This window comes from Peromyscus eremicus, chromosome 16_21, assembly GCF_949786415.1.
Source record: "Peromyscus eremicus chromosome 16_21, PerEre_H2_v1, whole genome shotgun sequence".
In the NCBI taxonomy this organism is placed as follows: domain Eukaryota; kingdom Metazoa; phylum Chordata; class Mammalia; order Rodentia; family Cricetidae; genus Peromyscus; species Peromyscus eremicus.
This window is the reverse complement of record NC_081432.1, coordinates 52756196-52900374: the sequence shown is the minus strand read 5'-3', so window position 1 is coordinate 52900374 and position 144179 is coordinate 52756196. Positions and strand designations below refer to the sequence as shown.

General features: G+C 39.2%; 2 long non-coding RNA genes and 1 other non-coding gene across 4 annotated transcripts; 2 read left to right on the top strand and 1 right to left on the bottom strand.

Annotated features, from left to right (window-relative positions):
• The first annotated feature begins 49057 nt into the window (after positions 1-49057).
• On the top strand, positions 49058-63203 carry LOC131893916 (uncharacterized). Of its 2 annotated transcripts, none has more exons than XR_009374767.1 (4): positions 49058-49134; positions 53084-53294; positions 54253-54341; positions 61939-63203. It is a non-coding gene; the product is annotated as an uncharacterized LOC131893916 (long non-coding RNA). The 2 variants fall into 2 exon arrangements; XR_009374768.1 differs by having other exon boundaries at positions 54209-54341.
• Positions 63204-74635: 11432 nt separating this feature from the next.
• On the top strand, positions 74636-81600 carry LOC131893917 (uncharacterized). Its single transcript, XR_009374769.1, has 2 exons — positions 74636-76139; positions 81032-81600. It is a non-coding gene; the product is annotated as an uncharacterized LOC131893917 (long non-coding RNA).
• LOC131894030 (small nucleolar RNA SNORD29) lies at positions 78699-78763 on the bottom strand. The gene has a single exon (XR_009374817.1). It is a non-coding gene; the product is annotated as a small nucleolar RNA SNORD29 (small nucleolar RNA).
• Positions 81601-144179: the final 62579 nt, after the last annotated feature.

Below are 144179 nucleotides of genomic sequence, written 5' to 3'. Positions count from 1 at the left end.
AATTTCCAAGTAATATCTAGAAATTAAGCTTTAGAAATGGTTTGATGACATATTTGTGCCATAGGAGAGCAGGATCACATGGTTTCAGTTCTCCACCTTTCCCCACTCATCAGAATAGATTATATGCATATACATTTGCATATATGTGTACACACACACACATTTCCATTTTCCCTTTGGAATTGTCTTTCTACAGAGACAATTATGTTATCTGTAAATGGTATTTTCTATTTTCTTTCTTATTTCTCATCAGAATTAAAATAATTTGTTTGAGAATTTTACACATGCAAATTCTGTTCTGCTACAGACATTGACTCACTCTGGCTCTTATAATCTTTCTAGCCTTTCTTTCTCAGAGATCCCTGAGCCTTGAGAGGAGAGCTGTGATACAGATTTCCTAGTCAGAGCTGAGCACTCCATGGTCTCTTACTCTCTCAATTGTGATGTCACACAGTTTCACCCATGAACTCATAGCAACTGTAACTGCATGCACAGAACCTGCACAGGGCCAAGCCACTGGGATCTCAACACAAGTGGAAGAAGGTTCATGAAGTCCCATGCCTTGCTGAGGAGCTACTGGCAATTGATGGTTGCTGGGGGAAGGAAAGTCAGTATTCTTAGGAGTACAGTCCCTGAGAGGTTGCCCGTGCTCCAGGAGGTGGTCCTGCTCCAGGAGGTGGTCCTGCTCCAGGAGGTGGTCCTGCACCCATCCACATCCAGGCACAGAATAAGTGGACTCAGTGAGTTTTTAAAAAAGTGTACATGAAGTTCGTAGTTAAAAGTGGTAGTAGTGGGGGATAGAGGAGGAACTAGAAGGCAGGTAATGGGGGAATGAATTAATCAAAGCAGTATTGCATGTGTAAAATTCTCAAACAAATTATTTTAATTCTGATGAGAAATAAGAAAGAAAATAGAAAATACCATTTACAGATAACATAATTGTCTCTGTAGAAAGACAATTCCAAAGGGCAGGAAGAGTAAGTAGGAGGAGAATTTAGGCTTAGGGAAGAAAAAAAAAAGAAATGCCAGGGAGATGCCAGTGGCAGGCCAGGCAGCCAGACATTGAGAAAGCAAGAAAGTAGGGCACACAGAATGAAAGAATGGTAAAAAAAAGTCCTGAGGCAAAATATAGATGGATAGAAACAGGTTAAATTAAGCTAAAAGAGGTAGTGGGGAAGCCTAAGCTAAGGCCCAGCATTCTTAATTAATAATGTCTCCGTGTCTTTATTTGGGAGCTGGTTGGTGGCCCAAAGAAAAAGCAGCTACACATCTCTGATGAGGGTTGAAAGATGCACTAATCTATGGGATAAAGATAAGAACTTTGGGGTAATTTAATACCATGTCCATTTAAGAGAATAACTGTACTAGGCTCTCCACTAGGGCACATAGGCATATATATATATATATATATATATATATATATATATATATATATATATATATTACTTTTGATGCTCTGCTATAATTCTTTCATAACATACCACATTGAAAGTAGAACATGACAGACAAATCAGGGGATTCACTTTTTTATATTTTTAAACTCAGAGGCTTTGTGTGTGCATGTGCATGTGTATGTATATTCATGTGTGTTTATGTGCATGTGGATGCCAAAGGTCAGCACAAGGGGTATTTCTCCATTGTTCTCCATTTCAGTTTTTGAGACAAGGTCTCACAGAAGCTGGAGTTTGCTGAATCAGCTTAGCTAGGCAGCCATCAAGCCCCAGGCATCTCTTGTCTCAGCCTCCCCATCATTGGGTTTACAAGCTTACAGAACTGCCCTGGGCTTTTATGCGGATGCTGGGACTGAACCCAGGCTCTCATGTTTTCACAGCAGAAATTTTACCCCCTAAGCCATCTCCTCATTTCTTCCCCTTTAAAAAAACATGAGTGAACTAATATTTGGTTTAATAGAGCTATTGATGTGCTAAAACTTTCATTGGGAAATCCATTGATTATGTTTTCTTCAATTATTTGTCAAGGTTCATCTATCTTTGAAAAACTACAATCACTGTAAACTTGTGTAAGTGAAATTTAAGAATGAAATAGAGTTTTCACTTTCATTCTTGTGATGAACCTTGACAAACTTACTCCTGTAAGTTGTCCTTTGACCTCCACATGTGCTGTGGAGTGTATGGCTGTGAAAACACACACATACACAGGAGAATGACTATAAAATCTATAGATTCTGTGTAGGAGTTAAACATGGAATTGTCTGTGTGAGACTAGCTTACTTCACTTAACATGATGATCTCCCTTTCCACTGATCTTATAACTGACAGTGCTTTTCTTTAATTATTTCTGTTTTTGAGTTAGGATACAATGTGATGGGCTTTGCTTTGGTAAAGGATATATTTCATTACTCCCAAAAGGCCACATCCTTCTTGTTCACCCTCTGATTTCTCAATGCCTGCGACATCAGCTAGGGTATGTCTCCTGGGCCCTCTATACTCTCATATGTGTCTTTTGGCTCCATTCCACCATTTGAATAAGGATTGTCCTGTATGGTCCTTACCATTTATGACTGTTGACGATTATCCGAATACCCTGGTCCACCTGCTATAGTATGCTCTTGTCAGAGAACTAGAGAGGCAAGTAAGAAGCTCTTTGAGCTGTACTGAAGAAAGAACAATGTAACGGCTACCAGATGATATTTCATTAAAAAATTGTGCACGTGTGTGTGTGCGTGTGTGTGTGTGTGTGTGTGTGTGTGTGTGTGTGTCTTGCATTCATGTGTGTGAGCCATGGTGCTTACTTGCTTCAGTATGTGTGTTGACGTCAGAGAACAACCTCAGCTGTCAGCCCTCACCTCCCATCTTGTTTGAGACAGGGTTTGCTGTCCCATTTGATGTTCCTGTTTCCTATGGAAGGCTAGCTGGGAGCATGAGCTTTAGGAGACTTTTCTGACTCAGCCTCCCATCTTTCTGTGGGAGTGCTGGGATTACAGATGTGTGATCCCACACAAGACCTTGAGAGCCTTTTGAGGATTTGAATCCAGGTCTTCATGCTTACCTGAATTGAGGCAAGGTCTCACGAAGCTGGAGTTTGCTGAATCAGCTTAGCTAGGCAGCCATCAAGCCCTAGGCTTGGAGGTGGAACCCAGGGCTTTGTGCGTATTACTACTGAGTGCCCTACTACAGAGGTAGCTACAGCCCTGGAGCATTTCTCTTCCTGTTGTCAACTTAGTTTGTGTTTTAGTTTGCAGTTTCAGAGGTTCAGTCAATTATCATCACAACAGGAAGCATTGCAGCATGCAGACATACATGGTCTGGAGCTGAGAGTGCTACTCTACATCTTGCAGGTAACAGGAAGTCAACTGACATACTGGGCGGTACCCTGAGCATAGGGAACCTCAAAGCCCACTCTCACAGTGATGCACTTCCTCCAACAAGGCCATGCCCACTCCAACAAGCCACACCTCCTAATAGTGACACTCCCTATGAGATTATGGGGGCCAATTATATTCAAACTACCATGGTTTTCAAGGTAAAATCATATATTCTACAGCAACACTAAATGTGATTTTGTGACATAGTATTTTGGGTTCTAATAGTGAATGATGTAGGCAAAATCTACTTTTTTCATTATACCTTAATGCATGTAGGGAGTACAGGCTGTGTGTGTCAGGGACAGAGGGAGAGAGAAAGAGAGAGAGAGAGAAAGAGAGAGAGACAGACACAGAGATAGAGGTATATGTGGAGGTCAATAATTTTATAGTTAATTTTATAATGTTTAATCATATTTTATGAACTATTGGAGCTGAATGTGGAATAATGAGCAAGGTAGGCCTTTACATTTAATTAAATATAAATGCCAAATGCTGATCAGCTTTCCAAGCACTGCTTATTGAATAAACCTTAGTTCTCTATCTCTTGCAAATACCTATTTTAAGCAATTCCTGATATGCTTATATTTATTTTTTCCAGTTTTCATTTATCTTGATAAATTCATTTTATTTCTGTATCAGCAGTCTACTATCTTAGTTATTGTAGGTTTTGGTCTGTGGGTGTAGCTCAGTGGTAGAGCTGAGTGTGGGTATTCATATGACATACTCTTGCCTTATGCAGCTTACCATGACATACATGTTTTGTAGCTGAGGTGTCTAAATGGCCTTGGTATGAAGGAAATAGTGGATAGCCTGGTCAGTCTCTATAAGCATGTGTCAGTGTACCTCTTTTGCTTTTGTCCAAGAGGAAAACTTTTTTTTTTTTTGGTCTATCTGAGACATTATCATGGGTAAGATCAAGGACTGCAGTTCCAGATACATGAGCAGTCAGAGCTTTTGCAAGACACAGTAGAAGGCAAAGCACAACATGCAGAGCTAGACTCAACAGAGAGTGAAAGATGAGACAGCTGGCCTGGGTATGCCTGCCTTCTATCTGAGCATCCGTTGGCTCAGTTACATTGAGCACACAAAGGAGGCCTCCCATTAGGTGCTATGTGTATGCAGATATAGGTTATTACCTGCTTAAGGGTAGCTTCAAGTCAGGGTTGGTGAGCTGAAAACTGTCCATACGAAGCAAGAGACTGCCAGTTAGCTCACATCACAACAGTTGCCTCCTTAGGGGCAAGGCACTGAAGACCAGGGATCCAAGGGTATGGCCATGCAGGTCAGCTTCTACACTGCACACTTTTAGGAGACCTTCACACAGACTGTAGTATATATGTACAAACTTTATGGCTATCATTGGCTCTTCTGTAGTTCAGAGGTCTGTATCTCAAGGGAACACCAGCAGTTTGGCATGCAAAGGTCACAGGAGGACCTGGAGTGGGTTGACCCAGGTTATAGTTAGTGAGGACCATAGCCTGAGAAATTCCAATGGCCCAATTTAAAATCTGGAGCTAAGGGAACTGTGGGAGTTTGAATGTAGTTGGTTCCTATAAGCTCATAGTGAGTGGTACTCTTAGGAGGTGTAGCCTTGTTGGAAGAAGTGTGTCACTGTAGGGGCATGTTTTGAAGTCTTCTTTGCTCAAGGTTTGCTCACTGTGACCTTCAGACCATTTTCTGTTGTCTGCAAGATGCAGGACTCTCAGATACTTCTCCAGCACCATTTCTACCTGCATGCCCCGTGTCCTGCCATGATGATAATAGACTGAACCTCTGAAACTGTAAGTGAGTCACCTCAGTTAAATGTTTTCCTTTATAAGAGTTGCTGTAGTCATGGAATCTCTTCACAGCAATAGTAACACTAACTAAGACAGGAACCTTGAGAACTATAGGAAACCACCCAGAGACTCTGTGAGGTGCTAGGTGGGGGCAAGAATATTGAGAGGTGGTGGAAGATTGGCCGTGTGGAATCCAGTTTGGTATTGTGGTCCTCTTTAGTATTTCAAGTGTTAGGACCCTCAGATCTTTTGGAGTACCTATAGACAAACGTGGCTCGTTCAATTTAGAATCTCAGCTTCACGAATTTCATGGCTGAGGCCTATTTGTTCTTTGTTGGAAGTCAGATAAAAATCCCTTCCTTGTTAGTGGAAGAGTGTGCACCCCCACCTCCCCCGCCACTTGCTGTCTGGCCATGAAAGAGTAATCAGCCAACTGGCCAGGGAGGTGCTGCCTTGGTGTGCTCTTACTGAACCTTGTCCTCGGCACACATAGTGAAGTGAAGCGGTATTAAATGGACCGGTGATCTTAGCTCTCCTGATAAGCCACCAGGAAATAATTCTTGGCCACAACATTTAAAGGAAAAGAGGGAAAAGATGACTTTTCAAGAGACCTTCAATAAAGAGAAAATATTCAGAAGTTTATAAAAAAAAAGTAATTATCAATTACGTTTATTTACGGATTAGTTTTCTTTCACCCTTATCATAGCAATATAGATGGATGAGAAACCTTTATAAGAAACATTTTTAAAAGCAGAATTTCTAAGTCCACAGAGAAGTCAGTATCATAGGGCCAGTGGCTCAGGACCGTCATAGACATTGATGAGGTGTGACCTCTGAGACAATGAGCGGCAGAGGAGAGTGTCAAGGAGCAAGTTGGAAAGGCTGAGTTGACTCCAGCCAAGGCTCCAGCTTTATTTCACTTACCAGATCATCTATAGGGTGCCTCACAGCTCTACACAACGTTCTGCGCTGCCTAGCCATCCCAAGCTCTGCCTAAGGCCCTGACTACTTCATCTACACTTGGTCAATTTCTTTCCATGACTTTCTTACAGTATTAAATACAATGTAAACACTTTGTGGATGACATAGTGAGGAGTTAGTGAAGATAAAATTCTGCACACATGCTGTTCCCTCTCACATCCCCCCCCCCCACCTTTCTCCTGCTGTATCCCAGATGTGATGGTTAATGTACATGTCAGCTTGACAGTATCTGGAATCACCTAGAGGACAAGCGTCTGGACATGCCTGTGAGGGACTGTCAATTGTGGCAAGAAGACACAGCCTCCATGTAGCCAGCTCCATTCCACGCACTGGGGTCCCAGCCTGAGTGAAAAGGAGCAAGTGAACTCTCACAAGTGTTCACCACTCCCTGCTTACCAACTACAAATGACCTGTGACCAGCTGTCTCAAGCCCCTGCCTCCATGGCTTCCCTGCCATGATGGAATGTACCCTGAAACTGAGAGTCAAGGAAACTGTCCCTTCAGTTGCTTTTTACAGTATTTTAGTCCCGCGATAAGACATGTGACTAATATACCTAACAAGTCTCCTTTCTCCTGTGATATCTTAAATATTCTGTCATCCTCTCTCCTGAAGCCCTTTTTCCCAGTATCATGGCTCCCCTCAACACTTACTTCCATGTAAATATATATATTTAAACTTTAGAACCCATGATCCACATATGAGAGACAGCATGCAGTGTTTGTCTTTCTGAGCCTAAGATAATTCACTTAATGTAATATTTTGTTTAAATTAGGAGGGAAATGTGAGATAACTAATGAAATGAAAAAGGAAGTAGCCGGGTTAGACCCGCTTAAGCTACACGTGTAGGGAGGGCTTATAGGCTTTTTGAGGAAAACACACGATGCATTAAGGAGTTGATAAAGAAGGGGAGTCACTAGCCTAGGAGAGGGCTTTACAAGATGGAAACCTTGAATTATCTTTTGAAGCTCTGAATACTGTCATTTCCCATTATACAGAAGAAGAAAGCGAGGCTCAGAATTCTTGTGTAACTGCCTTTGCCACCTAAGCCACCCACTGAGGAAGTGGTGGAATCGGGAATGAGCTGAGTTAACTGATGTGAACACACCACACTATGGTTCGACCTTCCCGCCAGCCCTGAAGTCCCGCGTGCTTGCATTTGTAGGTGCCGTCCTCTGAGTATGTGGTGGCAAACAGCACCCTCATCTGTAGCTCAGCAAGTTAGTGCAGAATTGCTGCATTCTCCAGTGGTCCCACGAGGAGACTGCTGTTTTAATTAACCAATGGCCTCTCTGAACGGGTTATCATTTCTTAAAATACATTGTTGAATCAGTATAACTGAGTCTTTGGAACTTTGTTCGCGGAATAAAAGCTAGTTTCAAATTTTAGAGGCAGAATTAGGTTCTTCTTTTGAATAAATAAGCCACTGTGGCAGAAATATACCAGACTCCGGCAATATGGCATTATTATTACCTTTGGTACCAGGAGAGGGATGCAGGCATTTTACCCACTGTTACTACTAGCAACATATGGCATGTTCTACAGATAGGGATGACTTGGCTGAGTGTTGTTTCAGGAGCTTCTAGGGATAGGAACAATGTGGCTACAATTCTGCCAGTAGAATCCAGGAGGCCAGTCTGTAATCACACAAATCGAGAGCTTAGTTTGCAGCATCAGGGCATGCTAACAGGAAAATAGGAGTGATTGTGTTTTCTGGAGCCACAGGGCCAGCAACCTGCACTATGGGAGGTGTCTGTTCTAAGGTAGCTTTCTCAACTTGTTCAGTAATGACACCTAAAAACAAGCACTTACATCCAAAGCACGATTTATAGCTATATTCCAACAAAGACCCTATCATACAGTTGTTGCTTCTTGTGTATTATTCAAGGTCTAAAGATGGGAACTAATTTAGGATAAAATCTGGTGATGGATGAAGTTCCTTCTGAGGTAAATTTTACACAATGAAAGAACTGTATCCAACCTTAAAGTTAAATTCACATAATTTATTTTGGAAATCTTGCTCACTAGACATTAAAAGATGGTTACTTCTCTTGTTTCCTTCTACCTCTTGATAAATCAAGGTCCTGAACATTATTTATTAATATTATTTTAAAAGTTACACCTCTCTTCTGCCTTTGTGTGTGTGTGTGTGTGTGTGTGTGTGTGTGTGTGTGTGTGTGTAAGTAAGTGCACGTGAGAGCAAGTGCCCAAGGAAGCCTGAAGTTTTGCACTTCCCAGGAGTTAGAGTTACAGGTGGTTGTGAGGTGCCCTATGTAGGTGCTAGAAACCTGCTTCCCCTGCAAGAGTAAGGAGTGTTCTTAACAACCGAACCATTTCTTCAGCCCTGGATCAGGGTTTTATTTGGGTCAGTGTAGACTCTTTTAGCTATAGTCTTCAAATACATTAGCCATGTCACAATTGAGTTTGTTTCATCTTTTCTGTATAACTTTCATTTATTTATTTATTTATTGCATGGCTCTTCTTTTCCTTAAACTTTTAGTTACTGGATAAGAAATGCAGCTTTCTGTTCCATGTTAGCATCTTGCAGCTTCTTGCCCGGCCGTTGAATGCAATCAGTTCCTTTCTTGTGCTGGAAAAAGTTGCTGCTGTAATTCAGAAGCTTTGCTTTATGGGATGTCTACACTGCTGTCAACCTCTGATTTATTTTTATTGGACTTTGAGTCGTTCCCAGAGATTGTTAATAGCTCCAGGCTCTTTCTTGGATTTCACACTTTGTTGGAGTGTATCTTCAATTACTTCCTTGAAAAAGGTATGCAGGAGGTAAACTTTCTGTGCACTTTTGTATAAACGGTGTCTTTATTTTCTCACAACATTTGATTGATGCTTTGAAGAAATGTAGAATAAGTGTAAAAACTTTTCCTAAAACCTTGAAAAGCTTCTTTCTGCATGTCTTCTAGACTATGAAATCTTTTCTCTTTTCAACAAAGTTTTTCATATACCATTCAGCTCTAAGATATTTGTGGAAGTCTCTATTTTTTAACCAAATAATCATTTTTCTTCATGACTAGGAGTTTCATTTCTTTAAAAAAATTTTTTTTGTCATTATTTAGTTTTGTTAGTGAACGGAGGGGAAAGAAACTTACATGTTACCCTGCAACAAACACTATTTGAAACAAACAAAGAAACCAACAAACTAAAGATCTTTGGTAAATGCAAATACCTATAAGGGTAAAAGCAACCTTATCATGTGCATTCCACGTTTGAGAGAATAGCAATAAATCAGCGATTTATAGGAGCAACTAAGCAAGGCTTCAGAAATATCTCTGGATATTGGCAATGGGTAGAAGTTTCCTTAGAACTGAAAAGATGGTAGTTAACATTTCATCCTAGAGATCTGAGAACACATACATATGCATTAATAATAATAATCATAATAATAATTATTATTATGATTGTTATTATTATTGGGTTTGTATGACATCTCAAGCTTGTTCTTTGTGTAACAGCTCTGGCTGTCCTGGAACTCAGTTTGCAGGTCAGACTGGCCACGAATTCACAGAGATCCACCTGCCTCTGCCTCCAGAATGCGGGATAAAGGCATGCACCACTACTGTCTGGCTATGCATTTGTATTATTATACATGCATTAGTCACTTTTCTGTTGCTGTGATAGATACCATGACCAAGACAACTTATGGAAGAGTTCATTTTGGCTTACGGTTTCAGAAGGACAAGTGTTCATCATGGTAGGGAGGCATGGCAGCGTACACAGCATTGTGGCAGGAGCAGGAAGCTGAGAGCCTCTCTCTTCAAACACAGGCTCAAGGCAGAGAGACCAAACTTTCAGAAGTGGCTCTAGGCTTTAAATTCTCAAATCTTGTTTCTGAAAAAGCATTTTCTCCAGCAGGGCTACACCTCCTAAATGTCCCCAGATAGTGCTCCCAACTGGAGACTAAGTATCAAAATATTAGAGCCTTTGGGTGTCAGTTTTCATTGACACCACTACAATCCATCCATACATAATTCTAAATTTGAACCTCCATATACTTACCTTCTGATCTATTTTTCAATTTCTAAATCTCAGAACAGGACGCTTGGATATTTGGGTAACATAATGTGGAGAGTTGTCTCTTATGGGCAAAGTTGGGGCTTATGGGGTGACCAGTCTTTTCAGATCATTTTACTATTAGAAAGAGCTAAACTTTTTTCCCCTAGAGGATTATAGCCATTTTTTTCTTACTTTTTTTTTTCTGACTCGATTATATCTCAGGAAAAATAAAGACTTTCAAAAGTTGATTTTATTCTGCAGTCACTGAAACTTGTCATACAACCATTGGAAACCAGAGTTCACTCATTACAACCTACACATATTTCAGCTTCTTTCTTTGCTGAAGGGGGGTATTTTGGCAATGAGAGCACACAGGTGTGTGATCTGGGCTGGACATATTGAGATTCACACAAATAAACCTAGATCACTATGGGAAAGAGCCTTTTTTTTTTTCTCAGAATAACTTCCCACTCATTTGGGGTTTTTGACTTTGTCCTACTATATGAAAAGTTAATATTTTGATTAAGAGAATTAGTTATCTTATTTAAACTTCTTGAGATGTCTAAAATTCCTTCCTCTGATCTACCTTTGAAGGGCTAAGGAATGAGGTTTTGATCTGGTGAAGGTGTGGTCATTGAGAAAAGGGACTTGGTCATGCATGGACAGGTTTGAGATGTATGAGACTCAAGCAGAGGGTGTAAGATAACATGGCCTTTTTCCCAGGCTATGCACCAGGACCGAAATAATTTCACTTTCAAAAGCTGCAGAATGGTTCTCTCTCTGTAATGGGTTTCTATATGCTTCTGACTCTGTGGTGAAACAGCAACCTACTAATTTCCCCCAAAGTTTACCCCTTCATATTTGAGGGCCTCTAACTCCAGTTCCAGGGAAAACTCAGTCTCTTAGGCCAACACAATCCAACTATGTCTATGAGAAGATTTCTCTCCATAGCTTCCTCATAGCTGAAGCTGTACTTGATCAGGTGATGACTCACTGATCTGTGCATTCCAATCCCCGCCCCCAAGAGAAAGATAACGAGAAAGGAAATACCTCAGGGAAAGGAGGAGAGAGGTGTTTTTGGACCTCTTCCTGAAAGTAAGAGGCAATATTTATTTTTTAGGTCTCAGTTCGAGGTCGACACTGTATCTTAAGAACACTTACTGTAGTTTTTTTTTTTTAATTAAAATTAAAGATGAAGACTTTTGGATGTATTTAGATGGTTGTAAACAGAGAGTGTTCAGGGTTCAAAATACCTAATTTGATCTTATAAAACAGAAGAATGTAGAACTAGACCCCCGTAATAATATGTGACCAATGAAATGATTGAATTGTGTGTTTTATCTGTGGGCTGATACTATTTTCTATTAGATTAATAATTTGCATCTTACTCCTAGAAAATGAAGATACTCACATTAGAATGTGTTAAAAAATAATTTGGAGTTTTTGCATATGCAGAAATAAGTTTAGAAAATTAAGATTGAAGATGGAATTGGTGTTTGCTGAATGTGTTCCAATGTGGTAGTTGTTGTTCATGTTCTTTAACGTATTTTCTCATTTTATTCTTTATTATAAGCAAAGTGACAGTAAGACAACTTTAAATATTTTACTATGTAATAGTTAAGGAAATTGACTCACAGTGAATTCAAGTAATTTGCTCCAGGTCACTGGGCTTCTAAGTAGTTAAACTGAACTCAAACCCAGATTTCTATGATACCAAATCGGCATCCTTTCTATCATCCTATGATGTTTCAGAAAGTGAGACAGAGATGTAAATGATCATAACTATCTGTCACTGGTCACTCAGGTGCCACCAGGCCTGAAACTGCCCTCATTGAAGCCACGGGAAAACATCATTTCTAAAAGTTACATATTATAATATGATTGCACAACCCAAGGCAACATGAGATTTTATTAAGAGTTTGCCAACCTCTGTAGTTCATGGATAGAGTCAACATTAGATCATAAAGAGGCTTTGGAAGCATTTATCTCAACCTCTTCTTTTAAAAAAAAATAATCAGATTGATAGATGGAGTGAAGCTGAGGAGACATGTCAAATTTACATAACTTGTGTGGTACCTTTTTTATCATAATCAAGGCCCCTAGGAGATGACACAGTTGAAATCTGATAGAGAGATCAAGGAAGGGAAAGACAAATTCAGTGTTCTGGGTAGTTCTAACAGGAAGTATTATGGTAAATAGCTTGTTGGGAAATGGCCACTCTCTTAAGGGAAGTGGCATGGGGTGCTGCCTTTGATAGGATCCTGAAGGTAGGTAAATGCCTGTCACAGAGAGGTGGACATCTGCAGTTTTTTCAAGAGTCAGTCTTGGCACAAAGAATGAGTCCCAAGAAATGCCTATGAAGCTACTTGTCACTGTAGTCTCTTTCTTGAAACCTCCCCCTAGTCACTCTTATCTAGCTTCAGCCAGACTTGATGAAAGACTCAACATCAAACAGACAACACTTTTGGGGAAAGTTGATGCACAACTTATTGGCCAGTACTCCGAAGTACCTGGCACCAATAAGAGAGTATTAAAAAGCAAGATGTTTTGAAATGCAGAGCGTTACTCATTTCAAAAGGCGACATAAATTAGCCCAGCCTTGTGGTTGCTGTTCTAGAAGTAATTGAGAGGTTGAGGCAGGTAAACGTCAAGTTCAAGCTCCCAGAGAGCTACAGCATGAGTTCAAGTCTGGTGTGATTAAGTTACTCTCCTGTGGGCCTTGATTTAAATTCCCAGCACTAGAAAAAAAAAAATAGAAGAAATTTGATAGTTTTGTGTTTATTAAAGTTTTGGATGTTCAGCCCAGTTTAACTATTATAAAGTATATTAAATCATCACATTATACCATTAATATATTTTATGTACTAGTTCGGAATATATTTTCTTAATTCTATAAAGTATGGAGAAAAGACAGTAAAAGATATTGAATTGCAACCCCATCAAATGTTCATGCCCTCACTGGACACCCGCACAAATAGCTTCCATCCCACCTTCCTGTCTCTGATAGATGGAGCTCTGAGGAAAATGACAAGTTCTGCAAAAGTGATAACATTCTGGCTGGAGGGGTCAGGTTGTAGCACTAATTTAAATGTAGGAAAGACATTTTCCCCTCAAGCTTCGAAAGAAAAAGAGCAATTCTAGTGTCTCAAAGAGGGCCATGTTACCTTGCCTGCCTCAGCCTAGGAAATAACACCAGCAGCGAACTTGGCAGCGCTTCTAAGGAGTGCTGTGTGGCCAGCTCTTCAGGCTAGAAGTGTAATGGTAATTGCATAATGATGCCTGAGAAAATCAAAGACCAAAGGAGCAATTATGGTTTGGTAGGAGCAAGTATACAACCAAATCCATCTCGAGTAATTGTTGAAAGGATGCCCTGAGGTCCTGGGGAGAAATTCTGGCTATAGATTCCGGGAGAAAACCGGAATCACGAGAGTGCACCCCAAAGGAACTGATAACCTACCTGTGGTCATGCCTGCGTGTGCAATTGTGATTAGCTGGTCAAGGAAGAACATGGGCAATCAGGAAGAAAAGCCTGATATTCTTGAGTGGAGTAACAAAACTGGTCTTGCACAGTTAGATGGAGTCATACGAGAGAAAAGGAAAGACCTTTTCTACTCTCCATCAGAGGCTTATCTTTAGAAATTACCCCACCCTCCCTAGACTTCAGCTTCCATAGTCTTCTATAAAGTATGTTGAAGGTCCATCTGGACACTAGACTACACAATTCACTGAAAAACATTGCAGTTCTTTGGAATACTTACAAATATACATGCATTTTGTTGTTTTTATTCTTCATACACCTAAGTGCCTCATAGAGATGCACTGATTTTTGGATGCTTGCAGAGGTGAACAACTCCTGATTCTTGCCTTTCACAGACTGATAATTCAATGTAGTAACGTCCTGAAATACGTGTGATATAATGTAATAAGCATCCAGGTGCTGTTAAGTAAGGGATGGAAAGGTATGGAAGGTACTTCATGGCTGCTACACGCAGGAGTTTGAATTTGTACCTGTGAAGTAACTAGAGGACGTTTGGGCACTGACTATAAATGCAAATGGGCTTCACAGTGTGAGCTGGGCAGTCAGAGCAAGCACCCTGGGGAAGGAGGGACTTGGATGAACTTTGGAGGAGTGCTAGGATTTGAATAGGCAGGGAGAAGAGACTAGGGAAGGCCAGCTTGAGGAAAGTCGTACAATAATTAATAGAAAAAAAATGCATAGTTTTTCTCAGAAGCGCTGAGAGTTTCAGCTGTCCTCAGCCAAATGTTAACCCAGATGGTGTGTCCAAATTCCATAATTAGCAGTCGATCCAGTCACCACAGGTGCTTCGGTACAAGCCTCAGCTGCTTTCTGTGCGGGGCCACAGCAGAAGAGCAGAAAGCCCGTAGGTGGGGCAAGGAGGCAGCAAGAGCGGGTGGAACGCAAGGCAGCTTTCCAAGATGAGTTCTTCTTCATTCGCTTCGATGTTCTGAAGCTTCTCGTAGGAGCTGGCTCTGTGGTTTTACCAGGGAGCCGCAGAGTGAACGAGCCAGCGGATGCATGTACGTGAGAGCACCCTGCCTAGCCCCAAGCTCTTCCTGGTTTCCTTTGCTGAATAATACTTATGCAAAACCGGGGCAAGTAACCAATCAGCAGAGACTAGTCATCATCTCAACTAAACAAAATAATTCTTGCATGGATGATGGAAATGACTAAAGGAAGTGTAATTAGCATAGTTCTGAGAAGCAAGGTTGGAGCTGCTGTGGGTGACTCCTAGCTCCCCGTTCCCTAGAGCGATTTCATCCCGAAGTACACAGATGGCTTTATGTAAATTGTAAAGTGAGCACAGCTTATCATTTTAGTCTGATCCTTTTCTCTGATGTCCTTTCTCAACTCATGTGAGGGCATCTTCAGCTTGCATTGTCTGTTCTACCCTTGGAATTCTGTGTTTAAACATCTCCCAGATTATGAAGTAAGATGAGGCATTGGGTCCCATTCTTCTGGTTTTCAGATAATGGCCTTTCCAGACGTGTGGATTTAGGTTGGTTCTGTCTAATGTGCAGGTTTCTTACAGCCACAGCAAGAAAGATGTTGCTTTGATGGAGAGGGAGGAGGAGAGGCCTGCAGTGCTAATGTCCTGCTGTGTCTTAGGTTTTCCTAGGCTGCAGGTTTTGTTACATAGTTGCACATAGCTGAGATAAATGACAGGTACAAGGAGCTAGAAACCCTTCATAAGTAATTGATGGAGTTACGTCAACAAGTTGCATTGATTTAAATTGTGCCCCCATTAACACCGTCAACTGAGTTATCATTGACTAAGAATACGGATAACCTAGTAATCTTCATGTCCACAGATTTCTACTTGTTCAGAATTTTGTCCTTTGTAAAGTACTATGTAATAGGGGCTAGAGAGTTATCTTAAATGGTGAAGTGGTTGTCATGCATGTACATGCATGAAGACTTATGTTCAGATCTCCAGCACCCACATAAAAAACAGATGTGGTGGTATTATGCCTGCAATCTTAGGCTGTGGGGGCAGAGACAGGAGATTCCTGGAACTTACTGGTCAGCTACTCTGGTACAATTGTTGAACTCTATGTTCAGTAAGAGATTGTCTCAAAAACTAAGGCTAGGGCAGGCCCCTATCTGTGAGTTTGAGGCTAGCCTAGTCCATGTAGTGAGTTCCAGGCTAGCCAGAGCTATATAGGGAGACACTTTCTAAAAAATTAAAAAGGTCAAGAATAATAGAAGAGTACATCTAACATTGGCCTCTGGTCTTTGTAGACAAATTTCTGAATGGCCTTATTAATAGAAAACATAGAGCCAGATATAGAGGTGAAAACCTGAGAGAGATTAGAGGAATAGGAACAGCCACATGCTAACTTCACCTCACCAACTCCACAGCTTCCAAAAGTGAGACTTCCTGTCTACCTATGCCTATATGCCTTGCTGTTCTGCCATCTGATTTGCTCTCTCTGTCCAGCTAAGTCACTTCCGCTTCCTGCCCAGCTCTGTCACTTCCTGTCTGTCTATACAGACCTCTACACTTCCATTGTTGGAATTTAAGGTATGTGCCACTATGCCTGGCTCTTTTCCGAGTGTGGCCTTGAACTTACAGATCCAGACAGATCCCTGCCTCCTAAGTGGTAGGATTAAAGGCATGTGCTAACATTGCATGACTTTTGTGTTTACTTATAATGGCTGGCTTTTTCCTCTGATCTCTAGGCAAGTTTTATTTATTAGAGCACAAATAAAATATCACCACATTTCTCCTTTTTTTGGTCTAATAATAAAAAATAACAAAAGTTATAACTAATATAAGAAAAATTATATACAATAAGTACAATAACTATATACAATATATAAGCAATAAATACATCAACAATGTCTAGTCTGTTTGCATTTGACAAATTCAGTGAAAATATTCCATTATCTATCCTGTTTTGGTGAGTCCAAAATGTACCTAATTCACTTTCTATCCTAACTATCTTACAGTGTCTTTCAATCTTACACACTTAGCACCTCTTAGTGAGTTTCTTTTCTGAATTTCTTAACAAGGAAAACTGTAACTACAACTATTTAATCTTCAACTCCCTCAGAGACCTGAGAAGGAAATAATATTACCTAGTATAACAGGAAATGCAAACAAGTGACTTCTAAAACATGTGAGTTATGACAGAAATGGCCAGCTACTTGGACAGTCACCCGAGGTTTCTCTGCAACATTGGGGCATCATCTTTAGCCTACAGGCTTAGCATATCTGACAGAATCATTTGTGAAGCAGGATGTGTGCAAGGCCTACAGCTCGATCCCACATTCGGTGTGAGTAGTCCATGTACCAGACAAACTTGAATTCTGCCAGTGTCATGTCATGATTCAGGATTTTAAATTCTGTAAATTGCTGATATTTTTGGAATTTAGCTTCCCATTCTTCTCAGCTTGTAGGTGGCTTCATCTCCTTTATTAAATGCCAGTCTACCATTGAGAGGCCAGACTTAGTCAGCCTAATTGCTCCTCCAAGAATAACTAACTGTTCCAGCTACTGTTTCACTGTACGCCAGGAGCCATCAGCTCAGCTGCCTTTGAGGGAAAAGGCACTGTACCTTTTCTGGATTGCAAAGCCACTTCAGTGATGGTGCCATATTGTCCTGGACTCAGAGGACACCTGTTGCCAAAGCTGCAACCACACTTGTTGTGGCAAGGATCGTTAGTCCTTTGTTTTGTGTCCTGCTTGTCCATTTTGGACAGCATACGATGTTGATGCGAAGGTACTTTCTTGCCCAGTGGCTAACTTTTGCCACAGTGAAAGTAACTCCATGTGGAGGTTCTTCAATGCCCATACCTTCTCTGAAGTAGATTGGTGCTGCTAGGAGCAAACATGTCTCATAGTCATAAAGACTATCCATCCACCAGGAGAGAAAAAGCCAAAGAGACTCTGGCCATGTGCTCTGGCCTGAGGTGTGCAACTGAGTCTGAGCCAGGAGTCCTGTAAGCCCACAAGCGGCTTTTTAATGAATTCTTGCCACGTTGGAATTTCTAAATAATCTTAATAGAAAACATGGAGCCAGGTATAGGAGTGAAAACCTGAGAGAGATCAAAGGAATAGGAACAGCCACATGATAATCTCCACCAACTCCACAGCTTCCAAAACCAAGCTACTTCCTGTCTACCCACACCTATATGCCTTGCTGTTCTGCCATCTGATTTGCTTTCTCTGTCCAGCTACATCACTTCCTCTTCCTGCCCAGCTCTGTCAGGTCTGACTACACATCCACACAAACTTGTGGGTACCTTCCTCACACAAACATGTACACATCACACACACACAACCAAAATTCTATATAGTGAATTCATATATAGATGAAAAGGATAAGCTATGAAGAGGAACAGACGTGAAGAGTTCAAATCTTGCCTTTCTGCTTACCATGAACATGTGTATGATCTTCTGTTATGGGACTGGCATCCCTGTGTTTTTTTAAAGTTAAGGTATCATTATTAATACATGCTAACCATGAATTCTAATGGGATTCAGTGTGGTAATCCTATATTTGTACGTACAGAGAATATTAATTGTAGTTAGCCATCCTTCTTGCACCTTCCTTCTCTATACCCATCCTAATTCCAGTAATCACTATTCTACCTATAGATTATTTTCATTTCCCCAACACATGAGAGATCATGTGATATATTTCTTCCTGTCCTTTACTTACTTTATTTCATGTGATGTCTCTTAGTTCCATTGATCTTGCAGCAAATGCCAGGATTTTGTTTCTCTTGGGATTTTGTTTGTTTGTTTTGTTTTTTCTCAAGAGAGGTTTCTCTGTGTAGCCCTGGCTGCCCGGGTATTCACTTTGTAGACCAGGGTGGTTTTGAACTCAGAGATCCACTTGCCTCTGCTTCCCACTTTCTGGAATTCAAGCACATTCTACCACACCCAGCTTCATTTTTCTTTATGACTGAATAATACTTTGTGTGTATGTGTGTGTGTCCATTTCTTTATATACTTATATACATATATCTGTTGGACAGCTGGGCTGAATCACAGCTCTTTCTCTTTCTGATGACTTCATGTGATTGGCTATACACTCAGGGCAGGAGTAAGCAGATCTTACAGTAGTTACAGTATGTGTTTTAGGACCCTGTATACTGTTCTTGGTAATGATTACATAGTTAGTTACCTTCCTATCAGCAATACATAAAGGTTCTCTTGTCCATATTTCTCTGCCTGTCTTCCTCCTTTTCTTTCCTCCCTCCTTCCTTCTATCCTCCTCCCTCCCTCTCTCCCTCCCTCCCTTCCTCTCTCCTTTCCTTCCTTCTGAAATAACCATTCTGATTGGAGTGAGATGAGATCTCACTATAGTTTGATTCACACTTCCTTCACCACTAAAGAAACTGAGCATTTTCCCATGTCCTTGCCAACCACTTGTGGTTTTCCTTTGGGAAGCCTCTCTTCAGACCATTTCCTCACTTACTATGGATTGGATTACTTGTTTTTACTTTCTTAGACATTTCTGCTTTTTTATATTCTGGATGTACTTCCCTCCCTGTGAAAACAATGGTGTATATCCAGTGTGATAATAACAAAATGCATTAACACCAGGAATCACTTAAAGCAGTGCCTGGAAAGGTAAAGACTCAAAAGAGCAGTGCTTCTACCATCATCTTCACCATTATTTGAAAGTCCCTCCTGATGGGAGCATTTACGCATTCATCCATAATATCTACATAGAAAATAGTGTGCAGGCAAATCTCCATACTAGCCACCGAGGATGATGAAAACCAAAATACTGACATCTAGTTCTGGAGATTAAAACATATAATATGGGATCAAATGGAAGGGGTCTGTGGAACTGGAATAGGGGTTGTCCATCTTTTGGGTGAAAATGACCCCTGGGCTGAGTCTAGCACGTGTTTCGGGGGTGGGGGTGAGGTGGGTGGGGACTGGGATGCTAGCAGTATATACAAAAGCAGGGAAAAAGGGAAGCAGGGTACAGATGAGAGAGCCCAGAGGTCAGCACCATAGAGCTCACATGGGCCTGGAGAAGTGAGCTGACCCACTACACTAGAGGTTTGCATGCTGTGATAAACACACAAGATTGCAGGCACTTACAAACACGTACTCTTCCTTCAGAGACACAGCCCTTTGCCTTTGTTCACAATTTGTCTAATACTGAGTGTGCTGAGATTCAACACTATCCTCCTACATGATCAACGCTGAACAACCCTACTATGTAACGGCTGCTAATGTGTCTCCTGAGAAGTGTGGACACAGTACCACTCCAGATATGAGTCCTTAAACCTGCTCTCATTCTTGGAATGACTCTCCTCCCGAGGCAAGCCTATGAATGAGAGAGCTGTGGAGACAGACATCTAGAACCAGTCAGTCTCTTGCTATTACAGACCAAATGAATCAAGGATGTACAGGCTCAGGCTTGAGGAGTGGCCTCAAGTCTAATCTTTGTGTGTGTGTGTGTGTGTGTGTGTGTGTGTGTGTGTGTGTGCAGAGCTCCTAATATGGATGGGGAATCTCTGCTTGTGTTGTTATCTCAGCTGTGCATGTTACAGTGGGCGTGTTTAGAAGTATGCATTTTTAAAAGATCACTTCAGAAACTGGAGCAATAGCTTAGTGGTTAAGAACACACTGCTTTTCAGAGGAGTGCAGTTTGGTTCCCAGCATCCACTCTGCATGGCTCACAACCACCTGCAAGTCCGGATCCAGAGGGATCTCTGGCTGCTGCCGGCACCTGCATGCACACTCACATGGACGTACTTGTACATAGACACACACAACTGACAGTAATAAAAATAAATCTTGAAAAAAAAATTCATTCCTGCTGCTTTGTCAGGATTGAGCTAGAGGAACTAAGGCTTCAGGGCAGAAAGCTGGTACAGCTGTAAACAGGAATAAAAGATCAGTGTTTGAGTCCAAGTGGTAGAGGGAGAGGAGAGAAGGGGATGGATTTGAGATCTATGAGGGGAGTTGAAACCCACAGGAATCCATGACCAGTTAATATCATCATGAGAGAGAGACAGAGAGAGAGAGAGAGAGAGAGAGAGAGAGAGGAGAGAGAGAGAGAGAGAGAGAGGAGAGAGGTAGTTTTTGTCAACTTGATGTAAACTAGAGTCATTGGGAAGAGGGAACATCAACTGAGGCCTTGTGTCCATCAGATTGGTCCATGAGCAAGCCTGTGGGGCTTCTGCTTCAGTTCCTGCCTGTAGATGAATTTCTAAACAGTCTTATTAAATAAGAAACACACAGCCAAATACAGAGTTAAAAGCCCAAGAGATCAGAGCACTAGCAAAGAGCCAAGACTACCTTTAGCTTACCACTTGCTGCCCTCACTTCCCCTAAGAGAGGTTTCTTCCTGTCTGACTTGTCTTTTTATTGCCTTTCTGTTCTGCCTTCTCATTGGCTCTAAATCCAACCACATGACTTCCTCATCACTGCCTGTCTATACAGACCTCCAGGTCTGTATGGTTGGTACTGGGATTAAAGGTTCATGTCACCACACTTGGCTGTGTCCTTGACCACACAGAGACTCTGCCTGCCATGTGATCAGATTAAGGGCGTGGGCTACCACCACCTGACTTCTGTTCCTGGCTCGCTAATGACCTCTGATCTCCAGGCAAACTTTATTTATTAACATACAAATAAAATCACATTTCAGCACAATTAAAATGTCACCACACCTGCCCCCACTTCCCTACGCCAATGGTTATTACATGAAATGTAAAAGAAACACTGTCCTGCCCACCTTGCTTTTCTTCGTGGTTTTCATTGCAACAATGGAAACCTCATTAAGATGGACAGGCGGCCGACAAGCAGCAAGAGGCTCTCCTCCATGGTGTCTGTGTCTCTTCCTCCCTCTAGGTTTCCCCTGAGTTCCTGCTTTGGCTTCCCTCAGTGTTGGACTATGACCAAGTAACCTCTCTCTTTCCCAAAGTTGCTTTTGGTCAGCGTTTTGTCACAGCAACTGACAAGCAAACGGAGACACAGAAGAAAGGATTAACGATGATTTCCAGGTTCATGACCTGAGCAAATGGCAGGAGAGTTATGCCAAAGACTGAGAAAGGACCTAGAAGGAGATGTAGAGTGTGGGAAGGGAGGATAAATATTCAAGTTTTTATTTCATATGTCATCCAGATATGTAAATATCATCCAGATATTTAAAAATATATGAAAACAGAAAGGGGACTCTCTGAGAAGAAAGGGCTTGTGGGATATGGAAGGGACAAGTGATGATAATATAGGATGAATTCAATCAAAGCACATGATAAAAGTGTATGAAATGTCACAGTGAAACCCATTATTTAGTACTGTGAACATTTGCTAATAAAATAACAATGACTAATGCACACAAGAGCTTACTGGGTACCAACTCCCTTCACAATGCTATCAATATCTGTAAACCAGCATTTTTCAAGAACAGCTATTTGCATTTGGGGCCAGGTAAGCCCTGGAGATGTGCAGGTTTGCAGGGTCTGTACAGTGCCTGGCAGAATTTGTGTCCCCTGCTCTCTCAGTTATTAAAATGAGACCCATCTGCTGACATTGCCAAGGGAGGCAGCTACATTGCTGTGGTTGAGAACCACTCTGAAAACTCACGTCATTCTCAGGACAGGTCTTGAAGTGCAAACTTCTGTTATTCTCACCACAGAGGAAGGAAACAGAGACACACTGTATGTAATTAAGTCCATGAGAAAGAAACAGACGCAGTAAACCCAAGCCAGTAAGTAGTAGAATCGGGAATGTTCTGTCTCTAGAAGCCCTTTCTACACACCGTTTCATGTGCCACTGAGGAGCCTAATAAGGGCTTGAAAAAAATATCCTGAAACTGTAGGAAAGAGTCAAAGTCAGGAGTCATGTGGAAAGCTGGTGGAGGAATAAAATCCTTTAGGCAGAGGTGAAAGTCTGAAGGTCAGCAAGTATGACAGTACTACCAGAGAAAACCCCAGAGTGATGTGGACAGAAGTTTGGAATAGAGTAGTGTGTGTGTGACTGTGTGAAGGCCAGAGGCCAGTGTCCAGTATCTTCTTATACAGTCACCACCACCACCACCACCACCACCACCATCATTTTCTTAGTTAGGGTTTCTATTGCTGTGAAGAGACACTATGACCATGGCCATTCTTACAGAAGAAGACATTTAATTGGGACTGGCTTACAGGTTCAGAGATTTAGTCTATATGGTCATGGTGGAAAGCATGGTAGTATGCAGGCAGACATGGTGCTGGAGAAGTCGCTGAGAGTTCTACATCTGGATCTGTAGGCAACAGGAAGAGAGAGTCACGCTGGGCCTGACTTGAGCATCTAAAACCTCAAAGCCCACCTCCAGTGACACACTTTCCCCCAACAAGGTCATACCTACTCCAACAAGGCCACACCTCCCAATAGTGCTACTCCTTATGGGAACCATTTTCATTCAAACAAGAATAATCACCACCATCATCATCATCATGAGACAGGGTTTCTCAGTGAACCTCAAAATCACCAATGGGTAGATGGGCAAGTGAACCCCTGGGAATCCCATCTGTGCATCCTAGGGCCAAAATTATAGGCCTGTGCTTTCAGGCCTGGTTTTTACATGGCTGCTAAGGGTTGAAATGAAATCCTCATAGTTACTCAGGTAGCACTTAATTCATGGAGTAATCTCCCCAGCCCCAAGGAGAGAGTGATTACAAATAGGAAAGAAATAGTTGAAGTGGAAGGCTGAAACACATTTCTGAGATTTAGAACAAGGGCATGCCAGTGAAGGAGAGCTTTCTAGGCTTGGTTTCAGTGCGGGTTAGAAATGAAAAGCAGATAGAAAAGTTTGAGAAGGGGGCTTTAGAGCCCGGGATGGAAGTATTTATTTAAGGTATTCATCCTGAAGCAAATCCATGAGCCTACGGAATCTCATGCTGACTGCATGCTAAGACCAGCTGTTACCTGCCTTGTCCTTAAGCGGAAGCAGTTCTTCAGCAGAATGTCAAGAGGGTGGCAGGTGTTACCCCTGCGTTTGATAAGTAGATCCTCCCATTTCCTCTCACTTCAGAAGTGTGGTTTGTGATGATCGTGTGTATACAGAAAAAGGGAGCCTGTTCGTCTTAATCTCATTGATTCCTTAGTGTTTTTATTTCTCTGGCCTCTGCCATGTCAAGGATTGCAGGGTACTTTGTTCTGAAACTTGAAGGGGACTTACCTGTCCGGTCTACCTTTGTGTACTCAGCAAAAATCAAACTGCCTCGAGCAGTAACTATCCATGGCAAAAAAGTATTTCCTAACTGTGGCTCCCAAATACAGCTGATTATGTGAATTCCCTGGGGGAACTTTTTATAACAGAAATTCTTGGCCTTCACTTTGAGAAATCGAACTTAGTAGGTCTTGTGCTCCAGGCATGCATGTATGAAGATGTGATAATGAAAATGAAAATCATTATTTCACAGTTACTATATGCTAATAGAAAATAATTGATCCATCTAAATGTTGCTGTAAATATTTGGTTGGCATATATATTACTTTCTATTAAATAATTAATAGTAGCCATTGCAGGGTAATAAAAATGACATAATTATTAAAATATATTCAGTCACTTTAAAAAATAGTCTGGATGCTTCTGAAAATATGTGATAGCAACTCCAATAGACTTTCTGAAAAGAGTATAGTGAATATTTTAAGTCTGGTGGGCCACCTTGTGCAACTGCCCATTATTAGAGGGTAAAAGTCAAGGCTGGTATATAAATTGGATGATCAAGGCTGAAATCTTATAGAAGATGCTGGATTCAAACTTCTCATGTCACAAAACATATTTCCCACCCCCCAGCCACTTAAATATTTAAAGGTCATTCATATCTGACAGGCCAGACAAAAATATTTGGACATTCCTTGGTCTATATCACTTGGAGAAAATATTGACCAAACGGTAAGTAAACAGCTCAGTGAGAGACTCTGCCTCAAAGGAGTATGGTGGAGAGTGATAGAGCAAGATATCAGATGTTCTCCTCTTCCTCCTGCATGTGGAGGTGGTATGTGCATCACATATACACATAAACATACACACACAATACATAAAATAAAAAGAAAGCCAAACCTGCCAAATATATACATATATATGCAATATATATATATATATATATACGATATATATATATATCGTATGCAGTGATATTTATTTATACATACATACATTCCTTAGTTTACTTACTTTCTCTATTGCTTTCTGAGTGTCCTGTGAGTTATAACACATGAACATAAGACAGTTAGAGATTTCTAGGGTATAACATTATATATGAGTCCTTATAGCCCTTATAGTCCAAGGGCTCATAGAAAACTGGTCACTGCACTTCAGGAAGCTGTCCTAGAGGAAGAGGGGTGGGCCTCCTGCCATGGTAGACAGATCTCTGGACTGAATCACCTTGCCTGCATTGTTGATGACCCCCAATATGTTTTCTTTTTTTAATGTCAATGACAATTACATCCATTTATAAAATGTCAACCCAAAAAAATCTATGGGATATTTGTCATTGCAGTGGATTAGAATATTTTCTAGAAGTGTTCATTTACTTAAACCTTAGAGACTACTAATAAGACACATGAAGAAACAATGCTTTCCCAGCTTTCCTGCATTATGCACATAAACATAGCCATTGCAACAAACTGCAGACCTGTGATTAGACAATAAGCAATTGTGTTCGTCACTGATCTTGGCATTGGTTTGTTAAGAAAACAAGTAATAGTTATCCATTGAACTTTTCCAAGGCAGGAACATGCCTGTCAATCTAGGAATTTATGTGCCTCATTTAATGAGGTTACTTTAATAAGTGATTTTAGTCAGTTAAATATTTGGAGCAGCTCTTCTACTCATGTAGACTAAGAAGACATAATTATAAAACTGGAAGATAAATTAGAAGCCATTGAGCTTCCAACTTTCCAATTTTAGATGAGAAACTGATGTTCAGGTGTGCTCTAGCTCTCACAACTAAGTCATCCTGGAAAGAGGAGGAAAGCCTACAGCTTTGGAACAACAAGGAAAGGCCCTGATGGGAAACGGTAATGGGAAGGAAACTAGACTATGTGTGGAAACCAGCTCATTTTATCAATTTCTTTGAAATATGCAGAACGTAAGCACTGTGTTTTGAAATCTCCTTTGAGAAGAATTGCTCATGCATCTAGTAGCTGCTGTTGTTCGGAGACCTGAGCTTAGTGTGCACTGATGTTCTGATTAGACACACTCTCGTGTTTGATCTCAGCCAACCAGCACAGCGTATCTCTATTGAGCAGTTTGAAAGTTGTTCTTGTACTCACTGGACCTCTGCATTTCTTTTGAGCATTGCCAGTTAATAAGGTTGACCTTAAAATTAGAAGTATTCTTTAGATGTTAAAAATACTAACTTCATGTGTGTGTGTGTGTGTGTGTGTGTGTGTGTGTGTGTGAGAGAGAGAGAGAGAGAGAGAGAGAGAGAGACAGAGAGAGAGAGAGAGAGAGAGAGAGACAGAGAGAGAGAGATGAAAACAGTGTTACAGATTATTCTCAATGTATTTGTTCTTTCCATGAAATACTAATTTTCATGTGTTTAAGTCTTTTAACCTTTCAGCTATACAGATTTTTTCCATTTACATTTTTCATAGAAAAACCTTCTCTATTCAGTGATCCCATAAATATTAATGTATTTCAAAACTTTAGAATAGTTTTACAGAAAAAATAGAAAAATAGAGCACAAAAATTTCCCATAATCCATATACTCAGTTTACTATTTTGGTATTTTACATTAGTGTGAGGCATTTGTCACAACTAATGAGCCAGCATTGATGGGTCCTCCTTGAAAATAATGATTCATTTAGTTTAATTGCATGTTTATGAATGTTTCTACTGCACATATATGCATGTGTACTATGTGTGCCTGGTGACAGAGGAAGACAAAAAAGGGCATCAGAGTCCCTATAACTGGAGTTATGGACAGTTGTGAGCTACCATGGGGCTGCTGGGAATAATCTAATGTGTATCTTCTGAAAGAGCAGTAAGCGTCCTTAACCACGGAGTCATCTCTCCAGCCCTCTGATATGTGCTTACTAACTGAAGACTCTATTCAAATTTCCATGATTGTGCCTCATACCGTGTCTGTTCCTGGATCCCACTTAGAACACTTCATTCCACTTGCTCATGGCCCTCTGTAGCTTTCATATATGTGGTACAGTTTCTCATATTCCTTCATTTCTCACACTTAACTTGTCTCCATAACTTGGACAGTGTTGAGGTCTGCTGGTCAGGAAGTTTGCAGCACGTCTGTCTGTCAGGACTTAGGAGATATTTTTCTCATTATTAGACTTGAGTGAGGGGATTGGGGAGATTAAGAAAAGTTGTGACCTTCCCTTTCATTGAATCTTAAGGGTACACAGTCTCAGCATGGATTGTCACTGTTGATACTGGCTTTGATCTGGTGAAGCAGTGTTTATCAGGCCTCTCACCTTACTGTTGTTGCCTCCCTATTTCTAGGCTTCCCTAAGAAGGAAGTCACAAGGTATAGCTTACAGGTAAGTCAGGAGCAATAAAGTCCCACTTCCCTGGGAGTGGAAATAACTTATTTGGGATGCATCTCTCCAGGAGTTTATCCATTCTTTTTCATTTCTGTGTCCTTTTCAAGTGTTTATTTACACTTATAGAGATTTGTGGCTATTTTTCTGCTTTGGTTATAATCCAGTACAGTACTTTTTTTTATTCTGTTGCGCTAACTGTTCCAGTTTGGGCAGTAAGTGGTGTTTTAGTTGGCTTCTATGTTCTTGTGATGATTGCCAGTCCTTTGTTACATAAGCCTTTCTTTACTTTCTGACAGTACCTGACAGGGACTCTGGCTTCATTTGTGTATCCCCTTCCCAGCCTTTCCATCAGGCACTTCTCCAAGGGTCTCCCCTTTTTCTTGTATGGGGGGCATCAGTAACCCTGAACACAGGCTTTGCTTGTTGTTACGGAGGATTCATCGCCTCTAGACCACTTAGCTGGCAGAGCAAGGGAGTACCCGTGAAACCCATTATACATTTAATGCTTTAGTCAATTCCAAATTTATCTTGGCATATAGAGACGTAACTTTTCCTCCCAAAGGTTAACTACCTTAGTGGCTGTCATTCAAAGGAAAAACTTTATTGATTTGAAATGCTTTTGTAGAACATTTTTTTTAAAGCTGTATTAAGAAATTAGCTGATTTGTGTTGGGGGAGTGGAAAGGAGGAAATGGGTATTTTATATATATATATAAAATATTTTATTATATACAAGTATGTAATTCTCAACAACAAAGAAAAAACTAACAAAAAACATTTTCACGTACACAATGCTTCTTTGTTTTTAGATGTTTGGTGGCTTTTAAATTTTTCTACATTAGCTCTTTTGAGACAGTTTCTCACTATATAGACCTGGCTGGCTTAGTATATCTATGTAGCCCAGGGTAGCCTTGGAACTCAGAACAATCCTCCTGCCTCAGTTTCCTGAATGGGAGAATTATAGCTAATTTTTGTTATTTAATTGTAATGTTCTTATCAAAGCATTAAGGGTATTGTAGTAGTATTATGCAATTTATGATTCAATGGATTCCCCACTTAATTTTTTTCCATGTAAAAATTTTTACCAAAGTGTGAAATACCTTTTTTTATGGTCCAGTTTTCTTTACTTGAGGTTCATATATACTATTAAGTTTATTTCTAGATGTTTAAAACTATTTAAAATATTGAGAAATTTTGACAAACTCATGAATTCCTAATTTCCTAAGGTGTATTATTACCATTAATATTGTAGCTATTGTGTAGTGTAGGGTAAGACAACACAGGCCATGCAAGTGTTGACTTACTGAGTCCCAAGCACAGCACACTGAGTTACAACTGCTTGTGTGAAGGAAGGCAACTCTTACTAGTAAACTCACTCTCAACATGTGTTTTAGTTGTGAGTCATCTTTGCACCAATAATCACTTCGTAGTTATAGATTGATACATTGGCGTCTTCTTTTTGAATATTACACTTCTTCCGTTTCCCACTTGAACTACTGGTTGCAGCTTTCAGAGCAGGAGAACTCATAAACTGTCTTTCCAGCTTTAATAAACACACCTGCAGTGATTCCCAAAGGGATGTGTTGAAGACGTTGCATAACCTGGTTCTTCAGAGAAATTTTAAGAGTATACTTGATTCTGTTTTGCAAGTGGAATAACTGACAATTTATCTCAGAAAAGAAACCATATCTATACTTCTAAACTTTACTTTAGAAAAAGCCTACCAGTATTTCTCTTGTTCTTTATCCATTCCATTATTTATAAATAGAGTCTATTTCCTTTCCAGATAAATAGCTCCGAGATTCACCCTGTTTGTGGCACCGCATCCAAATGAACACCACATTTTAATTTTCTAATTGCTTTTACATCTGCATTCTAGAATTGCAAATATCTTGGCAGAATTCTCTGTGGCTACCTACATTAACAGACATCTATACCACTGTGGCTAGGAATGTGTTAGATTCAAACTGTTTGCCGTTTCTTAATTATCAGGTGGTTCTAATTTTGAACAAACTATGCTCCATTGACTATATTTTTGTAAGCAATTTTTTTTTCGAGATAAGGTTTCTCTTTGTAGCTTTGGAGCATGCCCTGGAACTCGCTCTGTAGACCAGGCTGCCCTTGAACTCACAGAGATCTGCCTGCCTCTGCCTCCCAAGTGCTGGGATCAAAGGCATGTGCCACCACTGCCCGGTGTAAACAATGTTTTTAAAGAACATAGTGACACTCACCATTTACATGTTCTTTTGCTTTTTATCCCTCTCTCTACTACTTTTGCATTATAACCTCAGACCTTCGGGGCTGAAACATGGACCACATGCCTTTAAAGCTTAAAATATTTACTATTTGGCCTACTAAAAAAAGTTTTGCTGCAACACGAGAATCAGAGTCAATTTTGATAGGCTAAATATCAGTTGCTATTGAGTCACCTGTGCAATTTATGAGTATATTTATATCATCATTATTAATCTTACTATTATAAACTTCATTGAAAAATAAGATTTTCCTTCTCAAGTGCCAAATCACACCCTTGTCTACTGCATCAACCCAGCATCACATCTTACATAGTGGAATACGAAATCAACTTCAGAATTTCTTTTATCTACCAGAGGGAGATAATAATCTATATATCAAAAGTTAAAACTCATTCTTAGTATATCGATCAGTATCTGTTGAGTGTCTAGTATAAACGAGGCCCCTGAGAAGTGTGACGGGAGAATTACTAGTACGATGTAGACACTTTGGTGAGCATGGTTTTGGTTCAGAGTTCTGGATAGTGAAAGGAGCCATTTGAAGGTTTGGATCATCTTTTTTTTTTTTTTTTTTTTTTTTTTTTGGTTTTTCGAGACAGGGTTTCTCTGTGTAGCTTTGCGCCTTTCCTGGAACTCACTTGGTAGCCCAGGCTGGCCTCGAACTCACAGAGATCCTCCTGGCTCTGCCTCCCGAGTGCTGGGATTAAAGGCGTGCACCACCACCGCCTGGCTTGGATCATCTTATATATAAGAGATTTACCTTTCTTTCCGTTTCCCCCCAACTCAGCACTTCCTTTTTACCAAGGAAATGTCTCTTCCAACGTTGAGGTCTGGCAGCTAAGCTTACCTTGTCTTCGCAATTACCTTGTCTTTGTTTACATTGGTGATGGTTTAGGAGATCGCCCAGGTTCAGTGAGTGACAAATCATTACTGATTGCACGATGTAATTAAAAAACACAGGCATTGATTAGCAATGAGCTAAACCTGAGACCCCAAAGTGAGAGCCCTGGAATAGCTGGCGGAACTTCTCATTGGATCTGTCTGAAATGGAAGATGTTTGCCCCTGCAGGCATGGCGCGAGGCCCATTGTGCATTTCCATTAGAGAGCCGTACTGAGGCTGAGCATGCCATTAATGTTGGCCTATTTATGAAAGGCTGTTGAAAGAGGCTTCAGAGCTAATTGAAAAGAGATGTTTCTGAGCTACAGTCACTTTAAACAACATAGGTCTAGAATCCGTCTCAAAATGTTTGGAAATTGGTGTATTTTCATAATTTGCACATGAAGATAAACAAACGATTTGAAATGAAACCGTCGCTGGCATTTAGTAAGACTTGGTTCTTTACAAAATATCAACTGGCGAATTGGCGGAGCTCGGTCTAACAGTTGTTGGCCCACATCTCTCTGGGCTCTCATGATGCTGTCTGTCTCTGTTTGCAATTGTCAACTGCAGCTGGCTAAAGCTTTCTTGTCTACGGGGAAGGTGCATAGGCTGTCAACTACTGTTCAATCAGATGTATTTCTTTAATGTTTCCCGGAAATAAGAAATATCTCCAAGTCTACTTAGAAAAAAAAAAAGTAATAATGACAACATTCTATACATACTTGACACTCTTTTTCTCAAGGTAGAATTTAACAACAACAACAAAACAAAACATAAAACTTGAGGCCAAGCTACACTTCACCACACTGAAAATTGAGTGAATTTATGCGAACAGAATGCAAGCATAATTATTTAAAAATGTTCTTCCCCAGGCAGTTTTCAATCAAGATCTGAAAGCATTAGCCAACATTGATTTCTTTCCTAGCACTTGTACTTATTATTGGACCTGATTTTTTTGTCTATTCTTAAAGCAGAAATTAAGATAGGATAGCTAAATCTGATGTATCTGAGTTTATAAGGTACCCATAGGGTGGTGAAGCAGGGGTTGATGCATAGCTAGCTGTTCCTCAAAGTGTGTGTGTGTGTGTGTGGGACGACAATCAGGTGCTTCACTATTATCCTAATTATCATAATGACTGCATCGTTAATGTCTTAACAACATGTTATTATTATTATTATTTTAAATTAGAAGACTAATGCCAAGAAGCTTACCTAGCTGGGCATGTATTTGGTGATGAACCAGGAATAAGACTTAATTTATCACTGGCCCACATTATATTATGGTTTACAGCAAACAATTAGGCTTTAGAAATGTAACCACTGGGAATACTGAGTCCCAGTTTCTATGACTTATTGAAGAGGATCTTCAAGGCTTAGCTGTCACAACACCAATTAGATTTTACCATAAGTCAGCTAATTTGATTGTTTCATTGAAGTAACCATATTCCAATTGGTAGGTGCAGTTACTTTGGTTCTTTCTGACTGCTGTTTTAGCCTTAAGACAAACTTGCCTTGTCTGCTTGGTTTGAAAAAGATGTTCTCAAATTATTTCTTGCATTGTTTAAAGAACTCAATGGCCATTTCATAATTACAGACCCTTGTATGCTTCTTCAGGGCCAGAATGAAGTTGATGGACGTTAGGACATTGAGAAGGGTTGGGATAGATGATAACAATGAGGAAGAGCAGAAATGAGATAGTCTCGAAAAATTACTGACTTAGTAGTTCAAAGTTAGCACTAAATGGCGTAAAAACTCGAGACAATAGGATTCTACCTTCTCCATGCAAACATCCTGAAACTCACCTAGAACCATATTGAATATTCTCTAGGTGGTTTGTGCTCAGTGGAAGCCTTGTTCACTGCACACCCTGCAGTTTTCCTGATAGTGAGCAGATCTTTCTCAGGTGACCTCAAGATTCTCTTTGAGATGGATCGCAAGTAGCTTTTCTAGGAACACCTCAGAAGACACTCAGAGTGTCAAGGGAGGTGAGATGCACAGATACAGCAGTGGTGGAGAGTGACAGGATTAAAAACAAATAGGACCCAATTTGAAGAGTTCACACACAGTGACTACTTTAAAAGTAGAAGATGCAGCATTTGTACTCACCAATGGGTCCCAATCCGGGGTATTTTATTAGTAGTTAAGGGTTCCTGGGCAAAGGAAAAATATATAGTCAAGTGCTTCTCATATGCCAGTATCTTAGTATCTTTACCCACATTGTCTTTGTAACTGTCTTCTGAAATCCACACTGCTATTAGCCCACTATTCGACGGAGAAACTTGAAACTCTTCTCAAATCAAAGAATCAGGTTCAAATCCAATGTCATAATCATGCTCTGGATTTCAAGCCTGGTTCCACATATACCTCAACGATTCAATGTACGTCAGAAGAAAGCTACAAGAGAGGACACAAGAGGAAAAAAAGGAAATGGGAGTTTATAGATTGCATAGAAGGAACTGTATGTAGGTAGATATTTTCCAAGGAGTTCCCCGTTATCTTCTGGGCTTGTGTGTGAGAGCTAAGCTCGTGGAGGAGAAGCAGGGGGTGGTCACATGACAAATCTGCAAGTGTAGCTGAAAGTGTGCCAAAGGGCTACGGAAACTGAGAAGCAAAGTCAATTAAGGAAGATGTTCTTCTTCACATTGTAAATACATTTTGAGAATGCAGTAATCTCTGGGCGTTTCTTGTGAATGAATTTTTTTTTTTAACGCGAGAATAGCTATGGATAGTAGACCACACAACTAATAATTTAAAGAGTGGAAGCAAAACCAATAAAGGAAACAAAGAAAACACTAAAGCCAATCAAAATAATAATAATAGAAAAACCTCAAGTTAAAAACACTTTGGTACAGAATTTCTCAAAAGCAAATAGTATTTTGATTTTTCCTATGTAATTTGTTTTTGTGTTTTTTTATTCTTCAGTAACTGCACATACTTTTGATGACGTATTACATCCATGTAGACTAGTTAACAGTGTTATGGTTAAGTATGCATTGCCCAGAGAAGTTTTGTTTGTGGATCAGATTTTGTTCCCTCTGCTTGCTTTAGTTAGCATTTACATTAGATTCTTGGATAAACTTCTTAAACAAGCACAAAAATACCTTCTATGGTATTCTTCATCAGTATCTTATTTTCCTCTTAACAGTACATCCTGGATATCTGGCATTCTTTCCATATGGACACAGGGCTTTCTCCAACTTTATAACCATATAGTATTCTATTGCACTGTATTTCCATACAGTGGAATAGAATACCATAGTTTACTTCATCAGCTAGCTGTTGATGGGCTTCTGGACTGTTTTACAATCCTTCCAACAAATGTCCTTCTGCAGATTTCACTTGGGTCACAAACAAGGGTTGCTGTAAGGTATGAGTGAAAATAAAGTTTCTGTGATACTGGATTGTTTATTAGACTGGATTTACCAATAGATTGAGGACTTTGGCTTTCTTTTTATAAGTGCTGACCAAATGCTTCTTAGGAGTTGGTCTGTTGGGAAGGGAAAAGGACTTAAACCTTAGACAATTGTAGATGGGGAATTATGTTATGTGAGCCATTTCTAAATCTATAATGATTAGGAGTAGGGGATAGCAGTTGATAAAGGTTCTTCCTTCAAACCCTTTGAAAATATGATAGTGTGTTCCCTATAGTTGACAATAATGTCTGCACCATGCTTAATATGACCACAATTCTGTGATCCACTTATATATCCAAAGCAAAATAAACTATCCCAAGCTCTTTCTGTTTGTCTTTTGCTAAAATTATAGTTTTATGGTGACTAGAGTACAGTCAGCTCACAGTCGTCACATTTCACCACAGCTATGATGTAAGCTGGAGATTTACAGTGCAGCGAGCAGCTGGACTAACCATTGTCAGGTGAATAGCTACAGTACTGGGATACCATCCATTCCTGCACCTGCAGCATGCTGTTCCAATGGCCAGGCATTGTCAGCCAGCCCCAAAGAGCTTGTCTGTCTTCTGTGCAGAGGGGCAGGGTCTACAGTCAAGATGCTAATAGACAAGAGTGGAAGGGGAGCTGATCATATTAGGAGTAGGTGGAATTGCCCTGCGTGCTCTAGTTTGATGTTGGGGCAGGTAGGCATTTTCCTTTCAAAGTCAGCAGCAAAGCTGGTATTTCATGGTGCTCTGAATTTCCTATTGCGTCTTATTGCAAAACCACAATTATCTGGTAGCTTGTCAGGAGGTTGCTGTTGAATCAAAACATATTGATTGTGGCTATCCCATTAAATGAGTATCACAGTCTTTTTACTCTGGCTCTGGAAATTTCAGCAATAAAGAAGAAAAAAGAAACCTCTGTAAATGATGGGGAAGGGAAGGGTAGACTGAAAATTTTATTTGTTGAATGCCTACTCTCTGTTAAACTGTGATTTACTTTACAAATAACCAGTGGCAGAAGGTAGGTTTAATTTCCCTGCAGGAATCGGTATTTTTTTCTTCTTCCCTTTCTTTTCTTCCTTTCTTCTTTCCTTCCTTCCTTCCTTCCTTCCTTTCTTTCTTTCTTTCTTTCTTTCTTTCTTTCTTTCTTTCTTTCTTTCTTTCTTTCTTTCCTCCCTTCTTTCTTTTCTTTTCTTTTTTTTGCTATTAAGTGCTGGATAACCTTTGAGACAGGAGATGAAGATAGAAATGGAATGCTATGATAAGTACATACATTCTTCTATGAGAAGGAGAGGATGTTTATTGAGGAGCTGATCATGTTTTAGAAGTGCTTAGGCCAGGCGGTGGTGGTGCACGCCTTTAATCCCAGGACTCGGGAGGCAGAGCCAGGTTGATCTCTGTGAGTTCGAGGCCAGCTTGGTCTGTACAGCGAGATCCAGGACAGGCACCAAAACTACACAGAGAAACCCTGTCTCGAAAAAACAAAAATTAATAAATAAATAGATAGATAGATAGATAAATAAATAAATAATAGAAGTGCTTAGAACACCGTGGAGGCAAAAACCTTACTTGTATCCATGCAGATAATCCTCCCTAGAACACTGCAATAATCAAATGTCCATCTCGTCCAAGCCTCATACCTACATTGCTCCTTATCATGGGAAAAGACACACTGCAGCCAATAGTTCTCTAGAAGTCAAATCAGATCCTCTTATTTTACCTTTACATCTCACAGGTCTGGAAAAAAATGTGTAATACAAAAAGGATAATTCTTGTCAACTGTCAGAAACAATTAGAATTTCTATAGTCTGATGTTCTTTAAGGTAAACACGCCAAATGCATTTACTGCAATAAACTCATCATATTTACATTTTGATTGTCGAACACTGTACAAATTGCACATAATTACCTTCTCTACGGCTATGCTCCTGCCATTTGAAACTTTTGAAAATCTTTCTCGTCTGGAATTCAGTAACCGATTAATCTTTCCATCCAAAAAGGGGACAGGAAATTGTCTTCTGCAGTTGCATCCTGTGAGGACACTACTAATTAGAAGCCGTTTCCTGCTCTCTGACCACCTTCTAGCAACACTCCCCGGAGGTCCGCAAGATGCCACTTGATACCATTCGAGCTGAAGTCCACAGTCGTTCCCTAGGACTTGTCTATGTCTTGGGTTTGGAGATGGCAAGAATCCAAATTATTTCCAGATCTATCCTGTCTATAAAGAAGATTTTCAGCCTTGACACTACCAATATTTTGAATCAGAACGTTCTTTTTCTGTAAGGGTTGTCTTATGCATTGCAGGATGTTTAGTAATTATTATGGCTACTGTGTAATAAGTCACCATAGCAGACCTTATACTTTAAAAACCAAAGCTGTCAGCCCACATTTCTGAAAATTCACAGGGATTCAAAGTTATCCTTGTATGAGAACCACAGCTATAGAGATACTGAGTTTTATTAGATGTCCAAATGAGCTGGATGGCAAGGTTAAAAACACAGTCTGTTGGGAGAATTTTGTCCTTATCCTCACCAAAAGGTCAAGTCGATAGATGAACCTAGACATTAATTTCTTTTCCACAGTTGCTCTCTGGTTTGGGTAGACTAAGAACAGAGTCTCAACTCTCTTGACTCAGTTTCCCTGGTTATAGAATAGTGGCCATTCTACTTTGTTTAGAAATTTGAAGAATCTGCACTTGGGTTTCTTTCTATATAGTTGGTACATGTAGTTAGTAGCCTGAAAATGACAGATGCACTTTCTAGAGATGGCTATGTAATTCATATTTGGGGTTGTTAAGAATTAAAAATAATGTATACATAGTCTTTTGGGGTCACTGTAATAAAATATGACAAGCTGGATGGATTCTAAATGAACATAAATTTCTCTCACTGTTCTGGAGACTGGGAAGCCTAATGTGAAAACACTGGCAGATGTGCTAGAGAGTGGAGCTCTTTCTCTTGCTGCAAAGAGAAGCTACTTCGTGCAGTGTTCTCAAAAGGTGACAAGGACAAGCAAGTGCTGTGGAGTCCCTTTCATACAGTCAATAATTTTGTCCATGGGGCTTGTACCCTTTCATACCACCACTGTGGGGGCTTTGGAATTTCAACATTTGAATTTCAGAGGGACGCAAACATGTAGACTGTAGTAGCTCCCATTTCCATGCTTGAATGAGCTAACTGAAAATATGTGTATTATTATTCTGCAATTGTTGTTCTGAGTGAATGATTCTTTTCTCGTTAGAGAGTAAGTGATAATTATCCTCAAACTCTACCTTTAAATGTCTCTATTTGGTGTATATACACATGACAAAATGACTACTAATGTTGTCTATTTATCTGTTTATCTATCATCTATCTATCAATCAATCTATCAATCTATCTATCTATCTATCTATCAACTATCTATCTATCTATCAACTGTCTATCTGCCACTTACTTGTAGAGAAACGTTTCTTTTAATAGTTACACTTACTTGCTATTTCTTGTGCATCTGTGCACATCCTGATGCCAATGTGGAGGTCAGACTACAGCTTTGAGCAGTCTCTTCTTGCCCTCAGGTGTGAGCAGTCTCTTCTTGCCCTCAGGTGAATCTCAGAGATCACAATTGGGTCATCAGGCTTGGTGACTAAGTGTCCTTTACCCACTGACCCAACTTGCTCATCCCCAAATGTAAGTTTCTTAATGCAAGAGCTGTATGTATCCTCATTTTCTAGCACAGTGGCTGAAAAAGCACGGTACTTGATTTTGGTCATCACATTTCACAGGACTAGCTTGTGCCTGGCACAGAATGAGCATCTAGGACATGTGTGGTGCAAGCCATTGGGAACCTTCCAGAGAAAAAGACACAAATGTCAAGTATATTAATTAAATAAACGGCTTTCTGGCTTCGTGGTCCAAATGACATTGTACTAACTTAATTGAATTTGTTTCACCTAGAGTTTAGATCAAAACTAATCTGTCTGCTTTTTTTTATTTGCCTTGTTTATATGTAACATACTTCCTTCTTAAAGACTTGGGAAGCATAAGTCAATGCTCGCAGAAACATCTATATTGTTTTTAATGGGTATGTGCAAATGGGCAAGACAATAGTTTCTCCTGATGAGCTGCAGCTCCCATCTTCAATTCCTTTGAGAGGAATAATCACTTTATTTTGTGTGACTCTTTTTCTCTCTTTCTCCCTGAAGTCTGCTCTGAAAAGCAGTTTTAGCATTGTGGCTGGGAGTTAAGTCCTACAGTTAGCCAATCTGAGTTCATATCCTGATCCCGCAAGTGGCATCTTCCAGTGATTTCCTAAGGCACTGTGCCTTAACCTTCTTGTCTAACAAATACAGGCACTCTACAGTGGCACCCACCCCGTGAAGACACCAGGAATATTAAATCAGCGAAAATGGGTGAAATTGCTTTCAAACTCTCGAATAGTACATATCCTTTAGATGGTATTTTCTTTGTTCTTGTTTCCTGGGTAAAAAGAATTGGATTAATTTCAATACTTCTCCAATTTAAATGTGTTTGAGTAAATGACAGAAGTAAAATTCCACTTGGTAAAAAAAAATATTGGAGAAAGAATATCGAGATGATTAGCTCCAGAAGGCAGGAGAACCTCTCGCCGTGACAGAGATGTATCTGGCCTCCTGGCTTTAGCAAAAATGAGATGGTAATGAAGGACATAGAGGGAAGAGCTTTAGGGGAAACAAAGGTATAATGCAGCAGAAATTGCAGACTCAGGCCTTCCATTTTGTAAATATTTGGACTGGTGGAAATTTGTTAATTGAGGCAATTGATTTTCACCTGAAAATGGTAGCAATATCTAATTCATTAAAGCCTGAAATAACATCCTTTGGGCCAAATGGGGTCATTCCATTCTTAACCTCTTAGTGATATATTAACAGTAGGAAAGCATTTGGACGCATATCTTAAAAAGTGCCCTATTAACAGGAAAATGCAGAAGCAAAAAAAAAAAATATTCCAATTCTGCACCCACACTGATACAGAAAAGGGGAAATGCCTCCATGGCCTGCAGCCCCTGTCCTCCTCCTTGGTAGTATTTTAAGGTCTGTGTTTAATATTGCCAAGCCTACTTGAGTGATAAATGTAACTGTATAAAAATTACTTATTACAAGCTGTCATGTTGCTTCACTCCGATCGGCGGGGCTGCAGGCATTGTACATAAAACTTGGAATCTCTACCTTGACAACGTCAGCCGAGCTGGCTTTAAAGTGAAATGCTTTCAGTCATGAATACAAAACATAATTTACCTTTTCATAATACTTCAGTTTGAAACAAGTCGGAAAGCTCATGTTGCTGGGCGACCGGTGCCTGAGTGGAGTGGAGGACCTGTGAATTCCTACCTGTCACCTGTAACAAACTACGGCTTTTCCTGCAGTCCTTTGAAGCAAACTTAAGCTGCTAAATTGTGAGAGCTCTTAGTTTTAAAGTTGTATTTATGTGTAATTCTTTTTTTCTTTGCAATTCTGCAGTGACAACACATTTTCAAGGTGGACTGGCTCATTTTCTAAATGGGTGTTTGTAGTGAAATTCCTGGCTGAGTAGAGTTTTTTCTCTTGAAGATTTCAGACCCCTTCTCCTGACCGTTCAAAAGGTCAGAAGGCATTCACGAATACTCACATTCTTTAAAAATGCAACCTTTACCCACCTGCAAATAAAATCCCCTTTCCCGCGAACTTCCTCCGATAAGCAAAGCTTTTCAAACCCGTGGCTCAGCCAGCAAGTGAGGGACTGCAGGTTGGGGACTTGTGGTTGAATTCTGAACCTCTGCTTCATTGAGTCACTGTCTACAACCTGCAAATGTCAGCCAGATGGAAATTGAATGTGAAGGCTCCAAGGAGCCTCTCTGTAGCACAGCTGATTTATTCTGACTGTTTTTATGGTTAGTCATGATGCATACAGTATGCGAGGACCCATCTGCGGGGGTGTCTGCCCACCAGCCTCCCTGCCACATCGCCAGCGTGGCCCCGACCGAATGCAATGGAAATGGAGCCACGGATGCCTCCTGTTAGCCCAATTCCTTTTGACAATATTCACATTCATTTAGGGCCCAAAGTGCTTGTACTTGTCAGTTGGGATAAGTGATGAAGAGAACAGTTCCCCCTGTGGAAAGTGAAAAAGAATGGCCAAAGGATGGACTTTTCTCTACTTTGCTTCGCTCCTGAGACCCATCCTTGTAAAACAGCTCCCGCGTTTATGGTTTCTCCTCCATTTTCTGGATGAGACAGTTTGAGACTACAGAGTTGGCCTGCAGGAGGATTCAGTATTGCAGGCTGTTATCTTCCGGGTATTTTAAGGCAAAGGATGCCGATTCTGAAGCAAAATGAGTAAGGCAGAGGAAGGATTGCTGTTTAGACAAAGGCAGGTCCCCAGGATATGTTGGATGTGGATTTTATAGTGCGTCAATTTGTGTCGACATAATATCTTCTCCTTAAAACATCTGATGGTGTTTTTCATTGGTGACTGTAATATTTTACTTACTAGAAGTCTGTAGATTCCCCCAAACTGTAGCTCCAGCGTCTCCTGTTAGGGTCTTTTCCACAGTGACATTATCCTCTTCTCCAAGCTACTCATCTAAGACCTCCATGCTCCCTCCCTGATGCAGTCATTGCACCCCACTTTGGAGATGAGTCCTCTATCTTCTCCTTGGTGTAACTGTCTCTGAGTGACACAGCCATATTGTTCTTGATTAGAACAAGTTACATCAGGCGTATCAAGTCACTGGGGTTTGTCTCTTGTTCCACATCCCCTCCCTTGGAACAGACACCTGAAGCAAAGCACTGTGTCGCCTTGTGCCACGTCCTATCTTGTCATCCATCCGTATCAGCAAGTATTTACTGACTACTAGACATTTTACAGTGAGCTTTCTATCCTGTTGCATTATAATTTTCTGCTGTTGATACAGTTTATCTTGGGTACCATATCCTGAATGGGTAGAACCTCTAGTTAGTGCCCATTGGACTTAGTTGCACTTAAAACTACTGCTGGAATTATTTTTCAGTGTGTTGGATTTGTGATCTTGCTTGAACCTAGGTGTTTATGGGTGAATGCTGACATATTTTAATATCCTTAAAAGATTGAAATCAGTTTTTAAATGGGATCTTGAATAAAACCTTAGTACAAAACAGTTATATTAGATTGATGGTTTTGAGTATATATATATATATATTATATATTATATATATATATATTTGTGTTGAACTCACGTGATAACATCCTCCTTCACTTGCATGTTTGTAATTGTTCCCTTATATTTTTTTCCTGAATTTATAATAGCAGTTCAATTTGTAGAGTAGTCTCAGAAATCAATTCTGATTACCTTGTCCATAAGCATGTCTTTGGACTAAAATCATTGGCATCTGTTATCTTTATAAATCCATCAGCGCATGAAAGTTCCATGGCATGCAAATAGGGCCTGTCTCTGTGTGTGGAATAACTTGTTAATAATTAAAATTAACCCCAAATCTACCAAAGACAAAACATATGTCTTACTATGTACCAAGGGAGATGGGGCTAAGCTAAGCATATACTTCTATTACAAATCATATATTGTTAAGAAATATCATAATGTCTCAGGGGAGTGAGGGATGGGTCTGTGAGAAGTATAATATGAATACAACTTAGAAGAGGAGAGAGAGAAGGGAAGGAGCCATTAATACAGTATGTGTGGTTGAGGTTAAGAGCAGTATGTTTAGAAGACTCATATCTTAGCTTGGTAAAATAGAAAGCTTGGGTCAGGTGAAAGAGGACGCAGCCCTTTGAAGGGATTTTGAAGGTCTATGACTGCAGAGAAATGGTTATTCAGCTTTCCATCATGACCAGGGAACAAGCTGAGAAAAAGTTGTTTTGTTTTTCTTCTGATATTGGAGTTCCCATCCATGATTCACTGAGGCCATTGCTTTGGCCTTTGGGGATGGCAGCACATCATGGTGGGAGCATACAGCAGAGCAAATCTCATTGCACCAGCCAGGAAACAAGAAATGCAGTTTCACAATGCCATTTGAGGGCAAGTCCCAAGTTAGGACTGCCCCCAGTGCGACTTCCCACTGTTCCCTACCCCTGAAAGATATTGTTCAATAGTACCTCTCTGGGGATTAGGACTTTATTACAGAAGCCTTCAGAGGGCATTCAAGATCGAGAGTAGAACAAAAAGACACTGAGGAGGCTAAATTTATACTAGAATCAGTGAGTAAAAATCATGCTTTTCTCTCGTGAGCACAAGCATGTGTGTGTGTGTGTGTGTGTGTGTGTGTGTGTGTGTGTGTGTAGGACAAGGAAATTATTGTACATTGATTGCCAATACATGGTAATTATAGTTCCAAGCTGTTTAAATGTATTATCCCACTAATCTCTTAATGAAAAGGAAGAAAGCATCATTATTTCAAGTGGGGACAATTCTTCTAAGTTTTATATTAATACTGAGAAAGAATTTAATAAATAGATTCCTTTTCTAGTCTAGTTCCAGAAGCTAAAAAGTGGACTACATGTTCCCAGTGTCCAGGTGTTTAGGAGACTTTATAGACTGAATATGTGACTTGCATTATGGCTCACTAATTTGTGTAGCATACAGTTGGAATTCTGTCAGTAATAATGTTCCAAGGAGACACTTGATGTAGCATGTAACCCAGTATGGGCACTTAGCATCTGACAACTAATTATAACATAGCTGATGAAAGTGGCACATCAGGAAAACAAATCATACTTACAGAAATGGTTCCGAATATATTTATATCTCAATATATTGATTTCATTACTTTTTAATGTTTGTGAGACAGTCAGGATATACAGACATATATTCATGTACTATACAGAACCATCCCCATGTATCAGAATAGAGTGCTGTATTAGTTACTTTTCTTTTAGGGATAAAATACTTGATGAAAAAAATAACGGAGGAAGGGATTATTTCCGCTGAGAGGTGGGATGGTAAAAGTCCATCCTGTCAGGAGGGCATAGTACCAGAGGGGTGGAGGTGGGTCCAGTGTGACTGGTTGCATTGTGTCTACAATAAGGAAACCGAGGACTGAGAGTGGGGCTGGGCTTCCCTTAAGGCCTTCCTTCAGTGATTTGGTTTCTCCAGCCACATCACACATCAAAACCAACTCACAACTGGAAACCAAGTGCTCAGACATATGAACCTGTGTGGGATATTTTATATTCTAAGCACCGTAGCTTCCTGGAGGATAGACATGGCAGACCTTACATTAGAAGGAAGTGATTGGCAAGGGCATCCTAACTGCATCCTTAGTTCTAGCCATGTGACTGCTCACCCTCTCCTCACCTGGTCCCTGACAGATGAGTGCTTTAGAGTTCCAAGGTACCTGGAAGACTCTAGGCCTTGCCAGTCAGCTTGTCAGAGGATTGTCCAGGGTTCTGTCTCACCTTTCTGAGATGATGACATAATCTACGTCTCTTTCAAATGTCTCTGTCCCTCTTTCCTTTCTTCAGGATCTGTTGGCTTCTGTGACTTCCTGCATTCCTTTCTGTTTCCCTCCAGATAGGCATTTACATTAATAAAACTCAGTTTCATTTTTGGAGTCTGCTTCTCAAAGGGCCCATTCAGAGATTATAAATATTTTATTAATTTTATAATTAATAAACATATTATAATATAATCATATACATATTTTATTATATGTTGCATATTATAATACCACCACATTTTATCATATACATTTTCCCAAATAATTTAGCATTATTTTCAGTAGTTATTAATCATTACTATACACATTACACTATAGTCTCTCTGAAAATATTTTGTAGTATTGAAACGTAGCTGGAGCACAAATTCCTAAGAGAGAGTTTATATGGCTGAAGGAATTGATAATCTTCATTACCTATTTTATTGGCCATGTTAGCTATGACAAGGTGACCACCATAAGCAACTTGAAAGGGTGGAAGACTTATTTTGCTCATGGCTTCAGAGGTTTGAGTCCATCATGGTGGGAAAGGTATGGTGGAATGATTTGCATCATGGTGCATGGAAAGCAGAGAGAGGCAAAGGTACTGAAGGCCAACTATGACCTTCAGCTAAGCCTCTATATCTAAAATCTGCCAGCACCTCTCCAAAAAGCTGCTATCTGTGTTCAGATGTAGAAGTGTTCAATGTAGAGGAATCGTTCAGATTTGGTCATAATGTTTGTGTTTATTTCTTTTGAAAGGATGATGTCATGTCTCTAACAAGAAGAAAACATTCCAAATTCAGTATCACCTCTCCACCACAGAACACGGAGCATTATGTAATGTCTCCCCACGTGTTAAAAATAACTGGGAATGTTCTTTAACTTGCACATCTTGAGATATTAACAAGAATAAGCTCTATGTGCTGGTACATGCCTACAGTCCCAGCTACTGGAGGGGCCGAGGTGAGAGGACAGACTGGAAAGCCTAGTGAGACTCAGATTTAAAAATAAATGGTAAACATTTCTAATGAGCACATATTTTAAAGTTAAAATATTATAATTAATTGAAACAAGTATTTAACATAGATTTGAATGTTGCTGTTAATTTCTTTGTTAACTGAGCAAGAATATGAAAATTTTACCTTGTGTTATAAGAACACATGCTTTGTTTATCTTTATATAACTCTTCTTTTTTACAGGCTCACAACACCAAGACAGCATCCTCATTTTATACCACCAGGTAGAATATATGAAGATGTAGATATCTTTATTTGGTACCATTTATTTATCATCTTTTTATATCAGGATAACAACACCAAACCTCAGAATCCTGCTTAAAGATTACGTAATGACATAGCCTTCTTTTTCATGCACATTTTACATTTCCAGGATAAAAACACTTTTGAAGGCAGCGCAGGTAAGACAGGATTCTGCTCCTGAAACTTCCTAGGTACAGGTTTCCTACTTCTATAGCCTGGGAAATAATTCTTACTATCTTTTATTATTTGTAGCAGAATGAAGGAAAGGATGATTTTGGAATGTTCTGTTGGAAAACACTACAAGGAATCTACCTGAGTATTTGTTTTTTTTAATTAGCAAAGTTAGTCCTGCTGTGGAACTTGCTTCTGGGGGGAAGGAGGGCTGGGGTCATGACTCAGTGGTTAACAGTACTGTTGCTCTCGTAGAGACCCTGGATTTGATTCTCAGTAGCCACATGGTAGCTTGCAACCATCTATCCATAACTTCAGTTCTGGGGAACCTAGCATTCGCTTTTGACCACTGCAGACTTGAGGCACACATGTGGTGCACATGCATACATGCATACATGCAGACAAAAGACACATACACATAAAAATAAACAAAAACTTTAAAAACTTGCTTCTAAAGTACATTTACCTAAACTACCTGTTGAATTAATGAAGCAACTGAAATATTTCTTCGTTATATCGAGTGATCAGGAGATGTGTCGCTATGACACTGTTGATTAGTCTTTGTCCTCTATCCAGAAGCAATTTGCATATACTTTTATTATTTTATGTTATCATATTATGTCCAGAGTTCTGTTTTGCATACTTGTCCTTTCCATTTGATGAAAGCTTTCAGCAGTAATGTCTTTGTTGCATTTTTAGTTTGTGAAACATCTAATAAGATTATGTTCAGAGGATGCATTTTGTAGCACAGCAATGCCATTGTAAATTCTTCAAATCTCTTAATGTCATAACTCTAGGAAATAGGTACCATTATTACCTCTATTTTACTAATGAGGTAGATGAGACCTGGAGAGGGTAAGTAATTTTCCCAGGAATATACAGTTATGCAGTACAAAACCAGAAATCAAATCAAATGTGTCTCACTCCAGGGCTAAAATTCTTCAAAACAAAAAAGCAGGAATAGAATACAGTTTTACCTTTTAGTTATATTTTGAAACTGAGGGTGGGGGTGGGAATCCTTTAGTCCATATGTTTGGGGCCATTCTTGATCTCAGAATTACCATGGTCTACAAAGGAGTGGTATTTCTGCTTGTACTGGTTCACGAGACTTGACTCATTCATACATGGACACCAATTCTAGAAGTCAGCATCTAAAGTCCATCCTACTAAGATGGGGTCTAACCCAGGCTTTAATACGCATCCTATACTTTTTATAGCAACATCATTTTTACTAGGTTATATAATTTAATAGTGCTTCAGTTTCTTCATTTGAAAGATAAAGATATAATATCACTCTTGGGACTTTTATGAAGGTCAAAGTGTGGTGATATTTTAATTGTGCTGAAATGTGATTTTATTTGTATGTTAATACATAAAGTTTGCCTGGAGATTAGAAGTCATAGAGAGCCAGGAAAAGAAGTCAGGTGGTGGTAGCCCACACCCTTAATCTGATCACATGTCAGGCATAGTCTCTGTGTGGTTGAGGACACAGCCAAGTGTGGTGACACGACCTTTAATCCCAGTACCAACTATGGAGACCTGGAGGTCTGTATAGACAGGCAGTGATGAGAAAGTCATGTGGCTGGGCTTAGAGCCAATGAGAAGGCAGAACAGGAAAGCATTAAAAAGACAAGTCATACAGGAAGAAGCTCTCTCTGGAGAAGCAAAGGTGGTGAGGTGGTAAGATAAGGTAGTCGTGGCTCTCTGTTCTCTTTGGCTATTACCTCTGTATTTGGCTCTGTGATTGTTATTTACTAAGACTGTTTAGAACTTTGTTTAAAACTACAGAATTAAATCAGTCTATATACTTTAAGGATGTGCTGACCTCAGAATGGAAACCAGAATATGTGTTACGTTGGGGAGGTTCCCTTTTGGTAAATTATATCTGATTAAATGAAAAGGCATGTGTTAATGGTATAAGTTAGTTTAAATTGGATGGTCATGCTGGTTGATGAACTGTCACCTCTTCTAATTAAGAGGTCTCTCTTGTTCAAATCAAACCTTTATCAGTTTTGATGGTATCCACAGCTTACCTTCTCCCGTAGAAACAAAAGCAAAACTTCGTCCCCAACATAACACATATCCTGGTTTCCATTCTGAGGTCAGCACATCCTCAAAGTGTACAGGGTAATTTAATTCTGTAGTTTTTTTTTCTATTATCCAATGTCTCCCTGCAGCTTCAAAGAACATAACTTCAGATTGTGAAGTCCAAGGGCAGGACAGTATCTTTGTCTTTGCTATTGTATGATCATGCATAGCATCAGGCACATTGTTAGCCTGCAGTAAATGTTTGCTTCATATGTGAAAAAATGAACCATGACAGCATCTGACATGCAGAAGGTACCTAACTTATGCTAGGATTCTTTGCCTAAACTGCATTATTTGCATTCCTCATTGCTTAACATTGCCTTCTGGGAACTGTTTTCTTACCTGCTGGAACCTCCATAATACCTGTGTTAGTTGCTGATTTCCTAAACGTTGGTGTTCTCATAAACATAAACTATACTTTTGAATCTAATTTTTCTCACTCTAACTTTCCATCTGGAGGATGAGCTACATCGTCAATTCAATGCGAGAAGAGAAATCAAGAAAGCTCCCTGAGTTTCAGGCTTGTCTGAATATGTGAGCACCATTTTTCCTAGTCACAAACAGAGATTTCAGTCATACACAGGATAGGAGTTGTAGGGCTGTTAATGCAGACTGGAAGTGATGTGAGCAGAACCTAGCCAGAGGTGCTTCCATGACAAAGGATGCGGTAGTGGAGATGAGTCATTAGGCTAGGAATTGAGAAATATAGAGAATAGCTTCTAATTCTAGAAAATTAGAGATATACCAACAGAAACATAAATGAGAAGACTCCTAGTTTAAGAAAAACTTGATGAAACTCTCTTTTAGAGATAATAGAAAACAATTAATTATAAAAAGATAGTATTCTGTGTAGCTAGAGTTTTCCTGCCTGGCCCACGGTCAGGGCAAATCTCTCTCACCTGCCAGTCCCACAGCCGTCAGACCCAACCAAGAAAACACAGAGACTTATATTGCTTACAAACTGTATGACCGTGGCAGGCTTCTTGCTAACTGTTCTTACAGCTTTAATTAATCCATTTCCATTAATCTATATCTTGCCACATGGCTCCTGGCTTACCAGGGTCTTCACATGCGGCTTGTCATCGTGGAGGCTGGCAGTGTCTCTCTGATTCAGCCTTCCACTTCCCAGCTTTATTCTCCTCCTTGTCCCGCCCATACTTCCTGCCTAGCCAATGGCCAATCAGTGTTTTATTTATTATCAGCAACACATGTGACATACAGAACATTCCACAGCAATTCTGCAATAGAATTATTTTTCTGTGGGCTGCTGAGATGTTTTCATTTAATAAAATTTGCTTAGAATTTTTGACTTTTGTTATTATATTCAGTTTTATGAAATTTTTTGTATTCTAGATTTTACTGCCAGCTCAGTCAATTAATTAGGGTTTCTTATTATTCAATGAGTGGTTATTATCCTCTCAAAAACTATACAGTGTCTAAAAGGCACCTTTAAGTATTAGCCAATACTCCAAGTCCATTTATTTCCTGAGTGTAAAATCACATTTACCCCACACATTCATTGCCAAAATCTATCCTAGTTACTAAGAAGTTTAGAGAAAAAAACATGACTTAAGGGTGGAAAAGCAACACGTACATGTGTATCTTATAGTTTGTGATTATCAGACACCTGGTTCTAGCTTTGCTGGGTGATTTATCCCAAGGCTGCAAAATGTTGGCTGGGAAAAAGGTGATCTCAAGCTCCATTGGGGGTAACCACTTCCAAACTCATTCAGTTGGATTTTTGTCAGACCTCATGTTCTGATTGTCTTGATAGACAAGTTAATCCTTTGCCACAGTGATTTCAGGAGACTCTTTGTATGTACTGTTGGCTTTCTCCAAACGAGGACTCTGACAGCAAAAGAATAAAATAGAGGTCTCTTCAAATGAAGATTGTACCCTGACATTAATGGTGACATCTACCTGCTTCAAACATAGCCCATATTTCAGAGATGGAGCCCCATCAGAGCATGAATAGCAACAGGACAACATCCATCAGGAGTGTCCAGATGAGCACTGCCATAAGAAATCTGGAGCTAGGCCGGGCGGTGGTGGCGCACACCTTTAATCCCAGCACTCGGGAGGCAGAGCCAGGCGGATCTCTGTGAGTTCGAGGCCAGCCTGGGCTACCAAGTGAGTCCCAGGAAAGGCGCAAAGATACACAGAGAAACCCTGTCTCAAGAAAAAAAAAAAAGAAAAAGAAAAAAAAAAAGAAATCTGGATCTGATGGGGAGTATGTGGCTGAAGAAGCCGAGCCAGGTCTGATTCCAGAGTTGCAGCTTCTGATGACTGCACTACATGATTATCATAAATACATTGTGTACTGGGACAGCAGTTTATTTGTTGGAAAAATGCAAAGGTACTAGTCATAGCTTCTTTTAGAGACTTCTTTAGGTGGGTATTGTAAAAAAAAAATTACACCTTTGAGAATTTTTACACTAAATTTTGACCTTTCTCCCAGCCTTGCCAAGATTCATCCCCCTTTTCTGTCCACTCAAATTTCTGAACTCTTTTTATTCTTTTACTCATCAGGTCCAGTTTATGCTGTCCCTGCAGTCATGAATGTGTGGCCTTCCACTGGAGGGAGCGTGGTTGACCTACTAAAGGTAACACTCTTAGAGAAAATTGACTCTCTCTCCTAATAGTAGCTGTCAATTGCCAATATCTCAGCAAAGGGTGGGAGTTGATGCCCACCTCCCATCTCCATGCTGGGATTTGGTCTGGCTTCAAGTTGAACTTGGCTTATTCATGCTGTCACAACTCCGATGAGTTCCTATGCCCTGCTGTGTTCAGGGGTCACGGTTTCCTTGTATTCATTTGCCACCTCTGGCTCTTACTGTTTTTCCACACCCTCATTCACAATAACCAATGAGCCTTCGGAGGAAGGGTGCAATATAGATGCTCCATTTTAGAGCTGAACGTTCCATAGTCTCTTATTCTTGGAACCTTGGCTTTTTGTGAGTCTCTGTGTTAATCACTACCTACTGCAAATAGAAGTTTCTCTGATGAAGACAGGAGGATGAATTACTTGATGGGTATACCAACATTTCATTAGGATCCAGTTTAGTGCTATGTCCATTTAGCAGAATAATAGTAGTAGATTATCCCATAGGACCCATGACCTGTCTAGTCATGGGTTCTTGGCCCAACAATGGTGACAGGTATGAGTGTCATCTTGTGGAATGGGACTTAAATCTAACCAGAAAGTGGTTGGTTATGCCCACGATGCTTGAGACAATGTTGCACCAGTGGGGATACTTTACCAGGTCAGTATTTATTTTAGTTTCCAGTCTTCACAGCTAAATAAGATTAATGATTGCTTTTCTCCTCCACGAGTGTGCATATCACCTTCTAGTCCTACAAAAGCTAACCAACAGGGGTGAAGCTTCCAGGTCAGTACCAGCTCAACATCTCCATGTTCTGGGACCTAATTATATGGTGTCTTCAGCAATAGGGAGACTTCTTTTATAAGAAATGTAATTGTAGAGAATTTCCAAATAGTTGTTGTTGTTTATTTCAGTTAGCATTTATTGGTGAGATTTCAGCTGTTAAACTTCTAGAGAACTGTGCCATCCCTGTAATTAAAAAAAAAGATATAAGAACTAAAAAAATGTTAAGCTAACGTTCCTACTCCTGGTTAAGATTCTAAGCACAAAGAGAGAAAAGATATAGTTTCATAAAATTATCCCAGGAAGGGTAGGGGCAAAACAGCAGCCAACCATAAAAACATCCACAATGGATGTCAGTATAGAATCTTAACTGTTAAAACGTTAAAATGAGTTGGGTAATATGCATGAGATACAAGAAAAAATACAAAAATTATTGTATCCAAAGGCTTGCCTTTTATTTTCAATTACGGACGTATCTTGTGATAACAAATGGCACATATTTGACAAAATCAAATTTATTTGATTCCTTTAGAAAACTGTGCTTACTGTTCAACAATCTGATTATGTTTCTGCACAGGACTTGGTCAGCTTTCATGGGGAGAAGCTTATTTGACACAATTTAGTTATGAGAACTTGGACAAGTGCTAATTAATAAATAGCACGTCACGGCGTCCCCTGAGTTCTGCCGTACAAGACAAACGATGCTCTTTCCAGGGGAAGTTGAGCCGCACATCTGTAATTTGTCTGACACGCAACAGATCTTTGCATGTATTGAGCAGTTAAGGAGCCTCAAGTGGTTTAAAACAGTTTTGTCTTTCCAGCGTCCATACTTATTCATTTCATCAACATTTTGTCTCATATAGGGCACCACTACTACGGTTGGATCAGTTAGAAAAAAAAAAACTGTAGAATAAGTTTGAGAGAAGAGTGATGTATGTTACACAAAGTCACAAGTCAAGGAACGGGAGAGTGGGGTGCAGGTGAGATGGCTAGGAGGTCAAAGGGTTGGTTTGCTATACAACCCTGACAACCTGGGTTCTAGCCACAGCGCCCGTGCTGGAAAAAAAAAGAACCAAGTAAGAAGAGTTATCCTCTGTCCTCCATATGTAAGCCGTGCTATGCAGGTGCTTGCAGCCCTAACATATCAAGAGCACACACACACACACACACACAGAAGTAAAATTATACTGTATTATACTATGCTCTACTATACTATACTATACTATACTATACTACACTACTATACTACATTGTATAAAAAGGTGGGTTCCCGGGGAAGGGGCCATGGGGTGCAAACTTTGTATACCCTGCCATGAGGACCAAGCTTGCTTCTCCATGTGCTTTGCTCTTCCTGCTCACTTCGCTTTTCTTGTAGTTGGGTTTCTATCAAGAAAACCTCTCTCATCCCAGGACAGGAAGAGAGGCACTCCACCTCCTTTCCCATTGTTCTCCTTTGACACTGACCATTAGGACTTGGTAGGCTATGTTCTCCCTTATCTTCTGTAATGGTAGATTTGAAAAGGTGTACATCCATGACTGGGAGCTGTAATGAAAGAAAGACATGGATGGAGTCAATATTATGTACACACGTATGTAATGCTAAGGGAGTACACAAAGGTACCATGTGGGAGAACAAAGAAGTAACATTCTTCACCCATTTCAGGTCCAGTCCTCAATTCACTTCTGCACTGCGTATTTGGAAGCTGAAGCAGAATTCTATAGACCACAGAGCAAGCCTTTATTATTATTATTATTATTATTATTATTATTATTATTGTAGAAACTTGCTAAAGTTTGCTCAGGTACCAGCAGGGAGCAAAGTTCTATTTCCCTTGTCTCTATTATGCTATAGAACTGTATGCTCTTGTCTACACTCCCTACCATCTCCTGGGCCTTTGCTAAAGACTCAGCCTTCCTCGGAGTCCAGTAATGGCTCCCACTCTCATAGCCAAGATGATGGGAATGGCCAGGTTCTCAATGTGCTTTGCCTTGGAGATCTTTCCTATCCTCCCTGCTTTCCTTAACTGGGCTGTTGTAAATAGCTCTCTCAAAACATTCTCCTTAACACCTCCTTCTGAGCATGTCATCTCCTTCCTGTGGAGTCTTTGACTCTACAATGACTGAATAAATGGGAGAATGGATACCACACAAAAGCAATCCAACTCTGAGAGCTTATCTAGACTGGATGGGTTTCTGGGCAGACAGGACTAGAGTTGAAGCTATCTCTGAGAGGACTTTAGATGTCTTGATCGAAAGGCATAGGATCTGTGAGTTTACACTTCAACAGACGACTTCCTCTCCTTGTCTTCAGAGGTAGTTTCAACAAGAGAGAGAGGAGAGCTCAAAACAAAATGAGTCATCAGCACACACCTCTTCCTTGTACAGTTGCCAGATTTAGCAAAAAGAAAGAAAACAAGAGACCAGGATGGCCTATTTGATTTGAACTTCAGATGAATGAAAAATGAATATGGACCATACGCACACTATGTTTTATCTGGCAATATTACCAGTGAGGCCTTTCACATAGTGCACGTTTGTTACATGCTTATTCATTGGTGAGTTTAGGTGTCACAGAACATGGAAGTCCCTGAAAACAAAATCATCCACTGACAAAGGGTTGCCAGAGGCAGAATATGTCAGAAACCACTGTCTCCCTGAGGGGATCACACATTCTGTCTGTGGCCTCCTCGGGGACAGACAGCCTTCTTATCATTGACATGCATGTATGCACGTGTGGGTCAGTTCCTTTAGGCTCTGTCTTCCAAAGAAGCCGAGAAGGGAGAGCCGAGCCATGCTTGGTTCAGGCATAGAAAGTTCAGACTATTTCTGTAAGGTGAGGGACAGTAATGAGGCTATGGACACTTGCTTAGGCTCCGTCCTCAATCCTAAAAATCTGTAGCTGCACCACCTCACTGATGAATAATTATTAACCATTGTGTAGGTTTGTTAGAATTAGAGTTGATGTGTGGTAAGGGCTTTGAACGAGACTAGAATGCAGGAACACCAAAATGAAATGAGACCTAATTAGGAGTTTATGTGTGATCCAGACAAATGCTTTGTCAGTCATAGAATATCATTGTACCTAGAACCTAAGCAAACGCCTAAAACTTCAGGTTAGCTCTGGGAATATGAAACATTATAATAAAGCCTTTTTTTTTTGTTACAGCTCCACTTCTTGCTTTTATAGACAGTGCTGTTCTTTAACTGAGCACCTTTGGACTATAGACATTCATCTAAAGGATTAGAAATTGAGCCTTTTGATGACTCCTTGATTATGACTATGCCATTATAAAAACTTATTGTAGCATTTCAACCACGTCTGACATCATCAGCTATGAACAAAGCATTTTGAAACATGGATTCAAGTCTGTATTGAGGTAAGAGAGCTGTTAATTTTTATGACTACATTGCTTCAAGCTTTCCCTTAAGTGTGATGTCTTAACTCTATCCCTAGGAGAGCATCCCCTCAAATACATATATTTTAAAAATCCACTCATTTTATCTGCAAACATTACCAACTACCCATCGCTTCTCCAAATTGCTCATTTCTGTGTACAGAAAGGAATTTGTCTCCATCTCCAGTTTTAGAAAGCATTAAAGAAAAATAGTATTATTACAAAAATTCCTTAAACTTTCAATTACTGTATTACTCAATGAGATAGATGCATTCCTTTAATATATATTTGCCTCTCAAAGGAACAAATGTTAATGTTGCACAGTTGGTAAAATATAGCATAAGACATTTTTAAAGTTAGAAAACACAATTTCATATCTTTTTTTTCTTTTTGCACAGAGATTGTCTAGATCCCCTTGCATTGTAGAATTCCCCTCCAGTGGAGCTGTGCCAAAATGACTTGCTTATGTAAACCACTTCAAGGAAAAGACAATAGATACCTGATTGACACATTAGGTTTAGTTTTGACAGCTCCTCCCTATAACTCAACAGTTTAGTTCTCATGTTTTCCCCTATAACACATGATGTCAGGCTGGATATTATTGTTATGCTATTTCTATTTTAAAAATCTTTCCTTCCTTCCTTCCTTCCTTCCTTCCTTCCTTCCTTCCTTCCTTCCTTCCTTCCTTTCTTCCTCCCTCCTTCTCTCTCTCTCTCTCTCTCTCTCTCTCTCTCTCTCTCTCTCTCTCTCTCTCTCTCTCTTTCTGTGGCAGGATTGAAGTCACAGAAGCTAGGCAAGGACAAGCACTCTGTCCCTAAGCTACATCCCTGCTTCCTTCCATGACATCTTTTCCATGTTCACTTTGTATGCTTATTTTTTGTCTACTTTGGACAAAGCCTGAATTAACTGCAGTTAACAGAAGTCCTGCCAACTGAAACAGGGAAGCAGAGAGGTAGCAGTGGTGAGAAGATCCAGTCCCAGAAGATGCTCTGTCTCTTTGCTTTTTGACAATGTTGCTATTTCTTCAAGGTAAGAGTTTCAGGTAATCCTGCTTTAATGACACACGCTCTTTTAATATAGTGTTGGGGTCACAGACTTGCATAATTATAATGTTATTTTAGGCCAGAGGGAGAAGCCTAGAAATAAACAAGTTATTAAGAGGTCCAAAGAGGTCAATTACACAGCTTTTTATGAAGCCAAGTAAAAGCAAGTTTGTAAATCACTAGGTTTCCAATGTGGGCATCGTTTTCTAGTTCCACATAAATTCATGCACAGACTTGGAACTTCTGCAGAAACACAGTGCACAGAACAAAATTCTTTTAAGGGATCATTTATTGAAGAATTTCATGAGGCCCGAACAGTCATTTAAATCAACAAGTATGTCATTTTCCATGAGAAAATGGAACTGAAGAAATATGCTTTTCCATTGGTACTATCTTCCCAAATTCTAAATAGCTTTATAAATGTGCAATAGCTGCAGCCCAGATGTTTGTACTCCAAAGGAGGTTATCGAAGATTCAATTCTTGTTATCCCAAACCAAGATTTCCATAAAAGCAGTTTGGCCTAGCTAGCATGATTTTATGGTTCATATCACTGGAAACCAAACATAAAATTTGAAGAATATGTTTTGCAAGAGAATTATCTCTCTTTCCACATATTACCGATTTAAAGCCTCGCACTTCAAAATGTGCTTCTCAATCATCATGGTGGCAAATTGCTTATAGGAAGAACCATCCAGATAAAATTAATGATCACAAGCAGAGAAACCCCAGAGATCTGACTTGGAATCTATCTGCCTGTCTATTTTGGTCTGTTGCCGTGGAACAAGAAGATGAGTTTAAGCAAACAAAACACAAATAACAGGCTTCCATTTATAAAAAGAGATATTAGACTTTGGATTTGCAAGGTAACCTCTTGAGACAGAAATAGGAAAAGGCAGTGAGTGGGACAGCATTTTCAGAGATGTCCACAGCTTATTAACAAGCACAAATTGCATTGTAACCCCTTCTTTGGCCGGGCTTGGATCGTTTGTAAGGTTGTCATGTGATGATAGGAGAGAATGAGAAAGTGGAGTGATTTTTGGCACGTGCACAGGTCTGGGGACACAGGGATTCTCTGTGATCCCTGCTTCTCTTCATTGTAGCCAATAGGAGTTGAGGGGATGTGTTAGGAAGTGTGTTAGCCAGTGTTGCTTTACTATGTAGCAAAACTATCTAAGCTGAGTAGCTTCTGAAGAGAGGTTTATTTTAGCTCACTGATTTGGAGTCTCTAGTTCAGGATCAGCTAGCCCATTGTTTTAAGGGTCATAGCACAGTAGGAACGTGTGCTCGAACAAAATCACTGACCTCAGCAGCCAGGAGCAGAGGGGAAGAGGGAGAAACAGTATTCACTAATCCTTTTTGAGGGTGTGCCTTTAATGAGCTAGGCACCTCCCATTAGACCCCATATCGCAGGATCTCAACCACTTGCCCAAAGCACCACCCCATAGACCAAACATCAAACACACGGACCTTTGGATATAGTCAAGATCTAAATTATAACAGGTAGTATGTTTTGGAATTTTCAGAAACTGGCAATGTTGGATTCACTTGATCTTAAATTATCTTAGATAATTAATAAAACAAATCACAATTAACAATCAGGAATACTACTATTCTAAGGAGTACAATTAAAATGACATGACTCCTTGTACTAGAAAGGATTTTTTACCTGGAAAATGATATAGCCTCATGAGTTTGATCTGTGCATTTTGTATTTTCAGTGAGTAATTTGAAATAAAAATACCAGCTATTCCCTTTGGAAACGTACTTAAATGTAACTGCTGCCTAAGTATCAGGTGTGTACTCAGCAAGTGTCCGTGTCCACTTTTCCATCTTAACATGTTCACTCCCTAGGGGCATACATATATTTCAACGTCCCTTATTTCAACTCCCCCCCCACCCGATATTTTACCAGATAAGTAGATGCCAAATGCTACAAGGGTTGACTGGCTGACATGTTGGCCATTAAGAAAATTTCAATGAAACGGGCTTATATACAGAAATGCAGTCTTGTAAGATGAAAAAGTTCTAGAGATGGATGGATGTACAACAGTGGGATCAGACTCACTACCACTGAAACATACCTTTAAACTGGGAAAGATGTGACATTTGCTGTCACAAAATTGACCTAGTAAAGGGAAGGAAAACTTGGATGAAGGAAATACATATTTTGCATGTCTCTATTCATTGTCATAGATCCTTCCCTCTCCCTTTTTTCCTGATTTTTTCTTTGACAATGCCAGTCTGGTTGACCACTAAACAATGCAGCTAGGATATCCTTAATAAACCCTCAAATATTTCAAGTGTTGCTGGTGAACTGAAAAGGCTTTTTCCTCTCTGATTTGATACAAAGAGAAGGGGGATAGGAGGAGACAGGGAATGGGGAGAAAACACAGGGTATTCATTAATTGCAGGATTACCATATCCAAGCTATCCTTATGCCTCATGTTGATCCAGTGTCTATATCACTCTTGAGCTCAAATGTATTTTTTTAAACTACTCTCAGTCCATTTCCAATTCTTAGAACCCTTTCTCAGATGAAGAAGCCAATACCAAGAAGTCTCTAATTGGCAAGAAAATTTTGGGCAAAGATGGAGATGGAATCAACGGAGTTTAGAAATGGATATTCTTAGACACAGCAAAGAGAGGAGAGGTGGAGGACAAGTATTTCCAGGACTCTAGTGGTGAATCTTTCTCATATGATAAATACATCCCATATGACCATTCTGCAGAAACTACTCCGCGAATGCTAATAGTTTTTCCTATTCAGAAAGCTCTTACTTATACCTACATCCTGAAAAGCACACTCCATATTTTTTTCTTCAGCAGTTTGAGAGTTTCAAGTCTCCTGTTTATTCATCCACTTGGAGTTGAGTTTTGGGCAGGGTAAGAGACAAGGATCTGGTTTCATTCTTCTCCATGTAGCACTATTGGTTAAAGATGCTGCCTTTGCACCAATGTGTACTTTAGGTACCTTTGTAATAAGAGGGGTAGACGCTGTTGTGTGGCCTTTTGTTTGTGTCCTCCCTTCTACCCCATTGGTGTGTGTGTGTCTGTGTGGCTTCCATGCTGTTTTTATTACTATGTCTATAGTTTAATTTAAATCCATTATACTAAAAAATCTAGCAGTATTCTCCTTATTCAAGATTGTTTTGTCTGTCTGGGGGCTTCTGCAATTCTACGTTCCTTTTAAGATTATTGTTTTCTATTTCTGTGAGAAGTGTCACTGGTATCCTGGTGATCAGGACTGCATTGAATCTAGGTTGCTTTTGGTACGAAGTCCATTTCCACAACATTAATTCTGTTAACTCATAAGTATATCAGGTTTTATCATCTTCTACTATCTTTCTCAATTTCTTCTTCATTGCCTTGAAGTTTTCACTATAGCAGATTTTCATATCCTGGGATGGGGTTATTTCAAGGTAAACCCTTTACTTGTAAGTATTTGTACTCCCTCTAACCTTACTCAGAGCTTATGGCTCTTCTTCCCACTGCTGGCCTCTATTCCATCATGTGGTTTCTGAGTTTTGACTTTTCCTGTAATTGCTATTTTAGAATTTCCAGCCCCAAATTAACTTAAAACTTAACCTTCATTTTGTACTGTTTTCATATATATATATATGAAATAAATTTAGAAGATTAGAAGAACATATAATATATATAATATATGTTCTTCTAACTTCCATAAATGCATGCGTATACTCTTTATATACATATGTGTGTGTGTGTGTGTGTATGTGTATGTGTGCTGTATTTTAACCTCCATAAATGAGCACACATTCACACACACTCTCTCTCTATATATATGTATATACACACACACATATATACATATATATGAGTTGTCTTCTAACCTTCTAGTGTGTGTGTGTGTGTGTGTGTGTGTGTGTGTGTGTGTGTGTATGTGTGTGTGAGTGCGTGTGAATTTATGGAAGTTGGAAGACAACTTGCAGGAGCCAGTGATCACCTTTCACCTTGTGGGTTTTGGGGGAATGACCTCTGGTGAAGAAGCCTGGCAGTAAGCAAGTTAACCCCTGAGTTATCTTGCTGGGCTATTTTACATTCTTCTAATGGGAAGCATCTTATAATTTGTTACCTCCATTTTATTTCTAGAGTTACACATCCTTAATCATACTATTTACTTTTATTAGAGTATATTTTTAACATTTAACTTGCAATTCATGCACATTTAAAAAACTTAATTCAAGCACTATGTTTCTTCAAATTTAAATAAGACACCTTTACCCTCATCAAAAAGAAGGAAACATATCAATGTTTAGAGTATAAATGAAATGCCATTTTTTTCTTGCTAACACAGTACTAAGAATCAATCACCATAACAATGGGATGTATCTCAGTTTTCCTTTATATTTATGCATTCCTACCTAACCATATCCCAGGATGTATCATGGTTTATATGGTTCACAGTGGGAACTTTATAAATTCTTGCTAAAGAATCTGGTGAAACCCTAGTTTCAATCATTATTGTTTGTTTGCGTGAGGAATCTCGTTTCTTTTCCTCAAGTTCTATCAAGTTGAAAAGCTTACACAACAAAGCAGTGTACACTCTCTGCTCCATTGTGAGAAAAGTCATGTAAAGAAACCCAGCTGAGCCTCACTCCCTCTCCTCTTTGAAGTTTTTCACCCATGCCCAGGTGAAGATTCTGAAAGGGAAAGATCCAAGCTTGTTCTCTGTTTCCCCATGGAAGTATGAGCTCCCTACAGGAAGCACAGCTGTCTCAGAATAGTTAAATAAAGCGTATTGTTTGGGGATGCTCATTGGAAATGCAAACCAACCAGAAAGGACATTCTTCTTCCTGAAAGCTGAAGTGAATTATGGGAGTAAATTAGAATGACAATTTGTTGTAGCTTGTTTAGAATCTCTCAACTTTGCCCTTAAGAGCCGAATATCCTGCAATCTCCTCAAATCTAGGTGAACTGAGAATCTCAGTCAGCCAAAAATAAAGACAAAAATGAACAGTCTCTTTTCAGGAATCTGTGATCTGCAGATATTATGGGAGAATCTGTAATCTGCGGGTATTATGGGAGAGGATGTGATCTGCAAGTATTATGGGAGAATCTGTGATCTGCAAGTATTATAGGAAATAACATGACTTGCAGATATTATGAGAGAGTCTATGATCTGTAGGTATTATGGGAGAATCTGTGATCTGAAGGTATTATGGGAGATGATGTGATCTGAAGGTATTATGGGAGATGCTGTGATCTGCAGGTATGTTGGGAGATTCTGTGATCTGTAGGCATATCCAGAGATGATGTGATCTGCAGATATTATGGGAAATTATGTGGTCTGCAGGTACTCTGGTCCTTGGGGCTGCAACCATGAGTGGTTCTACCTCATCTGAATTAAGTACAAAGTAGATAGATATTCCTAGGTCCTTCTCAGTTTAGCTTGTGTATTCTTTGAAATTTATCACTGACTATCTTACAAATGTATTTTCAGAATTTACCATTGGCTAGTGGCTTTTAAAACACAATAAAGCAATTGTTATAAAAAAAAATCAAAGTCCTAATGGTGGTAGACAGTTTGTGAAATGATATAAAAACTCCTCCTGAGTGTGACTTAGAGTTACTGAGCTGCTTCTGAAGAACAGAATGAGGCAGGTCAGGTAGAACTTCTCAGAGTAGGTTACAAAGGAGTGTGGTATTTGTGTGGGTGTTCTCTCAGATCGTTCCTTTAGGGCAGGCAGTTGTCACAAGGCAAGCTCGAGGATCCCACCTTCGTAGGGTTTGAAATAGCAGATAACCTTGTGAATGAGCTCAGTTGTAGGGCATCCTCCTAACTATAAAGCTGAATTTTCAGATAAAAATAGAAGCTCTGCCTGATAGTATAGATTCAGTCCATGAGAGACTTTTGAGTCAGAGATATCCAGCTGAGTCACGCCTCAGTTTCCAAATAGCAGAAACTGTGAGGTAATACCATTTTGTGGTTTAAACCACTAAGGTCTGGGGAGATTTTTTAATGTAAAATATATCACAAATTAACCTTGTTGTAGTTTGAAAAAAAAAATGGATCCCAACGGGAGTGGCACTATTGGGAGTTATGGCTTTTTTGGAGTAGGTATGGCCTTGTTGGAGGAAGTGTGTTAGTGTGGAGGCTGGCTTTGAGGTCTCATATATGATTAAGCCATTCCCAGCATCTCAGACCACTTCCTATTGCCTGTACAAGATGTAGGACACTCCACTACTTCTCCAGTATTATGTCTGCCTGCATGCCACCATGCCCTCTGAAAACGTAAGCCATCTCAATTAAATGTTTTTCCTTTATAAGAGTTGCTGTGGCATGGTGTCTCTTCATAGCAATAGAAACCCTAACTAAGATACACCTATACCCGTGTCTCTCTGTTTCTGCTTCTCTTTGCTGATGGTACTTATAATACAGTGATTACATTTCATAGAAGTTCAAAAATTACAACAACGAACAAATAAATGATGCAGGAACAAATAACATGATTCCTCTTCTTAGAAAGCTCAGGATCTTTTTACAATAAATCATAATGAATTTGAGGTAAGGGACTATGTTTTGGAAAGACTATATTGCCTATGACAATGTTATGTGCATGTGAGGAATAAACTATTCTTGAAGGAATTTTATGTTCACAATATTTTAATACATAAAATCTGTGAAGCTACCACTGTGTGAATTATAGTGCAGAGTCAAGCTCATTTGGAAAAACTCCAAGTTTGGGTGGATAGCTATAATGAAGACCAGTGAATTGATCTCAAGCCAACGTATAACCTCATAATGTTCATTTCATTATTTCTCCTTTTTTGATGTTCATTACATCAGTCACATCTTTTATCACTTGTTTAATTAGAGAATGGGCATGGGAATAAGTAGAAAATTTTGTGACTCTCCTACCTATAATTAGAGCTATTAGTTGGAAAGTCTTCTCTACCTAAGTAACTGATTTGATTCCAAATAAGTTGGGGCATAATGCTGGAAATAGTATGGTCCCAGAGCTTTGGAGATTTGAGTTTTTGCCTTAGTTCTTTTATTAGTTCATCACATGGATATAAAACTACAAACACTTCTTTTTGTGTCCTAACATCCTTATGAACAAAATGGGTAGGTTGGACTAAAATTGTCTAAGTTTCTTTCTAGAAAAATAAGACCTCAGTGGTTGTCTAGAATGAAAAAACAGACTATTGTCACCTGCCAAGGGACCCCAAAGGTTACCATGGTCTTTCAGAACAGACTGCTGAATTATTTGAATTAAAATAAATTCATAATATGAAAGTTGTATGTAAATTGTGACAGCTGAAGAAGGTTGGGGGACTCAGAAGTAACCTGGAAAAGCAGGGTTCTGAGAGTAAAGAGGTGCAGGGAGTCCTAGATTCCCCTCTGTGGCATTATCAACCGCAGTGCTGAAGCCATTCTGGGAAACTGACCAACAGGATTGTTTTCCAGTATGTCAGCAACAGATTAATATTTATCTTTTTTTACACACGAGCATTTTCAGATAGAGGGCTTTCCTTTATTTGGTACAAGCAAAGTAAAGAGTAAATATTTGTGGAATGAGATTTTTTCAAAACTTTCCTTGTGTTCTTGTTTCTGTTTCAGGGCATCATGATGAAGCAAGTGTAAGGTAGCAGCCATTTTGCAAAAAGAAAGGCAACCCAGTGCATTCTCTCCCTAGCATGACAGAGTGGCTAAGTAGGGGATTCTCCTGGTGGATTTACTGGGAGCTAATGCTTGTAAAAAGCACATGTTCTGAAGCTTCTGTGAGCCTCTAGTTTCCCGACACATTGTGTTCTAACCACAGGGCACTAATGTAAGAATTACTTGTATGGAAATAGCTGTAATTAAGCGCCATCTTTGACCTAGAATGTAAATGTAATGGTTTTAGTTGTATTTTCATTCTCTTTTTGCTTCCCTCCCATTCTTGGCCACCTTTTCTCGAATGTACTGTATCTGCAAAGCAAAGGAAGATGAAATGAAGTAATGCCCAGAGCATCAAAGCCTGAAGTATAATTGGAAGACTGCAGATGTGCGAATCAGTCATGAGTTCCATTACCTGATAACATCTGGATGTGTTATACATGAGTACCTTGAATTTTTCTTAGGCTTTAAAATTTAAGAATTAAAAGTCTGTCTTTAGTTTGTGCTAATTTTGGAGGCTACATTGTCATCCGTTTGAAGATGACTCATTAATACTAGCTAATGGTGATGTAAGTTATTTTAGCATTATAAAATATCATGACATCACTGAAGCCCACGTAGAAAAATGGTTTTTGCATTAGGATTTAATTTGTCTCTTTTTAGAGTTGTTCATTGATCAAATTATTTTCATATTGTGTATCATAGAGGGAGAAGCTAAGTAATGAGCTGAGAATCGATAGGAAAGTGATGAATCAGTCTTCCTCCATCTTAGGCTTAAAAACCATCTCATAGTAAAGACAAACTAGACTCATTCCTGTTTGTGATTAAATCTCTGTTTCTCAAGGAGTAGGCTGTGCACCACCTGTAACCTTAAGTACAAATGGCTCTGTACTGCCTCTTCCAGAAAATGACACTCATGCCTTTGTTTCAAACAGTTGTAATAACCATCTTGCAACCCTATCTTTGTTTCAAAAGGTTGTTATGACCACTTTGTTATGATCACTTTGTAATCATGTTTTGTTTCAGGAGGTAGTTATGACTAACTTGCTATGCCTATGCTCTGCTTCTGTAACCCCCCACCCCATCTTGCCTGTCAAGTCCTGCATTTGAAAACCCCCACCCCTGAGCTATGAAAACCTTGTCTTCCTCATGTCCAAGGCTGATCTCTTGAACCCTGCCTTAGGAAAAGACAGCTCATTGTATGTGAATAAAAGCAATTGCTTTTATTAAGTGCTTGCCTCAATTAATTTGCCCATGACAATTTGGGTCGGTGATCTTTCTCCTCACATCTCTGGGATTAACAAAAGGCGTGAAATTGGCTCAGATTCACAAATGAGGTTTCTTTAGATGAGTAGAATGTGCCATTCCAATATAACTTCAAAACCGTACAAGCTTATTAAATTCTTCATGATGAAAAAATGTTGGAAAACAAATTAGTATTTCATTGTGTACAAGCAAATGGCAGATTGTCAGTCAAATAATTTGATAATAGTCACAAATTGAGATACAATACCAGGTATTTCCCTTCTTTGTACTTTTAAACTGGCCCTCTTTAAAAATAATGATTTTATTAATCATTTGAAAATTTTATACAATGTATTTTTATCTTTGTCATCTTTCTTCCTGATCTCCTCCCAGAGACTGTCCTCTACTTTCCTCCCTATTCATGCATTTGTGTTTTTTATCTCTCCATCCCTCCAATCCCCCTCTGTTTTTTAAAAAACTCAATTAGTCCAGTTTGTGTTGGCCTACTACTCACATGCTCCTGGCAATGGGGCTTGCTCTGGGATGTGGTTGATATACCTACCAGGTGTCATACCATTAAAGAAAACCTTTTTTTTCCCAGTCTTGAGCCAAGGACCTCATATGATAAGAGCTATGTCTCCACACCTTAAAATGAATCTTGATACCCAGTCATGAGCTTTAGGTTACTGTGTCTAGTGTCAACTACCTGTACTCATGTTATTGGTTCCAGGAAATTTTGACTGCTGATTAAAGTAGGAAGGTTTAAGGATAAGTATTTATTTATTTATTTATTTATTTATTTATTTATTTATTTATTCTCCTTTAAGAGTTATTTATTCCTTTATATGTATATGCTATACGTTCTTTATCCATTAGTCATCTTATGCTTCATATGATTATATTTTTGTTTATCTTTTAGTTAGTTGATCTTTCTCCCCTGTTTGTCTTTCCACTCTTTTCTCTCTCACTTATACCCTTCTACCCCTACGAGTACCCTTTCTGTTTTCATGTCATTTGTGTTCTATTGCACCCCCTTCCTCCAAATATTCATCTTCTATGAGCCCATTTTTAGTTTCCTGACCTATATCCAGACTCACACCCACTGTATACAGAGACATAAAAATTAACCCCCGCCCCAGATTTCTACAGTAGTTGCACCAATTGGTACTTCTTCCAGCAGTAAAGAGCACACCTCTTTCCCCAAATCATCACCAGCATTTGTTGTTACTTGTTTTGTTTTATGATGATTTTTCTGATTGAATTAAGATACAATCTCAAATTAGCATTTCCCCAATAACTAAGGATACTGAACATTTAAGAAAATATTTTTTGTCTACTTGTGTTTTTTCTTTTCATAATTGTTCAGTTCACTAGCCAAATTGTTAAATGGTGATTTTGGTTTTTATTGGTTAGCTTTAGTAGTTCTTAATATATTCTAGATATCAAGCTCTTATTTGAGATATAACTGATGAAAAATTGCCCCCAAATGTAGTCTGTCTGTTCATTCTGCTGATAGTTACCTTTGTTGTGAAGTAATGTATTAATTAAATATAATTTCATTTACTAAGTCTTAGGGCTATTTCCTATGCCACTGAAGTACTATTCAGAAAATTCTTGCCTGTGTCTATGTCTTGAAGTAGTTTGATTATACTTTTCTCTAGAAATTTCAATATTTTAGGTTTGAAATTAGGTCTTTGATCCATTTTGAATTGATTTTGTGCAGTCTGAGAGATACAGATCTAATTTAATTCTATCGCAGGTGGATATCAAGCATGGTCAGCACCATTTGTTTAATAGTTTATTTTGGTTATTTAGTTTTCCAATGTATGTTTCTAATACCTTTGTCAAATATTATGTGGCTACAACTGTATAGATTTAAGTCTCAATCCTATATTCTGTTACACTGGTCTACATTTTTGCTTTTGTGCCAGTAACATGTTGTCTTTGTCTCTATGGCTCTGTAGTATAATTTGAGGTTAAGTACTGTGATACTTCTGGCAGTGTTCTTACTGCTTAGAATTGCTTTGGCTATCTGGGTCTCAGGCGAGTGATACTTGACATTCTGATGGGAATTTTATTAAACTTTTAGGTTGCTTTGGATGGTGCAGTGTATTTTCACATATTAGTTCTGCCAATCCGGAAGCATGGAAGGCTGTTCCAGAATGTAGCTGCTTCTTCAATTTATTTGTCAGCATTTTAAGTTTTTCATTGCAGTAGTTCAAAATCATTGTGAACAGGATCATTTTCATATGTTTTCCCTCAAGAAGCATGTCACTGATACTTACAACTAATAACATTTTCATAGGTTGATTTGTATCTGCAATTTTACTTAAAGATTTTTATCAAATCTAAACATTTTCTGCCAGTGTCTGTGGTAGCTTTTGAACATAAATTTGTATTGTCTCCAAGCAGGCATAATTCGGTTTCTTCTTTACTATTTGTATCTGTTTGTTATCTCTTCCTTTTGTCTCATTGCTCTAAGACTTCAAGCACCATATGGAATAAAAGTGGAGTGGACCATCTTTGTCTCATTCCATATTTTAAAGGAAATGTTTCCAGTTTCTCTTCACTTTAGTATAATGTTGCCTCAGGTTTGCTTTATTTGGCTTTCATTATTGTGCATTATTTGCATCTATCATTAATTTCTTTATGGCTCTTATTATGAAGGAATATAAAACTTTGTCAAGTAGTTTTTCTGCAGTTAACAAAATGATTTTATAATTTCTGCCTGCCATATATCTATCTATCTATCTATCTATCTATCTATCTATCTATCTATCTATCTAACTAACTATTATATAAAGCATGAGGGTTAAGAGAAAGAGTGACCTTAATGCCAGGCACCATGCCCAGCAATAGATTACCAACACAAAACAAACTCAATGACCGTTTTGGAGGCTCTTTGTCTCATAGTGTTTTGTTGGTTTTTTTTTTTTTAAACTTTCTAGATCCTTTGAGTATATAGTATGGTTTCTGTTTTTTTTTTTGTTGTTGTTTTGTTTTGTTTTGTTTTTATGGGATTTCTGTGTATGCAACCATGTGTCTCTGAATCTATATGTATTTCTTGTGCTTTTTTTTTAGCTCTTTTTATTTTGTTTGTTTTGTCATGTTCTGGTTTTTATTTAACCTTATGTTATTAGTATGTTTTTAGATGCCTTTTGTATCCTAATGATAGAGAGAAAAAGAAAGTGTGGATTTGGGTGAGTGGGAAGTGGGGAGGACCTGGGAGGAGTTGGGGTAGGGGAATCATGATCAGAATATATTGTATAAAATCTATTTTTTTTAAAAAAAAAATAGAATGAAAAATCAAAGAAAGAGTGGTATTTAGAGACTGAAAGACAAACCTGAAATTATGTGTGTTGGCTTCTCAAAGAGTCACCCTTACACTATTTATATAGTCTATTATATTACTTAATTTGTCTATGCTAACCAACCTTACATGCTTGGAATGAAACCAACTTAGTCATAATGTGTGACCTTTCCAGTATGTTCCTGAATCCAATTTGCAAGTATTTTATTATGAATTTTTACACCTAATGTTTATCAGAACAGTTGTTCTGCGTTTCCTTTTTTGTTCTGCTTTATCTAGTTTTGGTATGATGTCACACTGGCTTCATAGAATGAGTTTGATCATCTCCTTCCCTTTCTAATTTTTGGAGCAGACTGGGAAGTATTGATGCTTGATCTTCCCTAAAGGATCAGGAGACTCAGCTGGAAATCCATCAAGTCTTAGACTTTTCTTTGTGGGGAGACTTTTAATTACTGCTCCAATAACATTCTTTGTTACGTGTCTGTTTAAAGTGCTTATATCATCTGGGTTTGATTTTTGTAGCTAATACAAATTTATAAATGTATTCATTTTTTTCATTTTTCAGGGTTTTTGGAATTTTTCAAAGCATTCCCTAATGATCCTCTGGATTGGAGTCTGTTGTAATAACTCTCCTTTTATCTCTAATTTTATTACTTTGTGTCTTATTTTTGTTAGTTTGGCTAGAGATTGGTCAATCTTGTTAATCTTTTCAAAGAACTATTTGTTGTTTGATTGCAAGATTTTTTTTGTGTCTGCCCTAATCTCTATTAGTTCTTGTTGTCTGCTGCATTTACCTCCTCCTCCTCCTCTTCCTCTCTTCTTCTTCTTCTTTTGTCTTCAAGTGTATCATTAGCTATTTTTCTGCATTCTTTCTTGTTTTATAATGTGAGTCTTTATAGCTACAAACTTTCCTTTTATAACTGCCTTGGGTGTAATTCACAGTTATTTACTTTCAGGGTTTGAAATATATTAGTCCATGCTTATCTTGCTTTTAAGGTAGCCAAGGAAATATCTAATAATATTCTGGTGTTTTATTTTTTGGTTTTATTTTTTGGTTTTTCGAGACAGTGTTTCTCTGTGTAGCTTTGCGCCTTTCCTGGAACTCACTTTGGAGACCATGCTGGCCTCGAACTCACAGAGATCCGCCTGCCTCTGCCTCCCGAGTGCTGGGATTAAAGGCGTGCGCCACCACCGCCCGGCCTATTCTGGTGTTTTTGCCTTTGTATTTAAGTTGATATTTTTCCCTTATAGCTGTTATAATTGTTTCCTTTGCTCACCATTTTGACATCTGCTTTACTTGGGGTTTCCATGGCTGGGCTAAAATGCCATGACTGTAGGAACTTGGGAAGGGAATGGTTTATTTCTGCTTACAGTTGTAATACACCATGTAGGGAAGTCAGAGCAGAATCTCAAAGCAGGAGTCAGGAGGCAGGAACTGAAGCAAACACCATGGAGGAACACTGTTTACTGGCTTATTACCATGGCTTGCTCATCCTGTTATACACACACATACACACACACACACACACACACACACCCGTACACACACACACAACACACACACACACACACACACACACACACACACACACACACACACATCAAGAGAATGCCCAACAGGCTTGCCTACAGGACAATCTGGTAAGGGTGTTTTCTCAGTAGAGGTTCCCTTTTCCCCAATGACTCTAACTTATATCAAGTTGTCAAAATACTAATCAGCACAACGTCTCAATTGTGATATGTCATGGAGAAGTTGCTCTCTAGTCATATCTATTTAGAGTTTAGTTTTTATGCTTGGATGTTGATTTTTTTCTTCAGGTTTGGGTAATTTCTGAGTATAATTTCTAAATAAACTGTGTGTACCACTTGACTTTATCTCTGCTCCTTCTGCCTCACAGATTCTTCAAGTTGATCTCTTGAATGTATCCCAGACTTCTAGGAAGTTTCATTCATGTCTGTTGTTTTCTTTTTATATGTGTGAGTATATTGCTGTCTTAACTTTGCTCTGTCTGCTTGGTTTTGACTGTTGAGGATGCTTTCTGGCGTTTTTGTTTGTTTGTTTTGTTTTTTAGGTGTTTATTTCATTTCTAGAATTTCTGTTTTTTCTTTTTTTCATTGTCTCAAAACCCTTGCCAAAATTCTCTTCACCAGGTTACTTTTTCATTCACTTTGATGACTTTCTTGTCTAGGTCCTGATTTGTCCTTATTTGTTCACCTGCTTCTTTACGTTCTCTATACAGTCCCTGATCCTCTTGAAAAGTCTAACTCTGAATTGTTTCTCAGGCATTTTTAACTAGTTCCTTTTGTTTTCATTATTGAGTCATGAGGTGATGGATTTGGTGTGAAGAGTTGCTATCAAATGTGCTCTGTGTTACTTTGATGTGTTTTGCCCACATTTGGGAATGGATGTATCATCCAGTTTTAATTTCCCTTCTTCTCCACTGTTTTGATTTGTTGTCTTATGTGAGTCTTTCTGGAAGGTTGGGTTCACTAGGAATTATGTCTCCTGCTGTAGTTTATAGAAGGAGATGGCTATAGTTCCTACTAAGTGTTGACCAGAATTCCCAAGATTAGTTTGCAGTAGAATATACTGTGCATATCACTTGTGTATATAATGGAGTTCAGAGACAGAGGTGTTCGGGTATAGGTTGGAGAAAATTTAGTTTGTTGATTTATCTTATGGCAAAGAGCATCAGTATTTAGGGGTGAAATAAAATAGTGAAGGGGAAAGAAAGAAAGAGATGAGTGACAGAAAAGTCCTTGACCGGTAATTATGAGAGGTGGTAGAGACTATTGCATACTTAGAAATGTAGAATAGAGGATGACTTCCATAAGTGTTGAAAGGGAAGGGACAGACATAAAAGACCTTCTTTGTGAGATAGAACTTAATGTTCAGTAGCTTAACAATTAAAACACAAATTTTTTATGAATAATGATTATAAATTTACATACTAAAAAGTTGAAAAAATAAGTGATGACATGATAAAAGAATGTTGAGCTTGTTAAGTATTTTGTCAGTATTTTCTGTCATTGGGACACTGTAATTTCTCCTTTGCACTATTATTTGGTTTAATGTTTTCAGGCAGAGAGGAGAACTGCTAGTCTCAGTAATTCTGACAAATTAATGCTAGTCTCAGTAATTCTGACAAATTAATTCACTGTGCCCTTCTAGATGAGGATTCCTGAGTGTAAACTACTTTCTCCCAGAATATCCTGGCCAGAGTCTCCCCCTCTCTCCTAGCAAGTTACAATCTTGCCTCTGTAGAATTAATGATCCAACTTTCCAAGACGTAACTGTCTAGGAAGGATGCAGGGTCTTAAGGCGTATGGAAGGTCAGATCACCTGAGTGCCTCTGTCTTGGTTGGAATACTGCACTGGGTTATGGTGGTCCTTAGAATTGGGGGTGGGGAGAATTATTGTCTCTTCCAATCTAATCTGCCTCAGATTCAGGTTCCTTGGTCACGCTTCTGTTGCCCAACTCCTGTCCAGTCTCAGTATTATCTTTCCAATAGCTAAGACCTTCTCTCTCAGAACCTCCCAGTGCCTTTCCTATGAGAAGCTCACTGATAGTTACAGTTAATGCTCTTTAAGGTAGGTATGGAAACTGCTGCTGGTTCCAACATCTGCAGTGACAGCAACAGCACAGCCCACTAGGCAGCCAGCTCTTGTCATGGTCCACTAATGCTGGCCTTCGAGTCCGGAGTCAGGAGAGCAATTTCATGTGGCGGCACAGCCACTGGATGACTTCTTTTCTTCATAATTATTAACACTTAGATGCAGTTTTAAATACTCCACCCCCACACACACCAGAAATCCAGCAGCTAATTATTATGATTGAAGTGATTACTTTGATTTCTGAGGATTTTGTTATCCTGTAATAGAATCTGGGTGTGAAATTAATGTGTAATTGAACAAGACTGCATAATCAAGACTAATTGCCCTGGCTTACTAAAGAAGTCTTCACCAATGTTGGCCGCTTCTGGGTTGCTGTTTTGGTTGGGAATCTTCGAAGGGTCATTGGATAGAAAAGAAAGTATTGTGAGAAAGAAAAATCAAGACAACAATACCAGAGAGGTAGGATGAGTTTGCCTTGAGTGCTTGGAGGTGAAGAGTCTTGTAGCACTGATTCACATCAATCTGCCAGTGCTGGCTAGCCTGTAATCACGTTTGTACTGGTTCATACAAAAATGAAAAAAGTGCAGAGGACATAAAAAGTAGATCAGTGACTAAAATATTTAAATTGAATTTTTTCTGAAATTATGAATTTTTTTCTGTTTTCATTGGGAAGGATTGCTTCTTTTGTGAACTAATCATATATACTAGTACAAATTAAAAGCTTTAAAATGTCATCAAATGGTAAAACAGAACCTTAACCTTGCCATACTGAAGAAGATTGTATTCTGTAGAAATGTATGGAAATAGTACACAAAAGATCACCTACTAAGTTTTAAAACATACTTGCGTATCCATTCCCTGTGTCTCCCCAGCAGAATCGTTGTGCTCTGATTTATATGCAACATGGGTTTTTCCCATTTGAAAAGGAAGGGTTGTTTCCTCAGCTCTTGAAATGACTCTTCCATAAGATGCCCAGACTCCCCGAAACACCGTTTTAGAAGCAACGGTTTAGATCAGGTTTAGAAAAATGGTTTTCCCCTTTAAACCTTCATACTCTTTTTTCATCATTATTATTTTTTTAAATTTATTTTACATACCAACCAGTTTCTGCTCCCTCCTTTCCTTTCGTTCTCTCCCCTCACCTCTTTTCTACCCTCTAGTTCCCCATCCACTCATCAGAAAGGGTAAGGCCTCCCATGGGACTCAACAAAGCATGGCATATCAAGTTGAGGCAGGACCAAGCTCCTCCCCACTGCATCAAGGCTGAGCAAGGCATCCCACCATAGGGAATAAAACCTTCACATTCTTGATGTTTTATGATGGAACACACTTTGAGGTGAGGACCGTTTTGTGCATCGTAGGCTAATCAGTGTCTAACATATCTATGTAATCAATGTCAGCAACATCCACAAGTTGGAATTGTGAGAACATGAATGTTGATAGTTGGATGTCTTCTTAAGGGGCAAACACACTCCTAGTTGAGATCCTTGTTGTTGAAAACAGATTGACACATAGAGTTAGACTGTGGCGCATAAAATTTTATTTTATTTTGCTGATTTTAAATCCTACTACCTTTCCTCTGTTTAAACTAAGTTTTGGCCTGAGGGAAATGAAGGTCACAGCTGAAGTGCAAAGAGAAACAATGAGATAATGCTCAGCTTCCGATATCTCAAGGACCAGATCCTTGATTAAACAATGAATTTAGAGGAATGCTTTGCTAGCCTGTTTTACCTGGCATGGGTTGTGAACCCCAAACCCTCTGGGCTGGAAGAGATATGCTTGGGATTTTTAAAAGGAAGCATGGGTGTTAGTTGAGGTGTGAGAGCCCTGGGTGTAGGATGAGGGAGTGGGACAAAATTGTCTTTAAGTCAAGAGGCCTCTGGGTCCAGAGGATCTTCCCAGTGACTTCTCAGCCAGTCCTGACATCGGAGGGGGATCTGTGCAAGGATCAAACAGGAACAATACAAGGGGTGATGGTGGTGATTCCATCACAGGGGAGAAACTGATGGAAGCTTAATGTCACCCCTAGGGGGGAGGGGTGAAGTAAAACCAGAAACGTGAAGCAACTGAATCCACCTCAATGTGATTAACTTATACTTCCTTCACTATGCAGAATGGAGCGAAGATGGAAACTAATTCCTCTTCATCCTCACTGTCTTTGGGTTTCTATCACTGCAATGAAACACCTTGAACCACATTTCTGTTTCACTGTTCATCATCAAAAGAAGTTGAGGCAGGAATTTAAACTGGGCAGGGATCTGGAAGCAGGAGCTGATGTAGAGGCCATGGAGGGGTGCTGCTTACTGGCTTGTTCTTCATGGCTTGCTCATCCTGCTTTCTTACAGAACCTGGGACCATGAGCCCAAGAATGACCTCACCCACAATGATTGTTCCTTACCATATCAATCACTAGTTAAGAAAATGTCCTACAAATGCTTGCCTATAGCCTGATATTATGGAGACATTTTTCAATTGAGGTTCTCTCCTCTCGGATGACTTTAGCTTGTGTCAAGTTGATATAAAACAATCCAGTCCACCTACCTTTCATATGTTCCAAGGTCTGACAATGAAATCATCTAATAAATGAAACACTTTCATTCAACTGGACCAAATACTTGAAAAAAATACATACTTGTAATAAAAGCTAAATTCACCTGTGTTAACATTTAGTGAATAAAGCAACATCTAGATAACTGGAAATAAAGATCATTCAGATTTAAAAGTCTCTAGTCTACTTTTAAACGCTTCTGTAAATAAAATGGATGCATATATAGCAGACCAGACAATGAACAGATATGGGGTAAAGTAAATGTAGTCAAGTATTAATTACAGATTCTGTATAGTATTTGAGGCATTCACTGTGCAGTCTTTACTTTTTCTATGCATAATACTCATGTCAACAAAACAAAGGATTAAGTCACTCTGGATGTTAATTGTACTTTGGTATTTGGGTTGAGTTATATAGCAGTAGAAATATTTGGAATAGTTGTATTGTATTATACAATATGTTGCACACATATGTATAATACGTACACAACTGTCAACAAGAGAAAGTCAAGTGCCCACTCTTCTTCTCTCCACACTGTTCCCAGCTGCTGCACACAATCGAGGAGCCTTATTAAGGTTAGCTGGCATTATCCCCATTTGTCCTTGTTTCTCATATTTCACAGATCCCTCTGGAATTTTCTAATAACTGTACAGTAGTGTGCTGTGGTTCATCATCTTGACTTGACACACTTTGTGGGGAGAATGTAAATAAAAATACTTCTCACTCCCATCAAGGCCTTTGAAACATAAATTAGGATTCCTTATCCTAATTTTCTGCTGACGAGTCTTAAAGGCAGAGTTAAAACAAAATTCTTGAACCAGCAAACTTGCTTCTACAAGTACAAAGGAATTTCAATAGTAGCCCCAGGAAGGAATGGATGAAACTGTCAGTCACAGAAAAGAATTTAAGGTGGGGAAAAACGGGTGCTTCATCAAATGGGAGAATTCAAATGTTGCAGCATGTCACTGACCCCGGTACTGAGTCTCACATTCTCTGAATCCCTGAAGAGAGGGGATGGTGAGGTGCTTCCATTAAGACCCATGAAAAAGCATTCATACCCCATATGTTCTTTCCATGCACCATTTATCACATGTAGCAATATTGAGCCTTAAGAACTACTAGCATGCAGCCATTCAGAATGTTTGTAAGACTTTTAAAAACTGAAGTACAATTAATGTATAATAAAATCCATAGATATTAAATATTCAATTTTGTCAAGTTTGGCTATGTAAATTTTATCCTTAAATATCTATAATGTACTTGACTTTTTAAAAAATAGGGCTTGGAATGTAAAGTAATAGAGTGTTTATTGAATGTGTGTGAGGAACTGAGTTTGATTCATAGAACCACAAAAAAATAGGTCTTTTTAGGTATCTTGTTATGAACAGTGGCGTGAAATGAACATTAGGCATTCTGAGTGATTATCTGAAATGGCAAATGCTGGTGAGTCTCCTTTGATCTCATACATTTTCAGGGGAGGAATAAAACTAATTGACAATAAATATTTTTAATTTACATACTTTGAAAATCTTGAAACTGGGGAGTCTTGACCAACAGATTACAAAGAAATTAAACATCATTGTAGTTGACAGAGATTAACTCTCCCCGATATTGTTCTATTATTTTCAGAACTTTTAAGAACAAAAATTCTGCCTCTTAAAGGAAGAAATTGACAGCTACCATGGTTCTAGCTGTAGCCTTTGCTTAGAGGACTCCTGTCCCCTGGCATTGCCCCTGTGTGTCTGCTACCCGAGAAGCTATTCTCCGGCATGGTATAGGGCCAGACACTGTACTGGCCTGCCTGGAGTGTGCAGTGCTGTATTCTTACATTGTGTCTAGCAGCTCCTGACTTCAAATGAAACATTACATACAACTATTCTGTGGAATTTATTGGATGGGTATTCTACAGCCTTTATCTTTATTGAACTAGCTCCTGAATTCCATCCCCAAGGTCTATATTGTATTCGGAGAAAACCAGTTCCCCAAAGTTCTCTGGGCTATGTATGCAAACATGCAAGCATGCATGCATATGCATAAATGTAATAAAAATACAAATATTTCTTATTAAAAGAAATATATGCAGGGCTCGAGAGATGGCTCAGAGGTTAAGAGCACTGACTGCTTTTCCAGAGGACCTGGGTTGAATTCCCAGTACAGTAGGCTCACAACTGTCTATAACTCCAGTTCTAGGAAACCTGACACCCTCACACAGACATACATTCAGGCAAAAACACCAATGCACATAAAATAAAACAATAAAAAATATGCTAAGGTAGAATGGATAGATGGTAGGCTTTGGAATTCAGAAAACAAATCGTGCCTATTTTACTGTTCGCTTACACTCTCTTGGCTTTAGAATTTTATGCACAGAGTCTGAGAAAGTCACACAATCAAGGAAAAGACAAACATTGACTTTAATGTGAGACAATGTAGAGTTCCTTGATAAACTCTCATCTCCAGTATCAGTGATAGTTATTGCAATACTATCTTTCCAATAAGACTGAATTTGAGATAATACTTTAAAAGCTCTTGGACCAGTTTCTGCTCAATAAATAGCATTCCTAACTACCAATCTAGCAGTAGAGGACAGACTATTATTTCAGGATGAATTACCATGATCTTGGTCATTTGACTAGCCTTTTTGTTTTCCTTGCTTTTCACAAATTCAGTTGTGGAAGGTACCTGGAGAGATTTTTTTCCCTGCAGGACAGCTTGAATTATTCTGATTTTTCACTTGATTTCAGAAGTGTCTAATTCCAGGGGAGACAACCCAGATGCAGATTATAAACTTGCATAATGGACCTGCTCATGTGGAGAAAACCTGTGGTTTCCTGGCAGTGAACTTGGTTACACCAAGACAAGAATGGCCCTTGAGCAGGGCTGGAGCAGAATCACTTTTCTCAATATGAGCCCTGCACAAACCAATGGACGGCCACTGCACAGGCGGAGGCCTGTGTGAGGGCCATTGAGCGTTACCCGTTTCTCTAATGCATCATAATTAAACACCTGTGCTCAATAACCTCTCGCAGCTCCACTGTGGAGAGTTGCTCGATGCTACAGTTCCTGAGGTTTTCCATCTTCCACTTGAGAGGGTGGTCTCAAGGCTACGCTTTGGCTCCCGTAGGAAAAGAAATAGCAGCTTCCTCCCATAGAAAGATTTCTTCCCCAGTTGTAGATCTCAGGGCTTTTCAAGGACACTCATGGAAGAAAAAAGCATTTTGTGCAACGTGGGAAGAATGTTTGGTTTCTCAAACTTAGCAATGATGAAAGTATATTGCATAATGGTGAAACAACATGGAAACAGTGGTTTTTACTTTGCTTGTTTTAGAAGCCATCCATGCAGAGGAGAGAATGTGGTGATTTTTGAATGAAACTGGCTGTGGGAAGAAACCATGCATTATCCTGGTGCACCAGTGTTGCTATGCCCCATGCAGCTGAGCAGAGTGAGTCTTTCAGGTTGTCACACTCAGCTGCAGTTCACATCAGCATTGCACAGGACTCTTCTTTCATCTGCAGCAACAGACAGCAAACCGGTTCGGCCCGAGGCTAAAAGTGTGACTTGAGTGATGTCTGTCTTCAACTTGTATGGCTTCCTTTTCTAGGTGCTAACCTCACATATTGGATGTTTCGTCTCTTGGCTCTTTAAGCCATTCTCCCTGATGAAACACAAAGTAGTCCAACTGAGGGGTGCTGTTTGTTGAAAATCTCTCTCTCTCTCTCTCTCTCTCTCTCTCTCTCTCTCTCTCTCTCTCTCTCTCTCTCTCAGCTATGCAAACTGATCAAGGCACATTTTTTTTCTTCTGAGTCCTGTGCTATAGATGAATGGATTCTTACAACGAAGGTGAGGTTGTTTTTTTATCATGCCCTGTGGACTTAGTGTCACAGGTGAGTTGCACCCACAATATGTTCAAGACTCATTTTTTCCATTTTTCTTTATTAAGAAATTTTCTACTCACTCTACATACCACCCACAGATCCCACCTCCTCCCTCCTCCCATCTCCCAGCCCTCCCTCCCAAGACACCCCACATCCCCACATCCCCCAAATCAAGGTCTCCCATGGGGAGTCAGCAGAGCCTAGCATACTGAGCCTAGGCAGGTCCAAGCTCCTTCCCACTGTACCAAGGCTGTGCAAGGCACCACACCATAGGCACCGGATTCCCAAAAGCCTGCGCATGCACCAGCGATGGATCCCAATCCCCCTGCCTGGGTGGTCCCCAAACAGTTCGAGACAAATAACTGTCAAGACTCATCTTTGTGCACTTATCATTTAAAAAGAGAATGTCTGTGGTTTGTACTTGGTCACTTTTCCAGCATCTACTCCTAACAAAATGTGTTCTCTAACCTAGGTATTTTGATTTTAATCTTTATTTTCTAACAACTAGTGAAAGGCATGGTGAGGGACATTCCTTATTCAAAAATACAGAAGAACTAGGAGATCCCTTCAGAGACACCACATATGAGGAAATTCCCCCGACTTTCTGAATTACATCACAGTAAGTGACACACACTTGGTAGAGTTCTGTACTCAAAATATTCTTCTCTGTGTGAACTCTGCCCCCACCATAATTCCAGAAAACCTTACAATTCTATATCATAGAAAAAGCTAGAGCCGGGCGGTGGTGGCGCACGCCTTTAATCCCAGCACTCGGGAGGCAGAGCCAGGCGGATCTCTGTGAGTTCGAGGCCAGCCTGGACTACCAAGTGAGTCCCAGGAAAGGTGCAAAGCTACACAGAGAAACCCTGTCTCGAAAAACCAAAAAAAAAAAAAAAAAAAAAAAGCTAGAGTAATACATCATGACTGTGAGTTTCCTGATGAAATCCTGCAATTTGCCATTTTTGGAATCAAATACTCTCCTTCCACTCAGAGATACTGAGTCTGAAGTCATTTCTAGGAATAGCTACCCCACATTTTTACATTTTTTTTCAGGATTTGATGACATTACCTTGATTTCATAGAGACAATCATGGTTCTCAAGTAGGATGTCATCTATTCTTTGAGATGCAAACTAATATTGAAACATCATCTCTCAATTTTCGTTTACAGAAACATAGGTTTGCATTTGTCTTCAGAGAATTTTGTTCATATTACAGATCCTCTTAATTTTTCTATGTCTCTTAACACTATTTCCTTTCTCAATCAAAAAGAAATATTTTTTCAACTTTCCAGCCTTTTCTTTTATTTACACAAATGTGATTTCTCCCATCTTAACAAGAAAAATAAGTTCGTTAAATCGTCAGACTTTTCTTAATCTTTCAACTCTTTCCTTAATTTTTATCTTCAAGCGTTGGTAGTGTTTTCTCCTGACCACACACTGTACTTGCTTCTTCACCATCAATGGACTCTTTAATCCCTACACTGAGCTTTTGACATCTCCATACTATGAAGGCTGATGGATTCTGAACTACTCTGTCCCATGGAGACAGGAAGCAGGCCTGTGTAACTGAATATTCTTAACTTCCTTCCATGGCATTTTCATTTTGTCCTATCATTTTGAATCCTGGAGTTCTTCCAGTCAACCATACACATGGGATAGGTCCTTTTTATTTCTGGTTGTCTTTTCCCACTTTACACTTGTCCTCAGATGAGCTTGTTTAAGCCAAGGACTTTATCCACATTCTGAAGATGAACAGCTTTGTATTGGCATCTCTATCACAGATCTCTATTTTGAGTTCTTATTGTGTTTTAAAAGACTAAAAAACAAATTTATTAGGAAAATGAAGATGACGCACAATCTTGAGTAGTTAAATTATAGAAGGGTCGGAAGTATCCTGATGTCTTTGAAGACTTGGATTCTGTTTGCATGTGCCTCACTATTCCCACAGATCTCACTTCACCCTGGACTTGAGTGAGGAGATGGCTTGATTTTCCTGGTCTGATCCCTTGGCTCTAGGCATGACATTAAATCTCTGAAACATTAAATCTGCTAACAAGACCTGGTAAAAGAGTAAAATGCTGTGCAATAGGCCACATTCACGCCTATCCCCCAAGTCTGTCCTATAGTTTCTCAGGTGTTCATGTGTTTTCATTGGCAGTAATGGTGAGGTGCTTTGACTCATCACAGAAACCACTACTTACCGGTGTTATCTCTTGAATGTACTACTGGATCTCCATGAACGTGTTTGTCACATCCCCTGTGCTTCATCCTACATCATAATCCTGTTCCTCATTAAGAACATGCTATGCACCTAGATTTTCACACTGGACCTTGAAGAGTCTTTCTGCATTCTTCCAATTCCCTGTCTTCTTAACATATGCCAGTTCGTTATCAATCTTTCCTCCTAATTATCATTTTTAAAAATTTTAGTCTTGTTGAACTATGCCTGACAATATTATATATACACATATATTCAATGTATAAAATAATATTTTGATATGCATTATGAAATTACTACACAGTTAATTATCACACCCATCATCTCACTTTTTCATGTGTGTGTATGGTGAGACTACTTCAAACAGACTTAGAACATTGAAATATATCTTCTCCTTTTTGTCCTATTACTAGTATTTCATTTCAGGATTTCATCACTGTTGTCTGCCCCACCTCAACAGCATCCTGACTGGTATGATTAAGACAGAGACAGAGAAATTAGTTAAAAGCTTCACAGTAACTTAGGTTCCAGAGGAAGTTAGTCACAACCAGGGTAATGACTGAGGGACAGAGATGAGAAAAAGTAATGGCAGAGTAAGCAGTTGAAGGAGACAGAAGAAGTGTATGAAACAGCTGTGAAAATTTGGGGAGAAAGTTGATGAGGGAAATGAGGTTATTATTTTTTTGCCACAGCCAGAGCTGTAGCCAAAGGGCAATATGTGGAGGCCCCATTCTATACTCAGCTCTAGTATATAGCTGAAGAGAAGTTGAAATGGATTGAGATATTTATGCAAGTTGAGATGGAAGTAAAGATATGTTGCATGAGGAGGTGCATAACTCCTTGGAATGTAGAATGCATAATCAAGGAAGCAACATACATTCCTAGATACCCTAATTCTAGTCTCTGGAACCCTGAAGGTTACCCTAGGATTCAAAAAGTGACTTGACAAGTGACATCAAAAATCTTGAGGTGACAAGATTCTCCTGGCTGTTCCAGTGTGTTGTAACTGTCATTAGACATACCCTTAGCAGAGGGAAGCTGAAGAGGCTAAGGAGTTATGATGAACAGGGGTTGGAGTGAGGTGTTCTGAAGGTAGAAGTAGGGACTATGACCCAAAGGACACTGGAAGTATGAGAAGGGAGAAAAGTCATGAATATGGATTTTCCAACTACAGCTTATTCCATAGGGGCTAACTCTGCTGACACCTTCATCTGAGTTCAGAGAAAGTGATTTTAGACTTCCAGCTTTTAGAATAGCAAGTGGATAAATTCAAATTGGTTTAAGGCACTTAAGCCAGGGATAATTTGTTGTAGCAGCAAGAGGAAAAGTTAATAGGAAAGTCACTCATGGATGGAGTTCAGACAGAAAGACATGCATGAAGGAACGCAAGCTAGATTACAGGGAATACCTGAACAGAGGAGTCTACAGCATAGTCAAGTCCTTGGCCATGAAAGTTCAAGTAAAGATGTACAGAGACAGGAAAAAGCAGATCAAAAAGCCCAGGACAGGATGAGGAAGTGAATACTTTAATTAAAGTAATTGGCTGAGTAGTTTACCAATGATATAATTTACTCAAGCAAATCCAAATCTATGCCAATTCTGCTTCAAATTGCAATAGTATAAAAATCACTAAGGATGGAGCTGAAAATCTACCAAAAAACTTTGCTCATGCAGTCAACAAATTTAGGACTGAAAGACAAGTATGCAGTAAAATAGTAGCTGAATACTTTCCTGGATATTGTGACTTTTCGTTTAGACATAATAATGGTGTCAGAGATCGTCCCTCACATCCCTAAATATGGATTGACCCAGTTGTTAGCAAAGTTCACAGTAGCCCAGTCTATGCTGGAATAGAGATGGCAAAAAGTTGAAAATTAAATAAGATGAAAACGTGTGACATACCTATTTAAGTTTGTTTTTTTTTTTAATATGGGAAATTCTCACTCAAAGTGAGACTCAAATCACAATCAAATTAGTGATAGATATGAGGGTCATAGCAGTTTGGAAACTAAACTACGTAAGATTCCATTGTACAGAGACGTTAGCAAGTATGTTGTATTTGTCTGGATATCAAATGTCCCTACTTGCTTTGAAGGCGTGTTTCCCAGCGTTATTTTGAAGGCTGTGGAGCTTTTGGAAGGCCTGGCTGGTAGACGTCACTAGAGGTAGAGCTTTAAAGGTTGCACTCAGGCCTAGCTCTGATATAACGCTCTGCTTTCTGCTTTGCCTTATGTTAACAGGACACTGATGCATCACACAGACATAGCTGGTCCAGGCTCTAAGCCTTCCCCAACATAGACCGTTCCTCTAAACCTGTGAGCCAGAATGAACATCTTCTTCATTAATTGCTTCCGTTTGATATTTTGCTGCCAGAGGAAGAAAAAAAAATAATGGATAAAGATGCATTTGGTTGGCTGTACACTCAAAGAACAGGAAACCAGGTTTATCTGGAAACTGGTCAAAAAGATGACACTCCATGGATTATCTCATCAGAAAACATCTATGTATCCTATCTACTTATGGCGTCACCTATGAAATTCCATCTTTCTATTACAATTGGATGGCTTATTTATAGAGAAACCCGTCACTTTTCTCTGCATCACTTCTCCTCTCCTGTGGGCTCCTACTGCTGTGAACTCCACATTGGCGGACTATAAACCCATCCAAAGGGAAACTTCTACAGCTTCATCATTAGTTTGACTCTATGTTTTTATTCTGTAAGCAATAAAACTATATGTCCCTGGCTAAATGTAAATAGATAAGGTTTAGTATTATCTTTCTGGAGATAAACTATAATGGTTGAGTTTTCCACTTTGAATCATTTAATGGATTTTTTCCACTTGGTGGTTTTTTATACACCAATGAAACATGTAAAGTGTGACATTAAATTGCATAAGGGTATAAGCAGCATTAACGTGGTAAGATTGGAAAATTCTTCTCAAAGTTCTTTCCTCTGATACATTTTGAAGTCAGCAAATCAAGTTGTCTTGAACAATAATGTATTTCAACTCATATTAATCATTTTAACATCGTAAGAATAATAATACTGACTTCTTGCATCAAAATACATTAGAATAGAGGCTAGAAAAGCATGGACCATAGGCCACACCTGGTCAACGGTCTATTACTGTGACTACAGTTTGATGGGAACTCCACCAGCCTTTTGCCCTTATATAATGTCTGTGTTTATTTTAGTTAAATCTATGATGTCAGATTTTAATGGTTGTGCCAGAAATCTCGTTTGACAGAACTTAAATATTTATCAAGCCCTTTTAGAAAAAAACTCACTGATTCCTATGTTAGAAAGTCATATGTACATGTACTATTTAGATAGTGTCTTATTTTTGCCATGCACCATATTTTGATATTAATTTTCTTTTAAAATTTCATCTTTACAAGTTATTTACATATAATTACAAATTATTGAATATCCTCAGAATCCTTGTTTCATTGTCCAAACTTCCCTTTGATAATATACTGTTTGTGAGTTTCAGAAACAAGGAGCCTGTCTTCCACAGTCTACTATTGTAGTTCTAGAAAGGTCTTTATATAATGTCAATATCATTCTTGCTTCTTGACATTTGTGCTGTAATAAAGTTTTGTCCTTTTGTGTAGTTTCCAAACTAAGTTAAAATTTCTCTTACTGGTGATGGCGTCTCTGATGCTGTTTTTATGAACTTTCTGATATTGACCCTTCACTTTATTACTAACTTACCCTTTATGCAAAATGGGACCAAAATCCAGGGCTTATCCTTAGAAGATGAAGCCTTATCTGGGTTCTTGATTACTATATAGTCCTACATGTCCAGTGGAGAGGAACTTTTTTGTTTGTGCTACAGCTTATGTATGTGATTGTTTGCTTCGTCTTTTACACTTCCAACCTCTCCCCTTCCAATTTTTTTCTGTGTTTCCACTCCCTCTCACATCAATGAGCACTTCTTTAATTATTGATACACACATATAAAACCTGCTGACCCCATTTAGTGTTATTCATATATATGAGTGTGTTTAGTGATAATCCCTTGGCACTGGATAACGTTTCTGGGGGCTTGTCCCTAGAGAAGACTGATTTGCTCTCTCTTAGTAGCCATTGATTGCTTGTGGCTCTTTGTCTAGGGGTGGGGTCTTGTAAGATTTACCCCATTCATGTTGGAATGTCAATTGGTGTTGTCTTTATACAGGTCTTGTTTAAGAAGCCATATTGTTGAAATCTCATGGGTGCATCTCCCTATCATATACAGAAGACACTATGTTACAGAAGTTGTCTTGGTCCTGTGGCTTTTACATTATGCCCCTTGTTTCATGATGTTTCCTGAGCTTTAAGTGCAGGGGTTGTGTTGTAGATGTATCAATTGGGAATGCACACCCCATTGTTAGTTCTCTGCATTTTGACCAGTTGTGAATTTCTGTAATGGTCTCCACCTGCTGTGAAAAATAAAAATCTTTGTTGAGGGGTGAGTGTTCCCCTTAGATGTGGATATAAGGACAAGTATTTAGAATACAATTGGAAACTGCAGTGGTTTAGGAAAGTGGTTGTAGTAGGTTTGGATCTAGTGTTCATGATCTCACTAGTTGTACGTAGTTGGCTAGGGTGCCCAGGATTAACTCCCTCCTATTAAATGGACCGTATGTCCAGTTAGGTATCTGTTGGTTACCTCCAAGATAGAAGTGTCACTATTACACCCTTTGTTAGATTTTGCCATGCTGGTCATGGCTGTGGTTTGTAGGCTGTACAGCTGCATAAGACTTTACTTGGAATTATTTCTTAATTAAAATATTTTCCAGGGCTTATTTGTTCCACATTTAATAAAATTCAGTCCTTAATGAATATCATTGCTTGTTACACTGTAGATTTCCATTAGAAAGCACACACTGCTGTTCACTGGCCATTTGTTATACCTAATAGCCTTTCTGGGGAGAAACCAGTCATCCTATATCCAATAGTAAAGATAGTAAATATGCTGGTTTCTATTTTCCTAGAACAACCCCCACCCCATGTTCTGCCCTACACATATGAAGAGGTATCATACTGAAGATAAACTAAAGAAACATGATTCGTATGCTTGGTCAAAAACCAGTGGGCCATGTTGAGGTATGTGGTCCTGTTGAAGCTGGGGGTCATGTTGATGTCCATGGCCCATGTTACCACTGAAGGCGATGTGGATGCCTGTGATCTGCATTGCTTCCTGAAGCCATGTTGATGTCTGTGTGCCATGTTACCACAGAAAGTCATTTGAGTATCTGTGTTCTGTTTGCCCCCTGAAGCTATGTTGATGTCCATGGGCCTGGCTACTGCTGGAGACTATATGGGTGTCCATGGCTCATGTTGCCCCAGAAGCCATGTTGGCCTGTGCTATGTCAGAAGGCCATGTTGATGTCCATGGTCTGTGCTGCCATCAGAGATCATGCTGAGGTCAGAGCCACATGCCGATGCCAGAGATCATGTGGATGTTGATAATCTACCACTGACTGTAAAGAGCAAGGAAGCTGCTTTTGCAGTGGCGTAGATGGCTGCAGATCCATAGATGAGAAAGAGGGACATAGAAGGCTTCTGGGAAGCCCCTACCCCTATTACACACCCCCACCCCAAAAAGTAACTGCCTAGACAGAAAGTCATCAAAGAGAATGCTTAAAAATTGTGATAAGGATGCTGAAGTGTAGCTCTCCACAATTAATGGCTTCTGGGAAGTATGGGGATGGCTGGGGAAAGGATTTAGTTCCTCTCTCTCTCTCTCCCTCCCTCCCTCCATCCCTTCTTTCTTTCATTTTGTTTTGTTTTGAGACAGAGTTGTCTGTCCTGGAACTACCTCTGTAAAGCAGATTGGCCCCAAACTCACAGAGATCTGCCTGCCTCTGCCTCCTGAGTTCTGGGATTAAAGATGTTCACCACCACCACCCAGTGGACTCAGTTTTCTTTAAGAGGCTTCCACTTGGAGTTTGAACATGTTCCAGTGAGTATATGGGCAACACAAATCAGACTTGTATTTTTTCTCTTCTTTCTTTCTTTCTTTCTTTCTTTCTTTCTTTCTTTCTTTCTTTCTTTCTTTCTTTCTTTCTTTTTTCTTTCTTTCTTTTTCTCCTTCTTCTCCTCCTTCTCCTCCTCCTCCTCCTCCTCCTCCTCCTCCTCCTCCTCCTCCTTCTTCTTCTTCCTTCTTTTTTTTGAGGGAGGTCACAGTGGCGAGGGGTGGACCAAGGAAGACTCAGAAATGAGCGTGATTAGGGTACATTATATTAAATTCCAAAATAATCAATAAAAATATTATGTAAAAACAAAACAAAAAACAAACCAATTTCTTCAAGGAAAGCATGGTTATTTGGTAGGTTATATATGGTGAATGGTGTGGTGATACATTGTGCACCATAATAAAGCTTATCTGAGGATCAGAGGAAAAAGCCAGCCACTATATTAAACATATAAGTCAGGCAATGGTTGCACATGCCTTTTATCCTAGCATTCAGGAGGCAGAGATCCATCTTGATCTCTGTGAGTTCAAGGCCACACTGGGACACAGAGCCAAGCATAGTGACACATGCCTTTAATTCCAATACTAGTTAACCATAAAGGTCTGGAGGTCTGTACAGACAGACAGGAAGTGACAGAGTTGGTCAGGAAGAGAGTGATGTAGCTGATCAGAGAAAGGAAGTAAGATGGCAGGGACAGAAGGGCATATAGTCTTGGATATACATGAAGTAGGTCTCTTTGGAAGCTGAGGAGTTGGTGAGGTGAGGTTGTCTGTAGCTTGTCCTATTCCTCTGTTCTCTCAGTTTTAACACCAATATCTGGCTCTGTTTTTTTTTTTTATTAATAAGACTCTTTAGCAATTTGTCTTACAGAATGGTTGTTTTAACACATAATCATTGGGCTCTCTGTATGCATATGAGTTTGTTTTGAAATCTTTCTTTTATTAGAATATAGCTATGGAGTTCTGTGAGATTAAACATAATAGTAAGTTAAATGTGTTGAAATTCTCAGATGTTTCTATTCCATTGAGTTTTGGGATTTATCAATAGTGCCCATAGGCAGAAGGCATGGGGGAAGGGTGATGTAAAAATGAGATTTTGTAAGAGTTAGGATGCTGAGTTATATTTGCTAAGGAAATAGTTTAACTGAGTTTACAATACACTAAGGCTTCTCATTTTCCTAGTCTACTGAGCACTGAATATGCAATACTCAACAAGAGGCTTATGCTTCTTCTTCTCCAGCAACGCTAAGGGATTCTGAGCTGCTTGTAGAGGATGGACATGTGAAGTTTGCTTCTCTTTCACACTTTGTGATCATTGAGGTTTCTATCTTAGCCCTACCCCTCTCTCCAATCATTAAGCATAAAACCAGTTTACTGGAACCTTTACAAACCTGGTTTTAAGAACTTCCATTCTTCCAGAAAGTGGCATAAAATATCTGGATGGACTAGGAAATTTGTGACTAATACCTCCCTAGGAGTATTTTCAGTTATATTTGGAAATATCAATCTATTTAAGTAGATAGGAGTTGATATGTGTATACAATGCGTGTCCAACATTCTTGGCCACCTTGATGCAAACAGCTCACAAAAAGTCAAGGTTGTGGAAACAGCCTGACCATCCAGTGTGTCTGCCTTCCTTCCTGAACACTTGAGTTGCCAGCTGAGCACATTTCCACCTTCCATGAAGGACTCTAGCTCTGCCCTACTTGCTTTTAACTTTGATCCCAGGTGCCTTAAAAAGTAAGTTTAAGAGACATTCAGCCAAGGGAAAAATACTTGGCTTATTCCTTAACCTAATCCATATAATAGAAACTATACTGCTATTGTCACTTGGCACAGGACATCATGTTGTATATCCTAAGGAATACTAAGAAATAAAATGAAACTGTGCTTTGATATGTATGAATTAAGCACTACGGGTATGTAAGCAATGACATTGATGTTACGTATGATTATAAGGTTGAAAGTCAATATAAATATTTTTTTTTTGTAGCTGAGGATCGAACCCAGGGCCTTGTGCATGCTAGGCAAGCACTCTAGCACTGAGCTACATCCCCAACCCAATATAAATATTTTTAATCTCACCTTGGTCTCGTTCTTTCTTTTCATCTTCCTTCTCTTTCTCCTACTTTTGCTTCCAATCTTCCTTTCTTAGAACCTTCTTGCAACAAATCTTCTAAGACTGTGTGTGGGCTGAATTCTTTTCCTAAGATCTTCTTATTCACTTATTACTTATTGAGCCCATGGTTATCTCATTCCCTAGCTGTACCTCCATACTGTCAATAATCTTCTTCTGGGCAAGAGAGCACCAGAACTGTTGTTCTTATTGATTTTCCAGAATGTCATATTAATAAGCTTTCTGTGTATGATGAGTTAATTGGCATCATGGGACTCCCTCAGAATATAAGTATGGGAGGACAAGAGCATACCTCCAAGCAGTAGATTACTTGTGGGATTTGACATTCCAATTCCTTATATTTTACTTTCTCAATGAAGATGTAGCCCATCAACTGGTGTTCTATGAAGATTTTTAATAGCTTCCACAATTCTTCTTCCTAGTCTTTATTTCACCCTCCTCAAATATATGTATAGACAAATTTGTAGTCTCAGGTTATCCATGGACAGTTGTCTGATTCCTTGAATAACCAACATGGATACCTTTAGATTCATGTTGTCCTGTGACAGAGATATCTTGGAGGCCACTTTGCAGCTCTTTCTTTACTATATAAAGCTTCTTTGGTTTTATAGACAAAATGATTACAAAGGCACAACCATGACCATAGGTCAAAGCATGTGATGCTTTCCAATTCTACTAGTGTTTATGATCTTTCAGTCTGCATTTACTAATATTTACTGTGTGCAGATATTGTTCCACAGCAGTTAATGTATTGAAAATAATTACATTTGCATAGCATTGTGGACTTGTGTTTTCATGACCCTGTCTGGGTTTGACATGGCTACTGCCATCTTAAAACCAGAGCATCTGTGATTGACTGTATGAGTCCCTCACAAAATTGGGACCATCTAATATTACTTCAGGAAAAATGGCTTAAGAGATGATTCATCAGTTGGGTCATTAAGAAAGACCAAGCACAAGAACCTATTCCTTACTAAAGATGTACAAGAATTAACAATAACTAGGAAGAACAATTCTCTTTTCCAATGGTGTAACAATCGTTAAGTTGTCTATGCTCCTGTAAGTAAATAAGTAACTCCAGTCAAACTGTTGGTTCCTCAAGCTTGACTTACATTTCTTTTTGCATTTATTGTTATGCTAGTTAGGACAAACACATATTTATTTGTTCAAACCTCTTTTGGGAACCTTTGATCTGCAATCTATCCTGCCTGCAAAATATACTAGGGCAATGGTGGCACAAACCTTGAGGGAGTAACCAACCAATGTCTGATTTATCTTAAGAATCACTCCACAAAACGGAACCCACACGTGACACTGCTTGAGTAATCAGGAACCAGAGACAAGATAGCCCAGAGACCTGAGATAAAACCAAATATTACTGGTCTACTGCCTGGACTGAGTCTACTAGGTTGATCTCAGTCCGCGGGGGGGTTTTGCCCTGGAGGAGGTGGGAATGGGGGTGGGCTGGGGGGAAGGTGAGGGGGGATGTAGGGGGAAGAACAAGAGAATCCGTTGCTGATATGTAGAACTGAATTGTATTGCAAAATAAAAAAGATATTACTGGTCTAAAAAAAGTATCAATAAGAATGATTCCTGATATTCTGCTATATTTGTTGTCAGTGACTTAACTTAGTCATCATCAGAGAGTCTTCCTTCTACAGCAGATGGGAAGAGATGCAGAAAGCCACAGCCAGACATCATGTGGAGAGAAAGAGAGAGCTTGTAACATGCTCTCATCCCATAAATGGGATGTCTCCATCAAATCTCACCTCTTAGAACTCAGGGAAGCCCACAGCAGAAGAGGAAGCAGAAAGAGTGTAAGAGCCAAAGGGGACAGAGGACACCAGGAGAACAATTTACAGAAGTCCTCTAAATCAACTGAGCAAAGGTTATGTGAACTTAGAGAGACTGAAGCAGCAAACACAGGGCGATACAGGTCTTCATCAAGTCCTCTGCATGTATGTTATAGATTTCAGTTTAGTATTTTTATAAGGCTCCTGAATGTGTGAATGAGTTTGTCTTTGATTCCTGTTCTTCTCTTGGGACACTTTTCCTTCTGTTGGTTTGCCTTGTCCAACTTTGATGTGATAGTTCTTGTTTTATCTTATATTTTATTTTGTTATGTTTTGTTCTTATCTCTTAGAATCCAGTTATTTTTCTAATAAGAGACAGAAGGGAGTGGATCTGGAAAGGATGGGTAGGAACTGGGAGGAGGTTATGGAGGGAAAATTGCAATTAACACATATTGTATGAGAATAGAATCTATTTTTTTAAACAAAGAAATTGGTTTATTTTGACTACTTTATACGTACGAGTGTTTTGCCTGTATGTACGTGTATGTACTACACACATGCTTGGTGCCCAAGAAGAGGGTGAGCCTCCATGTGGGTGTTGGAAATCAAACCTGGGTCCTTTGCAACAACAAGTGCTCTTAGCCACAGAGCCAACTCTCCAGCCCTATAGAATCTATTTTAATAAAAGGGAGAAAACAAATTTCTTTTATAAAAGTCACAGAATAACTTGATGAATTAGATGCATATACTCTATGGATTGTTACTATAGTAGATTGATTTTCCTAAAGCTTAAACATACTAGTTTGGATTATTTTATTTTCTTCAAATAAACTAAACTTACTTTATTTTTAAAATATTTCTTTTATTTTTGAGCTTATAATATATTAACATCATATCCTCCATCTCTTTTCTTCCTCCAAACCCTCCCTGTAGCCCTCAGGGCTCTTTTTCAAATTCAATGCCTCTGTTTTCATTGTTGTTACATATATACAATATATAACACAATATATAATATGTAACATATATACATATATTGTTACACACGCATATATACACATATATAACTACATAAATAAGTACAACCTGCTTAGTCTGTATAATGTTATTTATATGTATTTTTTTTCAGGGCTAATCATTTGGTATTGGATAATGAATTTGTGTGCTCTTCCCTGGGAAAGGCCATTTCTCCCATTCTCAACATTCTTTGATTGTCTTTACCTAGGGATAGTGAAATCATGGATCTTTGAAGAGCACCTATAACCATCACTTTAGTAAATACCCATGGTCCCTAACTACATTCTAAATATTTGTCCCTATACCCACAGATAAGTTTAATCTTCATTCCTCATAAAGGAAAATCCTCTTTGCAACAGAAGGAGACCATCATGGAAAATCACAACCAATCAAAACTCAGAGTTATGGAGCCCAGTCACAATGGATACAATACAACTCTTACTCCTAAGGCCAAAGAGGAGGCAGAAAGAAGATTTTTAAGAACCACAGTAGGAAGTTTACTGTGAGATTGTGTCTCCCAGGAATGTCAGAATCTATACACACTAAGTCTCACTAACATGACTGCCTAAGCCTGAGCTGAACAAGCAACAAGGAGGGCTCACAGGGAGACTCATGGATCTCTCTGGGAAGGGGAAATACAATAGATTTCAGGAGTGGACAGCAGCAGGTGGGGATGGAAACATGAGGAATCACGTTGGGGAGTATGGAGGGACGGTGTACTGGGAGAGACAACTGGAATTGGGGGGCATTTGGGGAGTGAGGTAGAAATCTAGTGCATTGGAAACCCAGGAATCTACCAGGGATACCCTAGTGAAGACTCCTAGCAATGGGGATATGGAGCATGAACCAGCCATCTTTTGTAACCATGCAAGGCTTCCAGTGGAGGGACTGGGATACCAACCCAGACACAAAACCTTTAATCTACAATTTGTCCTTCTCTGTAAGATGTGCTGGGGTAAAGGTTATGCAGAAATTGTGGGAGTGACCAACCAATGACTGGTCCAAATTGAGACCCATGCTATGACAAGGAACCCAAGCCTAACACTGCCTGGAGGGCCAGAAACCAGGGGCTAGATAGCTCAGAGACCTAGGATAGAACCAAACACAACCAGAAGAAGAAGAAAGAGAAAGAAGAAGAAAGAGGAGGAGGAAGAGGAGGCAGGGAGAATGGAGAAGAGAGAAGGGAGGGAGAAGGGAGAAGGAAGAACAGAGAAGAATGAAGAAGGACAAGGAAGGGAGAAGGAGGAGGAGGAGAGGGAGGATGAAGAAGAAAGAGGAGGAGGAGGAGGAGAAGGAGGAGGAGGAGAAGAGGAAGATATGAAATGATTCTTAATGATACTCAGTTATGCTTGTAGACCAGAGTCTAGCATGATTGTCATTGGAAAGGCTTCACCCAGCAACTGATGGGAGCAGATGCAGCCAAACATTAGGTAGAGCTTGGGGAAGTCTGTGGAAGAGGGGGAAGTGGATATAGGAGTCAGAGGGGTCAAGGACACCACAAGAATGTGGTCTACAGAACAAAGTAAGCAGGGCTCATAGGGACTCATAGGAGCTCTCAGAGACTGAACAGACCATCAGGGAGCCTGTATGGGTCTGACCTAGGTCCTCTGCATACATGTTATGGTCACATAGCTTCATGTTTTTATGGGACACCTAACAGTGAGAGCAGGGAGTGTCTCTGACTCTTTTGCCTTATTTTGGGACCCTTTTCCTCCTACTGAATTGCCTCATCCAGACTTACTATGGGAGGATGTGTCTAGTCTTATTGCAACCTGCTATTCCTTGTTTGGTTGATATCCCTGGGAGGCCTGCCCTTTTCTGAAGGCACACAGAGAAGGACTGGATCAGGGGGAGAGGGGAGAGTCTAGGAGGAGAAAATCGAGGGGAAGCTGTGGTCACAATGTATTACATGAGAGAATAATAACTAAACAATTAGACATGCCAAATGAGATATAGGAAAGAGCATGTGGCCTCAAATCTACACAAGGAACCACAGGCAACTGGAGAATGCTAAAGCAAGAGAAATGGTTTGCTATTTTTGAACCAGCTTTTACTCTTTAAGATTTTACATTTTCTATGTTTTGAAACATGAATTTCACACATCTAAATGATTGATGTCCACACCCTCCCTCCCAAAAATCTGTCCTATGAAACTTAAAAGATAACCCTAAATTGTTGGGGACTGAAGGGAATTTAGCACAAATCATTCTACTAACATCACTCATTGCAGCTGGAGGTCTAACTCAATGGAAGAGCTCTTGCCTACCATAGATAAGAACGTGAATTGGATGAAAACTATTGAAAAAATAAATTGCTCAGTGAATGGGGGCAAGTACATAACTTTATATAAGAAAGTTTTCAGGCCGAAATGCGGTGATAAAAATCTTAACTTGGGCTTCAGCAAGTATTAATTTTTACAATATTCCTAATTTTGTGTCATGTGTTGCTGAAAGGAGCCGATGACATTATGTTCTTTGACCTTGCCCCTTAGCCAAATTAATCTTTACTTGGTTTATTTTATTGAAACATTTAGCCACTGAAACACCTTATGCTTCCAACACAGAAGCCATTTTTTAAAAACAAGATTGCCACTACTTTGGTCTGAGTGTTTAATTTTCCACAAATTTGCATGTTAAAACCTAATCATGAATGGGATGGCACCAGAATGGCACTGTGGGAGCCATTAAATCATGAAGGCAGAGCTCTTAGGAATGACATTAACATCTTAGATCCCCTTGTTGTTTCTGCCATGTGGCGACAAAGAGAGTATCACATCTACGAAACAGGAATAGGCCCCTCACCAGACACTGAGGATTGAAGCTAGATTCCCAGACCTGTAGGACAAGAAACAACCTTTCTGCCATGTATCACTATGTAGTTGATAATGTTTTGTTGTAGTATTCCAAGTGAATTAATGTCACAATACATACGGAAGAGTAGAAGGCCCTGAAGTGCACACTTGTGGAGAAGCCAAACTGAATGCACAAAACTTACATAGAGAAGGTGATGGAGACGTGAACATGTGGGCTAGAAGACTTGGACATTAGTTTCTGTGCATATCCTAGAAGGTTTTCAATAGGCCGATCAAATTTTATGTAGTATACATTTAGTTCCTAGAACTGTGCCATGTAGATGAATAGGGCTATGCAAAGGAAGTTATGCCTTTTTACTCTTGGGGGCTATAGGCTGGATGAAGGTGGTGTTACTTTTAGACCTGCGTCATTCTCCTAGGAGCCTCTGGCTTACTTGTTCCCTAACTCCAGGCTCTTCAGTTGGCTCTCTGACTACCCCTTCTTGACAAAGGAAGTTTTTACATAGCCCTTGCTTATCTTTCTGTGGCTTAACAATTCCCAGCTTATTGGTAGATCTCTGCCCCTTTGTCGAGCCCAACTTTAATACCCAGTTTCCCTCTGTTTCTAGTCTTGCATTCCTAAACCTAAATTGAAGAGTGTCTCAATTTCTGGATAAAAGTGCCTAATTTCCCTTTTGTAGTTCTGGAGAGCAGAAGCTTGATCCTGAATCTGCTGTTTGTGGCAGCGAGACCGTGGCTGTGGCTTGTTTCCTGTTTCTCTTCACTCCTTTGGCTAACATTCTCCTCTTAGAGCTGTTTCCAATTGTTGACTGACGTGAAGAGTTGTGCTTTTTGTGAATCATAGGTATTGTCACCTCCGGAACAGGCCAATTCCTTTAAGTTTACCATTTAATTCATATCCAGGACTGCTCCTTTTTGAAATAGCTACTCCAGATTCCATTTAATTTCAATTTGGGAGATGTTAACAGTTACAGAACACTGGATTTTAGATTTCTTTACCACAGTTCTAATTGAGTAATATAAGATTTAAAATTCCTTTTTAGATCTATTTATTTTGTACGTATGTGTGTGTGTGTCTGCATGTGTGTATGTGTACCATGTACATGCCTAATGCCTATGGAAGTCAGAAGAGGGTACTGGATTCCTAAGTGGAGTTACAGATGATTGCAAAATATCACATGGGGGCTGGGAATTAAACCTAAGTCCTCTTCAAGAGCAACAAGTGTTCTTCACTGCTGATCCATCTCTCTAACCAAATAATCTAAAGTTTGTTTTGTTTATTTCTTTTGAGATAGAGTCTCTCTATGTACCTGTCCTGGAACTTGCCTTGGATTCACAGAGATTCACCTAATTCTGATTCCTGAGTGCTGGAATTAAAGGTGTCCACCATCACTTCCAGTCAGTAATACAAGTTTTTATGGAGATCATTTAAACAGATAGTGTTCCATCAACTCATTCATTACTTTGGAATATATGTACACAATAGCATGTAGTAGCGGGTAGTCAACAGGGGTTGAATTCTAGGGTCAAACACAGTGGGATCCAGTCCTGGTCTTGTCATTTAATTGGCTATTGGTTGAACTTCCTTCTGCCTTTGTGCCACTTTCCCCTTATCTTATAAATCCTGATAAAAAGAACACCTATTTTCTGTGCAAATTCAGCCAATTCATTCATCTAAACTATTTCATTTTGTGCCCAGAATAATTAAGTGTTCACAAAGTGTTGGGTATGATTTTAAAATTTAACAAAATACATATTTCACTTTCAATGAGAACATAATCTAATATTAGACACTTAATTACTGCTCAAGGCATTCGTATAAATCAGAATTGGCAAGGCCATGGGCCAAATCCTATCTACCTGCATTTTTTAAAAATAAAGCTTTTTTGGAACAGAGCCACACATTTGTTTGCACGTTACGTATGGCTGCTATTGCCCTAAAATGACACGGTTGAGTAGTTGTGACAGAGACCACATGACCTGGAAAGCTTAAAATGTTTGCTATCTGGCACTTTATAGAAACAGGTTGCCAAGCCCTATTATAAATCATAATAAAAGTTGGAAAAAATACTATGTAAAAGTTCAAAGGTCTGGCACTTTATAGAAACAAGTTGCCAAGCCCTATTATAAATAATAAGAGATGGAAAAAGGACTGTGTAATAGTTCAAAGATGGCAGATAATTTCTTTCTGTGAGATCTGGGAGATGAGGGAAGGAGGTGTATTCATCTTCATGGACCGATTTCTATTACGTAACTTTAGGAGATGAGACATATTTCTGGGAAGAGAGTGTTTTGCCAAAGTTATCTCCCAGAATACAAATCAGAGCCAAGAAGGAAGTCTTAGTAAATAATACAGGAAGTTATGTTTTATACTGAAAATTAAATAAGTTCAGCAGGAAGCAATTTCCAAGTACTAGAGAGTCTTTGACGGCCCTGTAATTCCAAAATAGAGGCCATGAGGTCTTAGAAAAGGCTTAACACTGTGGCCTAGGTCATGATGTTTTTATTTGTTTAAAATGAGTTTGAAATAGCAGAATAAAATTAAATATACTTTATTTTTGTTTTTTTTTGAGAAAAGATTTCTCCGTGTAACAACTCTGGCTCTCTTGGAAGTGGCTTTGTAGACCAGGTTGGCCTCGAACTCACAGAGATCCTCCTGCCTCTGCCTGCCAAGTGCGTGCTGGGATTAAAAGAGTGCACCACCACCACCACCACCACCTAACAAATATACAATGTTTTAAAATCTCTTCATAATGTCATTTTTTTCTCATTTGATTGTGTTGAGGATTGAGCTTGGAAGTATATACATGCTAGGCAAATCTCCTTTCAGTGAGCTACATCCTTAGCCCTATTATTAAGTGGTTTTATTAAAATATATTTTTTACTTAATTAAAATATTATAGGTCATTTCGCCCTTCCTCTCTTCCCTCCACCCACTGTCATGTCTGTCCCAGACCTGGGTTCCTCCCAACTTCATGCTCTCTTCTTTAACCATCCTTGTTACATTATCTATGTAAACAAATAAACAGGTAAGGAGTTTGTCTATTGGGTCTACTTTTTCCAAATCCTTGGCATAAGAGATTTGTTCTTTTCTCTTTAACATTCTAACATCTGCCATTTCTTACTGTATCTCACTGCTAGGACTTGATGTTGGTTGTCAGTGACATCTTAGTTTTCTTGTCTTGTCAGCCTTTTGAAAGGATAATGTGTGTGTGTGTGTGTGTGTGTGTGTGTGTGTGTGTGTGTGTGTGTGTGTGTACATTGGTGACTTTTGTTGGATGCTTTCAATTTTTACATCTTCAGGTTTGTTTCTATTTTTTCTCTTCTTTTCCAGTATCTTAAGAATATTTTTAATTCATTAATTGCCAGACTTTCTTCATTTACGACATCCACATGGGCTGCTATAGTTTTCTCTTTCATATTGCTGACGTTGCAACTCTCTTGGTAATAATATCATTATGAGTCATTAAAATATTTTCTAATTTACATTGTGAATTCTTCTTTGATCTATGTCTTTTTTTACTTTCCAAACCTACAATAATTCTTACTTGTGTACACCATTAATTGTGAATTGATTGAGCAGTAGCTGGAGCTTATCTACTATTTGATGTCAATGTGTGAGAAATCTTTTTGTTTTGCTTTATGGTCACAAGGATGCTCGATATTTCTAACTTTATCTAACTCTAGTATATAGCAAAGAGAACATGTTTTCTCAAGTTTTGTTGGTAGCATTTTAAATATGTCTGGATCACACCCATTTCATTTTGAGTCCCATAATATTCGCCTTTAAAAGGAATATTCACCTTATTTATAGTTAATGCTATTTATTACTAGTGTATGTGGGATCATATCTGTAATTTACATATGCTATATTTACTGGTTTCATATTTTTCTTTCTATTTTTGCCTTCATGTGTGATAATCCAGTTTCTCTTCTCCTGGTTTTTGCACGTTTCATTGAATTTAAATACCTGTTAGTTTAAAGGTTACACTTCTCTTTCTATACTCATTCTGGAAATTACGGCATGCATATTTAACTTGTCAAAGCAAAAAGTTAATCATTGCTGTCACCTTCCAGGCTGACAACACAAGGGCATGGAGCTGCTCTCACCTTAGCTTTGTATCTTTTACTTCTGGTTTGAATGTGGAAACTGCAAACCACTGTTGTTTTATTTATTCAGTATGTATCGCTAATTGCCCCAACTTGCCCCTGTTCCTCATGCTTCTTACTTGTCACCTTTCATCTAAAAATCAACTTCATTTTTGCAGAAATACATCTCCTCTGTGCCCTTCATGAGCTCTGCTAGTGCTTAGCACTGCTCGGTGGGGGAGAAGAGAAAGACAAAATGACTTTGCCTATCTCACTCTTCAGGTATTTTGGTGGTGAAGGATTATGGTTTCTCAATTATTTCTTCAAGTATATTGGAAAGAAGCCATTCCACTGATTCCTGGCAACTTTATTCTTTCACAGAAAATTACCAGTTTCTCACTTGTTTTAAAGCAATCTCTTTGTATTATAATTTTCCTTTGTTATAGCGTGCTTTTAATATTTTATGCGTGTCTCTTCCTGGAATTTTTATTATTTGACTACGTGTAATTCATTTTATTTACGTTGCTTTTGGAAGCTTGTGTTCCTAAATCCATGAATTGTGATCTGTAATACCCATGAAATTCTGACCTCTGCTTCTTCATCTGCTGTCTCTGCCTCACGTTGACTTGCCATTGCATGCTGGGATTCCAGTTAAATTCATCTGGAATTTCTTAAAAATCCACTTTGATCTTACCTTCTCTTTCATTGTTTAATTTGCTTTTCCATATTTTGGACAATTGCTCTAATTTTCTAATTGTCTCTTACACCCAAGAAAAAGTAAAATTCAATTTTGTATTTTAAATTTATTTTCATTTTTGATTTTATTTTTTCATATTTGTCATAAGCATAGATGTAAATACATGTATAAAAATACATGCATATTTTAAACATTTATTAGAGCCCAGCAGATATATATTTCATATAGTTAAATACAAAAAAACTAGTTTTAAATGCTTATTTCAGTCTTTGTCTGAAAACACAATGGTTTTTTTTTGGTAATTACAATGTTTTGGTGTTCCTGTTTATTTTCTCTGGATGATGTTCACATGTTGTCTCCCCTCTGTGTTTGCTCACTCAGGAATGAGTTCATCATTCACATATAATATTATACGTGAAATTATTTCAGCAACATAATGTGAAGTTAGATATTGGGTTCCCATTATTTCTTGGCAAGTGCCTAATAGTACTATCAATTGGCTCTGATTAAAAGTAATTGTATTCGTGGCACATGGTTTTCCTTATTTTTTGGAGGTGAGATTTTTGTGTTCCGGTGCCCACTGATGGCAGGTTTGTACTCAGTCAGGATTGCCCTCCTCCAAGTAGAACCACCCAACTTAATGGAGAAGTGGGAAAATGGGATCTTAATTACTCTGAGGAGGTAACCTGTGAAGTAACAGACTATGGGTGACCATCTCTGGTTAGCTTCCTTACTTTGGGGAAACCCTTCCTTTTAACCATGTAGAGACCTGACCAACTATAAAGCCAGAATTCTCCAAACCAGCCAATGCCCCACGGCAAAGACTGTTTTCCGTAATTCTCTGGGTGAATAATTTTACTTAGATTTAAGTCTGCTAATTTAATTGATGCCTTTAAAATTTGCAAATATATATATTTTAATGGTTACATATCTTTGTTTCATTGTTCTTTGGAGGAGGGACCAATGTATGGTCTTTATAACTTTGTCTAACATCTTATAGAAATGGCTATCTTCTGATTAATACTTTGTATTCATGTTTTATTCATGGGGACCATTTGTTCAGAATGAATACAGGGTAATTGCACTGAAATTTTCAGTTTCATTGATAAATATCATTTTTTTTGTTGTTAAATAAGCTTACATTTATTTTTAACAGATTTAAAAAAATCTTGCCCAATATTTCAGCAGATTGTTTTGGATCATTCTTATTTTTATTTTATATGTACAAATGTTTTTGTATAGGTATATCTGTGCACCATGTGCATGTCTGGTACCCTCAGTGCCCAGAAGAGAGTATCAGACTCTTAGAACTGTAGTCACAGAGGGTTGTGAGTCACCACCACATGGGTTCTGGGAATTGAAACCAGGTCCTCTAGAAGAACAACCAATGCTCTTAATGGCTGAGCTATCTCTCCAGCACCTCTTTTTATTTTAACATCATATCTTTATTTTTTTATTATTAAGAGATTTTATATTCATTTTACATACTAACCACAGATTCTCCTCTCCTCCCTTCTCCCTCCACCCCCAACCCCTAACCCCTGCCACCGCCAACCCATTTCCCATTCCCACTTCCTCCAAGGCAAGGTCTCCCATGGGGAGTCAGCAGAGCCTGGTATATTCAGTTGAGGCAAGTCCAAGCTCCTCCCTGCACCAAGGCTGCGCAAAGTGTCCCACCATAGGCACTAGGTTGCAAAAAGACAGCTCATGCACCAAGGACAGGTCCTGGTTCCACTGCCTGGGGGCCCCCTAAACAATTCAAGCTAAACAACCGTCTCACCTATCCAGAGGGCCTAGTCCAGTACCATGGGGGCTTCTTAGCTATTGGTCCAGAGTTCATGTGTTTCCACTAGTTTGGCTGGTCATCTCTGTACATTTCCCATCATGATCTTGATGTCCCTTGTTCACAGAATCCCTCCTCTCTTCGATTGGACTCCTGGATCTCGGCCTAGGGCCCTGCCGTGGATCTCTGGATCTGCTTCCATCAGTCACTGGATGAGGGCTCTGTGATGACAGTTAGGGTATTCAGCCATCTGATCACTGGTTTAGGCCAGTTCAGACACTCTCTCAATTACTGCCAGTAGTCTAAGGTGGGGTCATCCTTGTGGATTCCTAGGAACTTCCCTAGCACTCTGTTTCTTCCTATTCCCATAATGTCTTCATTTATCATGGTATCTCTTTTCTTGCTCTCCCACTCTATCCTTGTTCCAGCTCAAACCTCCCATTCTCCTATGTTCTCATCCCCCATCCTTTGCCCTCCATTACCCCCTCATCTCCAGTTTGCTAATGCTATGAAATGTCCAGCTATGTTCATAGCAGCATTATTTGTAATAACCAGAACCTGGAAACAACCTATATGTCCCTCAACTGAAGAATAGATTAAGAAAATGTGGTACATATACACAATGGAGTACTACTAAGCAGAGAAAAACAATGACATCATGAAATTTGCAGGCAAATGGATGGAAGTAGAAAATATCATCCTGAGTGAGGTAACCCAAACTCAGAAGGACAAACATGGTATGTACTCACTCATAAGATGTAAAGCAAAGGATAACCAGAGTGCAACCCACAGCTCCATGGAGGCTAGCTAGCAAGGTGGACTCTAGGAAGGACACATGGATCACCCAATGAAGGAGAAATAGATGAGATCTACATTAACATAATATCTTAAAGCCAGACACCATGCTGCTTTCTACTGTTGGAAGCAACATAAAGGAAAAACATCAGAGGATGACTGTAAACTACTTCAATGATTTGCCTCATCATAGAATCATAGATTGGAATCTGATGTCAAAGCAAATGAAATAAAGGGAATGGGAAAGTATTGAAGAATATGGCTAAATCACCTTTTTAGTATCACAATGAGATAAATAGACTAGAGAGACACAGGTGCCCTTGGACAGAAAGTGTGTAAGCACCCCTTACTCTCTTACCTTTATCCCTTATCAGAGTTGTAGACCCCCCTTTGGAGTAAAATTTTTATGAATTTTCTTATTTTTCATCTTTCTTCTTGAGTTGCAACATTGAAAAAAATTACATGTACAATGTGTTGGATATGATGGTGCACACCCATGATTCTGGCATTTTTTTAAGGCTGATTCTGGCATTTTTTTGTAGGTTCAAGGCCAGTCTGAACGATATGTAAGCAAGCTTGTCAAAAGGAAGGAAGAAAGGAAGGAAGGAAAGAAGGAAGGAAGGAAGGAAGGAGGGAGGGAGGGAGGGAGGGAGGGAGGGAAGGAAGGAAGCAAGGGAGGAAGGAAGGAAGGAAGGGAGGAAGGAAAAGAGGGAGGGGGAGGGTAATGGAAGGGAAGGGAAGGGAAGAGGAGAGGAGAAGAGAGGAGAAGAGAACAGAAGAGAAGAGAAGAGAAGAGAAGAGGAGAAGAGAAGAGAATTTTCACAACAAACGAGTACTTGAACATCAGACTGATAAGCAATAACTCAATGATCATGGCTATGAATCTCTTACATGGCTCCATTGTTAAGATACATATAGGTAGGACAGTCTGAGCTCATCTTACCAGAATTATCTCTTCACTTCATGGCTCAGCTTCTTCATTTGTCAAGTAGAACTAATAAAACCATCTATGTTAGTGTTGTGAAGATTAAATGGCTTAGCATAAGTGTTCCTAGACCCAAGCCCCACCATTGCTGAGAACTGTATGAATGTTTAAAGGGTGTAAACATTTCAGGACACAATGGAGGCTGGGTGAAAATACAACTACTTCTGTGGAAAGGTGACAACACATTGACCATGGTCCTGAGGTGATAAGTTTTAGAGGGTGAAGTGCTATGAAGGATGAGGACACAGGTTACTTAAGAGATGAAAATGATGAAGAACCTTAGGACAAAACGACAGTGGGGCTGTTCTTAGCCAAGCTCCCATGTGCTCAGCCCAGTTTCACTGTGTTTTCTCCTCTTGCACTGATCTGCCCTTCAGTTAAACAGGCAAGTACTCTTCCATAAGCCAATGAGTACACAGATGGATTTTTCTTTTAACCAAGGAATATATTAAGTAAGGTTGAACATGAATTGTTATTGTGCCACAAGGGGAAAAAAAACCCTGATTCAATTTGATTCTCAAGTGTATTCCTACATTGAATAAAAATGGCATTATCATTTAATTATTTAGGCATTAGCTTCATTCACATGTGTAGTTTGGAACCATTTAGGAAAGAAAGTAAAAAGAATAATACTCTGTTTTTATGGTAGAACCCCACTGTTAAATATCTCACAGGCTAATGTTTAATCTCATTCTTGGTCTTGCACAGTTCTTGATAATAATTAACCTGAGGTAACTACTTCCATACGTGAGCTAGGGACACATTTGCTTTTGTCATTTCAACTTCCTTTCTCAGGAAGTTAAATGGTTAAAACCTCCAGATGTAAATTGTCCGTGAACAACCATAAAGGGAAAGGCCCCTGAAGGATGGAGGTCAGAAAGTTTCTGTGTTTTGGGGAATGCGAACACAAGCATTTCTTAAACATTTAGAAACTGTATGCAAGTTTCTTTTCACTATTGGGTGGCTGGAGTATTTGCAAGTGAGTGTGAGAGTCTCCAATTCCTTTACAGGGAGTATTGCCCTTATTTCTGCTGACTAAATACAAAAGAATTTAAGTATGAAGACCCCTGATTAAAAAAAAAAAACTACAAATGGGGCCAGCAACAGACATCTGATGCAAAGGCTATGTATAGTTATTTGTACCATGTGATTGATGGGTGATTGACACATGAGAATGCTACACTTGTGTAATGCATACAGCTGCATGGGTCTGAAGCTAAGTATTAACTCATAAAACCATCACTACCTTCAAAGCCATAGAAATATCCATCACACCTCCACGTTGACTCATGTCCTCTTTTTTATTATAGTTACTCTTATTTTCTCCCTCTCATCCCTCTGTGTAGGTGTGTGTGTGTGTGTGTAGAACATTTCACATAAGATTTACCTTCCTAAAAATTCCAAGCACATATTGTGATACTCTTAGGTTTAGATACTGTCTTATATTGTAAATCTTGAGAATTTCCTTATCTTGCATAATTGAAACTTTGTTTCTTTTGGCCATTATCTTTCTATCCAACCCTCTTGCCTGGGTATTACCATTCTATTGTCCCCTCTGACAAGTCTGGCTGTTATAGATTCCTCATGTAAGTGATATTATATATTTTTCGTTTGTTCCTCTGCTTTCTTCACTTAATATAATATCCTACAGGTCAGGCCATGTTATAAATGGCAGAATTCTCTTCTTTAAAACTACATAATTTCATTCTCTCTCTCTCTCTCTCTCTCTCTCTCTCTCTCTCTCTCTCTCTCTCTCTCTCTCTCTCCCCCTCTCTCTCTCCCTGTCTCTCTCTCTTTGTGTGTGTGTGTGTGTGTGTGAGAAAGAGAGAGAGAGAGAGAGAGAGAGAGAGAGAGAGAGAGAGAGAGAGAGAGAGAGAGAGAGAGAGAAACTTTTTACATTTAGTTTTTCATGTCTTTGCTACCCTGGATGATGCTATGATGAACAGGGGGAGAGGGATGAATGTTTGAAATCCTGATTTCAGTTACTTTAGAGAAAATCTGAGAAATGGGGTTGCTGGATTCCATGGTAGTAACATTAATTTTAAGGAGAACCCTCTGTAATATTTCCATTGTGTCTGTACTAGGTTACATTACTCAGATCAGCAAGCAAGGGTTCTCTCCACTTTCTCATCAGTACTTGTGATCTATGGTTGTTATGATACCAGCTTTAACAAGTGCAAGGACCCATTGCAAAGTTTTGATTTGCATTTCCCCGATGGTTGGTAATATTGAACTTTTCCCTTATACCTGTTTGTGATTTTTATGTTGGCTTTAGACGGATTTCTACTCAAGTCCTTTGGCAATTTTCAAACTGAATTATTTGGCTTTTTAAATTATTGATTTGTGGGGGTTCTTTAAATGTTTTGAATGTTAGAATTTTAAAAGGTACATATGTTCCCTAGTATATGGTGGGATTAAACTTGTTGCAAATACTGCAGTTGGTGGTCGGTCCTGTGGACCCAGGGCTGCAGGAGCTCCACTACACAGGGCAGCAACAGGATGTCCAGGAAGAGTCCCAGTGAGGGCCCAGCTTCAATGATGCAGCAGAGATTAGGGACCTCAAACTAGACCAATGATTCTTTGTGATGAAGCCTACATGTAAAAACGTATGGATAAAGATGTTTGCTGTGTGGCTCACTGTGTCACACTGCAGCTTCCATAATGAGATATTTTTCTCTCTCCCCTTTTCTCTTAATTTTTATTTTGTTTTATTCTGGGCAAGGGGCGTGGATATGAGTGGGATCAGGAGGCATGATGTGAACGACACAAAGAATAAATAAGAAGAAAGTTAAAAAAGTACTTCAGGGATTGTACAATTTAAGTTTGTATACTAAGCAATAAGAGTTTTATGATGTCATTTTATACATATATGTCATTATACTTTGGTCCCATTCATCTCATTCTCCATACTGTTCCCTCTAACTGGTTAGCTTTGTCCTCTGAAATAGTTCCCCTCTTTCATATAGCATGCATTTCATATCACATGTATTTTATATCACACACATTTCATATCACATGCATTTCATATTACATGCACTCTGTTGCTCTCTCATTTCCCCTCCATTTTCCTTCCATTAAGACTGACACTTCCCTTCTCTTAGACTTCTGTCTACTCTCACAACCTAGACACACACACACACACACACACACACACACACACACACACAAATACACACACACACACACACACACACACACACACACACACTTAGAGTCCAGATATGATAGGAAGTGTGGTACTTGTCTTTCTGAGTCCAGATATGATAGGAAGTGTGGTACTTGTCTTTCTGAGTCTGGCTTATTTTGTTAAACTTAATATTCTCTTATTCATCTTTTTTTCCTATGAATACCATGATTTCCTTTTCTTTTGTTTTCTTTGTGAATACACACTGCATTTTTCCATCCATTTGTTCATGAAATCCTGACTGATTCAATTTCCTAGCCAGTGTGAATAGTGCAGGAATAACATAAATGTGCAAATACTTTGTGATATGTTGACCTAGAATCCTTGAGATACATATTCAAAATTGGTATAGCTGGGATTCAATGTAGTCCTAGTTGGAGTTTTTTAACTAGCCTTCACACCCACACTGAGTTTAATAGTGGTTGCCCGCATTTCCAAATGGATAGAGGTTCCTGTTTCCAAATATCTTCTGCAGTGTTAGTCTCATCATTTTCTCAATAATCCCCATTCTGAGTGGGATGGGATAGAATCTCAGAGCAGTTGTAATTTCGCTAAGAATATTGAATACTTCTTCAAATATTTATTGGTCTTTTTTAATTTTTTTCTTTTGAGAATTCTATTCACTTATTTAGATCACTTATTGAATTAGTTACTTGTTTTTGATGTTTAATTTTTGTAGTTCTTCATATATACTAAGCATTAATCCCATCAGATGCATTAACTGGCGTGAGTTTCCCCCATCCTGTAGGCTTTACATTCTGAAGATCTTCACACTGGTCATGGTTTCCTTTGCTGTGCATTTAAAAAAATTTTGAAGCCTTATTTGTCAATTCCTAAGATGATTTGTATGCTATTGGAGTCATAAATAAATAAATAAATAATAAATAAATTAATAAAATAAATAAATAAATAAAAGAGAGAAGGAAAGAAAGAAAAAACAAAACAAAAATAAACTGAAACCAAACTTCACCTGTGCTTAGAGCTTGCAGTGTTTTGCCTATGTCTTCCTCTGTCAGGAAATGTTTCAGTTCTCACATTGTGGATTTTAACCCATCATCTTGAATGGATTTGCATGCAGTTCAGGAGATACAGACTGAGTCTCACTCTTCAACAGGCGGGTGTCGAGTTTTCATCGTGGCATTCGTTGGGAAGTGGTTGCTTTTATCCAATGTTTATTTTGAACATTTTTGTCAAGAGTTAGGTGGTGATATCTATGTGGATTTATCTAGGGATCTCTATTCTATTCCTTTGTTCTACACGTCTATGTTTGTGCTAGCATCACACTGATTTTCTAACTATGGCTCTATAATATAATTTGTTGTATGTTAAATAATTATTATTTTAATATTAGACAATTTCATGTGTGTATTATGATTATGTTCACTGCCCATTATTCCCTCTTACACCTCCTTGACTCTTGTTAACTCCCTTCTTATTCCCAATTAGTCCCCAGGTCCCCTGCCTATTTTCATGTCTTTGTTTGTACAGGTTTGGAGCTGATACCCATGGCTGCTGCACGCTCATGACTGCAACCATTATGTCACATCCAAAAGACATTTAACAGTGTTCCTTCCCATCTTCTGGCTATTATAGTCTTTCTACTCCCTTTTCTGTGATATTCCCTGGGCCTTGGAGGAGGTGATATATGACATAGATTATCCGCTTAGATCTAAGCACTCAGCTGTTACACATTATTTGCACATTGACCAGCCATGAATCTTTACATTATCTGCTGCCCACCACAAAGAGTCGATTCTCTGACACAAGCTATGAGTACCACTAATCTATGAGTATCCACGTACATATTTGAAGTCATTGGACTAGAAGTCCATTTAAAACAAAGAAAGCACTAGTACATTTGTCTCTTGGGCCTGTGACCTTCAAGTCACAGGCCTTTGATCAGGTTTGCAACACCAGGCAGGTAGCCTTCATGTGCAGAGGACACTAGTATTGCCTGGAAGATCAATGTAATAGAGAACTAAGACCACAGCCATATAAAGTCATTGACATTTTTCTCCCTTGCCAGCTACCATAGTTTCTCTGGTACTATGAACAGTTGCTTCCAGATAAGTTCTAGCCCTGTTTATCTGTGTCCTATATTCAAGATGCAGAGTTTAAGAACCTATGGCCGAAGTCACTATTACACTCGCATTTTTATTTTCAAACCTCTGGTTTCTGGGAATGGTATTGTCCATCTGCACATTGTTCCTCTGTTCAACTGGAATAGCCACTTTTGAAATAAGTAGGAAGGTTTTTCAAAAAGCTAACATTGGAACTATATGACCCAACAATGCCATTGCTGGACATATATTCAAAGGACTCTATACCCTATGACAAAAATATCTGCATACATACGCTCTATACATTTCTTCTCAACAGCTAAGTAATTGAATCAGCCTAGATGTTCATCAAATTGTAAATACATAACTGAAATGTAATACACACACAGCAGACTTCGATTCAGCAGTATTTTACAGTGAAATTTGTAGAAAATGGATAGAACTAGAAAATGTTATACCTAGGGCCAGAAAACCAAACACCATATGTTATCTTATTTTTCACAGGCAGATCTCCATTTCCAGATTTTCTATTTCACCAAACATTGCAGTTTGCAGTCAGGCATTGTGATGGCTCAGGAGCTGCTCTTTCCATTCAGGATTGCTTGGTTATTCGGGTTCTCCTGTGCTTCCACTTGATTTGTAGGATTGTTTGCTGGAGTTCCATGAAAACTGTAACTGGAATGTGGAAGGGGTTGGTGTTGCTACTGTGCTGAAAATGAGCATCAGATCTAAGAGTTCTCTGGTTGCGTCATCAGAGTGTTATGTGTAAGGATCATGTCATCAGAAAATAAGAGTAATTTGATTTTTCTATTTCTTGTCTTCTTTCCCCTTTTAGTTTAGCTCTACTTATGACATAGGCCCCTATTGAACAAGACCACTGAGTATGAGAAAGCTTTCCAGGTTTTGGGGTTTTTTTTCCGTTATGGGATATTTGATCACACTCTGACACTTTTGAGACTGACGACAAAGTTTACTTTGAAACAGAAGGTGGTACTAGCTACTAGTTGACCAAAATTAGCCATAGAGGCTTTGGAGGACCAAGGACATATAGAGAAACATAGGAAGTAGTAGGTTTGAGCTTGGAAAGATTCTTGGCCCCTTTGGATCAAGGAAAGAGGTCACTGGTCACTTCTCTACCCCATCTCTGATCATTCAGGTTCCTACCCCCTATATCTGACTCCCAAGTTTTTATTGATAAAGAATAGATAAATGCTTCATTTCCCCCTCCCCTTTTATTGACTGTAGATTGTTTTCTCAAGGAATATATCCTGGTTTTCTCAAGGAATATATTATGGTTTCCAATCTTTCTAGTCCTCCTAGTTCTTCCCCACTTCCTCTCCCATCAATATCCACTCTTTCTGTCTCTCATTAGAGATAATAAAAATATGACAAAATAAAATACAATAAGATAAAACAAAAACTACCTCTCAAATGCACCTTAATTTTATCAGTCTCTCTCAGAATTTCCTCTCTCAAACTCCTTTCACCTCCTTCTCCCCACTTGATCCTCCTATTCACCCCCATCCATACATAATTATCTGTTCTATTTCCCTTTCCTAACAATTATTTTCTGTTCCCTCTAATACCTTCTTCTGTGGTTCTATGGTTTGTAGCTTGGTTGTCATTGCCTTAACAGATGATATCCATGTATAGGTGAACACACATCATATTAGTTTTTCTAGGTCTGGAATACTTGACCCAGGATGATATTTTCTAGTTCCATCCTTTGCCTGCAAATTTCATGATGCCATCTTTTAATGGCTAAGTTATACTCCATTGTGTAAATGTACCACATTTTCTTTATCCATTCTTCTGCTGAGGGATATCTAGGTTGTTTCTAATTTCTGGCTATTGTGAATAGGACAGCAATGAACATATATGTCCTTGTGGTAGGATGAAGTGTATTTTGAGTATATGTCCATGAGTGGTATAGCTAGATCATGAGGCAGATCAAGTCCAGTCTTTCCACAAAACTCCCACAGTGGTTTTCATAGTGGCTGTACAAGTTTGCACTCCTATGTCCTTGACGGCATGAGCTGTCACTTGTTTTGCTGATTTTAGCCATTCTGACAGGTATAAGATGAAATCTCAAAGTAGTTTTGATTTCCATTTTCCTGATGACTAAGGATATAGAACTCAGCCATTGAGTTTATATAGGGAGGCTACTAATTTATATGAATTAATTTTTTTGTCCATCTCTTTTGTTGATAGTATTTATCAACTGCAGGGGTTTTCTGGTAGATTTTTTTCAGATCAGTTATGTATATTATCATATCATCTGCAAATAAAGATATTTTGACTTCTTTTCCAATTTGTATCACCTTGATCTTCTTCAGTTGAATTGTTGCTCTGGCTAAGACTTCAAGTACTATATTGAATAGGTAGAAAGAGAGTGGGCAACCTTGTCTTGTTCCTGATTTTAGTGGAATTACATTGAGTTTCTCTCTATTTAAGTTGATATTGGACATGGGCTTGCTGCAAACTGCCTTTACTATATTGAAGGGGTGTTGGATTTTTTGAAATACCTTTTCTGCATCTAATGAAATGATCATGTGGTTTTTATATTTCAGTTTGTTTATATGGCGGGATACTTTTATCAGTTTACATATGTTGAGTCATTTCTGCATCTCTGTGATGAAGCTTACTTGGTCATAGTGGATGATCTTTTTGATGGGTTCTTGGATTTGGTTTGCAAGTGTTTTATTGATAATTTTTACATTTAGGTTCATAAGGGAAATTGGCCTCTAATTCTCTTTCTTTGTTGGGTGTTTATGTGGTTTGGGTATCAGGGTAACTGTGGCCTCATAAAATGAGTTGGGAAATTCATTTCTGTTTCTCTTTTGTGGAATAATTTGAGGAGTATTGGTATTAACCCTTTTTTAGATTTCTGCATTAGAACCATCTGGCCCTGGGGTTTTTTGGTTGGTAGTCTTTTAATAACTGCTTCTATTTCACCAGGGGTTATAAGTCTGTTTAAATTATCTGATCTCGACTTAACTTTGGCAAGTGGTATGCATCAATAAAATTACCCCTTTCTTTTAGATTTTCCAATTTGTTGGAGTACAAGTTTTTAAAGTATATCCTTATGACTCTTTGGATTTCTTCAGTGTCTATTGCTATGTCCCCCTTTTCATTTCTAACTTTGTTGATTTGGATAGTCTCTGTCTTCTAGTTAATTTTGATAAGGGTTTGTCAATATTATTAATATTTTTCAAAGAACCAACTCTTAGTTGTTGGTTTTAGGGAAAATGTTTTCAATTCTTTCTCATTTAGAATGTGTTGGCTACAGGTTTCTTGTTAATAGTCTTCATTATGTTTATATTTACCCTCTACTCTTTTTTTTTTTTTTTTGGTTTTTCAAGACAGGGTTTCTCTGTGTAGCTTTGTGCCTTTCCTGGGACTCACTTGGTAGCCCAGGCTGGCCTCAAACTCACAGAGATCCTTTTGGCTCTGCCTTTACCCTCTACTCTTGTTTCTTCAGAATTTGTTTAAAAAGGAAAATGAAGAAATTTGTCAATTTTTTATGAATCTATTGCTATAATCATATATATCTATTTTTATGTCCATTTATATGCTGTACTTAATTTATGAATTTGTGCATGCTGAACCAACCTCACATTCCCTGAATGAAACTGACTTGGCCATGGTGTATGATAATCTTTATGTGTTCTTGAATATGATTTTACACAATTTTATTGATTTTTTTTGTCTATGAGGGAAATTGTTCTAAAGTTTTCTTCCTTTTTCTTTATGATATCCATTTCTGGTTTTGGTGTTAAAGCAATACTAACTTTGCAGAATGATTTTGGTAATGTTCTTCCCCTTTATATTTGGAGGAATTATTTGAAGATAGTTGTTATTAACTCTTCTTTAAAGGTTTGGTAGAATGTGGCTGTGAATCTGTCCAGTCCTGGGCTTTTCTTTATAGGGTGATATTGTGTCTTGTTGCTTATTATGGGTCTGTTTAAGTTGATAACATCATTTTGAGTTAATTTTAGTAGATAGTATGTGCTTACAAGTTTGTCCAGGTTTTCCAGGTTTTTTTTCAAACAGGATAGAAAAAATATATTTTAAAGTATATGTTTCCAAATAGACAACTATGCAAAGCACAATTCTAACTAAGCAAGTACCAGAATTTGCTTTAAATGGTGACAAGTTTACAATATTTTTGTCATTTTTATTTTTATATGATAGGAAATAATGATTAAATACTTCACATGTACTCTAAAATTGGTAAGAAAATATATATCATACATGTACTATTCACTTAAATATAAAAATATTTAACCCTGTTTGTTTCAATGTTTCTTTCCTGTTTGCCCTTTTTTTTCTTTGCTCCCTTTCTTTGTTCTTCCCATCATGCCTTGCTTCCTTCATCTTTTTTTCATAGTGATTTCTTATTTATTTATTTTCATTGTAGATACCAACCCCAGTTCTTCCTCCTTCCCCTTGATTTTCCAGCTTTTTAGAATACACATTTCAAAGTATTCCCAAATGATCCTCTAGGTTCATTGGAATCTGTCATAGCATTTCCCCTAATACTTTCCAAGTTTATTTATTTAGCTATTCTATTTTTCTTGATCAGTTTTTTTTGTTATAGCTTTATTAATGTTTTCTGTTTTTTCAAGAAACCAATTCTATTGATTGATTATATGTATTGTTCACTAAGTATCTACTGGGTGATTAGAACTAAGAACTTTTTTTCATGGGCTCTATTCCAAAGGGCTTAAAAGATGTTAAAACCAGAACATGCACTGAACATTAGTAAGGAATTTCCACTCTCTTGTGAAATCAGAGAGATGCTAGACAAGATTCCAGGCCAGAAGCACCTCTTGTCCTTGTGTCTGAAATCTCAATAGAAATCTATCCTTTGCCTGTTAATTAACATTTGCAGTAACTCTACATATTAGGGTTGTATTTTACAACATAAAAAACACTCAAATAAGCAAGATTTTATTTTATTTAAGTTTTATATGTTGTTCACATATGCAACATGATGTTTCAAGTAAATACACACAATATCATACATATATAATGACAGGATTGCAGACAAGCAAATTAATATACTCAACACATGCTTTCATTATTTTACGGTAAAAACATCAACTGTGAACAAGTTTCTATTCTACGGTACAATATCAACTATAGTGTGCTTCCTGTACTTTAGCTACTAAGATTCATCTGTGACCAGGTGGCAGTGGCGCACACCTTTAATCCTAGCACTCAGGAGGCAGAGCCAGGCAGATGTCTGTGAGTTCAAGGCCAGCCTGGTCTACTGAGTGAGATCCAGGATAGGCATCAAAACTACACAGAGAAATCCTGTCTCAAAAACTTAAAAAAAAAAAAAAGATGATTCATCTGCATACCTGACACTTACCTTAACCTGCATACCTCTTTTGAATCTCTTCCTATGTCCATAAAACTGCTGTTATGTTTTCTTATTGTTTTATATCAACCCAATGAAATAACATTGATTATTAATAACAATGATTCTTAGTTTATACTTGCTCATTTTAGATTTATAAAGCCAGGAAATTTTCCACACCTGACCCAGAGCTCCTTTTTGTCTAGTCTTCCATAGTCCTCTACTGGCAGGAGAGAGATTGAGAAATTGTTGACATTTGGGTTCATAAGGTGGAGGGCTATGAGAAGAAAAAGGAATATGCCAAAGCAGCTTCCTCAGTCTTTCAATGTTTAGACTGGGGCTGTTGTTTGTGAGGACTGCCCTCTCTGTTGTAGAATATTGCCCTTCCTTCTTGCTCTTCAGTTACTACACAGTACTTCAGACTAAGGGACTCCCTCAGTTGAAAGAGTAGAAAATGTCTCTAGTATTGCTGAATGTCCCATAGTGAGAACAAAAATCATCCTAGTTGGAAACCAATAATTTAGGGAAGGATTTAAAAGTGAATGATCTAGTTTCTAGTTTTCCGTATCGCCAATTCTGGAGAGGAGTCTTAGTTACCTTTTTTTAGAGGGAGGCAGAAACACATATAGTCCACTTTGTCTGAAGAGTTTAGCTGGCACTAGAAGACAGATAGTACTATGGGAATTGGTGAGGCACTTCCTTCCCAGGAGAAGATGCAATTGGTTTTACAGGAGAGGGAGTCTTCCTTTATTATTCCAGAACCCAATGCCTAGAAAGATTATTTATTCACTGAAATAGAGAAGGAAAACAAAAGAGACAATGGTACAACTGAAGTGTGTCCACATTGGACTACCTACATATCTGGTCTTTTGTAATATATTATATTAGCTGCATACTATAACCTTGGGAGGCTCTGCTATCAGTTCCTGGGTCCAAAACGATGAGATCCATCTCATTAATATCATTCTGCTCTATTTGAAATGCTGTAGTGGTAGGACATATTAGCTTATGAATGTCAATCACCGGAGTCAGACACTAGTCATAGCATGTAAACTTAGGCAAGGGATTTCACCTCCTTAGATATGGGTTTCTGTATCTGAAAATGAGATTAATTTTAATATCTCCAAGCTCTAAAATTATATGGTTTTACTTTAGTACTCCAACTACAATCACTGCGTTACTGCCAGCTAGTATGAGTGCATTATTATTCTGCCACGCATGTCACCAGAAGTAATATGGTAATATTGGTGGTATCAATCTTATAATGTTAAAAAAATTGTTCTAATGAAGCAGATTAAGGCTACTTACAATCTATGCCTCCTTGGGCTTGGAAGGACTAGGGAGGAAATGATCTACTTGGATATGAGAAATGGAGTAGCTAGGGCATTGAAATCCATAACTCACCATGGTTAATGAATCTTCCTTTCCCTAACCCAAGACCCCAGGCAAAAGATAGGCGTTGGTACCTATTAAATAAGAGCTAGGAGAAAAGGAATTACAGTCAAAACCCTCTTAAGACGTTTTCAAAGAAGCAGCCATTAAAACTTCTAAACCAGGAAATCTTCCTTGGAGAGAAATGGAAAATCACAGGTACCATGCCATGCAAATATGACCATTTAATACATACTATTGGATGAGGAGGATGATAAGAATAAGTGTACGCTGCAGGGAAACGGGGAAGCAAGAACCATTAAAGGGACAGTTACTATCTCTCTTTTTTTTCCTTACAGAGTTTGTACTCATGGAAATATAACATGGCTTGCTGGAGATTCATAATGGACATTTTTTTTTTTTGCAGTTCACGTATGAGATTTGTTGATCAATGTAACTCTATAGGCATAAGGGACACATTTTCATTTTAGGTGGAAAAACTGTTGTTTTCATAGCTAGAGGCACTCTTCGAAACGGAAGGGTCAGGACTTCCCTTTTCCCATCTCATCTGTTAGTCAGCTCTTTCTTCCTCTTCATTGGCAACAGTGAAGTCATTCAGAGTGGACAGGTGACACAAAGGAAAAAAAAACGACTCTTAAAGCAAATATTCTAGCAACATCAAACTCATCCCTAAAGAGACTTTGAAACTGACAGAACTTGTTAGGGGACACTTACTACTCCACAGTGGAAGAAGAGATACAGTGAATACTGGTATTCTCTGCCACAACCCTCCCTGTGGTAAAGAGGCATTCATATACTTCCCCCAAAGTCCTGTCAATTACTGCGTACATACACCTTCACCTCCCAGACCTCCAGATAGTGGCCAGACAGGATACTGCCATGTTTTAATAGGGAAGGAAAGGCTTCCTCATCCCACCTCCACTTAATATAAGACATAGAGGCATGAACAATTTGATGAGAATGTAGGGTCTGTCATGGCTTGGTCATGAGGAAGCAAGGCTGCAGCAGATATTGTTACGCAGAGTGTCTGAAGGAGAGGAGGGAAGGACGTAGTCTCAAGACAGTGTTCATTCAAGTTCATGATGAGTCAGGAAGGGAAGCTGAGGAGGTGGAACCTTTCTACCCTAGGCCGACAAGTTTGGGAACTTGGGTGACACTCAGAAAGTAGCACAGCGTTGGCGACGGTTTCAGCAACTCTCTTCAGCTCAAACAATTAACAAAAAGTACCCTTTGAAGGCAATATTCATCACTGACAACATCGAAGAAATTAAATACTTTAGTCCTGAATGTACCTAAGAGGGGCATTATAACAACCACTATAAGCTGCCACTTAGGAGGTGGCCCAGCACAATAGCTGTTGGTTCAGGCTAGCCCCAAGAGTTCTGTGCACAGGCAATGGAGGCCTGCCATTTCCTTCCATAATTCTCCTCTCCAGAGAAGTTTGGTTTTGTATATTATCGTGCATCTACACTTCTAAAATGTGGATGGAAAGTCTTTCCTCCTTGGGGCTGTGTATGTTTAGAAGATACCTTCTCCTTTAAAGGTAGGGAGAACAGGGGGCTGTTTTAAAATTGAGTAGTTAGGGACTATTAATATCTACTTCATGGGATTTTTTAAGAAAAATTCATCCAAAAAACTTAAGATATTTCTGATTTGTCTTTGATCAATTCAAGGAAGCATAAATAATACTTAATTTTCTTTCCTGAACACCTTCCTCAAATCTGACTTATTTTTCTGCATCCCTATATCCTGTGTCTATTACCTCTCAAATTAAAGGTATCCACCTTAAAGATATTTAGCTCTACTGGGAAGACCAACTCGTTGCCCAAGGCTGGATATTAACAGCTTTTATTTGTCAAAAAATTTTATCAATCTTTCCTTCTTATTTCCTGGGGTCTATAAAATGATTCTCCCAGTGTTTTTACCATCTTGAGTTTTGTTCTCTGTTCTATTGCATCCTGCCTGGATAATGAAGCACATTTCTCTTGGCTTAATTTCCCTTTTGGAATTATCTGTAATATACAGTCAACAGCACCATGCACAATCCTATAGAAATTGGAGCTAACTACATGGGCTCATTCTCATGTTTTTCAGGTGACAGTCACACTCAATATTTTATTCTGCATGATTTAGGTTCAAAAGACTGCTCTATCTGTTTTGTTGCCACATATTTCATATATTCAAGATATTTGTTACTACAGTATTCCACTTGAAATTACCAGTTTACTGGTTTGCTATAAAGGCTAACCAGTGTAGCACACTGCCCTCTGATCCCTGTGACTTAATGATGTGAAACTTTGTTTCTCATATATATCAAGTACATGTCTTTTTTTTTTTTAATTTTTATTTTGCAATACAATTCAGTTCTACATATCAGCCACAGATTCCCTTGTTCTCACCCTCCCGCCCCCCTCACCTTCCCCCCAGCCCGCCCCCCATTCCAATCTCCTCCAGGGCAAAGCCTTCCCCACAGACTGAGATCAACCTGGTGGACTCAGTCCAGGTAGGTCCAGTCCCCTCCTCCCATGCCGAGCCAAGGGACCCTGCATAGGCCCCAGGTTTCAAACGGCCAACTCATGCAATGAGCACAGGACCCGTTCCCACTGCCTGGATGCCTCCCAAACAGATCAGGCAATCAACTGTCTCACCCACTCAGAGGGCCTGATCCAGTTGGTGACCCCTCAGCCATTGGTTCATATTTCATGTGTTTCTGTTTGTTTGGCTATTTGTCTCTGTGCTTTATCCGACCTTGGTCTCAACAATTCTCTCTCATATAAACCCTCCTCATTCTCGCTAATTGGACTCCCAGAGATCCACCTGGGGCCTAGTCATGGATCTCTGCATCCAGATCCATCAGTAGTTGGATGAGGTTTCTAGCACGACAATTAGGGTGTTTGGCCATCCCATCACCAGAGTAGGTCAGTTCGGACTGTCTCTCGACCATTGCCAGCAGTCTGTTGTGGGGGTATCTTTGTGGATTTCTGTGGGCCTCTCTAGCATTTTGTTTCTTCCTATTCTCATGTGGTCTTCATTTACCATGGTCTCCTATTCCTTTTTCTCCCTCTCTGTTTTTGATCCAGCTGGGATCTCCCACTCACCCAAGCTCTCTTTCCCTCGACCCTCGCCCTTCACTACCCCCACTCATGTCCAGGCTGTTCATGTAGATCTCATTCCATTTCTCTGTCGTTGGGCGATCCCTGTGTCTTTCTTGGGGTCCTGTTTTCCAGGTAGCCTGCCTGGTGATGTGAGTAGCAGTCCAGTCATCCTTGTTCCACATCTAGTATCCTGTTATGAGTGAGTACATACCATTTTTGTCTTTCTGAGTCTGGGATACCTCACTCAGGATGATTTTTTCTAGATCCATCCATTTGTCTGCAAACCTCATGATGTCATTGTTTTTCTCTGCTGAGTAGTATTCCATTGTGTATATGTACCACATTTTGTTTATCCATTCTTCAGTTGAAGGGCATCTAGGTTGTTTCCATGTTCTGGCTATTACAAACAACGCTGATATGAACATAGCTGAACAAGTGCTCTTGTGGTGTGGTTGAGCATTCCTTGGGTATATGCCCAAGAGTGGTATAGCTGGATCTTGGGGGAGATGGATTCCCAATTTTCTAAGAAATCGCCATATTGATTTCCAAAGTGGTTGTACAAGCTTGCATTCCCACCAGCAGTGGAGGAGAGTTCCCCTAGCTCCACATCCTCTCCAGCATAAGGTGTCTTCAGTGTTTTTGATCTTAGCCATTCTGACAGGCGTAAGGTGGTATCTCAGAGTTGTTTTGATTTTCATTTCCCTGATGATTAGGGATGTTGAGCAATTCCTTAAATGTCTTTCAGCCATTTGAGTTTCCTCTGTTGAGAATTCTCTGTTTAGTTCTATAGCCCATTTCTTAATTGGACTGTTGGGCATTTTGATGTCTAATTTCTTGAGTTCCTTATATATTCTGGATATCAGTCCTCTGTCAGATGTGGGATTGGTGAAGATCTTTTCCCATTCTGTAGGCTGTCGCTTTGCTTTGTTGACCGTATCCTTTGCCCTACAAAAGCTTCTCAGTTTCAAGAGGTCCCATTGATTGATTGTTTCTCTCAGTGTCTGTGCTACTGGTGTTCTATTTAGAAAGTGGTCTCCTATGCCAATGTGTTCAAGACTACTTCCTACTTTCTCTTCTAGCAGGTTCAGAGTAGCTGGATTTATGTTGAGGTCCTTGATCCACTTCGACTTAAGTTTTGTGCACGGTGATAGATATGGATCTATTTGCAGCCTTCTACATGTTGATATCCAGTTTTGCCAGCACCATTTGTTGAAGATGCTTTGTTTTTTCCATTGTGCACTTTTGGCTTCTTTGTCAAAAATTATTTGTTCATAGGTGTGCGGATTAATATCAGGGTCTTCAATTCGATTCCATTGGTCCACATGTCGGTTTTTATGCCAGTACCAAGCTGTTTTTATTACTGTAGCTCTATAGTACAGCTTGAAGTCAGGGATCGTGATGCCTCCAGAGGTTGTTTTATTGTACAGGATTCTTTTGGCTATCCTGGGTTTTTTGTTTTTCCATATGAAGTTGAGTATTATTCTTTCCAGGTCTGTGAAGAATTGTGTTGGTATTTTGATGGGGATTGCATTGAATCTGTAGATTGCTTTTGGTAAGATTGCCATTTTTACTATGTTAGTTCTGCCTATCCATGAGCATGGGAGATCTTTCCATTTTCTGACATCTTCTTCAATTTCTTTTTTCAGGGACTTCTTCAATTTCTTTTTTCATATAGGTCCTTCACTTGCTTGGTTAGTATTACCCCAAGGTATTTTATGTCATTTGTGGCTATAGTAAAGGGTGATGTATCTCTGATTTCCTTCTCCGCTTTTTTGTCCATTGTATATAGGAGGGCTACTGATTTTTTTGAGTTGATCTTGTATCCTGCTATGTTGCTGAAGGTGTTTATAAGCTGTATCAGTTCCTTGGTGGAATCTTTGGGGTTGCTCAAGTATACTATCATGTCATCTGCAAATAGGGAAAGCTTGACTTCTTCCTTTCCAATTTGTATCCCCTTAATCTCCTTATGTTGTCTTATTGCTCTGGCTAGAACTTCAAGTACTATATTGAATAAGTATGGGGAGAGCGGACAGCCTTGCCTCGTTCCTGATTTTAGTGGAATTGCTTTGAGTTTCTCTCCATTTAATTTGATGTTGGCTGTTGGCTTGCTGTAAATTGCCTTTATTATGTTTAGGTATGTTCCCTGTATTCCTGATCGCTCCAAGACCTTTATCATGAAGGGGTGTTGGATTTTGTCAAATGCCTTTTCAGCATCTAGTGAGATGATCATGTGGTTTTTTTCTTTGAGTTTGTTTATATGGTGTATCACATTGACAGACTTTCGTATGTTGAACCATCCTTGCATCCCTGGAATGAATCCTACTTGATCATGGTGGATAATTGTTTTGATGTGGTCTTGGAGTCTGTTTGCCAGTATTTTATTGAGTATTTTTGCATCAATGTTCATGAGGGAGATCGGTCTGTAGTTCTCTTTCTTTGTTGTATCCTTGTTTGGTTTGGGAATCAGGGTAATTGTAGCCTCATAGAAGGAGTTTGGTAATGTTCCTTCTGTTTCTATTGTATGGAACAATTTAGAGAGTATTGGTATTAAGTCTTCTTTGAAGATCTGGTAGAATTCTGCACTGAAACCATCTGGTCCTTGGCTTTTTTTGGTTGGGAGACTTTTAATGACTGTTTCTATTTCGTTAGGGGTTATTGGACTATTTAAATAGTTTATCTGGTCTTGATTTAATTTAGGTATGTGGTACCTATCCAGAAAATTATCCATTTCTTTTAGGTTTTCCAGTTTTGTGGAATAGAGGTTTTTGAAGTATGACCTGATGATTCTCTGGATTTCCTCAATGTCTGTTGTTATGTCCCCCTTTTCATTTCTGATTTTGTTGATTTGGATGCTCTCTCTCTGTCTTTTGGTTAGTTTGGATAAGGGCTTGTCTATCTTGTTGATTTTCTCAAAGAACCAACTCTTTGTTTCATTAATTTTTTGTATTGTTCTCTTTGTTTCTATTTTATTGATTTCAGCTCTCACTTTGATAATTTCCTGGCATCTATTTTTCCTGGGAGACTTTGCTTCTTCCTGTTCTAGAACTTTCAGGTGTGCTGTTAAGTCACTAGTGTGAGATTTCTCCAGCTTATTTATTTATTTATTTATTTATTTATTTATTTATTTATTTATTTTAGTGCTATGAATTTCCCTCTTAGTACTGCTTTCATAGTGTCCCATAGGTTTGGATATGTGGTGTCTTCATTTTCGTTGATCTCTAGGAAGTCTTTAATTTCTTTCTTTATTTCTTCCTTAACCCATTGGTGATTCAGGTGGGTATTGTTCAGTTTCCATGAGATTGTAGGTTTTCTGTAGTTTTTTTTGTTGTTGAAATCCAACTTTAGACCATGGTGGTCTGATAGAACACAGGAGGTTATTCTAATTGTTTTGTATCTGTTTAGATTTGCTTTGTGACCAAGTATGTGGTCGATTTTAGAGAAGGTTCCATGGGGTGCTGAGAAGAAGGTATATTCTTTTTTGTTAGGATGGAATGTTCTGTAGATGTCGATTAAGTCCATTTGAGTCATGACATCAGTTAAGTCCTTTATTTCTCTGTTAAGTTTCGATTTGGGGGATCTGTCCAGTGGTGAAAGTGGGGTGTTGAGGTCTCCCACTATTAATGTGTGGGGTTTTATATGTGATTTGAGCTTTAATAATGTTTCTTTTACATATGTGGGTGCCCTTGTGTTTGGGGCATAAATGTTCAGAATTGAGACTTCATCTTGGTGGATCTTTCCTGTGATGAGTATGTAATGCCCTTCTTGATCTCTTTTGATTGATTTTAGTTTGAAGTCTATTTTGCTGGATATCAGGATGGCTACACCCGCTTGTTTCTTAAGACCGTTTGATTGGAAAGTCTTTTCCCAGCCTTTTATTTTTAGGTAGTGTCTATCTTTGAATTTGAGATGTGCTTCTTGTATACAGCAGAAAGATGGGTCCTGCTTTCGTATCCATTCTGTAAGCCTATGTCTTTTTATAGGTGAATTAAGTCCATTGATATTGAGAGATATTAATGTCCAGTGATTGTTCATTCCTGTTATTTTTTGGTGGTGATGTGTGTGTACTTTTCTTCGTTGGGGTCTACTGCTGTGGCTTTATCTATTGCCTGTGTTTTCGAGGTTGTATCTGACTTCCTTAGGTTGGAATTTTCCTTCTAGTGCTTTCTGTAGGCCTGGGTTTGTGGATAAATATTGTTTAAATCTGGCTTTGTCATGGAATGTCTTGTTCACTCCATCTATGACGATTGAAAGTTTTGCTGGGTATATTAGTCTAGGCTGACATCCATGGTCTCTTAATGTCTGCATTACATCTGTCCAGGACCTTCTGGCTTTCAAAGTCTCCATTGAGAAATCGGGTGTTATTCTGATAGGTTTGCCTTTATATGTCACTTGGCCTTTTTCCTTTGCTGCTCTTAATATTCTTTCTTTATTCTGTACGTTTAATTGTTTAATTATTATGTGGCGAGGGGACTTTTTTTGGGGGTCTAGTCTGTTTGGTGTTCTATAGGCTTCCTGTACCTTCATAGGCATTTCCTTCTTTAAGTTGGGAAAGTTTTCTTCTATGATCTTGTTGAATATATTTTCTGTGCCCTTGAGTTGGTATTCTTCTCCTTCTTCTACCCCTATTATTCGTAGGTTTGGTCTTTTCATGGTGTCCCAAATTTCTTGGACATTTTGGTTCATGACTTTGTTGACTTTAGTGTTTTCTTTGACTGATGAATCTATTTCTTCTATTGTATCTTCAACGCTAGAGATCCTCTCTTCCATCTCTTGCATTCTGTTGATTATACTTGCATCTGAAGTTCCCAATCGTTTTCTCAGATTTTCTATTTCCAGCATTCCCTCTGTTTGTGTCTTCTTCATTTTTTCTATTTCCCTTTTCAGGTCTTGGACTGTTTCCTTCATTTGTTTCATTGATTTTTCTTGATTTTCTTTCAGTATTTTATTGTTCTCTTCCAGGACTTTTTTGATTTCTTCTAATTTGTTTGCCCTTTCCTCTAGTTGTTTACAGCGTTCTTCACATTTTTTTGTCTTTTCCTCTACACGAGCCTCTAGCTTCTTCATGATGACATTCATAAGGCTATTTTCTTCTGCTTCTTCCAATTTCTGATGTTCAGGTCTAGGTGTTGGAGGAGGGCTAGGGCCTGGTGATGGTGTATTACTATTCATTTTGTTGTATGTGTTTCTGCCTTGACGTCTGCCCATCTCCTTGTGGTTCGTTCCTGGCCTTATGCGCACACTTGGTTCAGACAGAGCTGACAGATTCAGGAAGTCTCTCTCTCTTGTCCAGATGGGAGCTCTCTTGTCCAAATTGGAAGTCCGGGGCAGGATGGGAGCTCTTGTTCAGAAGGGAAGTCCGGGGGAGGATGGGTGCTCTCCTCTCTCTCTCTCTCTCTCTCTCTCTCTCTCTCTCTCTCTCCTCCAGATGGGAAATCCACGGCAAGATGGGAGCTGTGCTTCAGAAGGGAAGTCCTGGGCAAGATGGGAGCTGGGGGGCCCGGCCTCTAAGTCTCAGGAAGAGGCTTGGCGCTCAGGCGGATGGGCGTGGGGGCAGGGCGTGGAGACTGCAGGGTCTGCCAGGGGTCTTGGAGAAGGGGATCCTTCCCAGTGGGGCTAGAAGGGCACCATGTCATGGTTTCCCAGCTCAGCCATGCTGTCTGCTCAGCTCCCTGAACTCACAGCACACCACACCACACAAAACTGCTGGTGCCAGCTTCTCTTCAAAAAAAAAAGCCAAGTATATGTCTTTAATCACTCACTGGTTTATGTACTTATTATCCATCCATATTTGGGTACTGTTTTCAATGTATGGTTTCTAAGAGTCTCCAGTAAGGAGAAAACAACAACAACAGAAGATGGGGTGCATAAGATTCAAGAGAGAACACTAAGTATAAAATTCCAAACATCTTTTCTGCCCACTTTCTATTTCCTATGATTCTGCTGCATGCTTCATTTAACGGTAAGAATATTTGGAAATGAAAACATATGTGTCCAGATTAAGGACGACAGTTTTTAGTAGGAAGTCAATCTTTGCCTCCAGATGGGTTGGAGCAGTTATCAGAAACCAAGTAATATTGATCTTTGTGCTACTCTACTACAGAAACAATAAAATTGAAAGAAAATTTAAGTGACGTAGGTGAAAGGAGAGGACAAGTGCGGGGTACCATAGAGATGGAGGGTGCAACAATACAGACTGAGGAAGAAGAAGATTCATAGAAATACTGACAATTATTTTAGGAAAAAATGTTCTAATAGTCAATGGGCAAAGCTTTTCCTGAAGTGTAAAGAGTCAAATAATTCAGAGTGGTCAAAACAATGAGATAGTAAGAGAGATGATTGATAGCTGATGTTAGAAGGAAGACAGCTAGAAATTTCACACACACACACACACACACACACACACGTTGGAAATGGTATCTATTACAAATGAAAGAAAAAATGTTTATATGTGCTGTCAAATACATTTGGATATTGATATCAACCAAATTCATAATAGTTAAGAACCTGAAATGATTCAAGTGTTCACCAATAACTGAAAGCAAAGCATGTTGTAGGATGTTTGTATGATAGACTATCATTTTGTAGTGAAAACAAACATAATCTCAGTGTTGACCAAATAAAGTCAGACATGTTGCATGATTATTAACATATAAGAATTATTTCAACAAATGTAATCTCTAGGGTTAGAAAGCAGGATACTGGTTGCATGTAGGAGCAGGTACATGTTGTGGAATATTTGTTTACACTGTGTGAAGATGTTTCACTGTGGTGATTGATGCAATAAAGAGCTGAATGGCCAATAGCTAGGCAAGAGCGAATAGGCAGGATTTTCAGGCAGGGCGAGGATCTCAGGATGAATCCAGGTGTGTGAGAGATGTCAGCTAGACAATGAGGAAGTTGAACATATGGTACAAAGGAGAGGTAATTGAGCCACATGGCAGAACATAGATCAATATATTAATTAATAATGATAAACAGGTTAATTTAAGTTATAAGAGAAAGTTGGGGAAAAGCTTAAGCTAAGGCCAAGCCTTCACAATTAATAATAAGTCTCCATGTTATTACTTGGGGCTGGTGGCCAAAAAGAAAATCTGACTACAGGCATGACTTCAATGCAACATAAAGGGAGTTTTTTGGGTTCCAGTAATATTTGAGTTTTGAGTAATTGTTAACAGGTAGCCTAAAAAGAATAGTGGCCCCTCAGAAATGTTCATTACTTAAATCCTGGTATACGTGAACGGTATCTTACATAGCAAAAAAGACTTTCTAGGTATGTGGAAATATCTTAAGGTTGTTAGTTTCAAATATCCAGATGGGCCCAATGTCACTACTAAGGTCTATGTAGAAAGATGTCAAGCAGTTCAGAGTCAGATATTCCAGTAAAATGGAGGTTGGGATGATGTCTCTGAACATGAAGGACTGTTGAGATGTGAGCATCCTCTCAGAGTACCTAGAGGCTGGCAGTAGTTTCTTCTCCTCGACCTTCAGAAAGAACGAAGCTTTGCCACCTGCTGGCTTCCAGTCTGAAAGTCATTTCTGGGCTTTTGATCTGGACAATTACATCTTAATGTATTTCTCTGCCTGAACCACTGATTTTGATCCTTTTTACAGCAGCAGAAGGGAACTAATATGTATATTGAAATTGTAAAATATCATTGTAAATATAAGTTTATGCAAATATATCTACATATATTCTATTTTAGTAAAACTTGTACACAAATTAAAGGATAGAACAGGGGAGCATTACTGAATCTGACAAGTAGGAAGCCACTTAGAGCCAGTTTGGAACAGTCTTAGTAGGATGGTAGAGGTAGGAGCCAGGTAACAGTTGCGTGGAAAGTAAAGGGATTTGAGGAAGAAGAACGTATCTTGACACTTTCAAAAGTTGATGTAGGATGGAGAAAGCTATCATGAAATTGGACATGGAGAGTGCATTGGTGATGTATTAAGGAAAGAGTCTTATTTAGTCCAAGAAATCTCGGAACTATGTTTTATGTGAAGGGGGAGAAATTAGAGAAGTTATAGGAAGGATGCTCACATTAAAAACATACTGTAATATCCCTTTATCTTCTGATGAGAAGAGAAAAGACATGTTTATAATCTTATTAAGAAATATTGAGGAATATTTTATTTTTGAGATCATAATATAATTATAGTATTGCTCTTTTCCATTTCTTCTCTCCAAACTCTCCTATATACACCCCCCCCTCTTTCCTTAAAATTCATGGTCTCTTTATTCACCAATTGTTATAGCATTCGTATATGTATATAGATGTATCTCCTTATACTTAACCTGTTATTTCTGTATAATGTTACTTGTATGTACGTATTCAGGGCTGACCCTTTGGTATTGAACTAATCGGACTAATTGGTGTGCTCTTCCTGGAGATTTTTCTAGATGTGGTAAAAGGTCTCTTGCTCTGCTTCCCTTAAGTATGAGACATCAGAGAAAGCTGTCCTGTTCATGTTTGTGTTACACAGTTACTGTATGGAAATCAGGCTTCAGTAAAACTTTATTTCACAAGTTTATAGATTATAGTCATGGTTGGCTTGGCAGAGCTTTGCTAGGTTTTCTCATTTGCCTACAATCAACTGATGTGCCCATTTACCCACCATGGCTCCAGGAGGGATGATGGATCTCTAACACATTTTCTATTATCCTCTCAGGGGCTGCAGTTAATTTATCCCCTCAAAGAGACAGAGCTTCAAGAGACCAAGGAGAGATGTCCAAGGCAGCTTGAGGCCTTAAGTTCATAACTTGAATCCCGTGTCCTTAAGTTCATAACTTGAATCCCGTGTCCCTTCTTCTCTCTTTAGTTAGTGCAAGCCATAAAACAAGCCCAGATCCAAAGAGAAAAAAGACACATGGCAAGAGGAAAGGATTCATAGAAAAGAATGTTTCATGCTTAAATCAACGTACCGGAAATATTAGTTCTATTATGGCCAAAGATAGCATGTGAAGAGTATGTTTTCATGGTGACTCCTTCCTTCATTTGTTGGTACCCCAGTATGAGCTTTTCTTGAGTTGGTTTCTTGGCTACTGGACAGTCATAATGTAGGGTGACAGGTGGTAGAGTAGGTCATGGTTTGAAGTGTCCAACAACTGATGATTTAGTGTTCTGTAACCAGACTTTGACACCTCTGTAGATATTAAAGAAGGATATTTTGCTTATTAGTGTCAGTTACAAATAAAAATAATAGTCAACTCTAGATTTACCAGTAGACAATTCAAATTATCTCAACAGATTCCAGATCTTTTCAAACGCACCAGGAAATCTGGATCAAATATTAGCTTTTCTGTTTTAGATATCAAATTTCCAGTGTGCTTTGCTATGACTCAGTTTCTTGGGACATACTGAAAAGTATCACAGTGACCCTAGTGCACATCACAGTGGAGCATGTCACAGGCCATGCTTGAGATCATGACATCCCCATCTCCTCTATACCTTCTCACTTTGGTGTTTCTCTCTGAGTGGGATACACTCCATATTGATATTCAATATGGATACTGAGCCTGCAATTTATTATGTCAGACCGAACAGTGCCTGTAGCAATGCAGGTTTTTGTATCTGTGGATTCTCCAGCTTAGATTGCTTTCAGTATCTGCGTGTAGGCAAAAAGTTCGAAGTCGGATGGATGCAGAAACCATGAGTGGACAAAAGGCACCTTTAGAAACCATAAACCGGCAACCAGAAAGCCTTTTAGCTGTAAGTCAGCAGACTTTTATGTCAAGCTTGGCTGACTAATTATTGCTTATAATTTGCATTAGGATTAATTAACTAATTAGAGAGGAATGTCTGAAGGCAAAGTTATGGCTCTGCTTGTCAAGCTGAGGACTTTAATTATTCTGATATTTTTAATTATAATCAGCCACTGAATGAGTATTACATTGTCAGCTACTATCACTGAAAGTAGGCTAGGCGAGGGGGCTGAGGAATGGTGGGGCCTCTCACAGCTTCCTTTATTAGCTGCACAAAGATATGGTCAGGCAGCCACAGGAATAAGACCTTCCAATGCGCACAGAACTGTATGAACCATGATTCAGGTTGGCTTGCCAAGTGAGACCTGGTGCAGAAGGAGGAGTCAGCCTTGTTCTGACACCTGCCTGTAGCTGGCAAGACACCTAGTCAGATGAGCACAGTAATGAACTGGGCTTAGCCCACTCACCAGTGTCTTCTGACTCCTAAGGCCAACTTCCTGGCTCCCTTTAAAAACTGCTTGCTAAAAAGCTGAAATCCTGTGGCTTTATTCTTTTTCACTGAATGCGCAATGAGAGACTTTGTATACACATCAGAAACTGCTTTGAGTATTTGAAAGCAAGTTGATAAATGTGCTTACCTTGTTATCCCTAATCAGTTAAAATTTGACTATACTATAGTGTGTTGGTATATAATACACAAGAATCGGAGAGTATAGAAGCATTAGTACAACAGCCAATTTTACAAGATATCAGGGAATTCCTGCCAGGTTACCATGAAGTTAATACAGCACTATATCCCAGAAATGATTTTGAGATAATGGTCAGAAACACCACGGAAATGAGTTTTTCCAAATAATTCATCAAAACCCGCAGCACAAAAACATTCTGATGGATTGAAGGACTAAAAACTTTTTTTTATTCTCCTCAGATAATCACAACAAATGAACTCGACGCTTAAGTGATGTTAAAGGTTCCAAATGACTCCCAAACTGGCAACAGCCTGCGGATTTAATGTCAAGGCACCACACAAACATTGTGCTGATTTCCTTTGTTTTCAAAGATGCCCAGGAGTGGATTCCCAGATTCTCAATCACACAGACACTCTGGAAGCATCAGCAATGTTTTCTTAGGGAATGCGGTTTAGGAAGCAGGGCAGTCATTCAGCATTTCATTATTGCTCAAATGCCCTGCATTTAGCTAGTTGCTGTTCCCCGCCTTTGTGCAGTGGGAGGCCAATAGGGGAATATGGCTCTTAATAAAATCATGGACTCTTAAGACCCAGAGGGGACCTTCGAGATGGGCATCGGTCTGTGCTGTGCTTTGGTAGTTTGAGTGGCTATTTAGCAGATACTTGCATGGTCATTATCTTGATCTGGGTGCTATTTGAAGCATGCTCAAATGACCGAAAGTGCCCTCATGTTGCTGAAGCACAGAGATTAAGAAGCTTGCCCAAGGTGGCACAGCTAGCACATGGTAGGGCTGGTACTTAAACCTTGACCCAGGAGGCCATGCTCGAAGCAACTGTGAATACATTGCCTCACATGGTGGTGCTTCACGGCCTGTCTTCATCTGTCCGTGTGGCTAATGATAGGACTTGCCTCATGCAGTTGTTGAGGAGAGTCAATGAAAAGAACGGAGCTGAAATAGAGTGCAGTTGTAACGTTTGGTGTTCCGTTAGCTAGCAGGTCCCAGTTCCAAGTTTTCCACAAGGATTAGAGATCATGTGACTCCTTCAACTTCACTCTGTCAGTAAGCACCAGTAGGAGGAGGAGGAGAATTCGAGTCACCAGATGCTCCAGGGTTCCTTCTCCTGTCTCCGCATGCTTCTCAGAATTACTAACATGTCTCCTAATTTGTGCTTGGGACTTTTTCATTTGTAGGATCAGGAGCCAAGTGGTTTTATATTCTAGTAAACACTCGCTTTATTTTGCAGTTGCCAGGTAATTTTGACTAATTTTCATCATCTTAGTAAAAAGTTGCCCTACTCCTGAGAAGTCCACAGGCAACATCTCAACTGTGCCAGACTCAGATGACAATGTTCGATGTTCTTTAAGTTTAATAGTGAGTAAATATTGTCACTGGTTTTTAAATGGAATTAACTAATTTTTTTCTTGCCACTTTCATCATTTGTGTGTGTGTGTGTGTGTGTGTGTGTGTGTGTGTGTGTTTTGTTGGAACAGCACAGAATATCATACAAGACACAGCTGCGTGATGCTGCTTTAGCTGCACACTAGTTTTTAGTTTTACAACAATTCCAGGTGCACTCTCTCACTTGGTTTTGTTTAGTTTTTGCAATATTTTATCTGCATTTTGCGGATGGAGAAACAGTGTATCAGATGGCAGTGACTTCATCAGGACAAAACCACAGAGTCCCTGATTCAAAGCCTGGTGCTCTTTTGGCTGCACTTTATTGGGACTTAGTTATGATTTTTGTAATAGGAATAAATTATTTTCACAGAAGTGTCCGTGCAGTCAGAGATGGGGCAAAATTTAAGGAGCCATTTAAAAACTCAGTAACCAAGATAAATAATTTTCACATACCTTTTATGTTAGTTAACCCTTACCCCATTCCTTCCTCTTTCCAATAACCCCTTTATCTCCCGGTGTAAACCTTTTGGCCCCAGCGTCCCTCTCTAATATCACTTTGCCTGTCTATGTTCTGTTCTCTCCAATCCCTTAAGACACCCTTCCTGCCTCCTCACCCCCTATGTCCCCTCCCTAGTCCCCTGGCTTCCACAGGTCCTCTAACTTAAACAAACAAAACAAGATAGAGAGGTGAAACCAGGATTCACTAGTAAGAGAGAATGTGTGGAGTTCGTTCTCCTGAACCTGGATCACCTACTCAGCGAATTACTTCTTGTTCCACTGTTTATTTGCAAATTTCGTTTTTCTCTTCAGTTTGACCACATTTTCAATATCTAGTTGTAGTTGATGGACATGTAAGTTGATCATATTTCCTAACTATTATAAGTAAAGCAGCACTAAACAGGTATGTGAAAGTTATCTCTGTAGTATGATAGAGTGTCTTTGGGGAATATGCTCAGGATTGAACAGTGGGGTCATGAGTAGTTTCATTTCTAGTTTTTTTGCTTTTTATTTTGAAAAATCTCCAGGTTGATTTCCAAAGTGGCCATACTAATTTACACTCCCACCAAGGGCATTAAAGGGCTCCCTCTCTGCCACACCCCCACCATTGGTTTGTTTCTTGATGATAGCCGTTGAAATTAAGCTGAGGGAATCTTGAAGTAATTTGAATCTTCATTTCCCTGATGGCCAAGGATGTTGAACACTTTCAAAAGTATTTCCTAGCCATTTGCATTTCTGCTTTTGAGATAATGGATTAGTTCCATATCTAGTATTTGAAATTAGGTTGTTAGTTTTCTTGATGTTTAGGTGTTGTGTTGTCTTGTTTTTGTGGTGGTGGTGGTTGTTCTTTGTATTTTCCAGATACTAGCCCTCACAGAGATCTCCTTCCATTCTGTGGACTGCCTCTTCATTAGACTTCATTCATTAGACTGTCAGTTTTAAAAATATACAAAACTATATATAAAGACTTACCATCTTGTAACAATTAAAATATATAAATGATATATAAAAGAGAGATTGATTGATAGATAATCCTGCTTCTAGAAGCAGTGGGTTATGAAATACAATTCCAGATGCAGGCTACCTACATAGGAATTGGCGGTCAGGGAAACCTAGAGGTCTCTAAACCATACAGGTTCTTGACAGTCTTCTTGACTGCTCACCAGAACAGGAGGACACGAACTTATTGTTGAAGATACCACACTCCTCAGTTTAAATGCATAGTGAAAGGGAGCTGGAACTGAGCCACAAACTCTCGACATGCCAGTTAGCTTCCAAAGTGGTTGAAGGTTCTCTGTGGGCTGTTGTGGAAGCTGGGGTTGGGGGTGGGGGGCATCAAAAGTCCTACCTAGTTGTGAACTACAAAACCAATATTTTAGGCAATACGTGCCCACTGCACAAGAATGATATGACTGTTAATGGGTAAACCTACTGAATTCTGGCTCTGTGACAGAATCCATAGGAGGAAATCCATGCCCAACTTGCTACTGTTGTTTAGCTACATTAACATTTCCTTCTTGAAACATTTTCCCTCACTGTCACTGCTACTTACAATGCTTGCAACTGCTCGTCTTGTTCCTGAATTCCTCATGATTTCATTTTCCTCACCCTGGACCATTGAGGGGAAACACCATTCATGCTCTGTGCTAGGTCCATGTAAGCACAGCAGTCCTGACATTAACAGACCCCTGTCAGCATGTGGTGTGATGAGGAACATAGAGGAAAATGATGCTCGTGCATGGGCAGGTGCTGAGTCTTCCTGAGGCACACACAATCGTTGAGACCGCAAAGCCAGTGCTTAGAAGGCCAGAGGTGGGGAACATGGGAGGGTCATCTCAAAGGTGGCAGTCGGAGCTGCAGGTTTTCTCAGATGGTTAGGATTCGGGCTTTGTCTCACAAAGGGCCCTTATGCTCCAAAGGAAGCTGTACTTGCCGGCAGGACTCGGCTGGCTGTTCTTTATTAGAGAGCATCTGTGGGGAGCATTTGAAGTACGCTCCTCTGGAAAGTGTGTCCACGTTTATGCTCCCGCATGCCATTTGCATCACACTGTCTCCTCTGCAAAATATGTTTGAAAACAAGAAATATCTCAAACTGGCTGCTTTATTTCTTCCTCACCAGTCAGCATTCTTTTACTTGAAAGGGCTTTCATCTCCGAGGCTGCCGTTACCCACCCACTGCCCCCACCCCTGAGGAATCAAAAGCTACTTTGTCAAGCTCAGGCATCAAAATGAACAAAAAAAAACCATAATGAGACTGTCAATGTTCAATGACTAATGCAGGTTTATTGCCCCATGCGGCTACGGGAGACAAGTGTGGACATACCTGTAATTGTTTCTAACAACAGTGGGCAGATTAACATTACTTTTTCAGATTATATGATTAATGAAAATAGAGCAGAATTAAAAATAGGCCAGAGAAAGTTGGAGAAAGGAGATCTTTAATTCCAGGAGCACCAAGAAAAGCGTATGCCAGGGTGCTTTATGTGTTGTTTGTTTTTGTTGTTTTTAAATGGCTGGGATGGTACAAAGAAGTAGAAAGCATAAACACATACATATTCTTACAAACAGGACACTAAGTCAGAACAATGGCTCTCCATACTTCTGTGAGATGAATGTGAATAACTTGGAAAAGGTGGTGACATCTCTGAATGCTTGTTTTACTTGCATAGAAATACTGAATGAGGAAGTGTCTCACAAGAGCGAGCGAGAGAACTATTTAGTGAGTCTACCTTTGTTAGGGTTTCTACTGCTGTGATAAACACCATAACCAAAAGCAACTGGGGAGGAAAAGGGTTTATTTCAGCTTACAGTCGCCCTGCATCACTCAGTGAACCCAGGGCAGGAAGTCAAGCAGGGGTGTGTGTGGAGGGGAACCTGTGGGCAGGAGCTAATGCTGTAAGTGCTGCTTACTGGCTTGCTCAATTTGCCTTCTTATACCACTCAGGGTCACCTGCCCAGACAAGGGAACTACCCACAATGGACTGGGCTCTTTCACATCTTCATTAGTCAAGATGTCACCTTACAGATTTGTCTACAGGCCAGTCTTATGGAGGCATTTTTCAAATAAGATTTCTTCTTCTAAGATAATGTCTAGGTTTATGTCAAGTTGACAAAACCCAACCAGCACAAGGGGTATTGTGTTAAGTTGCCCAAACAGTCATTGTGGCTAATCGGTAGGATGTATCACTCAGGAGAGCGCTGACCATTTTTCGCAGCCATCATCCTGGACTCTCACCCAGAGATGACTTCAAGGCCTATGAATGTGCACAGAGTTGCCTGTGCTGTCTGTCTCAGCAGGTTTTGTACTTCTTCATCCCATACCTTGTGTGGCTGTCAATCATTTCTGCGTCCTTTGTTGAGGACTATCACTTCAGTGAGCATTTTGCTGGTTCTCTGCATTGTCAGTTGCCTGACTCCTCAGGTCTTTTCGGAAGTCTCACTTACCTCTTCTAATTTATGCTTTTCTTCTACTGGAAGCTAATATACTGTGCCACCAAGACTTGTGGATTTTTGGCTAAATGGAAGCTCCAAAAATATGTAATATATATTTCATACAAGCTTAAAGACATGAGATTATGCTTACAAAGACTTCCCCCACCACTTCCATAGGACTTCCACGCTGTTCCAGGTAGCTGGTTGCTAGAGATCTGTGTTTTAAATGAGTAAATGTCTCATTTTGAAGTCACCTTTTGCATATGACATCTCCCTGTGGTCTGGATAAACTCAAGGATGGCATGGATCCTGATCTTACAAGTTTTACCTTTTCTTGGACTACTCCAAATGGCTTCTTGTATCAACAGTGGGATTCAGTAGATTTGATAATCACTGAACGTGCCCCCCGAGATTTCTGAAGTCTCTTTCTCATTTATAATGCAATAGATTTGGTCTCTGTGAGCCTTTCTGTGGGAATATGGGATTGATAAAAAAAGTTATTCCAATATGAATATCCAGATGACAATATATGAGAATGGAACATTCCTCCCTTCTTTCTGAAATATCCATCCTAATCTCTACTGCTAAAATAGCTTTTTTTTTTTTGTTGCTGAAGTGATGACAACAGTGGGTGCTTTTAAAAATATCAACATTATGACAAAATAATTCATTGGCCTGTGTCAGTACCTCAAGTCAAATAAAAACTGTTTTTATTTGGTGGAAATCTGTAAAGTGTGTTGGGCAAAAAAAAAAAAAAATCTAGCCATAACATTCTGCCTACGTTTGCTTTTTAAGCAAATTGAATCCTATCAACTCCCAAAACATGGTATAGGATGAATATATAAATAGGTTTAGGATGGATTAGAGAAATCGCCATAGGCACCAACCCTGATGCTGCAACTCAAGAGCCGCTCACCTGAAATGAGTGGCGTCTGCAACTGAGGCTGAGGTTGCTGGCCATGTCGCTTTGTCCCTCCCTTCAGGAGGTCCTGGGGGTACAGAGCCTGTGACTGTGTGTCAAGGGCCACCGTCACACTCACCCCTTCCTGCAGTATGTCATGGACTGGGGCTCAGAAAACAGTTGCAACCCCTTGAGGAAAGTCTGGGCCATTGGTCTAGGGACGTTTTTTTCAGGCTGATGTTTCCTTGCAGGCCACTTTCTACTCCTCATGTAAGGAAATGCCCTAAATCATGACATTCATTTCTTTTTTTTTATTCAATATGTATTTATCCAGTAGGATGCATGTGCTGTTTTTACTCTGTTAAATTTTAGGAATTGGAGTATCTCTGACGTCTGAGGAATTTACATTCTGATAAGAGAAATGAATACCCGGTGATACAACAGCTAAAGGAAGTGCAGGGATGTCGCAGTCGTGGTCGGGTTTGCACAGGTCCAAAGCAGGTTTTTGGAGGATGAGGTATATGCAAGCAAGGCAGCCTTCGTTAAGGAGGTGACACGGGGACGGGTTAGTGAGGTTGTGCAGGACGACTCTGGGTTGTACAAAGGGAGGCACGGGGGAGAATGAAGACAGAAGGAACCGAATGGTGAGTGGCTGGAGTGTCAGGTGTCACTTTCAGGGGGTTAGCAAGAAGTAATGCTGCAAGAGGGCCAACTGAAGGCTTCACATTTCCCGTAGGTTTTCATCTTCCTGAAGGAGAGGCTGTGAGTGAATGTGCCCTGCTCACCTCTGTTTTCTGATTCTCCTTTGACTCCTGTAGGGTCAGGATGTGTGTGTGTGTGTGTGTGTGTGTGTGTGTGTGTGTGTGTGTGTGTGTGTGTGTATCAGTCAGGAGCTACTTCCTTCATATGGCAGATGAGAGAATTATGAAAGATCTGCATTTAACAAACAGGTCTTCACAGTTGCCCAATTATTCTAATAATCTTATAATCTACTCAGATACATGTGAATTAAAAACTGTCTAGATTCTGGGGCTTCTAATAGCAACTTTTGTGTAAGACTTATGTGTATCACTTTTGGATAAATTCAATTTATTTGATTTGGATTAATTTAATGAACTTAGTGACAAAATGTAGGTTTTTTTTTTCCTCTTACAGACAATGGGATACCATTAATGCACAGGAATAGGACCCTGTGATCTGTAGCAGGGCTACCAAAAAACTGCCACCAGCTGTGTGATGGTGCCTGGCATTCCATGCCACGAAGCAGGAGAGAAGAGAACAGGAGATAGGCAGTTGTAAGCCCTGGAGAGGCATACCAGAGTCAAGGGATTTGCATAGTAAAATTGAAAGCATATTTGCATTCAGGAATCAAACGCATGCATTACCACTGTCCTGGAAATAGGCTGACTCAGACCATACGACTAAATAAAAGAATAATGTTTACTCAGAACTGATGTACTTGTTTAAAAAGTTAATGTTTTAAGCTTTCTGCCTTCTAGCAAAACATCGCTAATCTAATTAGAATGTTCCAACCCCACTTGGCCTGCGAGCAGGCCTGCAGTGCATTGACTGCTCACCAGACAGGATGGACCCCGGGCTCTTTCTCGTCACCCCCTCAGCTTAAAAAGTTCAGCTCTACCCCCATTCTCATCACCAAGTGTTTTCTTCTCATTTCTCAGCCAGCCACTAGGCACATTCTAGCACTTTACACTCTTGAGAATCCCAGAAAGCAACTTTATTTGGGGGCTAGGTCCTTCCCTCGAAGACATTCTCAGAGCACCATGCAGCAGCAGATATCTAATTGCAAAAGCATGGAGGGGCTAGGTGCCATAGAGGGGTTTTTGTATAACTAAGGCTTCTTCCAGCAAGCTTCTTTCAGGCTCACCACTTAGACCTCAGCAGCTTCTTCAAACGTCCCCCCCCCCCCACTCTCAAGTCGACGCCGGCTAGTTCGTATTACAGACTGGTAGGTGGAGGGCATTAAAGGTTATGAATGATGGAGTTTCAGATTGAGGTGGAATTAATTATACATTATCACATTCTAAATCTAGCTTACTTTTAATCATTCAAGATGCAGGAAAAAGGAGACCCTATGGGTGCTACACAAATCATGAAATAAAAATATAAATCCAAGATGGGGGAAGTTTTCCTGCAATTTACAAAAAGGGAATTAGTCTGGTCCCCAGTGTGGCTGGGGATGCTGGGTGATGACATATGACCCGAAGCCCTGCCTTAGTCCCCTTCAATTACCACAGTTGCTAACTTTGTAGGTGGAGATAAATGGAGCAGTTTTAGTGTTAAATCCTGTAGTAGTGAGAAATCACATTGCAAGGTCTGCACAGGGGGAGGATGTTTGTCTATCTTTTCCTTACTCCGTGTTATGCAATTCATGATAAAAAAAAAAAACACTGTGTGAAAATGTGATATTCTCAGTTCACAAGAAGAATCAGAAACAAGGAGCGGACAATTACCTAGTCAGTGACACAGAGGTGTTTCACACCACAAGTGTGATTAATAAGCATATTCAGCAAAGCCTTTGATGCCTTTGTTACTTGATGTATGGAATCTCTGCAGTTTCTCCTTCCTGATAAATAGGTCTACTGAAGAAAAACCAAGGGGAGGCAAGAACAGGGCCAACTTTCACTCATCTCAATTTTGCTCTCCATTATTGAAAGGTTGAAGAATACATATTTTGGGTCTACAGGATCAGATATTATGGGCCCATATGAGCCATCACTAAATCTTTGGGTCTCAGAACTCAACGCAAAACTCTTTTGATGCCTTTCTGGGGCTCAAAAAATAATTGAAACCCCTGCAGGAAAATCTGGGCCACCTCCTAGGAACATTTGATTGAGTTAATGTTGTTCCCACCACCCCAGGCTGCTTTCTACTCCTAACTTAAGGACTACCCTAAATTACGACATTCAGTTATTTATTCATCTGTCCAAAAGGTTATTTGGCTCCTGTGTTTACTTAAGCATAAGGTAACATTGAGACTGACAAGCACATATTCTTCCACAGAATGTAAACCCAGTATTAAGTCTTAGCAGGTGACAATCAATAACCATGGTGAGTATGGACTGTTACATAGTTAAATCAGTAGTTTTCCAAAGCAAATGCCTAGCAAGCAAACAAAACCAATGGATTTATTCTTTAAAACAACTAATTTAATTTCCTCAAGGATTTACTCAAGCATATTAATCTTGAGTGGAATTTCTTTTCTATACACGTAGTTCCTTTCTTCATGGATTGTTTTCGTTGAATTATGTTATGTCTTTCACTGAAGATAAAAAAGAAAGGGAAGCTATGATCCCATTTCCTACCTGATGTATTAATTACCATTAATGATTAGCACTGCTATCATCTTGTGGATCGTATGCCATATTGCACAATCCTTTCGTTGTAACTCAGACCTCAGCCATCACCCAGTTGCAGTATAGGCTAGATTATATCATGAGTAATGTTTACAGGGTACTAACAGCCTCATAAAGATAAACATCAGAAATTCATTTGAAAACCTAAATCATTGTGTCAGTTCCTAACTTTCCACAAATGGTTTCCTTATGTATCTGTCTTTGCGTTGGTGTGTATGCATTTACCAAGGCTTTCAACAGGCCCCATGTCCAACACATTTGTATAAGGGTGTGGCCATGGCCCATGGACACAGAAAAGCTAGTTCTACTGGGCTCCGTTGCCAGATACATAGAGAAAGGAGACTCCTTCTGTTTAGCAGTGAAGCAAAGAACTGAAACATGCCGCCAGATAAAATATCGGATGACACTTTTCCAGTGTGTGATTATTCTCCAGAGGAACTGAGCTGGTGAGACAACTTTTCGGCTTGCCTCTCTGTGTTCCCATTTCCAAATCAAGAGAAAAACAAAGTTAATGGAAGAAACTCTCAATGCTCACACTTATCTAGGGGAAGGAACTTCAGAGCTTCGGCGTCACAGAAACTTCACACTTGGTACCTACCTGTTCCACCACTTGCTAACTGTTAAATCTTGGACAAGTTACTTTCCTTTGCTGAATTCCAGTGGCTGGATTGGTAAGGATTAAATAATTACACATACATACCTATTCTAGTGCTTAATACTAAATAAATTAATTAACAATAAAGTTTAATTAGTACTATATTTGCCACCTTGGAGGACCACCTACAGGCTTGTTGCAGAGAATACATGTAAAAATGCAAGCGAAAGTCTTTAGCACAGCCATTGGTCCATGCTTGTAGATTTCCTGGTATGAAAAATAATTAAACAAGAAAGGTCTGTATTCTTACTCAAGCTGCAGGTGTGAGATTCTCCTTTAAATGCCCATCTCATTCCTGTTTGCCATTCCTTTGTTCTGACATACATGGGGTAGATGGGCCCATTTCCAAAGCTGAAAAGTCTAGATTTGGTCAAGAGTCAAAACTTTGTAGTTTGTCTTCTGATCACTCAGGTTATTCCAGGAGACTAGAGACCACCCTCAGACACCATTTTGGCATTCAAAGTAGACTAGCCTCCACTGGAGCTGAACACCCAGGTACAGCTCTGTGTGTCTATTGATGTATAAATGTGTAAACAGGAATAAAGCCAGGATTCTTAGCTGGCGATGAGTCAGCCAGAAGCCCAGAAACCACTGGGACTACCAAGTACTCCTTGTGCAGATCCCAGACACCTCTAGGTTGCACTTTGATAGAATGATAGATCTGAGCATCCCTTAGCAGGTAATCCACATGAAATTAAAAATCTTATAGTTGTATACTAATTTCAAACAGCACTCATGTAGAAGAATATAACATCACACATTCTGTAATGTAAGCAACGCAAAGATTCATCCTCCCTTTAGAACAGTAATTTGTATCCTATGGGCTGAGACTCCTTTGGCAAACCTCTATCTCAAAAAAAAATTACAATTCATAACAGTAGCAAAATTACAGTTTTGAAGTAACGATGAAATAATTTTATAGTGGTGGTGGTGGGGTCACCACACCATGAGGAACTGTGTTAAAGGGTCACAACTTTAGGAAGGGTGAGAAGCACTGATTTAGAAGGAAATGTGGACCAAGGAAAAGTAACTGGTTCTAGACACCAGGTGAGCTAATGGTGACTTGGAATGTGAAAGGTGGTACTGGGGTGTTAGAGAAATGGTGATGTTTTAAGGAAGGAGTCCTGAGGGCAGACTGATGCTAACATGGTTGAGTTAAAGAGTCTCTTTCCTCTCCTGGAGAACACTTCCTCCTTTTGGGTCATGTCTTCTCGGTGGTCCCTTGGCTCTGTGTTCTTGTTTCCTGACCCCCAACACTTGTTGCTTTTTAATTGGCTTGCGACTCCATTTCAGAAAGGAAATTCTTCTGATGTCTGAAAACCTACCAGCTGCAGCCAATATTGCCACTTTAGTGGTTATTTTCACACATTTGAGTTTGTTAGACTCATCTCTGCTGCTTGAGAAAAATGGACTACAAGCCAAACTTAGAAATGGTGTGTGTGTGTGTGTGTGTGTGTGTGTGTGTGTGTGTGTGTGTGTGTGTGTGTAGGGGGTGTTTGGCTGGCTGGCTGTATGTCTGTGCACCACATGTATGTCTGGTGCCACTGAAGGCCAGAAGAGGGCTTTGGATCCCCTAGGACTGTAATTACAGATGGTGGGAGCTACCATGTGAGTGCTGTGAATGGAACCTGAGTCCCAGGGAAGAACAGCCAGTGCTCTTAACCACTGAGCCATCTTTCCAGCCTCCAAACTTATTAAAGAAGGCAAAAGGAAAATAGAACTTTTTAAAAACTCTCTTGTTGGAAAGAAAAATTTCCAACAATTTCCTTTGACTATGCCTCAGTATTTTTAGAAATATTCAAGATAAACTTGTCTGCTTTGACTATTGGGCTTGAGTTCTAGATACCAGGTTAAAAGACCCAGCCCCATTTGATAGGACTTTGACAGTGATGGAATTTGTGTTTTCCAATATGGTAGATCTTCTGCACTTACGATTAGTGAGCTCTTGAAATATGGCTAGTGTAACTGAGGAAATTGACTGAGGAATATTGAAGTCATTTTTAGTTAATTTAAATTTAAATAAGTGTGTGTGTATAGATGAATCCACTGAATTAGACAATGTAGCATTAGACCTTCCATGTCCCAAGCCATACGCAAGATCTCTGTGAACTCCACATTTGGACAGTCCTACTCACCTTTCATGGAGGTGAGGCCTGAGGATACATGTAAAGGGAGAAATGTTGATGACTAGCTGCTCATAGGGTCACCATAGCAATCAGACTCAATCATTCATTAGAGTAGAATTAAACTGGTTTCTGAGAATCAGTTGAAGCTCCTTTGTTATACAGAATTAGTTGATATCATATATGGTCAACATGAAGAAACTAACACTATGGAAACAAGCTGTTACTACAAATTAGGGATCCCCATCACCACTCTAATCTTACAATCCAGTTCTTGAACCAACATACCCACGGTTGGATGTTTTAAAAGAAATTTACATCTATTTAGAGTTATTTGTACTATTACTATTAGATAAATACACATGTTAAACATTGATTTCCAATACCATAATAAACTACAACTTGAATTATCTAACGGTTATTTTCCTTTTCACTATTATCATGTTATTATTCACTTCCTCTTTCCTGATGTTCACAGATGTGTGCAAACTGTAATTCTGCTGCTTCGGAGAAGCTGTGCCCTAGGAAGATTATACACATTCTTTCTCTTTTACCTTTTCCTCCAAGGAACCCTGTAGACTTATAGTTCTTCCAGCTTGTTTCTCATTTTTTTCCTAAGAAGGAAGAAAGTGATTGTCACACAGTTTAGTCACAATGACACAGTGAGGGGAAAAAAAAAAAACAAAGACCAAGTGTTACTCTTCATTTTCCCACACCCTTTATAGGTAGATTGTTAATCCTAAACTTTTACATCCTCCCCAGAATGTGTTGTAAAATGTTGCTAGTTATTTCCAGGCATTTTTAGCTGGTGGTGTTTCAGTTGCAAGGAAGATTATCTATTCATGGTGTGTGTGTGTGTGTGTGTGTGTGTGTGTGTGTGTGTGTGTGTGTGTGTATGTGTGTTTTCTTAGCAATGTACTCTTAAGATAACATCACTAAGTCTCTCAACACCATTGTAGCCTGGGACTTGACAAAAAATTTCATGTAGTTCATTGCTTAAAACTCTTAACGATAGTACTGAATAAAGACCCTTTGCCTCCAGAACTGCTTTATTGGTTGGTATTGTTAATATTGAGTTGTATTGTATTGAGCTCACATCTCTACAGATTAATTCTAATTAGCTTCACTGGTGTAATCCTAGGTTGGCAAGCTCTAAGAGAGTCTAACCCTATTGGATTTAAAACACTTAACAGCAATTTTAAAGAACTAGGATCCTTTCTGTAAAGAAAATTTGCAAAGAAGTCCAGCTTATAAAACAGACAAAAACTGAAATAATTATGCTTTTTATATGGGCAACAGATCTTCCTAAGGGTGAGGAAGGAACTTCAATACAACTGTTGTAAAGATCTAATTCGTTTTTTTAAATACAGTTCTATTCTTCACTGATCCTATGCATCCCTTCTATAATCTTTATAAACTATGTTTTTAGCTTGAAATCTATGCATCTTATAAACAGGCAAGTCTTGAACTTTATATAACAGTCAAGGGAGCAAGTAAACTTTAGAAATGCCTCTTAAATCTATCTATCTATATCTCTCCATCTATCTCTAATATCTATCAAACTATCTATCTATCTGTCTGTCTATCATCTATATATCCATCCATCCATTCATTTCTAAGCATTGAACAAAGCTTTGCACGTTACATAAAAACGTACCACTGATTTATATCCCAGCTCTTTTAACTTTATTTTTTTGTGATGTCTCGTTGAGTTGCCTACCCAGGACTTTAACTCACTCTGTAGCCCAGGTGGTGGTTGAACTTGCAATCCCCTTACCCCAGTCTTACATGGAACTGGGTTTGTAGGCATCTGTCACCAGGCCTGACTCATACAGTATAATTTTTTGAACTCTGAAATTTCATTGTAGAATGAATCAAATATAGCACAATATATTCTGCACTTTTATGATATTCTTGCTCTGTAAGTTTCATACATAGAAACTAGTTAGGGGATAAGTTGTATAACTTCAATGTTGATGCTCAATTATTACTATGAGTTCAAAACCCATATTTTTACATAACTCTCAGGGGCTTCAGGATAGTCCTTTGGAGGAAAAATCACCCAGTAGCCTAAAAAATTTTTCCAGTAGCCTAAGATATAAGTTTTAGGAGTTTGAAATGTATATTGGAAGAGCTGGATACATGTTTCTCTGTCCTTTCACATTTGCTGATGATATAGTTTTGCCTTGAATGAGGAATGTTCTCAGCTAACAGATGGTCTTGTTATCTCATTATCATGAAAATAATGACTTGCAATCAACAACGCTAAGATCAAAAGAATATTACTATAGTTTTCTAAGTTTGATAGCCTCAGTCTATTAAATCTGTAGCTCAGACTCACTCAGCTGGTCACTCAGGGTGATTTTATTGATTGACTTTCTTAGAATCAGAGACCAAGGGTTATGGGCTTTGTAAGGGGCCAAGAAAAAATGCTTGAGTACAGCAAGAAAATATATTGATCTCACAATACAAAAAGAATACTTCTTGAGTAAATGGGTAACTATTGAATTATAGGTCTCCCTAAGATAACACAATGTTAACTAACTTAGTGCCACTTCCTCACTGTTGTATGTCAATATAATAACCTTTAAAAGAAAAAGAACAAAATGAATTATTTATTCTTCATAAAACTCAAGATTTGAAACTGTACAAAACCCTTTAAGACAACTTATAGATAATAATACATCTAAAGTCGAGAGTTGATTTAATTCAATGTTTCTTATGAATTCATGTGAAACTGCAACAAGAAAGATCTAGAAAGGGTTTTTAAAAGTTTCTGTACATTTAGTAATTAATTCAATCCAACACTTTCATTAGTCCACAGCATTTCTCAGAATAATTATCTACATCAAATATTGTCAGTGTCAAAGTTAACTTGGAAACACTTAAGAGTGAAGAATCTTAGACATTTAATAACTCATTGATTTATATGCTAGCACAGACAGAGCTATTTCTGTGGAGTAATCTAATTTCTCCATAGATGTCTGTGGCCTAGTATATAGAAACAGGATTATTGTCCTTGCTATAGACAGTTTTGTTTGGGTTTCTTGATTAATTTCTATAATAATTAACTGCTCTTATTTTTATAATTATACATATTCACCTTGCTTCCTGGTATGTATCAGGGATGTTAATGATAGCAATGACATTTGTGTATTGTTGCAGAAAACACATAGATCTGCCCTTTCCTCCAGATATAATTGCTCCTCAGGAATCCCAGGACTTGTGGTCAATTATTGTCCTTAAGACACTGGATATATATCAGCTTTCTAAGATTACAGAGGAAAGTGTACACGTGTGTCTGTCATTTCAATGCAGAAGGGCTGTGAATTCCCTGACTTCCTAAAAGGAATTCACCTCTAATAACAATGATGAAGAAATTATACCACGGGGTTGCTTTTTGGAGAAGTTAAACTACCAGAAGTTACAGGTGGGATGGCATCATCCTGAACTTCACCCTCCCACTCTACTGACTTCTTCACCTCCCTCTTGTTTAGGGACAAAGCTGCCGATCTGACTTTGAACTGTGAACTCCGACTCTTGTAATAGTTTAGAGAAACAGATGTGTAAGATCCTTAGCTGCATGTGTTTGCAAAGTCATTAAGGACACTGCATACCCATGATTCAGAGCCTTCCAAGAGAAGATCCACATGAGAAAATCGCTTTAGACAGAATCTTTAAGAAAGCTGTCAGTTCTTCAAATAAATGGGCAATGGTTCCCTTGGTTGCTTCTTTTGCCCTGATAAAAACTCCAGCAGCAGCTGCTGGAGTCTAAAATCATCTGAGAGCACACACTAGTGCTGTAACTGTGCTTCCCCTGCCCTTCTTGGTCTCAGTGTTGAGATCCTAACCTGCTGATACTTTAAAAACTTTAATTGTATTCCCTCTTGCTATACACCATCAAGGTAAGTGTCCTCAAAAGAGTTGAAGGAAAAAATAGACTTACAAACAGGTCAACTGAATTTCATTCAACTGTCTACTCCAAAGTAACAGAGCTCATCGCACAATCAAGTTGATGCTCAAACCCAGACCTCTCACGTGCGGGATTGTCTTTTGCTAGTTGCTCATTTAAATGACCCAAAACATGGGCCATGGGTAAACAATGCAACTTGAACATAGATTTGTGGGAGAGTCTCTCCTACTCCTGAATCCTTTGCCCCAGTTGCAAAGTAATAGCTTATTTAATCCTTAATAATTCTTATTTCCTATATGTAACATAGCTATTGTTATTTGTACTTATCTACTCAAGGAAAGTAGGGGGTGTAACCTCAGAGTATAAGACCAGAGGATCAGGAACACTGGTTGCTTGTGGGTTTGCTGACTCGTAACTGTGCCCAAAGAAGTGTAGGGGGGCACTTAAAGCATGAGCTCCAGAAATAGACTCAATGGTTGCACTTTGCATTTGACAGTTATGAGGCTTACGGAACTCACTTACCCTTTTTGTGACAAAAGGGTAGAATTATTATTTGTTCTAGATATGAAGGAACTGGTACGTACAGAGCACATAGGTTGTTATAAAAGGTGAAATCTGAGAAGTATTCTGTGTTTTCATTATAATCAGGATTGTGGCTTAATACTGCACAAACCTCACAGAAAAGGGTCCCTTGGAGTACATAGGGAAGTTACTTCTCCTACATATAAATAGAAATAAATACAGATTTCTCTAAGGCCCTCTATTTTCATTATGGCAAAAGGCATGGGACACAGACTGACTTGAAAAAATCCAGACAACATTTCGCATTTGAATAAGGGCAGAGACTTCCTTCACACCATTCCTCTGGTGTCTGCTCGAATCCACCTTGGGTGAGAGCAGAGAGAGCAGAGGGGACTGTGGGAAGAGTCAGCTGAAATCGCGTGCACAGGTTGTCATTCCAGTTTTAAAGATTGGAGTGCTGCCACCTGGAGATTTGGCCTTCTGTGTTTGTGATCCTCTGAAATTTCCCAGCATTAAAGCCATGCTCCAGGGAGAAGCAGAGAGTAATGATTCCTGTATCTGTAAATAAGGCTGTTGCTATGTGTGAGTGGCAGTGTTCCATAGACATTAGCTGTTTTCACTTTCTTGTGGTCCACCCATGAATTACAGTTTCCTTCCCAGGAGAAAATAGCTTTTGGCAGGACTTCCTGACGGTTTTTCTGTGAGCCATGGGACCTGTCAGCTCAGTCATTTTGGTTTCTCTTTCAACTTCCCTGAAAAGTGATTTCAAGGAGGAAAGGTGGCCGAGTAGATGAATCCAAGAGATGGCACAGTGTGTTAATAATAACCTTCGGACATGTGGGATAGCCAGATGCAAACACGTTATAGTACAAGTGCTGTGAGCTTCTAGAAACATCTATGCTCACATCCAACTTGGCCTCTCAGCAAATGCCCCTCCATTTCTTCCAACCCTAAGAACAAGCTTATTGCCAGTATCATGATAATCAATTGTAATCCCTTATTTTAATCCAATCTACAT